The 137,127-nt window shown below is 44.5% G+C and overlaps 1 protein-coding gene and 1 long non-coding RNA gene across 3 annotated transcripts in view; both read left to right on the top strand.

Annotated features, from left to right (window-relative positions):
• Window positions 1-8,316, top strand: part of LOC128789631 (uncharacterized) — a 22,202-nt gene extending 13,886 nt beyond the window's left edge. Inside the window, exons 3-4 of the long non-coding RNA XR_008431488.1 lie at window positions 3,718-3,812; window positions 7,936-8,316. This is a non-coding gene — a long non-coding RNA (uncharacterized LOC128789631). The remainder of the gene's footprint in view (window positions 1-3,717; window positions 3,813-7,935) is intronic.
• An 8,403-nt stretch (window positions 8,317-16,719) lies between these two features.
• Window positions 16,720-99,216, top strand: RCOR1 (REST corepressor 1). 2 transcript variants are annotated; one of them, XM_053944882.1, is made up of 13 exons: window positions 16,720-16,958; window positions 17,262-17,441; window positions 17,540-17,599; window positions 57,784-57,867; window positions 75,653-75,705; window positions 79,698-79,859; window positions 82,327-82,445; window positions 85,825-85,903; window positions 90,449-90,643; window positions 91,634-91,711; window positions 91,879-91,936; window positions 92,489-92,718; window positions 94,867-99,216. In XM_053944882.1, exons 1-13 carry the CDS (start codon window positions 16,910-16,912, stop codon window positions 94,906-94,908), a joined length of 1,389 nt encoding a protein of 462 aa, XP_053800857.1. In that variant the 5' UTR covers window positions 16,720-16,909; the 3' UTR covers window positions 94,909-99,216. The 2 variants fall into 2 exon arrangements, with proteins under 2 accessions (XP_053800857.1, XP_053800858.1); XM_053944883.1 differs by lacking the exon at window positions 16,720-16,958 and having other exon boundaries at window positions 17,227-17,441.
• The last annotated feature ends 37,911 nt before the right edge of the window (window positions 99,217-137,127 follow it).

Raw genomic sequence — 137,127 nt, 5'->3', positions numbered from 1 at the left:
TTGTATTTCCAGCTACTGGAAGGATGATCAGAGCTCCTAAATTAGCTGTCCAGTGTGAGTTTTTTTATGATTAGTTATTCCAAGTTGTCTTCTGGGGAATATTTTCTGGGCCTTCTTTTAAAATTTGCTGCTCAGATTGCTCTGCAGCAAGCTTGTTAGCTGTAGTGCTCATGGAAAGTTGCTCCCAGAGCAATGTGCATCCATATGCTGAGGATATGAAATAATATTCCTAACTACTTTTTTTGCAGTATTCCCCAGATCTACTGAATGGATATGCCTCTTTTATTTATTTGAGGGTGTTACTGATTTTAGATGAGGGAATGTAAGACTGTATAAGTGGATGTTGTCTTGTTGCCTTTTGGGAATGACATCTGATTTCTGCTCCCCTTCCCCATTTTTTTTGGAGTCTCTGTTTTCTGCAGAGGGAATGTACAGAAAATTTCAAGCTCATCCTTAATCTGGGATTTGTTGTGGTTTTTTTTTTTTTTTTTTTTTTTTAAGAGCAGGAGCAATGCCAGCCTATGAAACAAAACTCTCCCAGGCCCCAGGCCTGGAAATTAAGTGTTAATGAGTGGGAGGCTCTACCCATGCATCCCAGCTTGGGTGTGAACATTTGAGGAAAAAACCTGCCCATTTGAGAGTGGAGGAGGTGCGTGGCACTCTATGGACACCACAAGCACAGCTGCATACAAGGGACACTTGAGAATGAATCCTTTGCTGGACAGCTACAAAAGCTGCTGCTCCTAAAGCCACCAATGCAAAAATGATGAGCAAATCTGGAAATAAACTGAGATTCAAACAAATCTTTTGTGTATAGTCAACGTATTTTTTTGGGCATAGGTGTGGTTTTAAATGTGTTCAATCCTTCCGAGGGAGTTTCAGTCACTGTGTTTTTAGAGGGATGTGGTCTTGTGCCTGCCCTGCCTCAGCACTAGCCCAGTGATGTCCATCCCTGTGGATTTTAGGCAGCATACAAAGCACAAGGTGAGCTTGTAAAGCCCTGAGAGATCCCTGAGTGAGGGCTGTTCTGCAGGACCCATGGAGATTACAAATCCTGTTGTGTTCAGGCAGGATTGCAAACGCTGAGGTGAGCTGGCATGAGTGACATGAACATCAACTAGATCATGTCTATTTTTAACACCCAGCAAGATCATTAGAACCAATACTGTTATCATCTCTAGGGCTAAACCCCCTCTAAAAGGAGAAGGTATTGTGGGACACCCCCTACAAAATGATGCTTGGAGGTTACACCACAGTATATGCTACTGCATTACATTTCTACCCTTCTACCATCACTGTAGCCTGTTCAAAGAACTGTAACCACCAGCTGATAACCACTTTACAAATGAAAACCTCGATTTTATTTGATGGTGTAAGACTTGTGAAGAAAATGAGGGAAGAACATAGAACAGAATAAATTTTATTAGTCGAGTAGATGTGGCAGAATAATTACAATTTCTGGGAGAGTGTGGAGAACAGTGTAAGAAGGCTGGAAAAGAAATAGCAGCTTAAAATGTGATTGTCTGTTTGGGGTGATAGTAAAGTCAAAAGTGCCATTTCCAGTCTAAAATCCCTATATCCAATACTAAAGAGCATTAGAGCCTAAATAAGGATTTGAATACAAATGTCTTCCAGCTCACCACAAAATTAAAGGATCTGTTCCAGGACATACAGTGTCTGCATGAAGAGACGCCCCTAGATCTATGCCTTTGAAGCTTAAGTTTTAATTTGGGATTAAAAAAAAAAAAAAAAAGTTGCACAGGGCCCTGCAGGAGTCTGACACAGTATCCTAGAAGAGATCCTGTGCTGCTGAGGGCTCGAGCAGAGCAGGACTGGGGGTCTTGCCACTTGCCTGCGCTGGAGAAGGAACACTGCCCATGGTGATGCTGCTGATGCAAGAGTGATTCAGCTGTGAACATGGAAAGAAGTGCTGAATATGAGAGAGAAGGGGGAATCCAGGGCAGGCAGGATGGCACACAGGCTGGCTGAGTCCTGCTGATGCTGGTCTTAAAGCCAAACACACATGGTTTGAATTAAGGCTGGCCTCCCTCTGTCCAAATGCATTGCAGATTATGAATGATGTGGGTTTTGCATGGGTAATTTTTTCTTTTTCATCTCAGTATAAGGTAGCCCAGGAGACACCATCATGTATGATGTGAGCATTTTTCTTGTGCTCTGTGTTTGATTTAATCAAAAGAGCTTTCTTAGCAGCCTGGATACACTGGGTGACCACTTCTACTATTCTCAGCATTTTGCAACATGATTATTTTGCCAGTCCTCTTTTATGTGCAGGCTTGAGTGCACTCAGAAGCATCAGGCACAGCTCATTGATTTAGGGTCATCTGATCTGGGATAAAATAAGACAGTGGGTAGCTTTTACCATTGTGTCTTCACCTCCTGGTGTAGACAGGGCTGGAAGCAGGGCTGCCTTCAGCAGGAGCCCATGGGTGCCCCTGTCGAACAAGACTCCTCAGTGCTGCACTGCTGTGTCCCAGCAGCAGTGCTGGCAGAGTCCCTAATGCAGGGCATTTCTTAGCTGGACTGCTGGGAGCTGAGGCTGGCCCACGGCTCCAGTGGTGGCCCATGGCTCCCATGGTGTCTCACTGTCATGGTTTGTGGCCTCTCTGGGGTTGTCCCCAGGCAGGTGTCACAGACCCAGCAGCACCAGGAGGCTCTGCCTCAGGCTGACAGTGGGGATTTGCTGCCCTGCCTCACTGATGCTCTGCCAGCTGCCCAGTTCCTCTGCGAGCAGTCCTGAGATTGGGGTTTGTTTTTATTTATTCCATTACATAAAATATTCAAAATTGGAAAAAAACCCCAACCTACACCAACATCAGGAAAGCCCCCCAATATCCAAAGGTGTTTCCAGAGCAGGATATTTCCCATTTGCTCCTGCTGGGCAGCGTTGCTGTCCCTTTGTCCCGTGGTGCAGTGCTTTCCATTTTGAGGTCTGATGTTCTTGGGTCAGACCTGGATGCAGGAGCCTGTCCAAATTAGGGGCCTGCTAAGCCTGGTTCATGGACCACTTGCCCTCTCCAAAGTGAGTATATGTAAATTCACTAATTGTATTCCTTGTCTTTTCGGAGCTTGTTGTGCAACTCAAGATTGGTTTCTGAGTCATCCTGCTGTGAGTCCCAAGTCCTGCAGGGAGATGTGCCAGTATGAGGCATATTAGTGAAAAGATCGAGTAAAGGGGCCGGTGACTTCATTTTAGCCAGTGGGAGAATTTGTACAACGCAGCTCAGCTTGGGCTCTGAGGTCAAGGAGCCTTTGGTGAGGGGCAGCTGAGAGCAGACAAGGGTTAATTTTTTCACCTGGAAGAGCTGCATTTTCCTGAAGAGGAAAGAGCCTCTGAATCTCTCCTGTGAGCTTTGGAAAACATTTTGAAATTTTTTTTCTTCTTCAAATAAAGAATTCATTAAGTTTTCTGTTCCTCTGAGTCCCTGTGCTTCCCATTCCCAGAGGCATAATATTGAGCCTAATCACCAACTAGAACAACTGAGGCCTTTATTTTGGTGTAAAGCTGCATGAAAAAAGAAAGTCCCCTGTGTATGCAGCTGTAACACTTGCATAATTTTAAGAAATATGGAGAAACTCACAACTGATTTCCAAATCTGCGTTTTCCTTTTTCCTATAATGAGTGTGATGCATAATTTACACAGGCAAGAAAATGTAGGAAGCTGATTATTTTTTTTCTTTGTGTTTGTTTTCATTCAGTTACAGAACGGCTGGAACTGCAGAAAGCTGAGATAAGAGCCCTACCCCTTCCTTGGTGCAGTGAGCACGATATGAAGGATGAAGAGGAACTCAAGGTACAACCACCAGGACTTAGCTGGGTCTTTCCAGCAGTTATCAAAAACAAATATGTCTTGTCTGTTTCCTGTCTTGAAAAGGAGGAGCATGAGAGCCATGGAATGAAATGCGTAGTGAATTTGGGGGCAATCACAGCCTCAGACACTGAGATACCTGGCCACACCCACAGCTCTGGCAATAAACTGCTGACTACAAGGAATATTATAAAAATTCCTCCCTGGATGCCATAGACATGTTGATGGTTTTGCATATGTTGAAAACTCCCTGGCTAATGACATATTTCCTCTTTGGGCTGACTCATGAGCTGCTTCTCCTTGTTGCTATGAAAGTTGGAAGCACTTCAACGTTGTATGCTGCAAGTACATTTCATGAAAGGAGAGGAAAATCTCAGTATTATTTCTGGATTCACAGATTTGACCCTTTCACTTTTGCAGTCAGTGAGCTCTGCCACTTTGACATTTATTAAATAGCTTGTTAGTGGCAGAAGGAATGGCAATAAAATTTGTGTGTATAATTTAAAGCAAACAATCTCTGCTCTTAATCCGGCTTTCAAGGCCTGAAGTAAACAACTGCATTTCAAGGCAATGCTACTGAGAAAAGGAAAGGTCTGTTGGGTGCTACTTGCTTTTAAGCATTGAGACAAAGTGTTTAACAGCCTAAAAGCTCTAAGTCCTGCTTGTTCTGGGGAGATAACAGCTCCACTAATTAGATGATCAAATATTACTTTATTGGTAAATTCTTGTATTAGCCTGGAATGGCTTGTGCTTGCTTGTGAGACATGTAACTCAATTCTTTTGAGCATTTATAATATTCTATAATATAATACAGATTATTTAATGTAAGTGCCATAATTCTCTAATTTAAGTGATATTTGCATCAATGTTGTATGTAGATTATGACCTAGTTCAGGGTATTTATCTGAGCTGATTTTCAGCAGCTCTCAGGGAAAAAATAAAATGTCCAAGATTGACACAATGTCGAACGTTGTTTTCTGTCCCTCACCAGGACAGGTGAGACTCGTGAGTCTGAGTACATGAGCTCATTTTGAGTTAGCACCATGCCAGCACATGAGCAGAGGGAAATGTGAGGAAAAAGAGGCTGGATAAAGCCCTAAGGGCTGCTGACACAGAGACCAGGAGCCGACCTGGCTCCACTGCATCTGACTCCTGAGCAGGGGCAGTTTATATGGAGATGGACAGCACCTTCCTCTGTGTCTGCTTGCCCTGGTGCACTGGTGGTTAAACCACCCATGAGCTGCTGATGGCCAGAGGTTACAGCCTCCGGGCTTAAGGGAAACTAAAATCGCTGCTAATTCACCTTGAAATGTGAAAAGTAGGCAGAGTGCTCAGGGGTGCAACCAGAGCCAGAGTGGGGAGCTGGGGGCACACACAGTGGCTGAGTTCTGCCAGCAGAAGCCACTTGGCCCTCGAGCCAGCACCAGGCTGTCTTGCAGGGACGTGGGCTGCACAGACTGGAATCGCTGGTGGATTTAAATCAGTCCTAGCATTTCACAACCTCTCCCTGCAGCTCCCTATGCAGGGCCCCTATACATTTGTATACCATACAGCTCTTCACAGCATGCAGTACTTTTAACACATAACATACATGTTTATCTCAAAGCAGGATAGACATCAATTAACACTGCTCGTTAATGAGGGCACAATCAACTTGCATAACCTTGAACCACTGAATGCACACAGTGATGTATGAATGAGAGGTTAACTGCAGATGACAGCTCATTTCTTTTTGCTCTTCTGCCCAGAACATCCTGCCAATACACACATTATAAATAACATGTTCTCATGATGGTAATGGGGGGGGCATTTCAGGAGCAAGCATTGCTTTTTTTTTTTTTTTAGGAGTGATTACATGACATTAGGGGGTTCAGCTTTAATACCATCTGTTACCTTGGCTGCTGGGATCAGCTGTTTCCACTGCAGGATCTCCATTGCTGGTACCCTTGACCACAGCCCAGTTCTGCGTTCTGAATTAGAGAGTTGAATGTGAAACAAATTAACATAAATACCTACAGAAAAGGGCAAGTAGCGTTTTTGATGTGCCTGAGACACGGATGCCCATGTGACTCACAGTTCACGACTCACAGAGTGGTGTCATTCGTAATTCGTGTAAGCGCTCACTTGCTCACCCACACACGCCCGTGTTATAGCCTGCTTTTCCATGCAAAGCACTCAGCCAGCCACACAGCCCAGTTAGCAACACGCTATCTCTGCTCTCACACACTCTGCCACACCAGTGTTCCTTCTGTGGGGAATATATTTACTTGCTGTAAGGAGCCATCTAGTGAGGGTTTACTGCACATAAAATTAAAGTAACTGCTTCTTTACTGTTTGCTGGCAATACAGAAAGAAAACATGCTTATTTCTTCCCCTCCACGTTCTCCTTGCCACGCTTAAGGTGCAGCAAAAGCAAACGTCTTGAGCAGGTGAGGCTGTGCAGGACCGAACGCCGATTCCCCGGCTGTCCCTGTGCAAAGCTCAGGAGCACGTGTGCTCACCCTGGCTCAGCTCTGCTCTCCGGGGACCCGCACGGAGCCAGCACAGTCCCCAGGGAGCTGCCCTGTGCGCCGGCAAGAGCGAAAGCCAAGTGTGTGGGTGGAGAGCACAGGGAAGGGCCGGGCTCGGCAGAAGGCGAAGGCCGTAGACTCGGTGCCGCTGCGGTGTGCGGGAGCTGGCGGCACAGCCAGCCGGGGACGGTGCCCACGTCAGGCAGGCAGCGATGGCATCGCTGCGAGCTTAGCTTAATGGGCAGAAGGCTGAGCCACAGCCTCCGTCAGCACACAGATAAAAGAGCAGCGTTTGAATGGTGGGCACTTCTTGCGAGTTTGCTTTTCAGGTTTGTTTTGTTCTTTAGAGAACGACGAGCTCGTGCAGATGGAAATGCGAGAGTAGAGTTGAGAGCATCTGTGCACTGCAGAAAGCTGAAGTTACTGTTCCTGGAGCATCAAAAGCACAGCTACAGTGCAAATTCATATTGTTAGGAACTGTACAGTCCGCAGAGGGTCCAAGCACACCAAGTTAAATATTAAGCCCTCACCCAGGGAAATGACAGCAGCTTTGCCACAGGTTAGAAATAAGATTTTGTGTTGTGCTCTGAAATTTTCCCCAGTGAGCGCAGCTGGGTGCAGGGACAGGGCAGAGGACCAGCATCACTGCCTGTTTCAGGTGTGCTGAAACAGTCTCCGGACTAAAACAGGGCAGGCACTGGGGTATCCATCGAGGTGTGCCTGGATGCTCCACAGCAGGCCATGTGCTGGAGTCTCCATCGTGACATTCACTGAGGGGGCTCCTCTGGTCCCTGCCAGCCTCCTGGGGGGGAGTTTGCAAGCAAGCGAGCAGCTGCACAGCACTTGGAGCAGCCTCATGCTGTGCTGGCACTGGAGTAATCCTCCCCATCTCCTGCCTGCCTGTTTGCAGCTCTGGCTCTTAGCAGGCAGCCTTTCTGCTCCTTGATAGCTCAGCTCTTGCTCTCCCACGTTGTCCTCAGTGCAATTCCCTTAGGGACAACTGGCCAGCCCTCAATGGGAGAGCTCCAGCTCCGTGGCATACTGGAGGAAAGAGATGCTGAGACGTTTGACACTGTGATACACAATAAACAGGACAGTCATAGCTACAGTGCATATCAGGATAGGCAAAGTAATCCAACTTTTATAAACAAGCCCGTATTCTACAAAATCCAGACACTCTTTCATGCATAAGAAAATGCCCTGAATTATGAATGTCTGCCATTTTACAATAACTATTCCTTGCTTTTAATTTTTTCCTTGAAAATCCAATATTTTTTTTTTTTTACAGTGAGAAAATCCCCCTTTTTAGTCAGTGGAAATTATTTGACTACATCAATGATTAATAGGTTTAATATAATAGCTGCAATGGAAATTTAGAAAGCAAACAAGCCAAACAGAGCTGAATGGATTTGGTATAATGATTTCATTAGGGATTTTTAAAAGTTTGCTTTATACTTGCAGTTTGTTGTTAGAAAGAATTGGCTGAATTCAGTCAAAATGGTTTGTTCTTTGTCTGTCCGTGGTCACCATAGCTACCATTTCAATCTGTTAACATATGTGGTATTATTTTGTTCCTTTCTCTTAAACTCTGTTCACAGATGCTGTCAAGATTTCCCTTTGTACATATCTGATCGGTTCATGCCAGGTTTGGCTCCGTGCCTGTCCAGGGAAGAGCCTCTATCATCAGGACAAGGTGGTTCAGCACTGGCTGCAGCAATGGAGACAGGATTAGAAGCTGGGGTGGGGATGGCTCCTACTCACTAAGGCATGGGATCTGTGAGAAATACCATGGGAAGACATTGTCAGAGGTGTACCTTTTTCTGGAGAGGTGGGTATTCCCTGGATGTGCTGTGGCAGCTCCTTGGTTGCCATAAATCAGTATAAATGCATTTGTTTTAGTGGAGGTGTCGTGTCTGCTGGTAGTCAGGCCCTGTGATGTTGCTCATTACACAGGTTTTGGGTAAGGAGCCAAGAGATGAAGGGAGGCACGGCTACAACATTTTAAATAAATAAGTAATAAGACTGTACAGCCTCTGTTCTTTTGCTTTTTCCAGTCTTAGAAAAGGTTCAAAGGATGGAGGTATATCCACTCTGTGCTATGGAGGGGATTGGAATATTTAATGAAGATCAGATTATCCACATTTTGCATTTTAATTGGCATTGAGTGAGGAAAAAAAATCAGTTTTTTCTATTGCTGAATGTGAAGGCGATTGAGATGGCTTAATTTTCTTTCCAGCTGTGAAGCAGGCAGGTAAATATATTGATGTATGGATGCAGTACAGTTTATAGTGAAGCTGTAAGAGAAATCAGTCTGGAAAATACACAATTTCCTTCCAACAAAGCACTTACAGTAGAGAGTAAAGTTAAGTCTATATATTTATATTTTTAAGAACATAAAAGCATTTATTTAAAGCTCTGTGGCTCTGATTTTTCAGAGCCACTGAGCACCCTGCTCTCTGGTTTCTTTTAACTGGAGATGTAGATTTTCAGCATTTCTGGCAGCCAGGCCCCCTTTACTAATGCCTGCAGAGAGTAGCTGGAGAAAGTGTGAGAAACATTATTGTAATGAGGGGCTAATTCTGCCTCTTCTTCCTGCCTCAGTGCAGATGAAAGAGTGCCTGCAAGTCGTGTTATGTGCACAGGAAAAGGGAATTCTGATTACTGACTCTGGCTCCCCAGGGGCAGGGATGATCTCCTAGCACAACTCACAGTAAGTCACATCTGCATTTCCAGTATAAGGCCCCTTTTTAAGGACTCCTAGTTTAGCTATAAAAAGTCACTTAGCATGCATGAATAGAAACCAAATTGACAAGATAGACCATAACTGCTCTGAAAGGGCCATTAGTTCCTGTCATATGAAAAATCCACATTTTTAAAAAGCAAGTATTATTCACATTTGCACAACAGGCTGTAACTGTTCCTTCTAAGTCATTATAGACTGTATGGAAATAATAATTTTCAAAATCACTATTGATACCATAGGCACAGAAACAGCAGGAGACAGATGCCTTTACTTGATGTTAATGCAGAGTCTTCTTTCAGAGCCACTGAACAGGTTGGGATCAGTTTAAACCTTTGGTTTACACCAACACAACTGAGAAAAGGAAGACCACAGAATAAAGATTTGGTCTAATATCTGAGTTTGGTGCAAGGTTTCTGGTGTCATCAGAGGAATCCCAGAGGGGCAGTGGCTGTAAAAGGGTACCAATGAAAGACCATCCATCTCCTGTGCTCAGTGCTGCTGGGCAGGGAAAATGAATCTGTATTTGGTGTGTTCCATTTTAATAAGGGGAAAGCTTGGGGCAGATAGGAATGACACTTTTTTTTTTTTTTTTTAATTGTGATTTTAAGAGGTATTAGGTAATGGATTTTTAGAAAATAGTTTCTTTTGGTTCATGATTAGTGCCTCACTTGACACCAAACAGAGGTTCCATTGATTTTTTTCTTTTCTGGGTTTTCATGTGTTGAGGGTTTTCTTTAGACAAATACCAGTAAGGAACTAACCTGTATTTCTCTCTCCTCCCTCTGAGATCACTAGCATTTGAGATTTCCAGATTATATTTAGGCTGAATGAAGAGAAAGTGTACAGTCAAAAGCTGGTACTAGAGTCCTGTTGAGCTGTGCTGCCTTAGGGATGTGTTCACAGAAGCTGGGCCTGAGCCTTCTACTGGTTTTACAACAAAGGGAATTTCCAGAGATTTCAGCAGAGCGATCCCCACATACAGAAGGATGCAAATAAGATGATTTTCTTCACTCTCACATGTATGTATGGACATACCAACCTGTATATTTTTACTCTGTTACAACAGTTTGCTTGAACCTAAGACTATGAGTTTTGAAGGGAGTTTCAGATTAATTTTAATAGTTCCCATTCCCATGGGAATGCCAGTGCTCAGAGGCCCTGTAGGATAGCCCTGGCTGCATTTCCCTAAGATCCCCTATGTCATGGGAAGAGATTGGCCGAGTGGTGGAGTAAAGGGGGCTGTGTTGGCAGAAAGTCAATGCAGGGATTTTTTTGGTATGATTTCAGGAGCAAGCAGCTGTCTCTCAGCCGGACTTCTCTTCCCCATTGCTGGGATTACCAGGATAGCAGCAAGACAGCAAGACACATGGAGGGCTCCCAGGGAGGCAGGAGACCACCTGGCTGAGGGACTTTGCTGTGCTCAGAGCCCCGGGCACCAGCGCATCTCCCCCATGGGAGGGTGCAGGGAGGGGCTGCCTGACACGTTGCAAAGGTGGGACACCTCTCTCTGGGCAGTCTTTTCTGCTCCCACCATGGACCGCAGGGACATGGGCCACTGGAAAGCTGCCACCACTGGGGGGCCGTCATAGAGGAGTTTTCCTGCTGGATCCAGGCGATGTTTCTCATAGTTTGTTATCCTTGACATAGCAGAGTCCTTCAAAGGTAGTGCCACAGTAGTGCACAAGCTCCTGGGGAGAACTTCTTCCCTCACTCAATTAAAAAAAAAAAAAAAAAAGGTTGATTTAAACACTGAAATTCAAGGGAGTCCCTTTACTGTATTCTTTGCAAAGCTCTTACAATGGGTATCTGCTCTTAAACCTCAATCCTTGTCCCACTGGGTCTTGTAACAAAGAGCTCTCCAAAGGGATTGTGTGCATTTCTTGTTCAAAATCTCCTGTGAGAAGAATTATGTTATTTGACTCCCAGACACCTTAAAAATGATGGCAGCTGTCCCCTGCAATTCCATCTCCCTTCACAGACTAGCACTCCTCACTGGCTGCCCCAGAGACAAGTGAAATGGAAGTCTATAAAAAGAGAGTGGTATATTCCCAGGTTAAGTGCTGTGTTCACTGCAATCATCCTTACGATTAAGTGGCTCCCTAAAAGGAAATTTTTTTCCCCCATATGTTTTTTTAAGGAGTGATGAATCTCCTCACACAGTGTGTTTCTCATAAGATATGGAGATTAACTTAAACACAGAACTGAGTGAAGCAAACCCATCAGCTATCTGAGGCTTTTTACTCTGATTTTGCTGCATGCCTCTTCCTCATCTTCAGGGAGGGGAAGGTGCTTGTCCCTCCTCACTTAAGGTCTGTTTTTTAGGAGAAGGCACCAGCTATGGAGGGGTTAATACCACCAGAGCCTGTCTCACCTCCCCTTACTGCTGTCATTTCCTATTTTCTCCTCCTGAGCTCTTCCCCAGGGCTGGCCAGAGGTGCAGGATGGGGGACAGAGAGGGGCTGCCCGCTCTGGGCGCTGCCTGCCAAGGGTGCCCAGCCCTGGGGCACTGCTGGCTGGGCAGCAGGAGAGCTGAGGGGCAACAGGGCTCCTCAACAGCTTCAAGTTTAATTCTGAGAGGAGCTCCCAGGAGGAAAGGGAGGAAATGGAGTCCTGTGAAGGCAACATAGGGTGGCAGGGAAAGCTGTATACACCTGCCAAAAAGGAGCCAAAACTCTGCAAAGGGGGTGGTCACAGTAGCATGTACAGATGGGTGACTCTTGTTCCCATCATCTTCACAAGCTGTGAAATATCTCCTAGCACAAATACTGAAACAAACCCACTGGGGGCTGTGTCCACGCTTTGCTGGGGACAGACAGGGTGTTCTCTGCAGCTCTGCCCACAAGATTGTCGTGTGCTCTCGCCCCACTGCTCTCCCTGGCATTGCCAGCCTCTGCCTCTGTAGGATTTCAGTCTCATCCTCTCCTTCCTCCCAGGTCATCTCTTAGTGCCTCCCCTCTGGGTCAGCCTGGAGCCCTGCTCCAGGCCAAGAGAGTGTTTCTGTGGCTGCGGTGGCTCCCCTGGTCCTGCCATGCTCACCCTGCAGCTGCCAGCAGCCCTTTTCCTGCCTCCCACTGCAGATCCAGCCCCAGCTCTGCACCCTCTCACTCCCACCACAGCTCCCCTCCTCGATTTTTTCCGCTGGCCTCCCACTCACTACAGGATATGAGCCATTCTCTCCAATGGGAAATAAAAGTTTGGATTAAAATTTAGTATATAATTCTTTCTCTAAAAGCAACTTTTAGGTTGAAAGGCTCCAAGGACAAATTTCCAAAGGCCCGCAAGAGATTTAGGGACAGATTTTAAAAGTCTTCTAGTCACATTAAAATGAAATTAGATTCCCCTTGGTTTTGTTTTTCCAGCAAAAGGAGGTGCTTTTGAAACTTGCACATCATGCCTGTTTATGTTTTTTATGCACATAAATGCTTCCACAGATTTGGGGGTTGAACACCCAAGTCCCCTTGAAACCTAAGAGAACCTAGCATCATCTCATGTGCATTCCTTCCAAATTCCAGCCAAAATTGTTGTCGAACTTGGAGCACAAAGTTGTAAAGTAAGAGATAATAAACCCGATTTCCTCTCTGCATTAACAGGCAGCTTAGCAGCAGGGGAAAGAAAACAACCCATAGTGTTGACTGTATAAACATCTTGTTCAAAGGGTAACATTTTCCTGATTAATACCCTTTCAGTATTAAAAACAATCAGTCTAGAGCGTGATTAATTGTCCTTTCACTACTGGTAACCAGCTATATGTATATACATACATACATACATACATATATACTTGTGTAAACACACAGGAACATTCTCACTGGGGTAAGCATTTTTAGTGCATCTGTTTTCAAGGAAAATACATTATGAAGGAGGTGAGAGAGCTGCTTCCTACAACTCCAGCTAATGGAAAGGGTTTTAATTCTCGTAACCCTTCGTTGCAAGAACTAGCAGCCCCGAGGACGCACTATGAGCATTGCTGTCCTGGGAAAAGGCTTGGAACAGTCACCTGGGCAGGAGGGAGGCCAAAAAAGAAGCAGAAGACACTCTTCTTTTCATCCAGGGAATAAAAGTTGCTCAGTTGTTGGGCATCCTGGCTGCATTTCTACTTAATCTGTATTTTACTTGTGGGACTCACAGGGTTAATGACAATAAGAAAAGTTTTCATTTAAAAATTGGCAAGGAGAAGTGCTTTTCCCTTAACAAAGAGAAACAAATTTCAAGAAATTTTTTAAAATGACAGTCCTGGCTGGTCCAACCTGTTAGGCCACAGTATATGCACAACAGTGACACTGTCTTCACAAGGAAGAGACTTTTTTTCCCACTCTTTTTGCTCTAATATCTAAACAGGTGAGCAGGTTAACCACTACATCACAGTATTGTCCAGAAGTTGCAGCCAAGCTCAGGTGCTAGGAAGATACCATCCCTGCTTTACTTGGAGTTATGCTTTACATAACTGAGTCTGCTGCAGATCATACATGAAATTCCTCTTGAGGAACTTGAGCAGGGCATACAGGTGTGTGCAGTCACATGTGGGATCGTGGCCTGATGTGTCTAAATGAAGTTCTGATCCAGGTAAATAAGACCCTGTACCTACCAGAGGCTCTCTTAGTGCTCAAAGGGTTTCCTCCCCATCTGTCCCATTTTGCAGAACTTAAAAATAATGAAGTGTTAACACCGGTTTCCTCCAGAGCAAGTGCTGTGAGCCAGAGGATAATTTGTTGCTCTTTTGGCATTAGAGGCTGCATAAAGTGTATTCACTGTTGCTGCTGAAAAAATAAAACACAGTTCTGTATTTTGTGTACAGTGTCTGTGTACACACTCGCCTACACTCTGCAAAGAATTTTCTTTATGGTCAGAAAACAATTTTTCAAAGTTTCATTCAAGAACAAGACCAAAATCTGTTGTGCTCTTTTGGGACACTCCCAAAAATTCAGGCTTTTAGCTTAAGCATAAAGAAACCCAACACCACTGTTCAGAAAGCAAAAACAAACAGGAAGAATTTTCTCAAAGGTTAGAAACAAAAAGCTCCATCAGCATCGGAGATGTTCTATTCAGGGCCCATGAATTTCTGCAGAAAGGCTGGAAAATGAAGAGCAGCCCTGCTGTGGATGAAGAGGGTCTTGTTGGCCTGGGACAACAGCTGTGACAGGTGCAAACAGGCTGTGACAGGCTGAGACTTCCTGCTCTGGGGACACACACACACATGCACAGGGCACACACACGCAGCCCTTGGCGGCCAAGGGAGAAGGCACGGACCCGCTGCTGCTCCTGGGCACCCGCTCATCGTCTGCTGCGGTCAAGGGCAGCCTGGCAGGAGGGGCAGAGTGTGCCCGGCTCACCCGGGGCATGGCTCAGGCAGGGCATCCCTCGTGGCGCTTCCAAGAACTGGGGGCCAGGGAATGTGCTGCTTTCCCAGCCCGCTCTGACAGGATGGAGCTGCTCAGCCCCGCTCCGGGGAGGGGCTGCGGGGCAGCGCTCGGGACAGGCACACCGTGGTGAAATGTCTCAAGAGTTCGAGTGAGGGAAATTGTGTTATGAATCATTTAGATGATTGACTTAAGATTTTAATCCTGGAGCCTACGTGGGTAATGGCCATGAAGAGAGGAGCAGGGAGGGAGGAAGAGGAAGTGAAGGAAGACCAAAATTAGGCCCAGATTTGCAAAACTGTGTACACGTGTGTGTCTCAGCCTAAGCTGTACGCACGTTTCCAAATGTCATCTGTGGTCTCAGGTTCAAGTTCAGGTTGGTTTCAGCCTAAGTCTTGGGTGAGCCTTTTTTTTTTTTTTTTCCGGTACTGGGACCGTCAAAGCTCATTTTAAAATGAAAGATCAGGTGTTCCCTTCCTGCCCTTGCATTTCTGGAGTAGAAATCCTCGAATACAGAGGAGAAGGATAATGAACACTCAGCCATGTTTGCATTCCTGTCTATCATGAAAATGTGTTCTCTGCTACAGAACTAATGCATTTTGCAACGGGAAATATTTGTGGCTGTCAGTGTTGGGGTTTAAGAGCATCACTAATTACTCCCCTAATTTAGAACTGGTATTTTCAAAGAATGTGGAATCAAGAGCCACCATCATAAACTTTAGTTTTTTGAGCTAGAAAAAGTTCTTTTTATATATGTACTTATTTTTATGTAGTGAAAATAAGCTTATTCTTTCAGTGGTAAATAACTGGGGTGAATAAATACTCACAGGTACATGAATGTGTAAACAAAGGAACCTGACTGCATATCAGTATGTACACACAACACACATACCGAGTGAAGATGGGAAAGGAGATACTGTAAAGACCACAGTGTGCTGAAGCAAATTACCACACACCTCAACAAGGTATTTCTTTTCTTAATTTTAATGGAGGAAAATAGTGCGTGAATATTAAAGACCCATTCCAAACTACTCCCTGTAAGTGAAATAATTTTGATAATCTTAGGTACAAGATAGAGAAGGAAGGGTAAGGCCAGGGCTGGAGCCGACGGCTCTCCCCCGGCAGCTCTTTCCCCCTCCCCCTGTGCAAATTCTCTTGGATTAAAATGGCAGAGGGAGACGGGGAGTGGCTGGGGACAGTTTGGCTGATACGAGATAACCGCTGCTAGTCAAATGGCACTTTTAATTGCTCGGGCCAATAAAAAAAAAAAAAACCACAAAAAACCAAAAAAACCAACTTGCTACAGAAGTTAATTTGAATGAAAATAGCAGACACACCCTACAAGCTGCTTTCCATGACCGTGCATTGTGCTGCCTCAGCCTGATGTACAGTTCGAGTCGCAAATAACAGCGTGCGGTCTGGATACACTTTGGTTGCCTATTTTAGCTACGGCGGGGCTGGACGCCCCCTTTTCCCCACCAGCAGTTCTCCCCCACGCCGTGCGGGTTTTCCCGACAGGAGCCTCGTGTGCCGAGGGAAGGAACCGCGGCGCCGCCGCCGCTTTTGTTCCCCACCTCGCCCCGCTGCCGGGTCACGCCGGGGAAGGCACGGAGCGTGGGACGCGGCCGCCCCGCCGGGCGGGCTCCGTGCCGGCTCCGCCCCCGGGGCCGCGTGGGGAGCCGGGCGCGCCGCCAGGAATGCGGGGCGCGGGACCCACTGCCCGGCCGGGCCCTGAGCGCCGACCCCGGCTCGGCACAAGAGGCCGAGGGGCAGCCACGGAGTTACTTGGGCGGACCTGGGGCGGCGCCCGGAGCGAGGGCGACGGCGGCTCCTCGGGCACCGTGCGGTTCCCCCGGCGGGCGGCTCTGCCCCGGGTGCAGCTGGCAGCGCGCTGCGGACGGGGCAGCACCGCGGACCCGGCCGGCTGCTGCCGCTCCCCCGCTCTCTCCGACCTCGGCGCTGTCCCGCACTCTCGGCGCCGCTTCGGTCGGGCCGCCCCCCTGCTCTCCTCAGGCCACTCCTGGCCGCCGGGACCCCCATCCCCTCGTGGGACTCTCGCCGCTGCTGCCGGCAGGAGCCGTCCCGGATAGAGCAAGCACAGACCCCCAACCCCGCCGGGCTCAGCTCCCCTCAGGCTACTGAGCTTTGTATGGAATCTCATTCAAACTACGCCGTAACCTTCCGCCACGGGGGAGGCGGGTGGGGGGGCAAAGTAGTCCCTCGCCACGCTCCTCCCGGGTCCGAGTTCCCGGCGGGGCGGCGGAACCGGGGCCGAGCCGGGGGAGCGGCCGGGGAGGGGCTCCCCGGCGGGGGGTGCGGCCCCGCCTCCCGCCCGCTCCGCTCGCAGGAGAGGAGCGCGGAGCAGGGGGATCGCTGGGCGGAGAGATCGCGGAGAGATCGCGGAGCCCGCACACACACGGCCCGCGGTCCGCCTCCACCGCGCCCAGCGAACGGAAGCGCCGGGCCGCCGCGATGGACAGGCGGCGCCGGCCAATGGGCGGGCGGGATGGCCTCCCAAAATGTAGGTTTGGCCAATGGGAAGGGGCAGGAGCGGAGGGGGGCGGGGCTTGCCGCGGGCAGCAGCGCAGGTTGAGCGGAGTCCCAGCGCAGGGCTGGGATGAGCCTCAAAGTTCGGGGCGATCGCGGTGGGGGATGTAGCAGCGCCGCCACCGCCGCGCACCGGCCCGGCCCGCCCCGGCTCCCGCCCGCCCTTGGCGCCTCCCACAGCCCCCCCCCCCGCAGTTTTTAAACTCTGATCTTCTCTTCCCCCCCCCCCCCCCCCTTCTTCTCCACACCCCCCTCCCCTTCCTCCCCTAAATGCCAGCCATGATCGAGAAGGGCCCGGAGGTCTCGGGGAAACGGCGGGGCAGGAACCAGAACGCCGGCGGGGCGAATAATAACAACAACGGCGGCAGCAAAAGTTTATCCGCCGCCCCCAACGGCAACAGCAGCGTGAACTCCTGGGAGGAGGGGAGCTCGGGGTCGTCCAGCGATGAGGAGCACGGTGAGGAGCGGGTGCGGGGTGCGTTTTTTTTGGGGGGGGTTGGTTATAGGGGCCGCTCGGGCCCACGCGGGTAACGCTTCTCCCTCTGCCTCCCTCAGCTGGCGGCGGAATGAGGGTCGGGCCGCAGTACCAGGCGGTGGTCCCTGATTTCGACCCCGGTAAGTCTTGATTATGTTTTAAGGGGGGCAGCTCCTCCCCCTCATCCAGTGCTTTGGACCCTCCGCCCCCCGATGAGTGGGGTACGACCCCCCCTCCCCCCCGCCCCGGGTTCCACTCATCGGGTCCAAAAATAATCTCCCCTTAATTCCACTCTCAAACACCCAGAGCAAGAACAAGGAGCCCCCCCCTTCCTCCCCCCTTCCCCAGCGCACACGGTTGATAAAAGAAGTCTCGATGCTTTCCAGAGGGCGCTTTGCAGGCAGGGAGGAACAGGGAAGCTGGCAGGGCTGGAGGAGGCAGGAGATGGCAGTTGGGTGGGTTTTTTTTCTTCTTCTTCTTTCTTTTTTTCTTTCTTTTTTTCTTTCTTTTTCCTTTTGTTCGGGTTTTTTGCTTGTTTTTCGTTCTTTTTTTGTTTGTTCCATCCTATCATGAACTCGTGTTTCTGTGGTTTCAGTGATAGGGGTGGAACTAGAAGACATCAAGTTATAATTATAATTTTTTTCGAAGGTATTTAGAAGTAACTTAGGTCTATATTTTAATTTTTTTTTCTCTTCCTAAGAAGCTGTTTGCCTCTGTTCTCCAAAAAAAAATGTTTTATGTTCCTGCTATTCTGCTTCGGTTCTTTGTAAGCTAATTTAAAGTGGTATGGAAGCAAATTTTGAGCAAACAAAGGAATTGGGGCTGTGCTGAAAGGCAGGTGCTGGAAGCACGGTGGTACTGATGTATCTCCGTGTATAGAAAGACAGGCTGTTGACCTCTTTAGTTCGAAATATAAGCTTTTTTTTTTTTTTTTTTTTTTTTTTTTTTGTAATTGTTCCTTTGTAAGTGGAGGTTGTAGCTAGTGAAAACCCTCTTCTGTCTGGAGATCCTAGCGTTTGGAGTTGTCCCTTTGCCCAGCCCAAACTTAATAGAATCCTCCGCACCTCTCACACTAAAACAAAAAGAATGCTGTGGAAAGCCACAGTGTCTCCTTATCGAATAATCCTGAGAGTTGCTGTTGTGTGGACTCGGGGAAAAAGATTTATCGTGGGTCATCCGCAGACTGTGCACTAATGTTGGATGCCTTTTTTATTATTAAATATATATGTCCGTTCCTAACTGTTAAGCTCTCAGGGTGGGGGGAGGGCAAAGAGGATTTTTTTTCTTAAGTTCAGTATTACTTGTATTCATTTACAGAATAATTTTCCCCCACTCCTTCCCCCCTTCGTTTTCTTGACAAAATAAGATACAAGGGAGGTCCATTTTTTGGTTGACCAGGAGGAAAAAGGGGGCGGACAGCGAGGAGGAGGAAGGGGGAGCTGTTAGCTAGGCAGCAGTTGACACTGCTTTTCAATCTGTAGGTCAAACGCAGCATTTCTGTAGCACACAACGTGCATCACACTGACTTATCAGCCACGTATCACAACAATACTTGGGCTTTAGAGTCACCCTGGTGAATTACACTCTTTTGAGCAATTCGTTTATTGAACATAATAGGTGGGGGGGGAAAAATATTGTGAGCTGCTTCCTCACTGTTGTGTACTCAGATGTACATTGTCCTGGTTTAAACTTACAGACATACAGTGACCTATACAAAGGTTATTGCTTTCTGTGCTGTGTGGAGTGGAAGGGAGGGGGAAGTGTGTGATCTGAAGAAACAATTTTTTTGGAGTAATCTGTACCCTAACATGGGATCAGCAGGTGATTATGTTTGAGTTCACAGTGTAATACAGCAAGCCCATTGTAGATTCACCCAAAGTAAATGATCAGTCTTCTGATGACCTGAATGGACATCAGATCCTCCTTTACTGGCCTCTGGGTGTTTTTTTAATGTTTCTGACAAGTAAATCTTTTAGTCATGAAGTTTGGCGTTAACTTTCATCTGCTTGTGTATGGGAGAATTTGTTTCCTGTGTTGTGGAATTACCCAGGAATCATTTTGCTATGCCACGTTCCCTGATTTTTGTCATCTCTTCTTGGTCCTAAAGGCTAAAAGCTACATTAAGTTCATTTGTTCATTCATGTCTCTTTTGTTTCCCTCTTTAAGAAAGAAAACCCTAAATAAGGCTAACATGCTGCACTTAGACCTTTTGACTAAAACTGTTAAGTTGTCCTGTCTTGCTGGTAATGTCAGAAGTGAAATCTTATTAAATAGTGCTATCAGAGTGTACAGATGCTGTGTCTTTCTCACTAAAAGTTCTAGTGATTGGTTGACCAAAAGATCCTAAAGCTTGGAAGTTGTTTGTTATTGAGTTGTGGAGCTTTCACCTTCAGGTTAGCTGGCTGGGAAAATGTGGAGTGCTCGTGGTGCTCTGGCTGTGTCTGAGGGGAAAATAACACACACCAGGCCTTGTGTGTGTTTCTTTTTTTTAAAGTTAATGTTCAGTTATACCTTTGGCTGAGGTATATCTGTAACTGCTTATTCTTACATCAGCATTTTATGTAGGAGTTCCTCTGTCCCCATGCAGTGGGTCAGAGAAAGCATTTCATTTTGTTTCACTTCTCAGGCACATGGGAGCTGCTGCAAAGAGCAGTGAAATTAGGGAAGCTTTGAAAGATCTGAAATCCTTTTCTCTGCAGCTGCAGGAGAAAAGAGAGCTAGAACAAGGCATTGGTGGGATGTTAATCTGGGTATCATGAGTTAAATAGTTAGAGAAGAGCAAAAAGCTATTGCATGGAATGGTCTGTAAATGAAGAATGTTCACAGTGGTTGCCTAAGTTTAGGAAGTGAAGGGACTTCATCATCTTCTTGTCAAGGGGAAGGATAGACAGTTCATGTCTTTCCCTTGCTTTACCAGAGTATGAGGAAAAGGGTTAAGGGTTGTGCTACTGCTTTGTTTTTCCTTCATCCTTAAAGTAAATGACAGTTCCACAAACCAGAAAATGACAAGTTCACATTCTGAATTAAAATACCTTGGTGTAAGTTTATAATACTGCTTGTGGCTAAAGCTTGCTGTGGCGGTGGCCAAGGAAGGCCTGATGTGATTCTTTGACTGTAAAAATGCTTGTGGCTGGAATCCTCTGTAGGAGGTGGTTCTTACAGCTCCTTTAGTAAGTCTCTTTGCAGTGGCAAGGCCTATTCCATGAGCTGGCAGGGCCTGTAGGTTCTTTGCTGAAGTTAATGTTGCCATGCTTTTTGCCTATCCCAATCTCCCCATGTTTTGGGAAAATATGTTCTCACTACATTGATCTGCTTCTTTTATTATCTCAAAAACTTACAGCTTCATTGTTGTTGTTACAGTACTTACACCTTTATTGTTATTTGTATAATAAGAGTAGCTGTAAAGTAAAGGCAAGGCTTTGGCAGAGGCAATGTGTGTATTAAACAAGCCAATTCAGCTTGGGAAAAGAATAGGTGAAACTTCTTGGGCTGAAAATCCCATGCCAGAGCTTGCTAGACTCAGTAAAACTTGCACTTCACCTATGCTTCACTGTTCAGCTTTGAGTTCACAGATATGATGTGAAAAATTGCACAATTGCTATTGCGTCTGCTATTTCTTCTCTTATTAGAGCTCAGAATCAATTATTTGCCAGCCCAAAATTCTGTGTGTTAAACAAAGGCTGATATTAGTAGGTCAGCATTTCTTGGGAGTTCTGAAACAGACACGGAAGATTTTGAAGAGGCAAACTATTATGGTTCTTTTAATCCATACAAATGAAACCCACATGTCCTGTTAATGGAAAAACTCAGTGGAAGGAAACATTCCATATCCTAAAGCTAAATAAAAATCTTTTGTATGGGGAGCACTGATATTGTACTTGACTGTTTTATTTGTTGCTTATTAATTTATGCTATTGGAGCACTGAAAATAGGAGGAAGAAAACATTAGTGAGCACTTTAACACAGCCAGTGAATTTCTCTAATGATTAAAGCTTCCATAATTTTGAGGAGTGTTAAATAATTTCCTGAAGAGAACAGTTACTCCCAAATTTTGACTTGTATTGAAGACAGATGGACTTTTTTTTTTGTCCTTTGTAGCATTACAACTTTAGATTTCCTTATATGTTGCAATGGCAGTAAAAATACAAGCCACATCTTGTACCTTTGGACATTGGTTATGTTGGTCATCTTTGGAAAGCAGCTTCTGGGGCTCTTTCCCGTAGAAATAGATGAGGAAAGGCAGGCTTGACTCAACAGCGAGCGTATTGTGGAAAATGCAAGTTTGGGATGTATGTCAGCTGTGAGATTTCAGTCCCTTGCTTGCAGTGTTGCTGTCTTCCCAGTTTTTTGTTTTTGTTCTGTAACAGTAAAAATAGTAGAAGGAAATCCACCTGTCGTGCTTTCACTGCTCGGTTCAGAAAAGCCTACTGGAAGGTGCTCAGTGTCAGAATGTCACTAATCCTTGAGGAGGTTGTTCTCTGGTCCACGCTGTTCACTGCACTCTGTGTGCTCCTGCACAAACAGTTGGTATTCTCAGGCCTTCTTTCGTGACCAGGACTCTGTTGTTTCAGCATTGCCAAGAAATGAAGGGGAAAAAAAGAAACCGGCAACTCTTTTCACTATAGTGAGAAACCTTGTCAGTGTAGTTGCGTCTAAGAAGAATTAAAAAACCAACCAAGATAGTCACTGCTGTCTCTTATCTGGAGTGCCTGATCGCTGGGTGGAAGTGGTGGCATGGCCATGTCCTAGGGGAGGAAGCTAATACATGAATCCAACTCTGGCTGTTAAAATGTGCCTCCTCCCTGCTTATTTAGGTTCAAAGATTGAAGTATAATATTGGGACAGCCCCTGGGTGTCTGATTCCCCTAGAACTGTTGTATTTCTCTTGTGGTTGTAAAGGCCATGATTTATTAGGTTGTATCATCAGGTGCTACATGGGGTTCTGGGCAGAGGCACCTATTGACATACACTGTCAGGACTGTAACCTTTTAACAAGAGGTTATTATAAGCCCCTTATGACTTACATTTGACAAATCCAACTCCCAGCCTACTTTCTCTGGGCCTTTCTTTGCAGCTGGTCCTGTGCTTTGCAGTCTTAATAGTTGGCAAGTAGTGTGAGTACCCAGTGGGTGTGGAGAAAATGGTGTTTTGCTGAATGGACTCATCAGAAAAGGGATGAGAAAAAAAGAGTGCTTTTTATGTGAGAGCTTTTTTGGGAGCTCCATCTAAGCAAGTGGAAAATTCAAAACCAAACTCCTGAAACTGGAAATACTGGTATGCTGGAGAGCTATCTCATCTCTTCAAATGACTGTGCCTTAAACTCAACAGGCAGGAACTCAGCGCAACAGTCCCTTTGGAAAAGAAGAAAGAGTTAAGAGGGTGTTTGATCTAATCAGAAATACCAAACCACAATGTACTAATGCCCAGGGTATTTGGGCTTGACAGAGGCTGCCTGGTCCCTTGGTAAACCACACACGCTTTGGGTCTTTCACTGTTGTTTGAGGAGGTGTACACCATGCCCAACAAGAGTGTCTTTTCAGAATTAGGTGGTGGAAAATTTAGGTACTGGAAAACTTAAACTCTGGTGGGAGAAGAGGAGCTTTTCCCCCTAGTTGTAGTCTGCTCAGTGCCATACTTCCTTTTGGGCTATATTTGTCTTAACCTCCTTCTCAGAGGTCACAGCCTCTGTGAATGTGCTGTAGTGCAGAGCAGATGAAAAGGTCCTCGACCTCGAGCTCCACCAGAAACTGTTGCCAAACCCTTGGGTTTTTGTTTCAAGCACTGCAGGAATTTAGGTACAGTTAAAGGGTCAGGCTGGTCTCCAGCAGCCCTGGGGAAGGGGGAAGGTGACTCCTTCCATCTCCTTACTGAGCTGGCAACTCTGCTGGTGTGTGGGTGAGTCTGTCATCTTTTTTTTGTCAGTGGTACATACTGTTGGTCCAATCTCCAGGGCAGGAAAGGCTGCAGCCCTGCTACTACAGAGTGAAGCTGACTTGTAGATGCTGACACTTTAGCTTATCCTCTGTCTTTAAAATCCACCCTGGGGAAAAAGGTGAGTAGTTCTCAAGTTGGAAACTTTGTTATCCATACCTCTGACACCTCGGGAGGAGTACAGCTGTTGATTTGGTGCCATATCTTTTTCACCTGTGGGCTGCTTGCCTGAGGGGAGACTGTTTTTGAGCCTAGATTGCCCATCGTCAGCTTTCACCCAGCCTGTTCCCTTGTCCTGTGAAGGGGTGCAGAAGCTCTAGAGGTGAGCACAGCTCCCACTCAAACATATTTCAAGGCATGGCTTTGGAGCTTTCTCATTATTCAAATAGCACCAAGAACATCCTTCTCAAACCTTAATGCTGTTGTAAACAAACAAATCTCTGTGTAGCCAAAGCCTGTGGCTTCCTTCCCTGCCTGGCACATGCTGTGTTTGTATGTGGAGGTAATAGCTGTCTCATGTACTGACAAATGTATTAATGGCTGGACTGGAATTAATACTAGGTAGAGTGATTGCTTTGTTCTTCATAGTTGGTTCCTGCTGTTTAATGAGGTGCTCTTAAAACTCTTGTTTTCAGTCCTAGTTAGGTCTGTGACTTGGCCAAGTGAAGGCTTAGAGCTCCCTGTGATTAGTCATTATAATTAGCTCGGAAATCTTTGCCTCTGTGATCAAGGCACACTGTATAATGCGGCTTAGAGTGGGCTCTAGCCCTGTCACATAGCTGCAGAGGAGTATTGATGACAGTGCTCTGCTGGACATATGCATGTATTTAACTGTGTTGTAACTTTAATGTGCAATTCCTAAGATGTGCCAGGAAGGTAAATCTGAAATAACTGTCTCCTTAGAAACTTGTGGTTAGTGCTGGTACCCGCTTCCTCGGACAGGGCAATTTCTGGTTGTGGCCAAGCCTTGCCTTACCTGTACCAAGTGTAAGGTAAGATTGAGATGTGGTGACTAGCAGCTGAGTATGGAGAGCAAATTAAAAATGAGAACTTTGGGCTAGGTAGAGTATGCCCCTTTCCTAGGAAGTCTATACCTCTTTCTGCACTGGGTGACCTTGTCTTTTGAGCCTTAGGCTTGGTGGTATAACAAGATGAGTAATCCCACATTAGGTGTTTAAACTTGAAAAAGCAGTTTGAAATTCAGTTCTTGAAAACACAAAGTTGATTTGTAAACTAAACTGGTTTTTCAAAAGTATTTTTTAAGGAATGCTTGATTAGGTGTCTGTTTCTTTAAAATTTTCAATTCTTTAATGTCATTCCATATGAAAATTTTGATGACTTTGTGCTTTCTGAAAGTGCAAGAAGATGTGTTCAGCTTTAGTGAAGGCAGTGAAAGTTTCTCTAGCATCCTGGAAAATGGGGATGCTTTTGTGCTCCTCACATTGTTTTGAAACGCAACTGATTGTGATGAGCACTGGCTTTAAGTATTGTAGGTGTCAAAGTCAGTAAATTTTCTGTACTTCTCATGTAAGGTTTTGAGATTAAACCAGGGAGTTAAACCTACCTTTCCAAGGATCTTCAAAAATTCAGCTTTATGCAGCAACTTGCACTTTTAACTTCATAAAGGAAGTATTGGTAAATGTTGCCTGTCTGGGGGGAGGAGGCTGCAGTAGTGTGATAAAATTGCAAAAATCCTCTCTCATGAAGCAATTCTAGTCTATTCTCTCCCCTTCAGCCCTGTCCCTCTATCATGCAGGTATGTTTAGGGGACATCAGTAGGGTCTTATAGGTACTCTGTACTAGACTAGGTGTGTCTCCGGAAAAATATCCCTGCCCTTTTAGGGGCAGGAGTTTAAGGTGGTGAGTTTTTTGTCTCCCCTCCCCTAACTCTGTGCTCTTCACCTGGATGGATTTCACAAATACTAACCTGAGAGATCTTGCTTTTGCAGTGCAGTTGTCTAATTAGGGGAGTCTAGCCACGTGACTGTCTATTGCAGCTTTTCAGTTCTGCTCTCTGCAGGTATCTGGGATAACCTGCCATGATAGCTTGTGCATATACTTTTAGATGACTGGATGTTTTATCAGGTTTTAGTTCATCGAGAGACTTTGATTGGAAAGTTTGGTATTGAGAATAATTACTAGTGTACATGACCTTGATTTGGTGTCCTTCTAGACTTTGTAACCCTAGTGTGAAAGCACAATATAACAAATGTGTAATCGTAGTTGTGGCTTCTGGGTTCAGAAATCCCTAAGGAATATGGATAAACAAGGCTTGCGTATGGGGGTACAGTGCCTGTTGGTCCCTGGAGAGGGTACAGAGAGATTCTAGTTCTACACGGGGCTTGGGGATGGATAAAGACTAAGAAAAACCTCCCTTGAGTAGGAAATCACCTTCTGTCTGGAAGAACTGAGTTGACAGAACTGGGGAGATTTGGTCTATGTAACAGCATTGTTTTTGTAGCAGTTCTTTACATGCAGCTTGCATTGAAATGCAAGGAGTTTTCTTCTCTTTCCTCTGATTTCCCACCTTCTTTGGGTGTCTAAACTCATGTTCTGTTCTCATCAGGAACACTGGTTTGAGTTTTGGCCCTGTGTAAATGGTGACGGGGGTATTTTTCTCCTCTGAACCCTGTATTGAGAGCTCACTACCCTATGCAGCAGGTGCTGTTGGCTGGAGTTGTGCACAGTTCTGCATTTAGGTTGCTAACAGCTGTGTGAGAAGCTAAAAGTGTCACATCTGTAACCCAAGCTTTTTTATTCTAAAGAATGTAAAATGTTCAGTGATTACCAGTGTGTGCATCTATTCCTTAGGAGGGAGCTGGTGTAGGTGCTTCTGGGAGGAGTAAAGGACTGAAGGCAGGCAGCCATACCAGGTGTAGTATTTGTACTTTCTCGGTATTGTTTTCTGTCTGGGAATCTTAAAGGTGTCCCTCCTGGGACCCTTGTGCTGATTTGTGCAGCTGCTACCACACCGTTCATGACAGTAGCCATGGGAACACAAGTAGGATGATACAAGTTTAAAACTCTAACTTGTTGCTAGGCAGACCCAGCTCCGTATGTGGATTAAGTAGTTTTAACAACAACAAAAAAACCCACTCCAGATATTCTGCCACTTCTGTGGGGGAAGACAGCTGGGCTCAACCCTAACTCTGGATCTTTCTTTAGGCTGGCAGAATGAAACCAGCCCCAGAAGAGTCCCCTGACACCAGCCAACTTCGGGGGAAGCCCCTCTTTTACATCTGAATCATGAGTAGGTGGTGGCTGGGGGGGGCGGCAGTTTCAGCAGGTAGGTTTTGTCACAACCTTTTGTAAAAAACCAAGTGCTGTGAAGTAAAGCCATGTGCCTCCCAATGCAAAACCTTTGTGCCACTCAGTCTAAAAGTTTTAGCCTGCATTAAAATAGGTACTGCTACAAGTGACATACACTCTAAACAAAGGTCATGGGCTTAAAATATCACAAGATCACTTTTAAACTCTGGCTGTAAAAATTACAACTAAGGCAAGATAAATGCCTTCAAAAATTGCACTGCTTTTGCACACTGTTAGCATAGGTGCTCTATGTGGTGCATGAGCTGGTGTAGACCTTTTAAGTTGTTGGTAAGTTGTTCTGTCCCAGGCTTGTGTTTTGGCATTTTATGTTCAAGAAACAAGGGCAGCCTGTTCCCTCAAGTTATTTTCATGGTAAACGTCTGACATAGGATGTATGGCACATTATGGGGCCCAGAGGGAACTGGAGACCCAAACTTTCATAGAGCGATAGCCCCTATATGCGACTTGAGGGCTGAGCTCCAGCATGTCTTTGTCCCTGCAGCTGTTGGCTTCCTATATCACAGCAGTAATTAGTTATGCTCTGGCCACTGGTTTAAATGGATCTCTTTTATTTTATAAGCATTTGCTCTGCAGTAACTGTCATTCCTGTTGGAATAAGGCCATTTATAGAGATGCTCCCAATTACCACCTGCTCTTTTTCTTTCTTAGCAAAATACACTCTTACCTAATTTAACCTCCCACAGCAATTGCTTTGAAGTTGTTTTCTCATTGCATCTTGGCTCACTGCTATACCTTTTCTTACTGACCACCCTAACAAACTGCAGTTGTCCTTGTTTGTCCTTCCATAAATTACCTGCTCTGGGGAGGAAGCCTACCTGCTTGGTTTGCCCCAAACACTTCTGTAGTCAACTCTTACAAGAAAAGATTTCTTTCCTTTGGTATGTCTCAGCCCTTTTTTTTTTTTTTTTTTTTTTTTTTTAAATTTCCTAAGTGCTATTTGTGGTTCTCCAACTTTCATTAGAGTTTTACTATAGTTTACAGATTCTCTCCACCTGCTTACTAATCCAGCCCTGACTGGATTTCTGTGCTCTTCTCTGTGCTCCTGAGTCCTCTTTCTTGGTACTTTGTTCGTCCAGGAGAGACAGCCACGTCTGATCTTCATTGTAGTTGTGTTACTCCCTCAGGCTGGAAGAAAGTGGTCATGATTTTTACTTTATTATAATTTTGCTCTGTAAGAGAGGAAAATATGTCAGAGGTCTGTCCCTGAAACTCTTCTACAACTTGCACACCTCTCTGGACATAGTATCTGCCTCCTTTTCAAGCATTTGTGTAGCAGTGACGTTTTTGCCTTTTCAGGCTCCTTAAGGCTTTTGTTTCATCACTGAAGAATTTCTGCCTCAGCTTCTCCTGTGGAAGCCACTTGTTCTTGTAGGAGCAAATGCTCCCCCCCACTTTAGTTGGTGGAGTATCTGTCACTTTGGCCAGTCGTGTCACTCTTCTGAACTGTTGGTGCTGTGAGCAAACAGGTGTGTGAGAAAGGTGAGAGAGCTGATCTTTCCTTCAGCCAGGGCTGCCCTGGGAACCGCCTGAGTGCTTGTCTGGAGCTTTAGCTGGCCCCTGCCTGCTGAACACTGAAGCTGAGTTGCTGAGAGTAGCTCTGAAGTCGGTCCTATGAATTTGGAGGGAGAGGGGAGGTCTCCTTGCCTGTTCTGTGAATAAAGCAAACTTTGGGGTTGCTGGCTGACTCAGATCTGCACGTGGTGAGGACATGCAAGAGCTTTTCTCTTGGCCATGGTCTCAGCCTCGGGCTCATCATTGCGTGTGCTGAGGGGAGGCTCAGAGGGTACAGCTGGATCTCATCTGAAGTTCTCATCATCTCTCTTCTCCTGTTCAGCTTTATGCAAGTATCAAATAACTCGGGAGAGAGACTTGCTGGTGGGAACTTGCTGGTGGAAGGATGATTTTTCAGAGCTGTCCTCTGGATTTCAGCCCAAGAGCTGAGTTGCTTGGCAAATCATTTCTTCCTGTGTGTACTGGCTCTAAGAAGTGGGTCTGCTCTCTGGGAAACTGCTGCATTGTGCTCTATCTCTTTCTATATTTTGGGTGGATTTTTAGTCCTCTTGGTTTGGTTTTTAAGACAGTTCTCTTCCAGGATTTGTCTGGGATTGTGAGTACATGGGATCAGTTTCTTTTCTTGGGCAGTTTCAGGTGAAACAGCAAGCTGTCCTCCACATGCAAATCAAGTGCAGGTAGTCCTTGTGCAAACAGGACAGGCACAAATCCAGCCATTCTGCCAGCAGGCTGGAAATTTGGCAAGGGTTTAGGAGTGTATTTGTAGATTTCGGTGAAAAATTACTTTTTCTACTGGAGCAGATGCAAAGATGATTTGAGTTGGGAGGTCTGGTGCAGCTAGTGACTGGGGAACATCCATGTACTGGTGCAGAGTGGAGATGGCAATCTGAAACTGACCACTGCTGGTCTGAAAGGATGGATGGAGATTGAGAAAATATTTATAAATGCTAAAGCTGTTTAAAGTGTGTGTGCAAGTAGTTATGTTAGGCAGATTCATGTTGTTTATTGTACTCATCTTGCCAAAGTTATTTTGAAGGATGGAGGAAAAATAGAGAACTTCTTGAACACCTAATAATATTTTTGGAGATCATAAAAGCAAATAAATGAGCTTTTGGAGAGTTAGACTTAGACACAGTCCTTGTTGCTCAGACACTTGCTGGGCAGGGGACTGTTTGATGCCCTCTTATGTGAGCCCTTGTGAAAGAGGCTCTGGGAGCCCACAGTGGGCTCCTCTTGGAGGCAGCAATCTCCAGCTCAGTTTGGTGGAGTGCTGTCCTGTCTGCTTATCGCTCCCTCCGCTGTGTTGCCCACAGCAATACCTCTGTAGCAGCAGCCACGTCCTTCAGCTGGAGAGAAGGAAACTGCTGGGTGCGGGAGTGTTGCTTGTGAAATGATTTCAGTGTCTGCTGGGTGAGGGGTAGGAGGAGATGTGACGGGGTAGGAGAAATCGTTTGTATGTTAATATAGGCAGTGGATTTAATTCATGCAGCCGGGACTGGGACAAAGCTTGGAGCAGGTGCTCCCCCAGAGCTTGCTTAAGTTGGATAGATGCCTGCTGAAATGTTTATCAAACATGAGAATAAAAGGAAAAATGTCGTATTTAACCTTTTTTTTTTTTTTTGATGATGCATTTTAAAAATAGCCCACGTTTCTAAAGTCAACAGCAGTTAAAAACAGGGTTTGAAAAATGGACTTGGCACTTGCAAGCCACAGTGGGAAACACCTGTGCTGCAATATGCCCTGCAGCAAGGAAGGACTATCAGGGTCGGGTGCTGCTTGCTTACCCTGGTGCTTGTTGGCTCTTGCAGCAGGGTTCTCCTTGTGTGCTAGGATTGTCTCTGCACTCTTATTGCTGCTCTACTCTTAGTCGTTCATCAGTAGACATAATTTGGCTTGATACCTGTATTTCACTGCTGTAAAAGTGATTCTCAGCCTCTGGAGTAGAAAAGAATGAATGTAGTTACTCTTAGCTCAGTTTTACCCCAGTAAAACTATGGCATTAAGTTGAGGCACTGAAGCTGCATCCAAACTAAGGAAGACACTACTGCATTAATGTGCTAATTTTATACTCTTACTTGGCAGGTTGCCTTTGTAATCAAAGGGCTGGAAATTTTTCAGTTTGAACAAAATGTTCTAAGTAGCTGTGTTCTAGGTGGAAACAGATTTGATATGGGATACTGCCTTCAAAAGAAATCCATCTTTCCATATCTTTCTGGGCATAATCGTTCTAACTAAAATTCACTTTTGTGGCTAAGTGAAGCGGTAGCCAAGACCTGAGTAAGGCTTACCTCTGGAGTTTCCTTTGCAGAGGTGTATTTCATCAATCTCTGCATCTCATGGGAATGGAGGGAAGGGGATGTTTTCTGGAAGTACTTGAAACGTTAGGAATGACAGTTGTAGTGAATTTCAGCAAAATAATTCTATTGCGTGTCATTTTCTCCCTGTTTGATTAATAACTGTTGTATGGGCTTGGTGGAGAACTTGGTCAAAGCATCTTTAAACAAGTTTGAAAGAGAACATCCTGGTGAGTTGTACAGTACCTGACACATAGAGATTATGCAGTAGGGAGTAAATACCTGATTCTCATCAATAGTGTAAAAGTAATTTAAAGCATATTTTGATGCCCTTGCATTTTTTGCCCTTTGTTTTAGGGAATCGGTGACCGCTGACTAGAGAACATACGTATCCAGGTTGACTTTTTCCAACAAAAATGTCCCCAAGAATAGAACAATCACAGCGCAGTCACATATTTCTAAAGTGGTTTGAAATGAAATGCTAACTCAAAGGCCATGTTTATGTTACCGGAAAGCTTAAAACAAATGGCAGAATTGCTTTCAGGCTGTATGAAATAGGTCTTTCTGTTGCCTTTGATTTTTTTTTTTAGGTAACTTCCAGTGTTCATGAATCTAATACAGAAATTTCAATACACTATTTTCTAATGAGCCTAAAATTTCTCCTCCTGCAATACTGTAATGAGAGCTGACTGCTAAACTTCATAGCTTTGAGTTTAAGATGAAACAAAACTCTGTGTGCCATATGTTAAAAGGACAAGCTGACTTGACAACAACAATGTGTTTTTTCTTCTGCATTTTGGAAAAAATTTGTAGTCATGGAGGGCAACTGTAGGGGGAGAGAAATCGGTGAAGATTCAGGAATAATGTGAGAAGGACTTGTGAGGTCAGCAGAGCTGGAAACTTAATCTGAAATGGGAGGTGGGTAATAGAAAGAAGGAAAAATCCCAAGATCAGCTGGGGAAAGTGACACTGGGCAAAATATAAATTTAAAAATATCTCATGTATTTAGTGTCCTCTTCTGAAGATACTTGGCTATCCTTTCTGGTGTTTTGTGATTTGATAGATTAAACACACAGTTTTCAGTTCAGGTGAGTGCAAATCCACTCTCCTAAACTTTGGAGAATGTGGTCTTCAATTGAATTTCTGACACTGGAAAACAGCCAGGGTTCAGCTAGTGGGGTGGTGCTAGAAGGGAAGCTACATTCATGACAGTCTTGAACTAGCCAAAGGCTGCTGTCTGATGGCCTGACATCTCCACATTGAGCTGAGCTTCTGCTTCTGCCTGCAGCAGCTCTTGTCTGTGTTAGAGGCTTCTGTATGTGGCTGGGTACTGCTCTGGCATCATGAACAAATAGGCAGCTTGCTTGGTGATGGGAGAGCCAGAGCAGGCCTGTCCTTCTTTCTCTTCTCCCAGGTGAGGAGACCTGTGGCTTTCTCTGCTCACATGCCCTCTGCCAGACCTGCAGCTGCTCTGGACATTCAGCTGGGGGTCTTCTTTGCTGTGACTTCTGTTTTACCCTTTCCAGAAGCAGTGTGCTTAGAAGTTGAGGACTTACATAGTAGGGTATATGTTGTTTGGCACCTGCTGTTGTTGCTGTCATTTGTGATTTCCTTTGACCATCAGCAAAGTGTGATGTCCTCCACAGCACTACTTATGTGGCCCTGTTGTGCTGGGCTTGGTCACCATGGAACTCATGACTTGCCTGTGATAAAAGTGTGTGGGGGATTGCAGCTGTATGTTTCTGCTGTCCTGCCAGTGTATTTCACACTCCTGTTGGTTGTCCTGCCTGTCCTTTGAAGCCAGGCAGTGTCCCTTTGTACTGCTGTCAGGGCATGGGGACCTCGTATATGATGACCTGGATTGTGGCAGGCTGCTGGAAGTGTGAGTGAGCCAAATGAACTGTTGGCTCTGGGGAATGTGCCCGAGCCAGATGCAGGAAGAGCCAAACACTGTAAGTCACCATACAGGCCAGCTCTTGGCACGACATTCAGCTGAGTAAAGTTGCAGGACATGTGCTTTGTGGGCTCTTGAGTCTGGATTCAGCTCTGAGTGCATTTTCTGAAGTCTTGTTACTTCTGTCCAGGCTTGAGTTTTACAGTAGAGATCCTTTTCTTCCACCTCTCTGTTTTACTCCATGTAAGTTCCTGGCTAAATACTTGTTTGGGTTAAGGAGCCCTTACAGCTTTCTCTCTTTCCACCTCTGACCTCCCTTCTTTACAGACACCTTGCTTCATCCCTGAGCAGCACAAAGCATCGTATCTTTTTTGGAGATATGATGGAAATATTTGGTGGAAATACTGTTATTATCCACTTTTCTGGACCTCTAAGAGGCTGGGACAGGCCTTGTCTAACTCAGATCTCGTGAGTCATGTGAGTTCCTGTTCCTTGTGCTATTTGACAGATCTACCCCTTCTGGAAAACAAGCAATCAGTCACTCGTGCACTGTCCCCATGGCACATGTTCAGACCAGGACCCTCCTTTGCTATTGGGGTGTCCTTGATGCTGCAGGTGGTCACTCCGGTGCTGAATTTCATCAGGTGTGCCCAGAACCCTGTTCAATAAGAACAGGCACTTAGTGCCATTGCTATACAGGCATGAGATTCCTGTTGTACTTGGATTTTGGTACAGTTACACCCTGCTGTTTCACAGATGTGTTCGTGTCACACAACTATAGGATGACAAAGCTTTTCTTGTCGAAACAGATGTTTAAGTGGCTATTTAACTTATATTGTAGTGAGCTACCTCCATGCAACTGCAACTGAGTGGAGTAGGACCATGGACTAGCACTGAGGGAAGTGGTGGGAATACTGCCTCCAAATGGCCATAAATAAATAGTCTTTGGTCGTGGCCAAGCACAGCTAGAGTGTTACTGAAGCGAGGGAGAGAATGAAGTAATGACCATGGGCAGACCCTGGAATGAATTGGACAGGGGAAGCTGTCAGCACACCAAAAATGGCCCTTCTGTATAGATGTCTGACTAATTGGCAGTGATGGGGGAAAGCGCACGTAGGACGCTGGGATTTGACACGAGCCTCTGAAGGGCACATCTGACCACTGCCAGTGCCTTGACTGAAAAGTGAAGCTGACTGATAGATTCCTTCCAGGGTTTAGATGTGTAGGAACAAGGGGTGGGCAGTGGCAAGGGAAGAAAAATAACCTGTTCCCCTCTTTCAGTCATTTGGATTGTCAAGAGTATGAGCTTGTGGTGGGATTGGAGAAAATAAATGCTCTTGCCTGCAGCATTTATGGCTCTTGGTACTTAATTCAGTCCACATAGAGGAGCTTGGGACATTTGTGTGCCACAGGAAAAGTAGAAACTGTTCCCGTTCAGCACAGGACTTTCAGAGTACAGTTAATCTGGGTAGTAAGATGAGTAATTAGTACCTCTACTCTGCATGTGTGTTCTCCACAGCTAAGCATTCATCAGGTTCTTAAGTTTTGTGTTCTCTTAGCCCCCAGCTGGGTCACTGCTCTTTGTACAGTGGAGGCTGGACTTGAATGAATGAGAAATCAGTTGGGAGGTGAGCCGGTGTTGTATGCAGATAATGTGATGGTGTTTCTTCCCCTTCCTTGTCCTTTTGGCCCAGTGGTTTAAAACCTTGTTTTGAAAAAATATCCTTCAGTTGATTTTTCAAATGGGACAACAGACAAGTCTTCCCTTAATAAGAGAAGGTAAACTTTGTTCAGAGTACTCTGCCCTGCAGCAAAGAACACTGACATCTGAAGGTAAAAGGTGGTGGCAGGGAGAACACTCCAAGAAGAGCTTGGTTTCATTAAGCAAAGGCACCTGAAATCCTGACACGTGAGAATCATTGCCACTTGGTGGAAATGATGACAGGTGTTTCACCATAGGAAACTCATTGCTTGACTTCCAGTGTGACCTTGGGCAGAAAGCTGAACCTTTTAGCTTTCTCCATTTTATGTTAAAGCTATCTGTGTTGTTCAATATGGGGATGAGAGTGGAGTGGACAAATGTGCGTGGATGTAGAAACATCAGAGAAGAAAACATCAGCCTGGAAAGAGTTTGTACTTTATGAGGCAGGGCTGGAATTCCCCATCTGATTTGGTGACAAGTAAGATGGCAAGAGGAGATGTCAGTGTTTGTGGTCTGTCATATGAACAGAACTGATGCATCTGAGGTCTGGTCCGACCACAACAGACTAATTCACGTTCTGGAGGTAGAACAGGAAGAAATGTTTGTAATCTGTCTTCAAAAGTCAGAAGTGTTTCTGGCTGCAGGCTAACTAAGGTGCACTAACTATTCCACTGTGAATTCCTTACGGAGACAGTGTGCTTTGTCTGTCTTTATTGTGAAGCAGGTGCAGCCAGTGCTTGGCTTGCCTGGCTACCTCTGGGAGGAGCCTGCATTTGTGTACTGGGCGAGAGGGAGAGATGGCTCTAACAGGGAAAGCAGAGGCTTAATTTACACATTTCCCCTTCAGGCTGCTTGGAAGGAAGAGAGGTACATAAGCAGTAAATGTGTGTTGGGTTTAGACTCTCTTGTGCCAGACCTGTTCTGTGCCTTATGAGAAGCCTTGACACATCTCAAAGTTTTAAATCCTTCCCCCTGCCTGTAATCTGGAGTGCAGATTCCCTGCACTGTCCAGTGCTGCTCATGTATGGACACATTTCTCTGGGTTGCCTTAACTTTGTAGTTCATGTTGCTGCCTCTCTTGCTTGCTCATGAGAGGGAAAACTGCTCTCAGGGACCACTGAAGTTGGGGAAGTTCTCTGGTCTGACTGCTTCGGTGTTGTCCCTCTTTCTGAATGTCACTTCTGTGGGTGCATCCTGGCATCATAGAGCAGCCACAGCCCTGGAGCCAGAGGGTTTCACTGATTCAGGAGAAGCCCTCTTACCCCTTACACAAAGGTTTTGGAGGGTGTTTCTTGATGATTTGTGTTCCATGCTTTTTGTTTGTGAGATTGTCACAGAAAAGGGTTTCTGAAAATCTGGAGACATGTGCCCTGAAAATCTGTGAGGGAAATACAAGGCATTAGAGAAGGCAGGGAAACTCTTCACAGGTCAGTGTTCTTGCAGTCTGGATTCAAGCAAGTGCCTAAAGCCCACAATTTCCAGCACTCAAAGGCCTGATCTACTGCAAAAGCTGGAGAAGGGAATGTCAAGTGATGCTAATAGAAGCATGTTCAGTTCTTCCAGATTTCTCTCTAGCTGCTTGCCTAAATAAACACCCTCTGCATCAGTCACTCTGTTCATTGCCTTATGCCTCTGAGCTATGCTCATTTTCCCCACGATGGTGTAAAACAGGAAATGAATTCAGAACCTTCACTGAGTGACAACGGCAGAACTATCCCCTGCAAAGTGATGAGAGGACAGCTGGTCTACAGAGACACCACAGCATTTATCACTTGGCCATGTGCAAGGTAGCCAGAGGCTGCTGGGTGCCTGCCACGTTCATCAGAAGTCCTTGGTAGCGTATCTCAGGTTTGTTCCGGCCCACTCTCTGCAAGGTGTCTGCACAACACGCCTGTTATTTGCAAACTTTAACAGAACTCAAGTTCAGTTGGCTCTTGGAAGGGAGAGATTAAAAGCAGGTCCTGAAAGTGTCTGCTGTGGTCTGTGAAAAACGTGGTCTATTGGATAGTGAAATTATCTTCCTGGGTTCAGTTATAATGGAGCCTTAGGGCATCCTGAGGGGAATAAGCTCTTGTTACTCTGATGCAGAAGCATAATTTAAGGAGGCCCCTCTTCAGGGTTCTTGTTCTCCTGGTGACCTACTTTACCATGAAGAGATGCTGTCGTGACATGGACAAGCAGGAGCTGCTCCAAGGCTATGACCAATTACATCAGGCTGTAGTTTAACGTGTGTTCTGACAGATGGGCACACAGGTGAGCCAAGAAGAGGGCAAGAGGTCAGAGTAGCTAGAACAGCTTCTCCTAGATCCTGCAGCCAAGCAGACATTGTCCTAATCAGTACCTTGTGGGAATGGCTTGCAGAGAGAAGAATGAAACAAACACTGGCTCATCAACCTGCTCACTAGTATGCACCCAAAGGTTCTGGCAAGTGCATTTCTGTAAGGTGCATTCCTAGCTATGCTGGGCTTTTTGTGTATCAGACAGATTGGTCTGTAGCTGTTCCTTGGTTATCATAAGACTTTTTGCAGTGTGTGTATTTTACACTAACAAAAGTTTTCCATCCACCTAGTGACAAAAATCCCTGATACTTATTCCTGGAAACTTGCTTTTGAATTGTCAGAGTGTGAACACTGCTGGGCTAAGCAGCAAGTCTGAAGTGTGTTGTGCTGGCTTGGCCCCTGCTTGGCACAGTGTGTGCAGAGGATCCCGGATGGAGCCTCCGGGTGCAGGAGCAGTTGCTGGAAGTCTGGCTGCCTGATGCTTGCGTCTTCTCAGCTCTGTGAAATTTTATGCTTTTAAGTTGAATGATCTTTCTCAGTAATTAGTCCAGGGCCTTGGAAGAGAGAGGTATGCAGCACCATGTTCTGCTGTAGAGATGCTTGCAGGGAAGCAGGGAGCAATGTTGCTGGTATATATGAGCAGTCCTTGAGACGTATCATTCTTAAGTACACCGTGACTGATTCTGTCACCATGCAAAGGTCTTCCCTCATGTCTTTATCAGTTACAGCTTTAAAAATTTTTGGAGTTAAGCTTGTGTGCAAGCTTGTGATGGTGGGATACACTGTTAGTTTATATTGAGGTAGAGGTATGGGTCATCTGCTGGCAATCAGAAATCCCCCATGTAGGTGCTGACCAGCAAAACACACCCTTCTACAGCAGAACTTGCTGGGAGGTGATTCACTATAACTGTACTAAGCACAGCTCTGCCAATATAGCAGGGTACATAGTGGGAATGCTCCAGGGATGCTTTTGTACTTAACTGCTATGGAGTGAATCCATGAACTGCAGAGTGTAAATGCCATGACCCAGAGCCCAGCCAGGTCAGTGGAACAAGTCCCTGTGGGCTGGAGGACTGTAGGCTGGGCCTTGTATTGCCATTTATCCTCTTTTCCAGTTTATGATGTGAAAGAATTGAGGGTTTTTTCCCCCCTCCTATGGCTTTTATGTAGCTTGTTTTAATCCACGGTATTGTCTTATCCTATCACCTGTGATTCTCCACAATCCTAAGCTGGCAAGAGACTTGATTAAAGCTTAGTGATATGCTAAAATGTTTTTTAGTAGTCTATGAGCTTTTATGATAAGAACAAAAAGATTCTTAGAACCTAAATGTCATGTCTTCATTTTGTTTAGTTTTTTGCTTCAATAGCAGATCTTTTTCAGGCAGTTCAGTGGGGTGGAGTTCTGACTGTTCTGAACTTTTCGGAATCACTTCTGCCCACTTGTCTCCCAAAGATGTTCTGCGCTTGGAACCACAGAGTGGCAGTGCCTGGTTGGAATAAACTGATGTTTATTCAGGCACATACAGAAGGATGGACTGCGGAAGCAGGGGAGGAGAACTGTATCTAGAAATCCAAAGGCAGAGATAGTCTCCTTTGTTATGACTGGTACCTTGCTCTTCTTTTAGTTCATTACTTTATTACTTTTTTATTGCTTCTTTTGCCTGTGCATTAGTTTTTGAAATAGTGCTAGAAAAGGAGAGGCATAGATGCAGTTTCCTCTATTCTGAAGTCTTAACAGAGATAGATCATTAGCTTCTCTGTAACTAACTTATCACCCTTAACTACTGCTCTTTGTTCCTGGGTTTTCCAGAAGATCTTGCTGACTTGCATCAAAACAGGAAGTCTGCAATGCTGTGAATAACTGGGTGGTTCAGTCTGATTTTTTTCCATCCAACACTTTACCAGACAGAGTTAAATTCCTTTTCCATCAGTCATCCTGAGTTAGGGCTAGACTTTCTCTTGGCATATAATAATTTATCAAGTTTCATTATGGAGAAACACGGGATTTGAGGGAGGGTGGGATTGGTCCTGCCTTGTTCTTCTGTTGTGTTTTGGCAATATTCCCTCCAAAGATACCATATGTAAAGACATTGCAGAATGTCAGAGCATCTTTGGACTCAGCCTGAAGGTTGCTGTCTGTTTTAACCTGACTGTAGGAAAGGAAGGTTTAGTTCAGCAGCCTCTGAGGAGCACACCCAAAGGACACAGGATTTTGGCTTCGTGGTGAAGTTCTGCTGCTGAATTGATACAATCATGCCAGTCAATCTTCCTGCAGTGCTAGAGTGGGCATAATGTGATGACTTTTTACTTTTTCACCAGTAACTGCTCAGTTTAACTTGCTCCTGTATGTGCAGAGATTTGAGTTATGTCATAACTGTCCTAGTTTGGCTTACCAGGTACAGGTAAGTTAACTGTACTCTGCAGTGAGATTCCTGGGTGTAAGAAGGAACTTCATGACCTCCTGTTGGTATCTCAGGTATATGGACATCGTCCTGCTATATTCTTGTAGTAGTTTAAGTAAACCTTGAGCTGTGTAGCACATCTCTGGCTGCATACAGATCAGCACATGGTTCTAACTCTTGGTCTATACTAGAAATGTTTTCCTGTATGAGCTGAACTAGGCTGTGAATTTAATCTGTTGTAGTTAAGGCTTTATAATCCTTACAGAGGAAGTCCAGTCACTTTTGAATAGCTTGCTTTCGTCTTCCTTCCTTTTCCTTTCCTATGGGGTCTCCTATGTAGAAGGGAGTTTTGTGAAACCTTAAATAATATTTGGGAAGCTATGGACTTTCCTAGGTAGTCAAGGCTTCTCATTTCCTACTAGACTTCATTCTGAGGATGTGAGCCCAAGGACACCTTTCTTTTGTGTGGCTGGAGTGAATGGTTTTTGGATTTGTTTTGCCCCCTCTGGCCAGGAGCCATTTTATGATATGTGGGTCCCTGGAAAGGCCTTTGTCTGAAGCAAAACGGATAAAGCTTCCAAGAGACTTGCCCAGTTAACTGGCCTGACCCTGGTGTCTGCTCTCATTAGCACTGGAACCAGATATGCATCTGCTGGTGGTGTCTGTACTGGAAAAATCAGAAATAATTGGGGGTGTCACCTCAAAGCGCAGTAGCTCTCCTGAGGACTGCACCTTTTTGTTTGTTTATTGTTTTTTTCCTTTCACCTCAGAAGAGACATTTTTGTAGTTGAGTCTATTGTGGAAGTTGTTCTTCAGCAGGCACAGTGATCTGCTTGTGTTGGTGAGCTCTTAACAGTGGGTGATTCATTCTTTGTGTGTGATGGATGCTATGGCCACCAGGAAGTAACTGGAATTGACTTTCTCTGGTCTTCTCACTTTGAACTGCATCATGAGAAATTCCCCCAAGATCAGTTCTTGCCTGGCTTGTGGAAGTGCAGGAATTCTTTTGCCATGGAGCGTGGAATGTCCTGATCTTGGCCCTTAGGCTTTCTAGCCCTCTGCATGTACGTCTGCAAAGTGCCGAGTATCACTCGTGTTGAAGGCAGCAGCAAATTGAGGTACTGAGGTAAAATGACTTCTGCTCTGGGGAACAAAACATGGTTTTCCAATAGCATCCTAGTTCCATGCTCAGTCACTTTCTATGGTAGTCAGAAATAAATCCATTTTTATACAGCTTTTTCTTCAGAACTGCACTGCATAAGCATTCTAGCAGGTGATCTAAGCTTCTGTTGTAGTGCTGCTTCAGAGGAGAAAACATGGGGCTTCTGGCCACAAAGCAACTTAGCAGGGTAGGTCTTCATGACTCAGTAATGAAATGCAGAGAGTACCATTCCAAGGATCAGATCTTTTAGGTCTATGAGAAGAAAATAATACCCTCGGGTTCATTGTTTGTTTTAATAAATGAATAAAATGGTTTTATGGCTGTCTTGCGAACTCTGGGCTCAAAGTCAGAAGGTCAGACTAACACATATCCTTATAACTGGAAGTAAAAGACATATAGGACATAAAGGACTGATTAATGGATGATGACGTTGTGTTTCATGAAGGCCAGATAGTTCTCTAGGCAAGATTCAGTACATGAAATACCTCTTAATCTCAATGGAAAAGTCATGAATGTTATGTACTTGATGTGAGGACTTGACAGGGAAAGACAGTAATTTATAAGCTCTGAATCCACTTACACCATGTCCACTGTGGAAAAATCAGAAGAGATACTCTTGAGATATATTTAGGATTAAAAGTGAAAAGCTTTAAATGGAAATGACTGCTAAAATTAAGTTATTCAGAATGTTTTCTGTCACTAATGAATTTGAATGTATGTTTCATTTAAAAAAAGAAAATTGGTACATATGAATTTAATTAGTGATAACATGGAATCAGATTTACTTTTTGTCCTTGATGTTTTCATGTTACAATGAAGGACACTTCTGTGCAGACTGGGATGTTGTACTTGTTTCTTTACATTTGCATTATGACACTAGGTCTTTATTTGTGTACCATTTCAGAGCCCCCAGGATATTTAACCTTCCATTTGAGTTAACAATATTGATACTTCCTATTTCTGACACTTTTCATCCCTCCTTTGTCTCATTTTAGAGATTCACCAACTGGCAACAAATACATTTATTACTGCAGTGTGCTGTGATGTTGTAGTCTCACCTTTGAACAGTGACAAATGTACCCTGTATTAAAGAGCTTTATTTGAAAGCATACCTGGTGGAAATTTATGAGCTAACTCAAATAAGCATGACATGTTTCTCATTCCTAAACGAGACAGTGATGTTCCAAGTTCTTACAGCTGACTCCTTTGAAAACTTCTGGGAAAGGTAGAAAGAAAAAAGTAGTTTTCACTCCCCATGTTTCCAAACTTCCAGAAATAATTACAACTCTGGATGACGCATGAGGAGAGCAAGACTGATTGTCTTTACGTTATGACATAAGGAGACAGCACATGCCCAAACCATTCCTTCTATCCTCTACATGTGTACATTGTTCTGCCAGAATTTAGGTGGCTAGGGAAGTTCCCCTTTCAGATCACAAGTGCTACTTTTAGTGGCAGTGCTGAGAATGATACTGAAATCACCCAAACAAAAGAAATAGGAGGAACAAGGCAATCTCACAACGTTTTTTAACAGCAGAAGTGTAGGAATGTGTGATGGTTTCAAGAGTTTTATTCAGGAGAGCCAAGAAGCCTGGAAGATTGTTAGGATAGCTAAATGGCAAAAACAGGGAAGATAATTGCTGCTTCTGTTTAAAAAAGAAAAAAAGGTATTTCTTCCCCTTGTGGCAAGGTTTTAGTGGCCAAAATTGACGGTTCTGTAGGAACAACAGAGGAATTGCTTCTGAAAGCACAAAAATCTGCTTTCCTAGTGGTATTGGTAGCACGTCCTTGGCTGATACAATTGAACTGAGTCCTCTGTTCAGGAAGGTGCCAGCATCACAGGGCAAAGTTGGACATGACAGATCATAAACTTGACGAGGGAGCAACAACTGACCACCCAACGCGTGTGCACTCTGTGGTATTCTGTTGGGAGATGGCTGTAAGAGACAAATGTTTACATTTTGTTACTACGTACCATGCCTGTGTTTCCTGTGCCTTTTGACTCTGCCCTGCTCCTGCAGGGGAAATGTTTCTTTGCAGGGGGGTGAGTAGCAGAGCAAAGGCATGGTGCCCTTGCCTTGCGCAGAGTGTGAGCTGCAGGGCACTCGCTGAGCCTGTTGCCACATGATGTTCAGTTTTAGGGATTGAGAAGCAAAGTGGGAGCTTGTTGTGAAAGCTTTAACTTTTCGGTAGCATCAACCAAGCAAAGTGGTGCTTGGTGAAAAAATGTGTAGGTCCTCTGTTCCTGTAGACATTGGGACTTCAGCAGGGCTCTGCTCTTGGTTAGGCTGCAAGGGAGGGGAGGCTGCATCATGAGTCAGTGTCAGACAGAAACAAGTTTTCAACCTTGCCGACTCTGCACAGAAAGAACTGTTCAAGGGCACTAAGCCAGGGATGTGGAAACTGGTGCTCTGGTGTCATCTTTCCTAGAAATTGCTGCAGAGTTCTCTAGTGGAGATAGCAATGATATTTAAACAAACTGTGTAAAAGGGAGTGTAGTTTTCTTGGTGTACTGCTCTAGTCAAGGGAGGAAGGACTCTCAAAGAGAGTCCAGGAATCTTACTAGACATTGCTTAATTATCACTCCTTTTTCTTGTGCAGGAATGACTTAAAACCTGCTCTCCCAGGATCTGTGCTAGTCTCATGTGACTCTTCTGCATACTGACTGGGTAGTTGCATAAGGAGCTGCTGAGGTTGTCAGGGGACATGCCAGGGTTCTGGGACTTGTTGAACTGTTACTGGACTGATCATGTCTTTTGATGAACCTGTTCATACATGTAGTCAAACTGTTGTGTCTAGGGGTGGGGGAGTGAGGTGGGTGGAAGAAGGAGAAACAGAAGCTTTTGGAGAGGACTCTACAGATTTAGACCAAACTCAGCAACAACAGACATCTAAACTCTCGTGCAAGTAAGTTGATGCCTCTGGTTCAGGACAGCATCAGATGCAATGGGATTGTCCTGTTCTGCAAGTCTGGAACGGCTGGCAGTGGACCTGGAACACCGCTATGAGAAAGTGGTTTTTTATGGAGTGTTGTAAAGAGCTTTCTTCTGTCTTTCTCCGTGGGGGCAGGGAAACAAGCAAGGCCCAGCTGTCAGCAGTTTGGCAGTCTGAGGTACTGTGCTGAAGGTGGTTACAGGTCTAAGACTGTTGTTGGGACTGTTTTTCTGGAGTCCATGTGAGTTGATCAAGCATATGCCTTACCAGCCTGGATAACTGTGCTGGTACCTGTGATAATCATGACCTGGAGGAAAAGAATATCCTGGATTTCTTGGGAATTGTCAGGGGTTTTTCTGTCTCCCTGACTTGTGCCAATGATTTTGCAAGCATTACTGGTATTCAGGCCTTGCTAGAGCAGAAACGCTTGTGTTTGAGTCTTATGTAATATAGAAAGTATGTGTATATATACGAACACCATATATATGGTGTTTGAGTCTCATGTAATACATTTCTAATATACCAGAAAAAATATCTGGGTGCAAAGATCTAGCATTCAGCTGCTGAGAAGACTTAGACCATGTACCTGCTGAATGATGGTGAAGATGGTACACGTCATGGGTTTCAAGGAATCCCATTTCCCTGCTGCTTCTGTGTCTTGCACAGCAGCACCTGTTGTATCTTCTGCAGGAAGCTCCCACAGCTGTTGCAGGATAGTGGAGAGCTGTCTGTGGAGGTGTGGGAGGTGTTGCAGCTGGATGCCCTCATGCAGCAGTGGAGATGTAGGAAGTGTTAACAAGAGTGTGTCTGGAGTCTTGCATTTGGGCCCAGTACAGCCAGGCAGTGCCTTCTGCGGGCATCACTTGGGTGGGATCTTAGGAACAAGTAGAGAGAGATGTTCTTGTTCTGCTCGGTAAATGCATGCTGCAGAAATCTGGCATAGGAAAAGACCTTTAGTTGTTTTGTTTGGTGAAGCTGGTTTACTCTTGAGTATTTTTAAGTGAAGCTTGGTATTACAGGCTGTGGGCTCTTCCTCCTTTGCTGTTGTATATTCAGGCTAGGTATTAGTAATTATACCAAGAATCACTGCCAGCATCATGATTATCTGACTACAAATAGCTTTGTTGTTAGAAAGTCAGACCAATTGGAGTCTTAAGGAAGCTGAGGCTCTCAGCAGGGTCCCTGGCCATGCTAACAAGTATTTGGTTTAATGTGTGCAAAGCTCTTGCCGAGGCATTGTGTGTGTGCAAGGGGGGAGGTGAGACTGAAGGATTTTCTGAGGTAGAAGGAAGAGTAGAAGTATGTGGAACCAATGTACCCTGAATTATATTGACACTTGTTCTTGCCTTTCAACATAGATATGACTGGACTTGTAGCAATTTGTATTTGAGTGGTGGCACAGAGCAGAAGACTAAAGACTTTCAAATGCACAGGGTTGCAGCAGTACCTGCAGCTCCTGGTCACAGATCAGAGCTCGGTTGAACTAAGAATAGAGGTTGCTACAACCTGTTTCATGGTACCTGTTCTTGTAGACTATTCTTTAAAGTATTTTATTGAAATAGCAGCCTGTGAAAATCCAGATATCAGGGAAAATGGTCATCTTTCAGTAAAAGCAATAAACAGTGCTGGGAAAGTTACAGAGAAAATGCAGGCCAGGACAGAAGTGAAGAGGACACAGCTCTTCTGCTGAGGAATATAGAAGTGTCTCAAAATGCTTGGCAGAGCCCCTCACTACAGGTAAATGGTATGTATTTGCTGGCTTGTCTTGTCTGTAGTTTTGACAGTCTGCTTTCTTCTCTGGTGCCAGTATGTCTCACCTTTTCTGTGCTCCAGCCTGCATATGCACCTGTACAGCTGTTGTGTTCTCAAAGATGCTCTGCAGACTTTTTTCCCCTCTTTGAAGACCCAGCAACCCGTAGCATGGTTTAGCTTCTCAGTCTCTAGTAACTCTAAATACCGGCCCTCCCCTGAGGCTCTCTGTCCTCTTTATGTCCCTGCGTGTTTTGTTTCCCTTGCTGCCTTGTTCTTGTTGCTGTGCTTTTTTTTTTTTTTTAACTTCTGCATTCATGTGTACAAGCCCCATTAAGCACTTCTGTACAAGCTGGGGGGAGCTGAGGTTGGGATTTGAAGCAAACTGGTGGCAGAACAAGGAACTGCTTTGGGTCACTGATGCTCAGAAGGTGTTAATCTGGAGTCTGTTCCAGAGTGGCCAGGGTGGTAGCACTGAAGGTAGGAGGACAGGGACAAATGCTTAATGCCTCTTTAGTTGTCTGGGGCTCAATATGGTGCAGTATGGAGAGTCACTGGTTGCTTTTGTGGAGTTATCCAGTAGTCACTGGGTGAAGCAAATGAACTGGGAAGCTACACTGAATTTGTTGAGAGCAGTGTGGGGCAGCATAACTGATGTGCAGGGAGGCACATCTGTATTCCTGTCAAACAGATGCTAGGAGATGGCCACTACTTTTTTGCTGCTGTTGCTTTTTCCATTCTCTAATTTGTGGAAAGGGAAAACAAGACCTCTGGGCTCTTAACATATGCAGGGACGATCTGGTTGCTTTCATGATGATGATGGTTTTTGGAAGAAAAGGAGAGAGGGATTATTTTGGCCTGAACATAAATTATGCCTAAAAGATATTCCCCTGCCCCCAATATTGGAGAAAACAAGAATTTTCAGCCTCAATAAAGAAGCCTTTATGTGCTGAATAGGATCTCACTCCTCGGATTGGAGAGACTAATGGCCCTGAACACAGTAAAATTAAGTTAATTTTGTAGCAGTGTGTGTGCTGTGCTGCAGCGTGCGAGCGACATGCTCTGGCACAGGTAAGTGCTGTGCAAACCCTTCCTCTGCCTCCTTCCCCTCCCGGGCCAGTGCCAAGCCGGGTTCCTCCCTCAGCTCTCCACCAAACCACACTCAGCTCCTTCCAGCAGCGTCCTGGCTCCTCAGTTTATCTGCACTGCCAGCCTGGCATTCCGCGGGCTTCTCCTTATCTGCCTAGTCTCACTGTCCCCTTTGTACTCGCTTCCTCCTGGCGATGGCTGCCAAGGCTTTCCCAACCCTCTCCCCCGTCTCCTGCTGCTTCTCGGCTCTTTGTGTGAGCTCTGCTCCTGATGCTCACCACGTGGTGATTGCGTTTGAGAGCCTGTAGGGCCCTGCGCCTGCAAACTTCTGTCCTCTTTGTTAAACAGGGTGGGGAAGGGGATCGTGCCGGTTTGCTTTTCCCTGAAGCGTCTGAGCAGAAAGCCACGAGCTTTTCTGCAGGCTGCCCCGAGTGCTGTGGGCCTCTTCTCCGTGTTCACCTCCGGGCTTGTGTCCCGATTGATTTCTTTGTAAATATGCTGTGGTATGCAAATGCTGGCGCTGCAGAAGGAGAGTTTGTAATCCTAAAGCAGAGGCAGCTCAGGAAAATCCAGCGTCTTTGCAGAGCTCTGCCCCTGTTTTGTTCCTCTGGGCTGCAAGTGTACTTGCTGCTACTCAATGCCGAGAGCCTGTGTCTCCAGGGCTTGGTTCACTGTTACTTGGCACCTTTTAGGATCAGCTAGGTTCAGCGTGAAGTGGGAATCTGCAGAGTGAGTGCAAGGCAGTGCTTGGTGTGCAGCAGTGATGAATTGCTTAGCCTCTCCTGTCATTATACAGTGTTCTTGCTCTGATTATTAATGTAGATGCAAGACAAACTAGTTCTGAGATTCCTTGAAGGTGGGAGAAGGAGAGAAACCAGATAAGTTGTTTTGGATAGTCTTTTAGTAAAAGTTGAATGTTAAAACCAGAATGCCATGATTGTTAGCTACGTTTTAAATATAGTCAGTACTGCGCCTCTGAGTTTGGCAGAAATGTGGAAAAAACAAACTAACTTGTGAAATCTGTTGGAAAATTGTGATCTGGGAGCTGCCTGCATTTCAAGGGCATGTTAAATCTGACTTTGTGTTTTTGGGTATGAATATTATCCTTACAGCACCCTGTGGAGGTGGGTCCCATGCAGACAAAAGGAGAGGGACTGTCTGTACCTTGGGGAGCTTGTGGGCTAATGAATGCACCAGTCATCTCCAAGGAGAGCTGGAAGCAAACTGAGTTTTCAAGATCTGGTTTGAAATACCACAATTGCGTTATTTGTGGGTCCCTATTTGATTTCAGTGTTCCTGAGAGTGGGGGGATGAGGGAGGATGATCCATAGTTAGGACTCTTATATGGGGTTGGGGAAACCTCACTCAGCCTCTGTGAGCCTGGCAGTCAGTGCTTTGCGTGTGTGTGTGTGTGTTGATAAAAGCTCTCATCTGCTGGTAGGGGTGCTGTGAGGATAAGGACCTGGAAGAGTGTCATGGATGGGGGTGAGAGGAGGATATGCAACTGTCACAGACGTTTAGAAGTCGGATTTGTGTGGGTTAAACTGGGCATGCTCGCAGCCTGTTGATTGCAGTTGCACACCACATCGTGCATGACTCAGTGCTGGGTGGGATTTGATGTATAAGCTTCTTGTATGCTGGCATTGGCCTGAGGACAGGTATCTGTTTCTGGAGGTGGCTGTGTTGGGAGAGGAGTCTGTGTCCCCTTTTCAGAGGCTGCTATCTCCACAGCTCTGCCAGCCAGGCCACCTCTATAAAACCACCTTTGGGTAGTAATGGGATCGTTTAGGTGACTTCAGCACAGAGGTGAGGCCTTTCCTGGGTATGTTGGCAGGGCCTGATTCTGCTGCCCTTAGAGGGCACTACCTCCATCAGGGAGGTGCCATAGTGGTGCCTTCCTTGGTGGATATCCAGCCTATTCAAAGCACTCAGCTGAGTATGTAAGATGTGTTTGTCACTGTTGTGTGATGGGGTTTCCTGCTTGTGGCCTTGAGAAGTGTTGCTGTTTGACCCAGGTTTTAAAGAATAATGCTGTGACAAACCTTTACAGTCTCTGAGAGCTGACTGTGCTTGATTGATTCATTTCACTGTGTAAAATTATTTGGTACTGCAAGAGCAGAGTAACATGGAATTTCTCTCTCCATTGTCCTTTTGGGTGGATTCTTGTCTGGATGCAGACATGAGTATGTCCTGTCTGCTTGTCCTTCACAGTACGGTCTTGCCAAGCAGTAACGTGTGCCCAGCAGCCTTATTTTGTAAGTCATTGAGAATAGCTGGTCATTAGTTTTTAAAATTTATTCTGATATCCTGAGGTGTGGGGTTAGGATGAGAGGTGCCCACATCTCATACTCTTTGGAGACTGGGTTCTAGCTAGATGTGTTCCTCATTGTCGTCCTGGCAAGGTTTTTTGAAGTGGGGGATAAAAAAACCAACCCAGTCACTCTGTTCACCGAGAATCTACATTTTATGTCACTGGTGCTTTCTAGCCAGTTGTTACTTCCACTAATCAGTTTAAGCTATCTGAAAAGAAGGCTGTCGTGAACATTTGATGGGTGGGAAGGGAAGAGGTATTGCAAAAAATACCAAAAAGTACTTTATGCTTAGTGAACACTTGAGACTTTTTGACTTTTTTTAGTTTCTTCTTGCATTGGGCAATAGAAACAGGCCAGCTGGTTCTTAATGTGTGGGAAATACTCATCTTTGCTGCCTGTTTGGGTTGCCAGGGAATGGAAAGGGGTGGCCTGAACTGAGGAATGTGGACTACTTGAATGGGTGGTCTAGGCAGCATTGGTGTTTAAGGGGAAAGAGGGGGAGATGCAAGGTCTGAGAAACCTTTCTGTTGGCTTCTTGCTCCTTGCACTCCCTCTTCCCAGGGAAAGAAGCCTTGGGGAAACCAAGGGTGTCCTGCACCTGGGGGTTGGAGAGGAGTCACTCCGCACTTGTCACTCTCTAAATAAAGCAACACTTGTGTATTCCCCATTTCAAATTACGTATCTTTTTATTTCTGTTTCTCACCTTATTTTTGCTACTAACCGCTGGATTGTCCTTTTGTCAGAAAACAGTATGTGAATGGGAGGAGGGGGCAGCAGGGAGGGAGAGAGTATGGGCATCTGCTGAATGGAGGGAATGGGCAACGTGTTCAGTCTTGTGACAGGTGGCACTTGTTATGTGCTAACTAATATTGAGGGGGAGGGTAGGGTGAAACAACCCTTAATTGTGTGTGTACAGTAGTGGTCTCTAAACTGCCCTTAACTGTTTGTACAGCAGTGGTCTTCAAATTTGGTATTGCCTTTCCAGATAAAGATCTTGGTAGACAGTGGTTTTTGTCATCAACTCAATGGTAATAATGGAAAGGCAATTGTATTGTTAAAAGCTGTTGTGAAAGCATCTGAGAACAAAATAACACCTCATTATGGCATGTTTTATAAATCCTGTGTTGTACCCTCTCTTTGAACACTGTGTACAGTTCTGGTTGTGCCCCATTCCCATCCCTCCCCCATGTGTACATGCTGCTTAGAGCTGTAAGATCACTAAAGTACAGGAATTATTCTTGTTTCCCATCTTCATACGAGGGAGAAGTAGAAAAGCCTGGCCTGTCTCGTTTGGAAAGCAGATGACTGAGAATAGTGTAGTAGAAGATCTGTAAAACAACAAGAGGCACGAATGAGGTGAACAGGGCGCAGTTATTCTCTGCTTCTCATAAGGCAGGAAATGGGGCCACCAAATGAAATGACTGAGTAGCAGCTTCAGAGTAGAGAAGGGAGTGTGCATGGGCTTTCTTTGTTCTCCTTCAGACAACAAACATATAATTAAATTGAAGCACTCTGCTACAGGATGTTGTAGATGCCAAAATTACAAATGGGTTCAAAAAGGATTAGTCTATTTGATGGATTTTTTTTTTTTTTTAACTCCCTCCTTCCATGATGGGTCATTAAATCCAGTGATGCAGATACAGTTCCAGGCTCAGGAAGTCTCTCTGCTGGTCCTGGTCTTGTTATTCCTAAGTGCTGTCTGTGAATAATGGGCAGGACTGGCCCAAGCAGCTGCTCTTATTCTTAAGGGAACACAACAGAGGACCACGTTCAGTGGGTGGGAAGAGCTGAGGGCTAGCTTGGTAAAGAAATGGGAGGCTGTATGAACGTGGAGCTGTGCATGTAGGAATTGCTGATTGTCAAAGATCGGGGAGGCAGCAGAATCAAGATCTGTGATGGAAAGAGAGGATTTGTTTGCCTTATCTTTGCTTCCTCATCAGTAGGTTCTTTGGCTTCAAATAGATTTAGCAGTGTCTAGATGTTTGTCAGCAGCACAAGACCCAGCACTTGAGGAAACTGCTGTGTTATTGTTGTTCCTTTTCTGTATATTAAATTCTGTGTGCGGGTCTTTACTTGCGTGCATGTAGGCATTCCTGTGTAACTTTTTGGTCACCTGAATGAGACTGGAAGGGGAATAGTGTAGGAGGGAAAGAAGTGTCGTCTTGTTGGGTCAGTGTTTGGGGAGAACAGAAGCTGTGGAGCAGGGAGAAGTGTGCTTGGGAGGGCAGGTGAGCCTCATCGGCTCAATGTGACATGTGTGCTGCAGGCTTTGGCTTTGTTCTGGTTGCTGCTTTCTGACTGCATTCAGGATTGCTGTGGCACAGTTAGCAGCTGTCCTCCTTGAAAGAAAAAAAAAAGTGGATGGTGTTTTTAAAAGGCTTACAAGAGATCTCTGATAAAATCTTGATCAAATGTGCATTTTCTGTCCTCTTAATTTTATACTTTCTCTTTAAAAAACCCTAACCCTTTCACAGTCATGTCTAGACAAAAGCTCGTTGTGATTAGCAGAGGTGTGCTGCTCAATGCTAAGTAGTGCAGGGGTATATTCATGTTCCTTGTAGGGTAATGTGCTTCCTGATCGTGTATGGATTGCAGGACTTATATGTGCAGAGCTCACTGAAGAGCTCAGGTTGGAATTGTATGGGTGTAGAAAATTTTACACACTTAAAGTGCATATTGAAAGGCTGTTTGCTTGTATAGTTATTCAGACCTCATCTATGGCTGCACATTGGTGCCACCTGCTTGCAAGAGAGAATGAGTGGGCTCCTATTATTCCAGAAAAAAATACAAGGCAAGGCCTCAACATCTGTTCTGGCTTTATTGTTTGGTCTGGCCTGGGCTGTGGGCAGAATGTAGGCCACAGCTTTTGCATTACTGCTGGCTCTTAAACTGGAAAGGCATCTTGGATCAGATGTGTTCTTAAAAGGTTTAAAAATAATAATACAAAGATGCAAAGTTTAAACTTAGGATGTATTGAACTTGATTACTTTAGGGGAAAGGCAACTATTGCTATCTATGCTTTTTCTCATTTTCTCTTTCAGTTCTTCTAATGGTAAAAATTTTTATCACTGCAAAGTGACCTTTGTAATCATTGCTGGGTGATTAATCTTTAACTGGGTAATTTTTAAAGCAATATTTTGCTCACAGTTGTAACATGATACTGTAGGGTTTCGTAGCACAGCACCTACAGTCATTTTGAGGCAATAATGCTCTTCACCCCATGTTTCCAGTGCTGCTGCTCTGTATAGAAACCCAAATAGTTGCTTTTGTTTCCCTAGGCAGATACAAAAATGCCCTCAGAACTTTATTTGCATATAGATTATAGTGCCAGCCGGGTGTAGTCATGTATAGGAAGAGCTAACTGCTGCTTCATTTATAGCTTTTTAATTAAAAAATGTTTCTCAGTTTGCAGGATTCCAGTTCTGTTTCATTTAATGCTGCTATAGTCTGTTCAGTGATGGTATTTCTATGAAGTACCAGCTGCTATGACTAGGCAGTCCTTGGAAAACACGAATGAAAGGGGATCACAAGCATTATCTGCTGACTCAGGGAGAAGTCACGTGCAGAAGGAAGTGGAGATGAGAGCAGCAAAGTTCTTCAAATGTCTTTGAGTTGTTGCTTGGGACACCAGTGCCAGTAGTGAGGAAGGAAGGTGGAAAAAGCTTTCCTTCTGACTCTGAATTTTGTTTGAATTCTCTTATGGCACATAGGTGTTGTGCTATTGTACCACAGCTGTGCATTTACAATTACACTGTGAGCCTGAGTAATACCAGTGAACCCCTAAGAGAATTTTTTTGTACTATGGGAGCCTGTGCCTCCCTTGTCTTATTTTGTTTAACAGGCATCATGGGTCCTGTAAACTGGGAATTTTACACTATGCAATAAATTTAAGCTCTGCATTGATAAAGAAAATGCAGGCTTGGGAGTGGAAGTACTTGTTTAATCTCACTTTGCTAGAAGTAAATACATTAGACTTGATCCAAAACTGCTTTAAGAAGCATTCAGCAGCTAAGTTATTATATGGCAACTCCAGCTCTTGTAAACAATAAAAGCATCTATTCACATTTGGATATTATACAATGCATGTTTTATATATAGTGCTTAGGGTTTCATATTAAAAGGAAGAGGTATTTCTTACACTTTCTTTTAAAATCTGCAATGTGTGATTTAAAAATGAGTCAGTACCATATGGGGGGGGTCAGTAAGTGCTGTTAGTAAAGCAGTAGCTTTTGTAGGTGGGAGTCTTGCTATCCTTTACCTTGGGTATTTCAGTTGTTGTACAACCTTTATTATCTTCATGGAAGACATTGTTCAGATCTCAAAGTATATTCTTACCTGTTATTTTGCAAAATATCAGTACCTGAAGAATTCCCTGGAGTCTTATGGCAAGTGCTTTTAAACTTTGGTTTAAGGCTCATGTTTGCTGCCCAGAGAAGGTACAGAAGTATGTATTTGTATCCAGCACCTGACTGTGGACCTACTCTTCTGAGTTACCTTATTCTAAATAACAGAAGCAGCTGACTAGAGCAGGGTCCCACTCTTCATGGTGTGTGTTGCAGTGCTCTCACATAGTCATGTGTTATTGTGCTTTGCTTTGAAATCCAGAGGGTTTCAACAGCTCTGAAATGCCTTGTGCAAGCAGCAACAGCAAAAGCATCAGAGACTACTGAGAGGGTTATGGAGAAGGAAAAGGAGGCATCCTTCCCAAGCCTCACTTTGACTTGGGCAGGATGCAACTAGAAGCAAAATGTGTCTTGACATCTGCAGGAGGTGAGTATCATTTCTCCAAGGGGTCAGTACAGGTATCAAGAGGAAACTTAAAGCTCCTGAATGGCTCACAGCTGTGGCTAGATCTTGCAGCATCCTTGGGGAGAGCTGTGAGACAGAGCAGGTCTCTCAAGTGCAGGAACTCAAGTGGGAGCTGGCATTGCTGCCTTGCACAGAAGCAAAATAACAGATGACAGAGTGATTGGTGGCTCTTTGAGAGGCCTCTGCTCCTACTGAGTTTATTCTGGCATGTTTCTTCTCTAACTTGGAGAAAAAAAATAAAATGTGATGTGTCAGGCTGGAGCTGTACAGTGCTGGGCTCCTGCTTGCAGGCAGTGTTTTACCTTCCTGTACACTCCTTGTGTATGGTGTCCATTCCACCCGTGGTCCTTAAGATGGTTTAAACTGGTGCTGTGGGTGAGGAAGGTGTCCTGGCTGTCCCTGCTTCCTTACTCTTCTTCCTTGTCTCTAAATATATGTGGTAGAAAACCAGGAACTGATATTGAGTTACAGCTAACAGCTTTTTTGTTGGATTACTTTTATTTTTTTTAAAGCTCAGGTAGATCCCCTGCTTTAGTTTGTCAAGTAGATGGTAGAAGGGGACACAATGCTCTTTTGCAGTGCTGCTCTTGAACCTTCTGATAATTCCCTTCTGATGCCAGTTTCTCTATGGCTAACTTGAAATTGGGGAGGGGTCAGAAGGACAGGGAAGGTTCTCTCTGACCTGTAGGGGGAACTTGATGTATGTACTGGTACAGTGACCTTTGGTAGTTCCTGTTTGGAGACACCCCTGTTTCCCTTTTCCTATCAGATGTCCTGGCTTGACAGCTCCTGGGGAGAGGTGAGGAGAGCCTTAGCTGCTGTGGATCAGAGCTTCAAATCATGCAGTGTGCTGCTCTTGCATGTGCCAGGCCTGTGCATTAGCTCAGGGAGCCCCCAGGGATGGAGAGCCTCAGTCTTTGGGTAGAAGTGATGGGAAATTAAGGGGCCATGTTGTTTCTCTCCTGTACAAATCAAAGTATTTCTGCACACTGGTTTTGAGATGTGTCCTCATAGCTCCAGGGGGAAAAACCCAAAAGCTCCCACAACATTTTAGAATATCAATATATATTGATATTCAATATATATCAATATTATTTTAGAATAATATTGCTATATATGTCTTCTGCTTTGCTTCATCTCCTCCCTTGCACAGTAGAACTTTTTGGGCTTGTGCAGTAAACCACATCTGTAAAATGGGACAAACTTTAAAAAGAACATTATCTTCTCAAAGTGAATTTTAAGCTGGATTGGTTCTCTCCTGAGTTTTAGTGTATGGTCTGTGGAGTAGGGTTATATTCTAGTGGTAAGAAAAGAGAGAGATATGGTAACTGCTGTGGAAAAAGCAACATGATACTGTTCCTAGTTGGGGCTGCACTTCTCTGCCTGGGTAAAGGCATTGGAAGTTTGCATTCCCTGTGAATTCTGATAGTGGAACATTTAGGGGACGCTGCTTGTATTAGAAGGTTTTCCTCTTGGAGGAAGCAACCATGATTCCTGACAGACTTGGGACAAATGGGAAAGCTAACAGTAGGAAAGTGATTACAGAGTGTTTGCTCCCACAACAGCTGTGACACGCAACTAATGGCTGTGGCAGAGACTTCACAAATATCTGGTGGGTAGCTAGAGGAAAGTGCAGGATTACCTGAAATGTCAGATCTTCTTGTCTGCCATTATACAGCTTCTCTAAACACAGGTTGCACTGGTTTAACTACAGTTGCTTAAACAAGCAAACCTCATTGATCCTAAATTGATCTGTTCTCCTAAAAAAAGAGTAACCCTTGCCCTTCTTATGTGGCTATTTTTACATGAAATATGCAACAGATTAAATTGAATTATCTTTACAGCTTTATCACTGAAGTGCAGAGTGTCAGAATTCATCCTGGTAGTCCTTGTACAGAAGCATGGGACAGTGTTGGTGAGCATTGCAGCTGTGCTTGGAATGGTGCTATAAAGGGATGTAACAGCCACTCTGCTCTGAGGCCCCTCTTCTGCTCTCATGGCTGTTGCTCTAAAGCAGTCATTCCATTTCAATGTGCTTCCAAATTCTGAGCAAGCTCTTATGCTTTTCGTTGGTACATCATGCAGTAAGAGTACTTATGCCGAGTGTATTTATGGTGGGGTCAGCACTGTACTGGAAGAATGCCTGTCATGTCTGCCTTACATATGAGGCACAGTAAATGTGGGTCTGTGGGCTTGAGAGGGGGTGCTGGGGAAGATGTGGTGCCAGAAGGTGAAGGACCTGGCAAGCTTCTTGGAATGTAGGGAGGGAGAATCAGCCTTTATGGATATCTGAGGATCATCCCCACTCCCATCTTTCTGTGTGTGTTTGCCTTCAGATGCTTCTGCCCTTTGCAGAAAAGCATGAGTTTCAGCATAACCCTACTGGGGCTGTGCCTTGGACTGGCCTCCACAGCTGTCAAGGAATGAGGCCTGAGGGTGGATAGGTGTAGGCTTGGGTGGAGAGTTGGAGCAGGGGATATGTTGCAGGAACACTGGAGATGCTGCTTCACACCCATTCACGAGTCCAGTGTAACTTGGCTGGTTGGTGCTACAGAGGGGCTGGAGAGAGGAAGATGCTGGGCTGTGGGAATTGGGCAGAAGGGGGTCCTGAGGGTGGCATGAAGCCCAGAATCTGCAGGCACCTCTGTGTATGATGCCCAGGGAGGGAGTACATAGCTGGAAGGAGGTAGCTCCTAACCCAAGGTATTTCCTTGGCAGAGGAAGTTCCTGGGTACCTGTTGTGGAGCTGCGGTGCAGCATGAGGAACACATTTTGCCACCCTGCTTTTGGGTGCCATGAGGTCCTGCAGCACCTCCCTGCACTGGGTATCACCTCCTAGGGCTGCTTCCCTCTGTAATGCCCCAAAGCCTAACTTGGGCTTTTAACCATGGGAAGTGAAACTTCACCCAGCTTACTGTGGGTGAGCTGAGCTAGTGGAGCACTGCTCCTGACAGGGGCAGCTGGGCTGGGGTGTGCACCTCATGTGTCCCAGAGCAGAGGAGGTTCAGAATGCTAAACTGGGAGAAAACTTTTTCCTTTTCCTGATTTAGGTGGATTCTCTGCTAAAGGCATGCTGACATTGCCTGGTCTTACACCTCACTTGGCAGTGTTTGGGCATCAGGCTCCTGAGCTGCAGTGGGTACTGGTGGTGTGTTGGGACTTGGATGGAAGTGTTTAAATTCATGGAGACTTGACTGATGATTGATGATGTCTTTGAGTATTTTCATGGAATAAGAATGTGCTTTTCAGTGTAGGTTAAAGTGAGGAGAGAGACTTTTTACTCTTCTGTTCTATGAACCCTATGTTAGACTTTAGCAGAACAAGCCATCCTGGATAAGGAGAATGAAGAGAAAAATTTGATAAAGGCGAGGCTTAGTGTTGACTCCTTCTTTGCATTCCAGCTTAGACTTGAAATGAGGAAGAAGGTAAAACTTAATGCCAAATGTTTCAGGACTTGTAATTTTCATTTCAGACACTTTGTGTTCTGTGTCTGGTCTTCACCTCCCATCTCTTGCCAACAGAAGATGTTGTCTCTTCTCACTCCTTTTTTTTTTTTTGCCTAGTGTAGAAAGTAATGAACATGCAAAGTGTGCAAAATACCTTGTATGTGCAGTTGCTAACCATCTTAAAACAACGTGAAACCTTCCCAAAAACCCGAGTGAAAGATAATCATGTTGTCTGTCGTGAAAAAAACCTACCTGTTCAGTGTAAATATGTTGCTGACAGGTGGCTATTTTTAATGCATGCTATTTGTACTTTAAATTTAATGTTAAAATATTAAAATATTTTTGTCATCTAAACCCTGACTGTTCTTAGCTGAGCAGATTTCAGGTTAAAAACAGTGGTGAAACCATGAGTGTTCATAGCACTGTAATGTAATTGGTGTTACTAGATCTTTCCTGACCTGTTTCAATGCATCATGAAGTGGTGGTAATATGTCTAATTGCACAGTGCAGAGAAAATAGCATTGTGTTGAAATATTGCATAAAACTTGAGCGTTATGTGGCATTTTGTAGTGGAAATAGACCTGTAGGTACTTATTCATAACAAGATTTGCAAGTTTCTGCCAGGGCGGGTGGTTGGGCTGGCTCCCTCAAAGGAGGGAGTTCCTTTTTTCTCTTCTTGTCCCCTTCCTCCTCCTCTTTTGACTGCTTGTGACCGAACATCATCAGAATTGACAAGAGCTTGCTCTTGAAACTACCTTAGTTTGAAGTTGCTTTTTCAAGCTACCTGCAGCTGTGGATCTTCACTTGAGACTTCCAGAGCTCTCCTGCCAGCCGGGTGTTAGGCTGGTTAAAACCAGACTTGTTGTCTGAGTGTGGGTCCGTGTCTCAGTGTGGGTGTGAATGCATTTGGATTTCTCTGGAGCAGTTGAGACTGGCACCTCATTGTGACCTGAGGGACGCAGTGTCACCTGGGTGGGCATTCCTGATGGTATGGGGGATGGAGGCAAAGGAGGGCTGCTGGGCCGGTGCAGGAGGTGCTCAGAAGTGTAGTGTGGGAGGTTTTATGCATGTGCCTACCCTGAAGGGTTAATCTGTCTGCACTCTGCAGTCTCATGATGTCCAGGGCTTTGAGCCTGCTGCCTGAGCCTAGCTCCTCCCTTTTTCATTTAATGATGGCTGGAAGAAAAATAATCAAGTGTGCTGGAAGAGAAACATTAATTAACTTTTAATTTAGATCTAACGTATGCTGCTTAGTGTACTGCATAAGAGTGTGCAGTATCTGTCATGTTATATAGAGGGTGATGCATTGAAGAAACAAGGAAAAGCCTCAGGTCTGAATGGGAAGATGGGGTTTTAACTCTGTGGATGGGTTTTATATCTTGATTAAAAGTTGCAGATGTGTGATAAGTTGCTTTTGTATCCATTTTGCATCTGAAATTACTTTCTCTGTAACTTGGTTTGTATTTGTTTTCTCTTAAGCCAAACTTGCAAGGCGAAGTCAGGAGAGAGAGAATCTTGGCATGCTGGTCTGGTCACCTAACCAGAATCTGTCTGAAGCAAAATGTAAGTCTCTTCAACTATTTTTATTCCCTTCTTTCCTTACATGTATCACTGCAAGAATGCAAAGTTGCCAGTTTTGGTAGAGAGGTTATGTCTGTGACCTTTCCATTATGTATTAAAATGAATTTGAAAGAAGAAAAGCCTACAAAGCAATCCCCAGATGATCTTTGTTCTCCACTGGGCAGCTGCTCAGTGTCAAATCCACGGGGACAGGGAAAGCAAGAGAAATGCGACAAACATTATTCTGTGGTATGAATTCTTTAAGCTACTCATCTGCAGACCTACACAATCAGCATTTTTTTTGCTGTTGGTCCTGTAGAAGACAACAAAAATAACAGGGGAGAGTAAAATGAAAAGTGCTTGGGGGTGGGGGGTCCGGGAAATATTTGGTAATTAGTAGTACCTTTTCCTCCACTAAGACAAATCCACATCTGGAGCCCATGGAGGTTTTAAATTCCAGAACAATTGCAGTGCCTTGCAAGTCCACGTGAGGGCAATTAACAGCGCTCTGTGTGTGTCTGGGAACAAGTCTCAGTGCTGCTGCCAGATGGCAGAACTAGTGTTTGAAAGGTTTGTCTAGCTACAGTTCTCCTCATGAATAAGTAGGACTCCTTGATTAAAGGGCTGCTGTTTGAATGCAGTAACTAAACCTAAGCGCTTTTGGGGGAGGGAGCTGAAAAGAGCTTATTTTGACTTTGTGCTTATACCTTGGGTTTTTTTTTTTTTTATTATTTTATCCTTTCTGAATTCGGAGGCCAAGAATGAGAATCATGCATTCCTGTTCCTCTGCAGCTTTTGTGGTGGCACTATTAATTGAATACTTGATTTTCCTGTAGACCCAAGGCCTGGAATGCATGATAAGGCACATGTGAAGATGCAGTGGCATTTGCAAATTAAGGCAGCAGAGACTGTGCACCAGCTGGCTCTGTCATGAAGGGCCTGTCCTCTGCCCTGGGGCATTTGTTCCACTGAGCAAGTTACCCCTTAAGTTACAGAACGATGATGGTACTGATCTGCAGATAAAAAGGGCTTTGCAAGGATCATGTTTGCCTTCTCTTCTTGTCTGCTCCCTGCTGGCTATTGGATGCTGAAATAAATAAGACTGATGAGAAGAGGAATGTATTTGACAGTTATTTACAGCTAGAAACAGCTTAAAAGGTATAAGAGCAAGAAACAGTTGCCACCACCAAGAGGAGTGAGTGTTCATGGGTTTTCTGTGGCACAGGATTCTTGTAGCTGCCTTTCAAGTCTGAATGTCTTTTGAATCTCAGCTCAGCTTTGGAGCCTTTCACTCCTGCCTGATAGGAAACAGGTTTCTTCAAGAGGGAAGACAGAATGGAAGAGGAAAAGGAGGGAAGATATGTGGAATTGAGTAAAATAATCCTTAACTGAGTATTCTGTGCTAATTGGCACAGAAGTATACTCATAGAACATAGAGAAGATATAATATCTGCTAAGATGATATCATGAACATAAGAGGTAATTAAAAAAGTAGTTTGACATAGATAAATAAAAACTAGGTGGCAGTTGTCTGTTAGTACAGTAAAAGAGTTGGGGAAAACAACGTGAATATAAGAGGAGAGCTATAATGAATTTCTCAAAATACTGAATATTTTATTAAAAGTATAAGACTCGCTAGTGAGTTCACCTTCCAAAAGAGGTGCAGCAAAAAAAAAAAAAAAAAAGTAAAATTGTAAAATTCATTTCAAGTTTGGGGAAGTAAAGTATAAGTTTAGTCCACCATACATGGCACAAAAAATACCTCCCTGGTGCCTATTTGATACAGAGGAATGGAGTTAAGAAATTAGGTATCCAGTAGTAGTAAAAATCCAAAGGAGCATTGTCAGAGATGGCTGAGAGGACCTTGGGGGTGGCAGATGGGAAGAGGGCAGCTGTGCAGGGAATGAGAGAGCAGGGTGGGAGCTGGTTGGTCATAGCTTTGTTTTGTGTCAATTTGAGCTGATCCTTTTGAAAGGAATCAGGTACTCCTGTCTCTATGTGGCATTTCTTAAAAATGATCTGTGAAAAACAAATGCTGCCGAAGGTAGGAGCTTTTGGTTTTTTGAAACTAAAAATGGATTGATTGTTAGAAATAAATTTATTACTCTAATGTATTCAAGAGAGCTGTTAGGCACTGATTGCATGAGAGCCTGATTCAGTCCCCCTTCCTTGCAAAGGATGGGAACTTCCTCCAAAACACCAGTACTCTGCAATGGCTGTAGAGCACTTACTAAATGTATCACAAGCAGAGTTGCTTTATGGTTTATGATGAAAGAACATCAGGAGGCAGGAGGTCTCTCCAGTGTCTCTCAAGTTCACTGACAAGTCTTGGCATTGTTGATAGTGAATCCGAATTAAATGATGTCCAGGGGGATGTGTGAGAGGACTGATGATGATCAGCATTTTCATCAGTGATGTGGGAATTGATATGGAATTGTGGATGAGCCTGTAGACTGACAGGATGGTAAATAAAATTAATGCTATTGACAGTCTTATAGAGTGCTTTGGGTCTTTTCCTTACTTGGACTGCTGCCAATGCAGTGGGCTCTTAATGACCCAACTGCAGGGTTATGAATCTCAGTACTGAAATCTCTGGCTTTCTACATCAAGCCTGGTATTTGGAAAGAAATGGTTTAGAGAGCAGTCCTGGGGAAACAGTGGGCAGGTAATTCAGCAAAGCTTCCCAGTGTCCTGCTTGACCCAGAAGATGATGTGGGTGTAATGAGTGAGGTAGTCACTGGAGCAGTTTGCTGCCTCTGCACCCAGCAGCATTCAGGGGAATGAACCTTGGCTTTAGTGTTTAAAAACTGAGAACAGGGTGGAGACAGGAGCTGCAGGAGCAATTTGGAAACTGAAGCTGAAGCAAACTCCATCTATTTAGCTTACTGAAAAGAGACTGAAAGAGGACTATTGTCAATTATTCTCTCAAAGAGAAATTTTGACATAATAAGAGATGCACATAATACAAATAGATGGCTGCAAAATAAGCACACACAGACTGAAATGAAATGTCCAAGTGTGTGGAGGCTTTTTTTGGAGATTGACTACTGGAAGTTGTCCAGGGAAGTGATGGATTATTGTATTTCTTGATACCTTTTTAAACTATGGATTTTTGTGATGTATTATCCTTGGTGGGGGAGATCATTCATTGGCAATGTGAAATTGCAAGTGGAGGGAGTTCTCCTGTGATCTCTGGGAGGTTGGTGTAGCCCCTTGGGCTGTACATTGGTGAGTCCCAGCTAGCACATCCATTTCAATGCTGCTCCTCAGGCTGAAGTCTGGGTGAACAGATCCTTCCAATCAGCATGCATTGGTATCTGTGATTACTTTTGTTTGTACTCCAAAGCCTTGAATCCATCCTGTGCCTGTAAATCACAGAGCTCTTCTCTGTTCCTGTGTCTGGGGTTCAGCAAGAAGATGGAAGCAGCACACGTTAGCTCTTCCTCAGAGTGAATTGTAGCTCTCGTGAGCCAGGAGTTCTGTGCAATCAGTGGAAATTGGGAAACCCACCCTTGTTAAAGGGGAATCTCTGCTAAAAACCACTGAGCAGGTCTGTGACATTGCTCAGAGCAGTGCACCTGATGAGTTTGGCAGAGGGCTGGCAAAACCGTTGGAGGATGTGGGAGAGTCTCCTGAAAGCTGCTGAAATTAATCGTGGAAAGACCAGAGTGTCAGCTGAGACCTGGTGGATATCTGCATACCTGATGCTCCAGGCTCACACAATTAGTTAAAAGCTTGTTTGAGTCCCATGTACCCTCTGTGCTGAAGAAATGTTTTAATCATACTGGAGAAACCTTTTACCTGGATGTCATGAAGTGATGGATGTATTAGAGAACATGAAAGCAAAAGTACGTGTTGGCATATTGCTGATTTTTTTTTTTTATCCTCTGCCTTGTTAACCATTAATCCTGGGTACAAACCACTTACTGCCTTGCCCATATTAATACCAAAGTTGAATGCTGCCAGCATGCTCCATATCTACTGCCAGACTTCTGCCTTTGAAGGGTCACTTGCATAGCAGTGCCACCATAGTAGTCACAAAGTTAGCCCAAAACTAGAATTTTGTCCTTTCTCTTTTGAAGACGAAAGAAAGAAATGTCACTATGCAGTAACTGAACATTTGGACTTAAAATAACTGCTCCCCTTCTAGTTCTGCTCCAAATACCCTGTGCTGTAGCTGGGTCACACCTCTCACAAAGAGCTTGTTCTGGTGGTGAAACTCCCAAGAGGCTTTGTGGACTTGGTGCCACGGAGGGCAGCTGTTCTGGCTGTGCTGGGGCTCTGTCACAGAGGGTGGGGAAGGACACAGGAGGAAGAATGATGCCTTGAACAAGGTGACATTGAGGAGCAGGAACAGCTAGGTGGAAGACAGACATCTGCTTCTTGGAGTGGCACATGGTAAAGGAGGAGGGGAAATAGTGAAAAATGCATTGTAACGATGCTGTGGAAATCCTGCACAGGATCGAGCTGGGCCAGCATGAAGCTATTAATAAAACAGCAGTGTCTCTCTGTGCCAAGCACGCCAGTGAGTGGAACCAAAAAAATGACTTTGGGTTGGTTTAGAAATGAGCAAGTGTTGGCATGCAGCAGCTGCCCAGGAGTGAGGCGTGGACACCAGGTGAGAGAGTAGGATGTGATTATTGCTTTTATGCATCTGCAGTTCAGAGGTGAACTACAAGAAGAAAAGATGTATTGTTTTTTGCTAGTGATAAGCTCTGCTTTGAAACTAATTTTTCATCTCTTGACAGAATATGTGTGCTGCTAGATGGAAGTTAGATGGATGTCTTACTGACATCTTGGTGGTTACCTCCAGTGGATTTACAGTTTATGGGGTGTCACTGAGCAGGCAAACACTGTTCCTAATACCTGTGGGACACTGGATCATGGATGGTAGCTGAATCTTCTGGTTTTGCAGTGCTGGTTCTGTTTGACCTGATTGCTGACTGGCATTGCCAACTTGAGCTTTCACCAGTCCCTTCGTGTGTTATCCTGTGGCATCTCCTGTTTTGAGGCTGCAGCTGGCTCCCTGCTTTACATTATGTCTGCCTTGGTGCACATGGGGGGAATTCAGACATCTTCCTTCCCTCTGTGGAGGAGAAATAGAAAGACCCAGGAGACATGGAGACAGAGAAATGCCAGAATTAGGTGAAATAGCTGAGTGCTCCAACATCCTCCTAATGTGCCTGGCCACACTCTGTGGCTGGGGGAAAAGGGAGCAGTCCCTAAATGTGCTGCAAAACCTGATGCTGGGAAGGCAGTAATGTGCCAGCTGAGGCTCTGATGGAGGAAGAACTGCTGGTTGCTATGGTTACTAAAGATATTAACCCTGTGGTGTTTGGATGGGCAAGGTTTAGTTAACTGTGCCACAGGCTGGGTAACTGTTTGGGAGTGTGTGGTGCTCCATCCTAAGAAGTTGTGAGTTGGCATTCAGGATTTGAAAAGTCCCAACTACATTTTTAAGTGTAACCTGGTCCTTAGTGTGTCAGCAGACTTCTTAGGGTGCAAGTGAATTTTGGTAGCTCTTCTCTGTTGCCAGAATTTCGGAGGGCAGGTCGCAGGTTTAAGTGGCCAGAGTCTGTCTCTAGCTTTAGTGCACGGGTTAATCTTTGCATAAAATGGACTCTGGATTACTCTAGTTTTTCTTCCAAAGAGAATGTTGAGCAAGCTTGGGAATCTATTTTGTCTATTCTCTAGTTTAAAATGACTATCAGAATAAAGAACATGAGAATGTTTTCTAAGGATTACTGCATGTGTCTGATCATGATTTGTGTGGTTGGTCTCTGTTTTCAGTGTGTATCTGAGCCATAGCTGTTTTAAGAAGAGCTTATGTTTGGACATAGTCTTTCTCCCTTGGCTTATTTTGTTCTGTGAATTCTGTGAACGTGTGACTCTGTCACTATCGTCATTAGCTCTCATTTTCCATGGGGTGTAGAGTGCCCTAGCAATAAAATAGGAGCAGAAAACCACAAATGGGAGAGTGTAGACTGGGGAAAGTGCTGATCTTAAAATCTCCCTTTTAGAAAACAAAGCCCCTATTTACAGGATGCATTTAAACTGGAAGGGAATATTGCTTCAGGGATGTTTGAGAGCCAGCATATAGGCACCCTTCCTCAGGCAGCAGTAGTGAGGCAGAGGATATAGTCTTGTATGTATCAGAAAAGCTGTTTTTAAGTCCCTCCTCTCTGTCATGACCTAATCAGGGTCCTTGAAACAGTTGAAATTGTTGTTTTCTTTTGAATCCACTCTCCCTTCCTTCCTCTATTGTGACTTGATTTGTGACTCCACAAAATGTTGTGTTGATGCTCAGTAAAAGTGCAGCCACCTTGGCCAGGGATGGGAGAGTAGGAACTGCTTAGGCTTTGCTACCAGAGAGAAAAAAGTACTGTTGAACTCTTAGCTGAGGTTATACTTGGGGATTTTTTTGTAGTTGGCTGAGTGCTGTGGGAGGTTGTGAAGGAAGATGCATATATATTGTGCTTCTCCCGTTTGGGAATTTTCTGCTTGTTTGTGTCCAGGCTTTTACTTGTTGAGGTGTTGGTTTCCTTTTTTTTTTTTTTTTTTTTTTGGTAGTAGTAAAAGTGTGAGTACTGAAAAAAGAGCTGTAGGTCTCTAAGGGGTGGACTTCAGGAGTTGTGATTGTCTCCTGAAGGTACATGCTGACCTTTTGTTGCTCAAGTGAAGATGGCAAAAAAATCCAAACTTAGGTTTGTGTTGTTTGTGTATGCTCCTTACCTAGAAATATCAGTTTGTTGTCTGTCCCAGTGACAGCAAAAAGGATTAATGTAAAAGCAGAATTGGGTTTATGTTTATCCCTAATCCAAATTTCATATTATGCAGCGAACCTGGCAGCTGTGAAGCTTGGATGTAAATACAGTAGCTGAAGAATGCATCTCCATGGATTCAGAAATGAAAAAATTAGTGTTTAATTTAAGGTTCTGCTTGAATTTAGCTGTAGAAATAATATAAATGAATAATATTAAATAGAAATATAACAGAAATAATACAAATGTTATGGCCACTTTTCCCAGCAGCTGCAGTCACTGCACTTCAGAAAATGCTCAAAAGACGAAGGTGAAGGAATGCAATTTTTAGTTTTAACTAAGGCAACTTTTGATGCTTATAGTAGCAATATTATGAATAACAAAAAGAAGATAACAAGCATTCAGAGGCTGTGGGTGTATCCCTGAAATGGCTGAGTTGCCTCAAACTTAGCTTCAGTTTCCCCTTTGTTTGTCATCTGCTGTGCTAGTTGCTGTTGCAGCTCTGTGTGGAAATCTCAGAGCAGTTCTTTCATCATTATTGCTGTAGGTTGATATATCTGCATCCTGAATGCATATTTAAATTAAGATGAATTTTTAACCCTGTCACAGTAGTGGAGTCAGGAAAGCAATTTAGTTAGAGAGAGCTAGGGTGCATATTTGGATGGATTGTAACAAAGGTACACTGGATTGTGTTGTTGTTTGCTTTGGTTTTTTTTCTTCCCAAAGCCCACAAACAAAAAAAAAGCCTGAAGAAAAGAATGCGTTGGAGACTATCCAGGAAAAGGATGTCTTATCTAAGGTAGCTGTGTTTTCCTGGAGGAATTTTTGCTGCTGTGCTGGGAGGGGGGAGGTAGTCACCAGTTTCTTCATGTGCCTTGTTCTCTCCTGCCACCTGTTAGTTCCTCCTTTTCACTGCAGTGTGATCCAGGCCTTCCCTGAACATGCCAAGCTGACCCACTTTGAAAATGCCAGCAGCCACTACTGTGGGATTGAACCGGTGCTGGCACTCAGAAGAAGCTTTTTCCCTAAGAGAAGTTTAGAGGAAGGATGATGTAGATGTAATGGAGTGATGATAGCTGTGTTAAGAGTTACCTGGCAGTGAGCCTTGATCTGAAATTCCTTTGGGAGCAGCCTTAGCCAGCCTGATCGGCGCTGTGTGACTTGTAGGACCAGTGTGACGAGAACGAGGAGGCTGCAGCTGCTTCACTCTGCTTGGCCCAGCCCTGGCACGGGCTGTGTGCGCTCCAGTCTTGCTGGGAATGGCAGGCTTGGGGCATTTCAGAGGACTGGGTTGTTTTTTCTGGTCTCTTATGGTAGCTGTGAGCAAAACATAGGGAGAGTCAGGGAGTTGAAGGTAACTTTCTATGGTTTTTTAAAAAATTTTTTCCTTAGAGCAAAGTTAGTCAGCAAGTATGTGTTCATAGGTATGTGATGGAAGCTGTGCACAGGCAGGGAGGAGCTCATGTGGGAGATGGAATGCTCCACAGAGGAATGCTTGAGGAGGTCATAGCCCTAACAGCTTGCTATGATGAGTTCATGTTGCCAAGTGTGACCTTTACAGACCTGCTAGTGCAGGAGGCAGAGCAGCTTGGCTTTCTCCAGGACATGTGCCAGAGATTCCCTCATCGTTATGTGTTTGCTGTGGCATCATTTGCTCTAATTAGGAACCACTCCTGCTACTTAATTTTCCTGTACTCTTACTTTTGCACTCTACCTTAAGTTACTTCCCTGTTCATGTGCTTCTTGTGCAGGTTCAAATTGTGGTAGGGTTGTAGTGAATTTTCTAACACTGCAAGAATTAGTGGTAATATATATATGTAATAACTTCTCAGTAAGGACTGGGTTTCTAAGTCCTGACTAAAACCATGGTAACCCACCACTGATATTCCAGGGTCTGTTCAGTAACTTTGATTTATCATAGGCTTTTCCACAGAGTGTCTTAGGGTCAGCCTTGAGGGCTGAGAGCCTCTATGTAATCCAGGTTTCAGCATGTGCTGTATGAATCTGTAACTTGATTTTTTTCTAAAGTGACTTAATTTGGAAGTATCTTAATACCTGAATATCTGTCAACATAATACTACTGCTTTGGTTTAGAGGCTACTGTAAGGATGATGTCATTCAAGATCTGGCTGTGGAACCTTGCTGGGTTTCTGCATGGACTTCTTAGAGAGGTCAGACACAGCTTTGCACCTCTTGTGCTCCTAAGCCTACAGGAAGCAGATAAGTGCAAGAATGGATGCACTGAGTGTTAGTGTCTCCCAAAGGCTGACCTGTCTGTAGTGGGGTGATCCACATTCTGCTGAGGGCAGCAACTCTGACTCAGACTTGTCTCCTTCCTCTTGCTGACTGCTGGCTTGTCTGATGCTTCCTTTCTGCCCAAGTGGCATCCCTCAAGGAGGTAGCCAGGGGACAAATTGATCATTTCTTTTGCTTTTGTGTCCAATATAAAGGGAGTCAGCGTGGCTTCTCCTTTCTCGTCACAGGCCTTATTATCAGTAACAATAATAATGAGCTGTAATTTAACCTGATGGCTATTCTGCTCCTGCATACCCCTTGTGCATGTTACCTCATGCTGCACAAAGACCCTGTGTTGTGGGGAAGTGGAGTTACACATGCTGTTTAGGAAGCCTGGCTCTGATACAGGGCTTTCATTAGTCTGCATTCCTACAACAGCAGAGAATATAGTAGTTCTGGTTTTTAGGAGCTTTCAAAATCTCTTTGAGGTTGGAAAATGGACCTTGTGGAAGGTTTTACACTCTTTAGAGTGTTTTCAGTCTGGATATTTCTTGGTGGCTTCTGAAGCTGGTTGGCAGCAGGTTACTCAATGAAGCTTTATAGTATTCCTGCTGACTGATTTGCAGACCAAGAATTTCAGTGTATAAAGCATGATGTGGATGAAGAGCTGAGAATGTTCTAGGCAGGGTACTGAAGCCTTGTATTGGATTGCTAGTAACCTGACTCTGTGGTTCCCCATACTGATTCTGTCATTAGTGTGTGTCAGATTGTTGTGTTGTGGGTGGTGGTATTCGAGTTGTTTGTTTGTTTTCAAATTAGCAAATAGGGCTTTTGGAAAGCATTCACTGGATCAGGCATTCTCAAGGAGTGATATAGTATAGGAGTATGATAATCTCTAAACAAAAATCTGTGCAAAGGAGTTTCTTCTAACCTAAGTTAGAATCCCCTGCACTGAACAATGATTATTATTTTTTTAATAATCTGCCTCTTGTCACAGCAGTATCAATAATGCTCAAGTTGCTACTTGAGTTTCTTGGGTGTGTTGCTGGCTGTAGTTGAAGTGTATAATCCTAGGCTGTAACCTCCCAGTAGAGTGAACTCAAGCCAAAGTTTAACAGCAGGATAAATCTGGCTTTAGGGCTTCTCGGACTGAATTGAGAGCACTGTACTGAATAATGCAAAGAGCTATTCTGCCATAAACTCACTTTGTTGTTTAGGTGTTTTCTGTATGCATTTATCCTGTCTCTAATTTGTCTTTCTGTCTTGGAAGGTCATACATGGGAATGAATGTTTTCTCCCTGCCAGAAGCTAATGTGTGCTGGGTTTCTGTTCTCACATGGGCTTTAAACCCAATATCAATTGCTCTGATAATTACATTTAATACAGTCCAGTGTCTGAGTCTGATTTAGGATTAGGCTTGCAGTGCTAAATGATAGCCATGCTCGGATTTCGTATGGTCACAGTTTAGGTGCCATGGTTTTCTCATTTGGCTCTTCCTCTTCTGTGCTAGGTCCCAAAGACAATATTTCCTCTTTGTTAATGCCCTGTCAGATCTCTCTCATCCTTTTCTCTAGCACATCTGGCAACATTTGGGTTCATGGTACCCAGGGCTCTATAGGTATTTAAACCTGTGCCATCCCTCCAGTAAAGTGGTGTTCAGTTTGCTATGGCAAACTGTGCTAAAGCTAACTAATTTGCTATGGCAGAGCAAATTTCTGACTGTAGGTCGAATGTGATGGATGTATAAGAAGCAGTCTTTCTTCCCAGAGGATCCTCTGTGGATGTCCTTACCATGGGCATCCACATGGCCTTTCTGAAGGAGTACAGCAGCAGCAGAGAGCATCACCCATCTGGCTTTCCTTATGGCAGTCCTCATTAACACACTGCCCTGTGTACACGCAGTCTGTTGAGACTTTTCATGCTGTGATGGTGTCAGCAGAGGGTGCAACTTCAGGAAGGAACATCCGTTGGTAAAGGCTTTAAAAGTTACATGGATACTAACAAAAGGCCTTTCCTGGTAATGAGTTTATTTTTGGTTTTGGCAAGCCACAAAAATTATGCTAATCGGTCAGTACACAGTGTGTGTAGTACAGCTTTCTAGCTGGTGTAGCAAACTCTAAAGGCAGATGAGTGGCGTCTTTAACCATCACTGAGGTTCCAGCTTTGAACTTGTCCTTAGGTGCAGGCCATACAAAGAGCAGTATTAACAATAATAAAAAAGGAGGTAGGAAGTACAGTGTTTCTTTTTAGTTTATTAGTGTGCACTCCTTGGGGACTGATTGCCTTTGTGTGACAAAGAAAACTCTCGGTAGGTATTAGGGTTTTTAAAGGGATTAATCTCCCAGCAGTGGGGCACTCCATTTTATTCCTTGATTTATTCTTTCTCAGGCTGCAGTTTCTGTGCTCCAGGTGTGGTTCTATGAACAATTTTTTCCTCGCCAGTGCAAGTTTACGTAGACCTGTTCCTACCCGCCTGCTCATCCCTGCCACTGTGCTGTGCTGGGGCAGGGAATGAGTTGTGCTTTTGGCTTGAGCCAGTCTCATTCCTTGCTGAAACTAGGAGGGCTCATCTCTTCTCAGGCTTGAGCAACCTCCTAACAAAAGGGATTTTTTATGTGGTACACAGCTGTATAAAACTTCTATGAATAGCTTTCAGCTTTGGTGGTGGTCAGTGCCTTGAGTGGCTGCAGAGCTGGTACAGGACAAAAGGACAGCCTGTGTGGGTAGGGCTGGTAACAGGACGGTCCAGGACTGCCCCTCCTAGCAGGTCAGAGCATCTCCATACTGTCAGCTGCCACTCAGTGCTTGTATGCCTTTAACTGCATGCTTGGGTGAGGAACCTGATGTGCTGGGAAAGAGCTTTTGGGTGGCACAGTTTGCCAGTCTGGTTCCCTGGGATTCCAGGCAGGTGCTTATGCTCACAAGTGGAAAGAGGTGGATGGAGGATGGGGTGCTTAGTTTAGTCCTGCTGCCACAGAGACTTCTAATGCAGTGGCACCCTGTGGTCCTTGGTGCGTGGACAAGAGATGATATACAAGTAAAATCTGAGCAACAGGGGGTTAAGTGGGTGGGAGGTTGACAGATACTGTGGAGTCCCATGACTCAAGTTACTGTGCCCTGCTGCAGCGTATTTTACCTTGGTTCTGTTCAAGTAAGCTTCTCCAGGTTTGGCGTAAGTTTTCCTTTGCCTTGCAATTGCATCCAGACTTTATCCTCACCTGCTGCAGATGCAGTGGAGTTGAAGCCCAAATCCTCTTGTGCCTTCAGTTGCATAAAGAGGTTTTTAAGTAGCCTTTGTGTCTGTGTAACTAGCACTCTCTGTTCCTAGAAACAGTGTTAAAGAAGGCTGTGTGCCTGCCCAGGTGGGTCAGCACAGGACACAAAACACTTCTGTGCTCTGTCTCCCTTTCTTCTCCTGCCTGTTACATCACATCTTACCAAGAAGAGGAAATAGCTGTTCCAAGGCATAAGAACCCTTTGAATAGAAATATAGAATTATTAAGGTTAGAACAACCTCTATGATCAGGTGGGGTTTAGTTTCATTTAAGTGATTTTGTTCAGGATCTTTGCCTGCTTCCCCTGCTTCCAGTTGCAGCTAACTTTAGGGAGACAATTGAGCAGACTCGTGTGCTTTTGGCAGCTTTCTCTCCCGAGCTGGGACCACGAGGTGGCAGGAGTGTTCCATCGGTGACGCCAGGGCAGCGGGACAGCAATGCAGCTGCTCGTTTTTATAGGCGAGGTGAAAACTCTGCTCGGTTGTTGGCGTACCATCATAATTGTGTTTTGGAATTCGGAAAAGTTTCACGTGTCTACATGTCCTTATTTTCTTTATATAGTATTGATTTATTTTGGATCTTGACTCTCTTTTTTTTTTTTTCCTTTTCTTTCTTTTTTTTTTTTTTTTCCTATTCTCAGGGGAGATGTAGAAGAGGGAAAGATGTATAGCAACATCCAGAATTCCTTGCAGGTTCCAGTATTGATCAAACCCTGTGAAGCACATTACTGAGGCTGCAAAGGATGCTGCTTTTGTCCTCATTTCACCCTGTTCTGTCAGGGTATTGCATCACGTAATATGCAAAGTGCTCAGAGCTCCTGCAGTACCCTAGTAATAGGGGTGAGCTGAGGTTGCAGCAACAGCTCTACCTCTGCATTCCTGTTGCTTTCTATAGGCTTTAGCACACTCGCTCATGCTGCAAACCTGCCTTGGGGTCACTGAGTCTGCTGAACACAATGTGATCCTTGTGGGGTCATGGAGAAGCAATTTGGGTAGGGGTGAGAAATTCTCCAGAAAGACTCACTCAGAGAGATCATAATGTGATCAAATGGTGAGGAGGGGAGTCATTCTTTTCAGGCATTTCTCTTTTCACAGTTCTCCCGCCCTCCTGAAATAAATGCTCATGTTTTACGTTTCAATTCACTGCTCAAGGATGTGGGACTGAAAATCAGCAATGCAGTTGTTTGCTCTTGTTCCTCCTTCCCTGTGTCAGCTGAGAGGGTCCCCTTTCTTTTGCCTCTGGTGAGGAATTTTTGCGGGGAGGTGGGTTAGCAAAAGGCAAGTCTTTATGAGAAAGCTGGCTGGGAACAAGAACACAAAATTCAGGGGGTTAAGGGCACAATTTTGGTCAAACTCCCCTCTGTAAAGGGCAGGGGGTGGAAACATCTTTCTGTGCTCCCTTTGCCGCTCCCTTTCGGCTGTCTTAGTGCTACACCCAGGGTCCTTCAGTCATCTCTTATTCGGGAGACATCTTTTAGCATCTGAGCACTCTGTGCCCCTCTTTGCTGGTGACAATGTGTATGTGAGGCTCTGTTCCCTTTGCATCCCTGTCTTTTGTGCTACTCCTGCCTTCCTGAGCATGACTGGCTGTAGGAAGGGGCTCTTTGGGCCAATGCTCCCTCCGTTTTGGGTGTGGGGTGGACAAAGTGATCCTGCTCACCCCAGAACAGCTAAAATGCACATAAGAGAAGAAATGTAGCCAAGTAGGTGAAGAAATACATTTTATGGTTCTCTTCTCTGTCCCTCCCCCCATCTGGTTTCTAGTAGCAACAAGAGCCTTCACAGGAGCAATGCATCTCCTGTGTCACACAACTGTCTCTATTCAAGTGTCACTGTATTTTTGGCCTCGTCTGTGTTGAAATATCTTTCTGGCATAGGGAAATGAGTTGGATGGGAGGTGAGGATACTTTTATCTACCCTGTTTGGGGAAAAGTTATGCTGGTAGGAAGAGTGCTTGATGGTGTATTTTATGCTGTGTGAAACAGGCTGGGATTGCTCTGCTGCTCTTGCTTGTTCTCTTCTGGAAAGCAGCTCGGAGCTGTGCTGGCAAGCTGTCTCTTCTGGTGTAAGCAGGGCTCTGCCCCAGGCTCCTCTGGCTCTGAACTGTGATGTCTAAACAGATTGCTGGGTTGCACACCGAGCGGGACTGAACGCCACTGAAACACAGCGAGCACAATTTCACGTGCCCGCTGCCCTGTGCTTGCTAGAGGTGTGGAGGGAAGACAGAGATGGAAGAGGACACTTCTTTATCTGGTGTGGCATTGAGCTTGTGGCAATTCCAGGATCTACTGGTATGAGAGACTAAAGGGATCCTGTGACTCAGCTGGTGCCATGCTCTTCCTTGCTTACTTCATATGGAGGGGGAAGGTAAAGAAAGAGCAGTCGGAAGGATTGCTCAAGGGACTGTCATTCCTCTCGGGTGCAAGCATCAAAGTGAGTGAGCTCACAATTAGCCAAGAAATGACAAGCAGGAGGGACTAGATTAGCAGTAAGCAGGCAGGAAACAAGCCAAGAGGAGAGCACAGTGGTGTACTCCTTGTCTGTCCTTCACCCACAAACGCTCTTTTAGTGTTTAGGAGTACTACTGCTGTGTGCTCACGGTCAGTTTACTGCCTTACTGCCTTTTTCTTAGTCTTCTTTTTTCTTCCTCCACTGTAACAATGAGATCTGAGGTGTCACAGAACCTACCATGACAGTAAAAGCATCTTCTCCTGAAAGCTTACTTTCATTATGTCTAGTCACTCATAATCTACTGTTTGGCTCAGTGGTGTATTGCCTTGTTTGAAGAAAAATCCTGTTGATATGTGAGGACCTTGCTAATATTCTTGCTTAGCTAGGAAAGAAAATGCTGTCATGATTTTTTGAGGAGCAAGTATGTTTTCATTACTTAACAACATCAGGCATAAGAAAAATAACAAGCTGAAAAGGAAAACGACCTCATCTCTTCTCTGTATATATTAAAGGATAAGATGCTGAAATAAAATGAGGAGCTGTAGATCTTTCCACGGTGAAAGCAAGATAGTTGATGCAGTATTACTTAGCATTCAGGAGCTTAATTCAGCCTTGGACTTGAGAGAATTCAGCTCCTTTCCCCCCTCCTTCCTTCACGTCCTCTTTAGACAAAATATATAACACTGCATGTGCAATACCTGTTTTTTAAGGAAGCAGAGAGCGTTTAGCTGAACTACAGGGAAATGCTGCATGTAGGGTTTCCTGGCAGCCTTTGTTCGTGATGTGGTTTTGTAACTCTAGAAGCACCTGAAGTTGCTGTTCTGCCCCCATCCTGATGAGGTTCCCTGCCCCATTGGGCATGTGGAGTGAAGGGATGGTGTGTATATGAGGCACTTCCCTTCTCTGTCCCTGTTTACCCTGTATGTCTCTTCTGTATCATGTTCTCTGCTTGTGATGGGGTTTTGTAAGTTGGTTTTTTTTTTCCCTGTGGTGAAGCTGATTTTTCAGGGTTCGTACTAGGCATTGGTAACCCTCAGGATGTTCTATTAGGCAATGCAGCACATTCAGCCTGGGAAGTTGGTCATTGTCCCAAGCACCTCCACTGTCTTTGCAACTATTTTATTATGTTTCCCTTGTGCAAGTAAAGGTTGTTTGCAAGAAGGGATAGTTTTCATCCCAGTTCAACATGGCTCTTAGAAATAATTTGTTGACTTAGAAAGACAGATGTGTTTGTGTTGTAGCAGTGCAAATGAATGGTTGTGGCTAGACCTTTTTCCAGCAGGCTAATAACTTCTACTGAATGGATCTAGAACATGGAGCAATGCACAGGTTTGTCAGCCTGTTAGGAGTTGCCATGGTGTGCAGGTGGAAGCTTGGAAGGACAAGAACCTCATGGAATGTCCTTGCTAATGTGGAACTGTGCCTGTGTTTATAGCATGTTCTTCTCCTGCCACAATGTGTGGCTGTATTAATATTCTCATGTACTTTTGCAGGACACTTAACAAGTCCCTCTTTCTCAACACCTTTTTGTGAAAATTAACACAAAGTTTTTGTACTTTTCCTTTTCAGATGAAGGTCTGTGATTACTATCACATGCCATATTGGCTAGTCTAAAGATGGGATGTCTACTTTAAGTACCTAGATCTAAATTCTTATTATTAATGACAAGTTGAAAATAAGAGGCTGGTGCTCTCTTGATGTGTGTTTTCTCATTTATCCTTTCTGTTTCCCAGTACCTTTTGAGCTTATAGTTTAGTTTAATAAGCTAAAGAAATAATTGAGGACTGTGCCAGCTTGATGGAAAAGCTTTAAAGAATACTATGCTACTCCTTAGGAGTATTTATAAGGGTAGAAAATAGGCAAGAAGCACATTTGAGAGCTGAAGTCAATAATGAGGTCCAGACTGTGGGAAATATGTCTTCTTTAGCTGCAGAGCGCACAGAACCATTTCCTTGCTGTGCACGCTCTCTGTGAGTCTGGTGCTCAGCACTGTAACTTGCTTTCATTCCTCCCTGGGTATCTGTAGAAAAAGAAGGGGGAATGATTTTTGAGTTCATTGCTATGTGAGTCATTGTGAAGTCCAAATTTTGGATAAGGATGAAAACTTTGGCTGTGTGTATCAGTTTTAGGTCTGAGGAACTGCTAGCATGTTGTTGGGGATTGTACAGGCAACCAATGCTTCTGACACCTTCCACTCCTCTAGGTGAAGCAGGATAGATGGATTTAGAATAGAATTAGATAGAATTAGAATTTAGATAGAATTAGATAAATTTTTTGTTTTCAAGAGTGTTACCATCATTACAGTGCAGTTAATAATGATCAGACAGAAGGACACAGGCTTCACAACACCACCACTGCTACAAACTTTGATCCATTTATCTCAAATGGGTGCTGTTGGCCATAATGTGGGCTCAGTCACTCTGAGTGAAAGACATTTGGGTTTAGTCCCATCTATACAAAATAAAACTTCTCAGTGCACGTTCACATTGTAAAGATTAAAAGCTCATGGGTCATAATGATACAAGAGTGTGGGGTTTGGTCCAAGATAAAAACTGCTGAGACCTACGAATTGAAAAATTTACCAAGGTATCTGCAGTGGTCGTGCAACACTAGGATTCTGGCAGTATTGGAAGGTATGGATTGTGTTTGGGCATGTTTTTCCTTAAGAAAACAACTACTTTGAAGCTTTTAAAAAAATTATCACCAACCAACCAATAAAAAAACCCACCACAAAATGAACACACCCTAAAAAGCAGCTGACACAGTCATGTCTACAGTTTCGATGAACAAATTATGAAATACTATAGGCTGTGTTTCAGAAGTACTGGAACTGGATTGGATATCATGGACCATTTAGGCTTGTTAAGGAAAATAGCTAATTTGTCTGGTGGCTTGTTTTTCTTACCTTTCCTTCTGTTCCTGAATTGTTGGAAACAGTAGCTGTTCATGAGAGTTCTCTGTGGAGGGCTGAAGTCAGAGCTGCAGATCTGGGTTTTAGACTGGGAAAGGGAAGGGGAGATGAGATCATTATATGAAATGCACTTAACACCTTCTCTTTGTTTTTCAGTGGATGAATATATTGCCATTGCTAAGGAGAAGCATGGATATAATATGGAGCAGGTAACAAACCTTTGAATACTTTATTTTAAAATATTTTTCAGCAAGTATTCAAACATGACTTCAAGTGACTAGAGCTGCTTCTTTCTTTCTGTAACTTCTATGTTTTCTCCTCTACTACTTGTCCCAAAACTGACTGTTCCAAATAGTAGCCTGTACTCTGTGGATACAGAGTTTACCCCCAGTTTTATATCAAGAGTCAAAAGAAGAAAAACAAAACCATTATAATTTCTAATGAAGTCTGGCCATGAGTATTATGCTTCCTCTGATGACTGCTTCTTGAGCACTTTTAGAACCCCTAAACAATGTTTAAAAGATTGGCTTATCTTTGGACACCTGCCTGATTGCACTGCAGTTTCCAGCTGACTGCTCTGACTCTGCTTCATGGATGTCTTGCCAGTTATTAATGAGCTATTGAAGCATCATATGCTTTTCTGAGGCAAACCGATACCCACAGTTATTTACCTTAAAACTGTGCTGCAAATAATTTTGCATTTCACAGATGAGCACATTGGCTGTCAGTGCAGTAAACAGGGGATGACTTTGCCAGTGGCCACTGACCCTCAGCCACTACCTGGAACCTGGGGATGGAAATCCTTGTCTGAGGAGCAGACCTCCCCTTTATTCCCTGTGGTCTAGGATTGTGTACTAATCTTTCCTGTGTTAACTGACAATGATTTCAAAACTTGCTGGGGAGATGAGTAGATCTGTGCCTGGGAAACTTTCTGAATTCTGTGGAGTTTCGTCATGCACTCATACTTGCTCGGAAAGGGAAGGCAGGGAATCTCATTGCATAGTGTATTGGCAAATCACATACTGTCTCTACAAGTACAAAAACATGAAAGTTTATGAAATTGTTCAGACAGAGGCTGTGAGCATAGAAACAAATGGTTGGGATGGGAAAGGCCTTCTATGTAAATGATTCTACTGTCATCCTTGAGTCAGACTTTCAGTAGTTGATACTCATGCTCAAAAAGACTTCTTGCTGAGCAAGAACACTGAAGTTGAGATAGCCAGCAAAATTTCTGGCAAAATCAGGAATGATAAGGCTTGATAATTGTAGTTTCTAAGAGCAGAAAACAGCAATAAAATGAATGTGAAGGCATCAAAAGGCTGTGAATTTAAAATGAAAATAAAGATGGTAACTCTCTTCAGCTGATACTGGTATACCCTAGTATTGATTATTGTGGATAACATTTTCCAAGGGAGATGGTCTTGGAATAGTAAAAATGGGTTTCATTATTTTAGTGGAGAAGTGTTGTTTGGAAAGTAAAGACTGATACAGAAGACTGATGAAAATGAAGCTTGTGATTTTTAAAAAGAACCACTGAATTCTTGTGGTTTGAAAAACTTAAATTTAGCTAACAGAGATTTGCATTAATTTTAATGTTGAAAATACAGACGTCCCACTCATTCCTTTGAGTCTTTTTCTCCATTTTTCTCTCCCCCTCTGTGTACAGAAGTTGCATGACTTGCCACATCAGAGTGTAAAGTGGCTGAGCAGCTTGTAAAAGTGTCCCTGCTCCTAAAAAAATTCTCATTCCTTCTGTAGCACTCTCTCATAATACTCTGGAGTTAAACATGTTTCCCATGTCCTTTGGGATTTCTTAGAGAGCTGTGCTAGACATTTTCAGGAAATAACTGGAGAGGATCTAGCTTGTGTTGCTCTGGAAGGCACACATTCATTTTGTATTACAGGAACAAGTGTCAAGGCTTTCAAATCAGGATGATTATTTGTGTCACCAAGGGAAATTCTGTCTTCAGCAGGTATCACCAGAGTTGCTGTTGGCTGGGTAACTGGACAAGCTGAAACAGACTCCCTGGAAGCCAGTAAAAGCTCACTTTAGCAATTGGCCACTGTCTCTGGGCTTCGCTGGCCAAGGCAGCCCTCTCGCACACGCGCATTCCCCTGACAGCCGGTCACTTTGCTCCTCTGTCCAGGTGGCTTGGCTAACAGTCATCATACAGAGATTGCCTTTTTTCCACCTGTGCCCACTGCCCAAAACATCCCTTTAAAGGCTGAGATGTGCCAGTCTGCTGGAGGGGGTGGGAGCTGCTGGCAGGATGCTCCTCTGCCCAGCAGGGTTCCCATCCAGCTGCCCGATCCGTGCCAGCCCAGCTCCCGTCCCTGTCCTTTCACTCCCCTGGCCCGTGGCTCAGTGCCCTGTTGTTGGCTCTGCTGCTGTTGGATCGTGGCTGGAGGCTCAGGACTGTGCTGATGGGAGCCCCTGCAGCCTGGCTAGCTCCAGGGCAGGCTCCCCACAGGCCAGTGAGCTCTGGCAGGGCAGGCACTACAGCTGTGGGTGGTTGTGCTGCGCTGTAGTAATCACAGACTTTTAGAGGCACCAGAGTAAATCTGACTGTGACCTGGCCTTTTCTGCCAGCCTTTGTCAGACACCCTGGGACAAAGGAGCCTGGGAAGGCCCTGTGCTCATCTGTGTATGAGTGCAGAGTTCTTCCAGGGCAGCACAGGTGGAAGATGAATACTGATCTCCTCGTAAACAAGCCTATAAGGAAATTCTTTTTATTTACCTCTCGCTTTATATAAGCAGCTCTTCCCTCAGTCCTCACTAACACCTCAGTGCTATTTAATGCTACTCTGCCCTCCCAAAATGTCTCACTCCTTGTTTATCCCTTGCTTCCTCATAACGATGTCAGGTAGATCTCATATTTGAAGCTGAAGGAGGTTGTCAGGGGAGAGAAAACTCAGTCCTTCATGACTGCAACATAGTTTCTTTGACCCATCCTTGCCAGAATGGCTGTGCGGCTTCTGTGACATCTCGAGTGACTGTGCTACTACTGAGATTACTACTTGTTCTGCATGGTGGCAGAAGGGAGGAGAAGGTGTTCGGGCAGCACTGAGAGCCAGTAGAATCTGGGCAAGATCTTGGATAACACTAACATTTATATGCATGCTCTCTGCAGAACCTCAGGGGCGTGAGATCCCATAAAGGAACTACTTTTTTGCATAGCAAAGCATAATGGGGAAACCCCAATTTTGGAGGGATTTTGTAATGCTGGGTGGCCAGGGTGAAACTACAAGATGAGGGTAACTATGGCTGTGAAACCTGAGCTGAGTTTGCATATGATGAGTGGGTTACTCTTACGTTTTACTCAGCATGTTAGGGATTGTTTTCACTTCACAGCAATTGTGAAAGGCTGTTTTTTAGCTCTGCAGAGTCAGGCCTTCCCAAAATGACTTGCAGTGGTTGCTGGCATGCCAGAGGTAGTGTTGTGTCATAACACACAGGGACTGTGGACCCCTGGGAGAGGGGGGCTGTGCGTGAGTTTCTCGGAGACAGCAGAAGGGGAATGGTTTGCAGGTGGTAAAGTGCAGCACAGGCACTTTGTCTTTGGAACTGAGAACCAGAGATTGCAACAGCAAAATGAGGTCTCTCAAGGGAGCAAAACAGCAGCCCCAGAATGTGTGAGATTTATTCCTCCTTTGGGCCAGGGACTTTTTAGCAGCAAGTCAAGGTGATGCATGTTTTCGGCCTTTACGTCTTACAGTTCTTGTTGCATTCTCTTCCATTTTCCTGTTCCCCCTCAGAAAAAACCCTGTAAACAATTATAAAAACCCCCAGTCAACAGAACCATCCTTCTAATTGCCAGGAAATGGAGTCCAGCACTGGAAAGAAGCTGCCTTTTGTCCAGTCATTTTTAGGTATACTTCCTAAGCATTTGCTCAGCTTTTCTGTGCATACCATGATCAGTAAAGCTGAAGTGATTTCTTAAGTTTTTTTCCTCACCTTTCTGTTGCTAATTTTTAATTACATGATGACCTGTGTGGTTTTGATAAACTTTAGGCTGGTCTTCACAGCCCAGCTGGGGGGCAGATTCCAGGTTTCTTGCACTCAGAAAAGCATCTGATGTAGCTGAGAATTAAAATTATGTCTAATGTGTTGTCTGAGAAAATGTTGTAGCTCCCCCTTTCCATTTTCCAGTAATGTTTCTTTGGATTACAATTGTCACCTTGGTGTCTGTGTTGTTTCTAGGCTCTTGGGATGCTGTTTTGGCACAAGCACAACATTGAGAAGTCTTTGGCAGATCTGCCAAACTTTACTCCATTCCCAGATGAGTGGACAGTGGAAGACAAGGTCTTGTTTGAACAGGCCTTCAGTTTCCATGGGAAAACCTTTCACAGGATCCAGCAGATGGTAAGTGGTGTCACAGGAGTGGAAAAGCAGAACAGACTGTCGTCTTCAGTGCTGTTTGTGCTGAATGTGTGTCTAATGCTCTTGAGAGAGAACAGGCCAAAGGGGATGTTAGAGGGAAAATGCTACCATGAATAGAAAGAAACAATATTATTCCCAGAGTCTCTGTAGAAGTGTTTTCCTGAAGTGCTTTACTGGTTCAGGATAAACTATGACTGTGTGATTTTTATTTTTGGTTGGAAATCATAGTTTTCAGTCCCCTGTGTGCTATAGTAGTGTTTGTCTCAGCTGGAGTTCAGGCATGGTCTGTACACATATGTGATTTGTGTCAGTGTCAGTGGATGCTGTGATGGAGGCTTATATATCCTTGCAAGCTTCAGTCTTTTGCTTTAGGTTGGTAATGATACTGTTTTAAATGTATGATTGAAAACTTCAGATATAGGTTTCTGCCTGAAATGGAAGTGCTAAGGAGTGTGCAGTTTTCTTTTGAAAGAGGGAGAGGATGGGTTGTAAAAATTTTTATTAATTGTATCTTGAGACTGTCTTCAAGTGGTTCATCACCTGGGTGGGAACTAGACTTTATTCTTTGCTCTCTTTCAGTAAAGTAGCCTCTTGAGTGTTGCAGCAGGGCCCAGTTCCACTGTCTGTGACCCTTTGAAGTGAGCCTGGGCTGTTGCAGTCTGTTCAGCCTCTTTAAAGCACATGTGACACTGGTCTGTATTGCTGATCCCACTGAAAAGCAAAAGGTGACTTGCCATCCGAGGATGAAGATCCCTCTTCAAAAGGGTGGCAAAAAGAGGCTTGTTTTCATCATGTCTTCCTTGATGTTCCTTGTCCTTCACTGACACTAGTTTCTAAATGTTCTTGGAGTCCTAGGGTCTCCCATTCCCTTGGGTCAGGTGATGAAACTCCTGAAGAGTGAAACTGCCTTATTCCTGTGTTCTTATATAGGAGGGAAAACAGGGCAGGGAATGTTCTGGGGAAAAAAGAGAACATAAAGCCTGTCCTGTTGATTGGTTAACTGCTAAAGCAAGAAATTCTCAATTTGGTTTATGTGCAGAAGCATGGCTCTCTGTCCCTGAGTGAAGTGCATTCCAATACAGAGATGCCAACCTCATGCACTGTTCCCTAGGTAATGATATTTTTTTACTGTTACTCCCAGGAAAGCGATTCTGCATGAAAGGAATTAAATGGCATGAAGCTTTGTGTTTAGCAGGGGACAGGAATCAATGGCTCAGGAGCACGTTAGTTGTTAGTTTATAGATGCTGCCCCATTAACACCCCTGCAGATTGGAATTGAGGGGAGAAATCTCCAAAGCCAGAGAATGAAAGGCAAGTTAGATTATTTACCAGAGCTGGTTCTGATATTTTGGCATTCTTAGTACAGGTTTATAGCCAAGTGGATGTTTGTCACGAACACCCTTGTCCCTGAGTTTGTTCTGTGGAACTTTTTTTAATTTCAGAACACCAGCCTGTTGCATGGCTGTTGGCAACACGACATTGACATAGCACCTGTGCTTTGCCAGGTGGATATCTGCCTGTGTGCAGCTGTGGGCCAGAGTGGGAGTGCTGGTGTGATCTGGTATTAGAACCTAAAGTCAGTCTGCAGTTTGAGGACCAGGCTTGTCTCAGGTGAAGACTTAAACTGCAGTGTTTGAGTGAAAGAGATATGGCTCTTGCTCAGAGTTTTGTTTTCCTCCCCACCTGCTCTGCCCTCCAAACTGAATCAGACACTTACGTAAAACGTGTTTTATTCATTAGAAAAGACTGGACTTTCATTTTTTAAAAGTCCTGTGTAAGAGCATCCATGTAAAGTGCCTTAAAAGTAGAGAATTAGTCTTAATGTAGTTTTATACTTTTTGGAGGCAGACTTTTCTTTCCTAGCTACAGGGTAATGGCATTTGTGTAAGAGGCAAAAAAAAAAAAAAATTGTGTTTTCCTGTACCCTCAGTTCACCATACAGTAACGTTTCAGCTTTTGAACATATCCTTTGTTGAGACCTTTGAATAGACTTTGTCATGTGAATGGTGTGAATAAACCTATTTAGCCAAACATCAAAGATATGCTTGGGATGTTTGCAATTCAGCAGTTTCTGTGATTGTTTACATGTGTCTGTATTGGCTTTTAGGTCTGTTCTGGCTTTAAAACTGTTACCTCAGTTTCGAGGCCTCTTTTCAGATTTACTTTTGCTGTGTTCCCCTATTCTGGAGGGAACCAGCTACTTGACTGGTGAGTGGAAGCTTGCTGAGATGCTCTTTAGAGCTCTTGATGTCCTAAATAGTAGGTACTAACCTGAAACGCTCCCCCATAGATCATTTTTGGAAAGGTTGCAGAACTGCCTTGCTTGAGCCTTTGGGAGAATCCAATGTAAAGAGGTCAGATGTTCCTGGGAAAAACAGACCAATTGTATGTGAACTTCTGGGGATACTTTACATATAAACATATAAAAGGATACATGTTTAATTTACAGCTTCCTGACAAATCAATAGCCAGCCTGGTGAAATTTTACTACTCCTGGAAGAAGACAAGGACTAAAACTAGTGTGATGGACCGTCATGCTCGTAAACAAAAAAGGGAACGTGAGGAAAGGTAGGTTTGCAAGCAGAAAGGCCGTGTATTGCACACACTGATTTACTTAGTCTGTCCCAGAAATTCCTGTTAGCTTTTAAGAAACCAGATGTAGGATTTTCCCCAAAACGTTTCCTGGTACCACACCTTTCCCCACCCCTCTTGCCTGCTATGTTTTGCTTCGCTCAAAGCCAAAAGGCAGTTGGCAGTTAGCTGTGTTCCCTTTTTGACACTGCAATTCCTGATTGCCCTCCAGTGCACTGGTTACAGTACCACCATTCTAGAACTTTTTCTCTGATACCACTTGAGAGCTGGGAAATTGAAATTAAAGCTGTTTACAATCTGATTGGCACTGTTGTCAGCAGAGCCAGACAAGCTGATAAGCAGGACAGTAAAAGGAATTAATGAAAGAGCTGAAACCTGCCTTTATTTCCTCCATGTGATGCTCAGCAGAATGAGAATGTGCACCTGCTACAGGAAACAGGCTCTGGTGTAGGACCCCTGTCAGCCTGTGCCTGTACACACACAAGACTCTTCCTCTCCTGCATGTTAGAAAACTGTGACCAAGAAAAGGCTGCCAGGCCAAGCTCCTTTTTCTGAGAAAGATGAAGTCAAGGCTCTGATTTTGAGTGACTGAGAAGAGGGTAGCACAGGGGAACTTAGGATGAACTCTCTGGCAGACCTGTTCCAGGCAGTGCTGGGTACTTTGCATTTGGGTGAGGCTGGTGGTGTTCAGGAGGTCATTAGCTACTGAGCTTTAGCAAATGAGCTTGACTCATGCCTTTTCTGCAAACTCACCCTCCTGGATACCCATGCAAGCCCTTGAAGGTAGGTCAGCAGTGTAAGTGTTTGTACAGTTACTGTCACTTGGTGACTTCACCTAGTTCTGGAGCTGAAAGAGCCTCAGAAATGCAGAGGTTTCAGGTCACTATGGCAAAAACAACCGCTCTGAACAGCAGCAACTCCATCTGCTTGATAAAGGTGTCTTCTCATCCTGCTATAAAATGCAATTAATGTCTTTGCAAATCAGACTTGAAGTGTGCCTGCTTTTGGAAGACTTCTGACATAATTGGGCAAAATTCTGCAAATGGCTTTCCCCTCAGAGGGGTTGTTGCATTTCCCAGTTAGTTGTTTGCTGGCTCCACTGCATGTGAGCAAGTCTTGTTTGGGAAGGGGGAAGAAATGTGCTTCTAAGGTTGAGGTGTGCTACACCAATGACTCACCTAACCTCTCCCATCTCTCCGTTAGGTCAGCAATACTTGCTTAACAGGCAGGGCCAGGGACAATACTGACAGCCAACTTGCCCAGTATTTGGTTGGCTTTCTTTGACCTGAGTCTCTTTTTCAATTCTGTTATTTTCTCTTCTCTGCAAAGACTGTCTATTTTTCTGCTCCCCATCCTGGTTGTTGGGGCTTTTTGTTTGTTTAGCTTTCCTACTAAGTAATTGGGGGGGGGGAAATCTTTTATATGGAGTATGTGTTTGTCTTGTACCATGTAGTTTAAGGTCTTTAAATACTCATCTCCCTTTTTATTCCATGCTCACAAATGAAATTACTGGAATTTAGAAATACACCTCTCAGTACCTATGCCTGTTTGCTAGGAAAAGTAGCACCTCAGACCATCTGGTGATGGGCTGTATGGTCAAAGAGCTGTATGGGCTGCTGTATGCTGTCATTTTGTAACCTTTGAGGAAGGCAGCTGGATTGGAAATGCTTAACTTGATTTACATCTGCAGGAAGTTAAACACCAGGCTGACAGCTCGATGTTTGATTTCTGTTCTTCCCTTCCATTATGTAAAATAGTCAAACCCCTGCACCCTCAAAAAGGATTTGTCAGTGCAGCCATGCAGGGTGTGGAATCCACTCTGGGTGAGTTTAGGGTGCCTGGATTTTCAGGTTGTAATGTGCTATTCGGTGTTGGCAAAACTTCAAAAGTGTTCTTTGGTTATGGCAATCAGTGTTTACAACTGCAGAAAAGAGGGGGTGGGCTTTAATTTAGCTCATGTCTAGGGCACTGCTAGAATACAAGAGCAACCTATCAGCACACCAGAGACTGTTGTGAAAAGGCTGAAATCTGAACCTAGGTGAGAACATAAGTTCTTTTGGAGATGGGGTTAAGAGAAGAGGCAGTCTGAGGTACCTCACTCAAATACCTCTATATCCCTTTTGTGGCTAGGCAGGGAAATTCCCCACCCCCTCAGATTGCCACTAACACACCTCTCAGTGCATTTGGGATCAGGTTTTCAGCACGTGTTCTTAGTTGTATGTGAGGGACTTCGTGTGTGCAGCTCTGGGAAGGGATGCTTGGGAGTGGATTCCCTGGAATCATCATTACCCAAACTAAATGTCTTGTGAATCAGCTGGTGAGCCAGGTGGCTTGGGAGAGCAGAAGTGACTTGACTGCTCTTGTGGAGAAGGATGGCAGCCCATTCCTCCTTAGGATGTGGCTGCAGCAGGGACCTGGCCACATGAGTGCTGATGCCACAGCCAAGCTCACCAGCACGTGCTGTGCCTGCTGGTTCCTGCTCCCTGTGAGCACAGCCATGCCCTGCCCTGGAGCTGTGACATTTCTGCACCAGCTGATGATCCTCAGCACAGGCTATGAAGTTTGATAGGACAAAATAGGTTTATTTTTCTGATTAATAAAAATGCTCTGATTACATTAGCTTATTTCTTCTGTTTCTGGGCATCATTTCAAGTGGATAATGCAATTGACTTTGGTTGTGTACAGTACAAAAATTCTAAATCATGAAAACACATTTGATTTAATGTCTGATTAAAATTCCACCTAAGCCAGACTGGACAGGTGTGCCAAGGTTGTTTTCAATATGGCCTCAATTTCATGCCTATTATTACTCTGTAACTGATAACATCTTTTTTTTTTCCAGGGGAGAATAAAATGTGAGGCTGTCACTGAAAAAAAAAAAGAAAAACCAAGCATTTTTTGTGCTTGTTCTTGAGGGAGTTCATCTTGTGCATCTCTATTTTGCTAAATATTATGAAGTTGTATGAAATCTGTGTTTTAGCTACTTGCTGTATTTTTAAGTCTTTTTCTGTCTCAGTTTGCCTAAAGTAAAAATGCTTGGTGTCCCATGTTCTTTGAAAGATGACTTGTGGAATTAATTTTATGTCTCTTGCCTTCATCTGTGTAGATTTATTTTGCTTAAGTACACTGCTGAGAAGTGTTCCTGTATGCACTATCTTCACAATTAAGAATTTATTGACTTAAACCAAAACCAAATAAAATCAACACCAACCCCCCCAAAAACCCACATCCTGGGAATAAAACTAAGGAAAGCTTTTGGGCTTGCTGTGGCATTCATGCTTTTGTTTTAGCATGTTGTTTATAGAAAAAGAGAGCCTCACAAACAAATACAGTACTGTTTGCTTTTGTCTTCCAGTGAGGATGAAATGGAGGAAGCAAATGGAAATAACCCTATTGACATTGAAGTTGAACAAAACAAGGAGAGCAAAAAGGAGGTATAATTCTGTTTCTTTCTCCTGTGCAAATGAAAGTGTTTATTTAGTAGCCACTTCGTGTAGAAGCTGACGGTATCTAATTTTCTTTAATACTTTGTCTAGTTGTCATACAGGAAAAGAATTGTCTTCAGAATTATTCTTAGATCAAGACAAGTATAGATAAAGAAGTTGTTATGGATAAAGCTGGGAAAATTTAACACTTCACCATCCCATGATAATGTACTATGTGATTGTTTCCAGTCTGTTTTATCTTCTCTTTGGCTGTGTTAGTTTAAGCCACCCTCAGTGGTTTAAATCAACCTAACTGCATGGAGATTGAGTAGAAGCACGTCCCCCTGTGGAGATGGCTTGGTGGAGGGAGAATCCATCCTTTTGTTCTAGGTAGACTAACAGAAGTGTGTTTATGTACACGTTAGACTCTAAGGTACTCTAAATCCCCAGCAATACTTGGCACTTCACTAGCACAAGGACTGCAGCTGTATTGGTGAAAAGTAAAGGAGAAAGCTTTTGTGACTAGTTACTTTTGTCTGGCAGGGTGACCTTAACCTGTTGCTACATCAGCTCAAAATGTAGTACTTGTGTCTCACTTCAAGTACTTCATTTTCTGTGGGCATAGAGTTCTGGATGAAAATAGCTACACAAATCCAACAGTTCTGAAAACCCAGCCTGCGATGCCCTACAGGAAATCATATACTTCATCTCCGTGTGTATAACCTGCAGGTTACCTGTTACTAAATAAAAACACCTTGTTCAGCAGCAGTGTGGGTTGTATGTGTGAGTTACAGGAAGATGTTTAAGACCTTCTTTCCTTGAATTTAGCTCCCTTTCCTGGTTTCTTCTAGCTTGATTTCTCTCCCAGTCTCTCTCTCCCAGTCATTCTATTTAATTTCTTAATTTTTTTAAAGCTTATATTTAGGGAAAACCTACTAGAAGTATTTAAAAACATGATCCCACGCAATCAAAAAAAAGTCCTAGAGTAATGGTTTTGTCAGTCACTCTCAGTGAGATTAATTCCTCCGACAAATAATTTTGAATACAAATAACTGAAAAATCACAACATTCCCATCTGCTCTTCACCCACGTGAGGGTGCTCTCTAGACTTTCCAGGAAAGTTTTGCTGTTGTTTCCACTGAAGGAACCAGCACCTTTGATGTCTTCCTAGGGGCAGAGTGGACGTGAAGCCATTTGTATTAATCCTTACAAGAAACTGAGTTCTCAGAAGCCTCAGCAACACCCAGACAGGAAGGGTTCTCACTTGGCTAAGTTGCAGCTGTGTACTGCAGCTCTATAGTGTTTTGTAAATAATACTATTGTCTCATTTCTCATTATTTTAATGAATTTACAATTTTGATTTTTCTGTAAGCTTTTCAAAAGCTGGCATCTGCAAAAGAACTCCCTTCAACCTCCTTTATTATTTCTTCCTTCCCAACCAATGCTGACATGTCCTGAACTTGCTGCAGAAGAGGGAAAGACAGTTCTTCACCATCTTGGCTGCAACTCTTGTAAGGCCAAAAAAGATCAGATGTCTGGTTTGGACAGTTACCATCAAGACATTTTTGCAGAAAATCTTAATGTGGGAGGAGGCTTTGTGCCCTCCTTGTCACATTGGTACAGGCCATGGCACTCAAACCAATCTGAAGCTCATGCAGCATATGCAGTCTGGCTGTGTGTGCCATGGCAGGCAGCCTTGTGGGGACTTTTCAAGACAGGGATTGTGCTGGAGGACAGAATGGAGCTGGCAGCCTTCATAGCCTGTTCAGAGTTCAGCTGTGCTGTTTAGTTTGGAGAGGAGGAGTCTCAGGGGAGACCTCTATCACTCTCTACAGCTACCTGAAAGGAGGTTGTAGCAAGGTGGAGGTCAGTCTCTTCTCCCAGGCATCCAGGGACATGATGAGAGAAAATGTCCTCAAGGGGGGTTCAAGTTGGACATCAGGAAGAATTTTTTTCACTGAAAAGGTGGTCAAGCACTGGAATGGGCTGCCTGGGAACATAGGAGAGTCACCATCCCTGGAGGTATTCAGAAATGACTGGACATGGCAGTTAGTTTTGTGGTTTAGTTGACAAGTGTTCAGTCAAAGGTTGGACTCCATGATCTTGGAGGTCTTCTCCAACCTTAATGATTCAGTGATTCTGATTTTACAGTACTTGAACTTAGGGCTTATTGAAATGCCTTGAGAGAGAGAGCAGGTAACCAGGAGGGGATAAGTTTGCTCTTGATCATTAGATTTATTTTAATGATGTGGTCAGACATGCAGGGGCTATGATGTGCCAGCAGCCCGGGACTCTTACTATAAGGAACCTCCCTGTCCCAAATCTGCAGAGGTGTTTTTTTTTCAGCTGAGACTTGTTGGTTGCTCTCTGACTTACCCAGTAATACTGGGATTTCTCAGAGTATCTGAAATCTTTCATCTGTTTCCTCTTTTGAGAATCATTGGAAGGAGAATACCTTTTTTTTTTTGGTTGTTTTTTTTTTTTTTTTTAATTTAATTGTTAGTGCAACTGTTTGGATTTCCTTGCATAGTGACTCTGTAATACTGAGGTCATGACCTAGACCTGCTTCCTTTGTATCTTCCTCATTCCTGGAAGTGCCTCCCACTTCATGCTCTGTTTTTATGTAGCTTGAGATAGCTTTATCTTCTTTTTACACAGTGAAATCTGAGGAAGGGAACATTGTATTAAGGGGTTTGTAAGACTGAAGTGCACTGGATAGCAGTGGCAATATCTAAATAAACAGGAGCGCTGCTAAATCCCTTCCAAATCCCTGCATTTTAATTCTCTCTGATTTCCAAAAATTGGTTTAATTCTCAAGAGAAATGTGTGTGGCCAGGAAAGAAGAGTTTCCAGAACTGACTAGATGTTCCAATTTTTGCTGGAGCCTAGAGGCATTTGGAGCTGTCAGAAATTGTTCTGCTGGAGCTCTGGTTCTTGTCTGCAACAAAAGAGCTTTGCATTTTTTGAACTGTGTAAAACAGTAATTTGAAACTGCTTTCATTTTTCTTTAATGTTGAAGCTTCTGGGATGTTTGCACTGCAGGCACTGCCTTTTGGTCAACAGACAGGCTGAACCTTTAGTGAGGCATTGCTGCGTGGTCCTGGGAAGCAGTGTATGTAGATGAAATATGAGTGGATCTGAAATGTCTATCCATGCTGAATAATTTACCTGGCTCAGTTATCAAAGTGCTCCCTTCTGAAGCAGAGCTTACTTCACTTGTTCATAGCTATGCCTGGCTGGTTTCTCCTGCTCACCACTCCTATGCAAAGAGACATAGGGGTATCCCCCCTGCAATGGCAAGAGTTACCTCTTGCCTCTGGGCTTGCCCTAGGCATCGTATCTCATGGAATACTTTGCACCAGTGGGTGGAAGAAAAAGGTTGAGAGCAGGCAATTGTCCACATTGCTGCTACTGCTGTGGGACTCTGGCCATTGTGCCCATGAGGAGGGTGAAAGCTTTTATCCATGGCAGCTGTGCTGGAGTCCTTTGGGAGTCAGAACCTCATACTTACTTGGGCTTTGGTGCTCAGCCTCGTGTGGTTTCAAATGCAAGCATTCAATGCTAATGGGCAAATGCCACAAACTGTGTAGAAACTGCATGTAGCTGCAAATTAGGAGGAAAACAATAGCACCAAGTGAAGCCAATGTGTTTAAAGCTTGCAGTGATAAAGCAGAGGATTCACATGTACTTCCTCCTCTCTGCTTTTTCTCTTCTTGCCACCCTTCTGTTTTGTGTCTTGGCCAGGCTTCAGTTACTGGGTCAAAAATCTTAGGTATGAGTTGATTGTTGAGTATAACTTCTGGAAGAAATGGTTTTGCTATCTTAGAATCAGCTGTGCTCTTGAAGGATCTGTAGTAAGTGTCCTGGCTAATCTACCTGTCCTTGCTTTAGACATAAAGGATAAAAATAGGAAGTGCTCTGTGAAATACTCCTTTTTCAAAAAAAGACTTAAAGTTTATTTTAGGTAAAACTGCACCATTTTGATGGAACAGTTGATATACAAGTGGTGTGCCAGAAAACCAGGCTTCCAAGAAATGGTGTAACAATCTAAGAATTACCCTGTTGTCACCTCACTCCTTTATCCTTTGCCTTTAAATAAATTTGGTTTATTCCTTCCTGTGTCTGTCAGGTGGTAAAACAATTCTCAGTAAACTGTTTTAGTTATGTTCTTTCTGTCTCCACACTTCACTTTGTTTTCTTCTGGTGATGTGTTCAGATCTGATAATGAAAACAAGAAGGGTTTTGGAGGTTTGAAAATAGCCAGAACATTTAATAAATGCAGAATTGGGCATCTGTCTCCCAAAACGAGAATGGGCAGAGAAGGCATCCACAGTATCTCTGTAAACACTGAAAGCTACTAAAGGAAAAGAGAAATTTGTATAAGGCAGTTTGTATGACATGCCACTTAAAGCAAAAATGTCTTCCTGTCTGCATACTGGTATTGTCGTTCTCCAGCCTTTGATGATGGCTAAAAATCAGTCATAGAATGTTTTGATGTGGAAAGGATCTCTAAAGATACTAAGTTTTGTAAAATGACTGACTGCTGTTTGCCAGGTGCCACCTGCTGAAACTGTCCCTCAGGTGAAGAAGGAGAAGCACAGTACACAGGCCAAGAACAGAGCAAAGAGGAAACCTCCCAAAGGAATGTTCCTTTCCCAGGAAGATGTGGAAGCTGTTTCTGCCAACGCAACAGCTGCTACTACTGTACTCAGACAACTGGACATGGAATTAGTCTCAATCAAACGGCAGGTACGAACAGGATCGTACAGGAGCAACTGCTGGGTTTGCTGCTAGTGCCTGTTGCAGTCTGCAGAGCAGGCAGGAATTTGTAGCTTGGCAGTGATGATGCACAATGCTATGTGCCTTAGTTGACAAGCTGTTGTCCTTGTGGTCTGAATGCAGCTCTGGGTTTTATATTGCTTAAGTTTTAGTTCTGTGGGCAAGCCTACTTTTGACCTGAAGTAAAACAAGGAAAAGTTCATAGCAGGGACTTGAAGGAACATTTGCTGGCACCTAGCTTTTCTTGCAGTTCAGAATTCCTTCTATTGTTGTAACTGTAACTTTCCTTGGGTGGCAGTGGTTTCAGCAGTATGTGATTTCCATCTGCTGCAGGTGTTTCCTTTGCATTTTCACATGGTACTTTTAGAAGTTGAAGATAAGTTCAGCTTAGTCTTTCCTAGTCAGGTATCATACAAACTCTCTATGTACCTTTTGCTTCCCTGATGGATCTGCCTTTTAAACAAATGTTTTTCAGATATCTGTGTGTAAATACAGGGTTTGCTACATGAGTTTGTTGCCTAAATCTGAGCATTTTGCTGTTTCTGAAGCAGAGATCTGTCTCAAGCTCTTTATTAAGCTTAATAGAATTGGTATTTTGGCCTGAAGCCTTTTTCCTGGCACTCCGGGAGAAGCTGAACTCTTTAGCAGTCTTTGATTCATTACTTGCTGCAGATGGGTTTGGTCTTCTTATGCTGGGCTTTATTCAGATCTGGAAGTTGGGGCAGTTCTTGCTCCAAATAACTTGTAGATAGCAGAGAATAAATTAAATGGGATCTCCTGATTTGCCAGCTGTTCCTGCTGTACATTATTACAATATAGCAAACTTCCTTTTTGGAAAAGGCAGGCTGTGAGAAAAACTGGAAGGCTGAGCTTGTGAGGTTCCTGCCAAGGCTGCTGGAAGAAGGCTTATCCAAAGATTTTTTGTTAATCCTTCTTAAAGTGGTGAAACTTTCTTTTCAGATTCAGAATATCAAACAGACAAACAGCGCGCTCAAAGAAAAGCTAGAAGGTGGTATAGAACAATACAGACTTCCAGAGGTGAGATCATTTCTGACCTTTGTTAATTGTGAAGATAAATGCTAATGATATACTTTGACTAACAGTCAATTCCTTGTTGCATTTTTGAGAGGTTTTTATGAGCTCAGATACAAATGAAAGTCTATAAATGAAGTTACCTAATTGTTGTTGTTATTGTTGTTGTCTAGGTTGTCCAGAAATTTAATGCACGTTGGACCACAGATGAGCAGCTTCTTGCTGTACAAGGTAAGGCACTACAAGATTTGTATTTCAGTTGTTGATGGTCAAAACCCTGCTGCATTTCAGAGCTGAGTTTCTCTTCAGTGGCTAAGGAAGGAGGGCTTCGACACTGCTGTGTACTAATGCCTGAAGAATGTATTTGAACAGGGAAACAATATTCCCCCTTCCCCTCCCTGGGCAATATAAAGGGCATTGTATAAATGTTGGCAAATAGTGTCTGCTTGTCCAAGCTTTCAGAAAGTGAAAGTCAGCTGGAGTCACTGCTATGATCTTCCTCTGTGTAACTTTTCAAGTAGTACAGGCAGATTTAAACAGGTCTTGTGCATTTGACTCTACCCATCTTCTACTACACCTCTATTTGTCTTGTCTTCTCCAGGGCTGGTTTTAACTGTGTCTCTTTCCCAGTTTAGACCTTTTTTTTTATTCTGGATTAATCTGAAGAAGGTTTGAAACCTTGACAGAAGTTCAACTTTGGATCTTTATGCTGTGACTTGAGCATGATTTGTGGTCTTTATGGAAATAACACACTGCTTTTGTTTTTCTTTTTGTTGCTTTTAGCAATCAGGAAATATGGCCGAGACTTTCAGGCAATCTCTGATGTGATTGGAAACAAATCTGTGGTGCAAGTGAAAAACTTTTTTGTAAATTATCGACGTCGTTTCAACATAGATGAAGTCCTACAGGAGTGGGAGGCAGAGCATGGCAAAGAGGAGACAAATGGAACCAATAGCCAGAAGCCTGTAAAATCTCCTGATAATTCCACTAAAATGTCTGAAGAGGAAGATGAGGTAAATCCAGTTTAAAAGTCACATCAAATTCCCGATCTGAGCTCAGTTCAGACAGATGTATGTGTGTATTTTTATATATAGTCTTTGCAAAAGCCATTATTGTCCATCTTCAATTAGTGCATATTTCACTTCATCTGGATATATAATTCCAGTACTGATTTGGGGAATTGGGAAATCCAAGCTTGTATGAAAGTGGAAAAAGAACAGTGAATTTGCAGCCCTCTGACAGTATGTGTATCTCATCAGAACGTAGATGTTTTAATACCTCTTTCTGCTGAAACCCCATGCATCTTTATCTCACTTGGATGTTTTCCCTGCACTCAGTTCTCCCAGCTCTTCCAGGTTTGGCTTTGTGGGACCATAGAGTCTTCTGAGCCAAAGCTTGCTCTTTAATTTTTGGTGAGTGGTTTCACTCGAATGAAGGGAAGAAAGCTATAAGCAATATTGAGTGCATGAAAGTTCACTCTGGAGGTACCTAAAGGCAAAGTTTCCTTAAGTTTACAGCTGTTTCTAAAAGGCAAATTTTAGGAAGAGCCTCTTCTTGATGGAGGTTCAGAGAGTTAACACTTTTCCAAAAGGCCATGTAGGTTTGAAATTAACAAATAGACTGTAGGATGTTTAAGTATGGAAGTTAGTTACAAAAATTTAGTATTAGCAATGAAGACTAATATTTAGTCTTGCAGAAGAAAACCATGGTAGAGGTTTGTGTGTTAAAAAGTCTGATCAAGGACTCCCTTTGGCCTAATTTATGAGACAACTTGGTGAAAAAGCTGTGTATTGTAAATGCAAGCACAGTCAACAGCATAAGGCAAATTTTGGTTGAGCATGGAGTAAAGACCTCTCAGTGTGCTGTATATTTTTGTTGCTCTGATTAGGGCTGGATCACTTGGACATTCATGGTCCTTCAGACATTCAAAAAGCAGAACTTCACTGCTTCACAAAACCTAATAACATGCAATTCAAAGATGCATATATTTGGGAACTAAGTCCAAAGGTATGACAGATGCACAAAACGAAACTCAGAAAACTTGCCTTCACAGGTGTGTGTGAGTGAAATTGTCCCTTTCTTCCAGAATTGAGAGATGGAGCAAAGCAGCATTGGTGCTAGTACATGGCCACCAATTTGAGATACGTGGCTCTTCTCACTGTCTTTTCTTGTGTCCTGTAGAATTATATGTTGGTAATGCAGAACTTCTCTGAGCCCTCTGAGATTCTTTCTAGCTTCAAATACACCCTTGCTTCTGAAAGCTGAGGTCAAAAAAGGGGAGTCTCACTTGACATAGGGAAAAAATGGCTTCAGCAGGAACTGGAGTGGCTGATGTGGCCAGGTGTGTGGATACTGGAGCAGTGAGGATCCCAAATGAGTTAGGAGAGTGGAGGCATGACAGCAAGGTCTGGTAAAATTGCTACTAGAGCAGCAGTTGTGATCCTCAGATTCGTAATGGCAAGTGCTCACTCTGGAGCAGACCAAGTGCTGCGTGGTGGGAACCAGACCAAAAGAAGCTGTGAATGTGGTGTTCCTGCCTTCAGAGGTGGCATAAGCAAAGCTCTGACTGGGTGTCTGTCTCAGTGGTTCTGGGGCCAAGGTGAGACATCACTGGGGTTATGACACAAGTGACCTGCATGGGCTGGGAGAGGGTTCCTGGTCCCTCTTTGTGCGGTGCTGTGTGGCTGGTGCCTGCTCTTGAGGACACTTGGACAGGCAGTGTCTGGTCAAGTCAGGTGGACTCAGCAGTAGCCAGAAGACTTTGCTGGCCTAACACTGAAATCCCTCGGGTGCTTTCTTCCCTGGCATGCCTTGGATGTCTGGCCACCAGCCTTATGAAAGGTTCATCAGGCTTCTGAGGGCTTTGGGCTTTGCCATAGCAAGTGGCCATAGTTCCTTTTATTTGAAGGGGGGAGGTGAGGCTGCTGGTTATAAAGCAGCATCAACTCTGGTCTTCATTCCTGTGTGTTTACAATCCCACAACAAATCCCAGTGCACCTCAGAACAGGGAAAGCTGTTGGAATTCTTCCCATGTTGCAGGGTTGTTGTATATTTTGTCACTGTCGGTACCATGGATTTGGGCTGAAGTTAGGAGATGCGAGAAAGCCTATGTGTATTCATTTTAAACTAAATCTCTGCTTTTTCTCTCCCCTTCCCTCCAGGCTACTTCTGTTCTTGATGTCAGATATGCATCTGCTTCATGAGAAGGTGCTGTAGCCTAGAACAATTTGTGTTGACTACTGTGTTATCCAGGATATCAGGTATTAGCAAACCTCAGACAGCCATCTGCATCATATCTGTGGACAAGCAGCTATTACCAAAAAAAAGGCAAACGCTTCCAGTCCTGTGCTACATCTGCCTTAATCTCCCCTCATTCCTCCATACTGCCTCCACTTTCTTTCAAAAGCACCCAGGTAGCTCAGCTCTCCATTTCACCAACGTCATGCTTAAGCATGGGGACTTCTAGAACCAGTAACACCTGTCTATAAATTTTGACCAACCTGCAAAACAAGGAGTTCCTTAGCAGCCCCACAGTAACTCTACACATTAGGAGTTCTTAGAACACTTGGTCCGTAGGGTATAAGTATGTATTGCTGCATGGCCTTGTGGTCTCTGCTTCCTGTGTATTCTTACGATGACACTATGATTAGTGAGCTTTCTGTAAAGGAGGGGCCTGTGCACACACCAGCTGTGTCAGGACACGTTAGCAAGCAATGATGAATTTCTAAGGTTTGGTCAGTCCAAGGTTGTAGATGTAACTCATTACACTTCTGGTTTGTGCAATTCTTTCCACTGTATTTGTGTGTTCTTGCTTCATAGAAAGCTCCCTAATTTAGCATTTTATTCCTGTATATTTTAATGGCTTTTATTTAGTGCAAAAGGGAATACTTAACCTGAAACTGTTTGATACGCTATTTAACCCCTGGCATTCAGCATTTGCATTGTAACTTGTTAAGTGAGTGCTACACAACTTTCTTTTTCCTGATCCTCTGTGGGATTAAGTCAAAACAACTTTCTCTGGTGCCTCTCCTTTTGGGGAATATGTGCCTTTTTGCATTTGGCTACCATAGATCACTTTCTGTCCCAGTGTCTCATTACTCTTCAGAGCGCTGTTTGCCAAAGACATCAAACTGCTTCTCCCACTGGAAGTTTGGATGAGGGTTGGAGCACAAAATTCAACCTTCAAGAGTTTTTGGTTTCTTGCAAGTGTAATGGAGAAGAACCGGGTTAATTTTCATTGGCCATTTTAACCCTTCTGAAGCACATCGCTTTCATGTTCTGAACCAAAATATGCAATTTAAAATCTACGAGGTGCTTTTCCAAATACTTGGTGCATGCAGCTTTCAAATCCCAGCCCTCTGCTCAGATGGTCCGTGCTGTGGCCTATCTAGCTGGCTTGAACTGGAACTGTTCTTGCAAGTCCCATGGGAGGACTTTGCACCTTGAACAAGGTGGTTGCTGACTGCCGAGCAGACAGTGTCCAGGGAAGCTAGAAGCAGCAGTATTACTTCTTGTCCAATGGAAAGCTGCAAAATAACACTAGTCACAAAGCATTTTAAAATGGTTAATTTAATGATGTTGGAAGAAACCACCAGGTGTCTTTGCAGGTGGAAAAAAGGACCTTTCTTGCCTCTCTTCCTCTACAGAGGATTCAAGCCAAGATGGCACACAGTGGTGTACAGCATCAGCCTTTCTTACACAACTTGAAATGAGCTAGCCCGTGGCCTGGCCCGCAGCTGAGGTTGGTGGAGCTCAGGGCCGGGCCCTGGACTTGGTGCTGAGGTTTGGCTGCTGGGCTGTGCCATACTGTGTGCTGTGCTGGCTCTGCTCTCTGTACCGAGCGGGGCAGGCTAATGCCAACTGGGCAACAGAGCTGGCTCTGGCACCTCCTGCAGTGTGGTCACAGCCCCAGGAAGGGCAAGGGACGTGGCCTCTTGTAGCACTGAGTGTGTGAGGAAAGTAATTCCATGTCAGAAACTGGGCAGCAACACACAGGCACAGCGCAGGTAGAGATTTCCTAGGGCAAGTTAGAGTGTGGAGCTCCAAAAGGGCCTGTTTCAGCCACTTGGCAGCCATTTTCTGAGCAGTTCCATTCTGGTAGCTCCAGAGAGATCCTCTGAGGTGATGGGAGGATGGAAGGCAGCTATTCCCTATTCTCTGTATTGCTGCAGCTGTTGCTGTGAACTGGCAGCTCTGGTGGCTCAAATGTTCCTTTAGACCTGTGCCACTTGGAGCTGGGAGTCTCTTGTGGGAGGGAATGCTAGGTGTTAGCCAGTGTGAATTAGGAACACAGACCGGGCAAATTGCACTGTGAATCCAGTTGACAGTTGTGGTGTAAAGCAATGCTGCTCTTTAGAAACACTCTTGTATTAAATATTAAACCTCCTGCTGGTACCAATGTACAGAGACAGGTCCTCGCTGGTGTGGGAGTGGTGTGGGAGCTTGCATCCCAGCTGGGGGAGCTCATCAGGAGAGGCTTCTGCTGGAGACTTAGGTACCTGTGAGGACTTCTCATTGGTTTTTTGCCCTCAGATCTGTCCATCTTATCAGAAAAGTTGTGTTTTGGCTTCATCCCCATGGGGTAGGGGGAAACGTGTATCATTTGTGATATTAGGAAGAAAAAAGTTGTTTAATTATTTTTCAGTTTACTGCTATCTTATTGTAGTTGATACATGCAATATAATAGCACTGTATTTTAAATGTTTAGTTTTTTACATTCTCTTGAACTATGTTTTTAAGTGCGATAAAATCATTTTAGCTTTTGAAATGGTTTGACCTTGTTTAGGTGAAGACCCTCTTTTTCTTTTGTTAAATGGGTCAAGCATTAGATATATCAACTGGTTGCATTCTGACTAGAAGGGTCCACAAAGATAACTGCATAAAATAAGAATATTCACTTAAATTTTGTTTCTTAAACTATCGATGTGAATGTCATAATTATATATATTTTGTGGAAAATGGGAAATTATTTCTCCTAAGTATAAGTTATTGTGCAAAATATGGTATCGTTAAAGAAAATGATAGTTTAAGTTTTAGTTTTAGAAATCTTAAAGATATAAAAGTGTATTGCATATACATAAACAAATTTCATTTGTTCTATTTAATTTTTATGTAGTTGTGTAAAGTGCTCGGTAACTTCTTTTTTCACTTATCCATTAAAACAACCTTGTTACTTGAATATTCGTGTTTAACTGGTTTGAAACAGTGATCAATTTTTGTAATATAATCTTATAACCAAGGGAAAAAAATACACGCCTCAGTTGTGCTTAACAGTAAAGCAACAATGTACAATCAGATGCTTAAAACCGTAGTAGCCATACCTGGTAGTGCAACCACAATGGTTGTGTCTCAATATATTTAATACCAATGGGGATAATGGTTTCTTAATATATTTTTACAAGTTTGCAACCAGGAAGACCCCATAAGTATCCACTAGAACACTTTTTTAATAGTTAAAATAAGAGTGAAACTCTTATTCTCTTAAAGGAATGTCCTGACAAACATTTTTCTTTCCTGTACAAATACATCAGAAACATTATGTATTAAAATATGCTCATTGTCACTTTAAATTTCAGTTTTTATTCTATGAATTCGCTAATATGCTGTTGGTATTCTTGCACACCAAATATGAGCCAAACAGTGCATTACACTAACTTGATCACTGGATTTGTGAACAAAAATCTCCAAGTCAATGAAATGCAAAAATATCACAGGAGATTTTTTTGATAATGCGTTTATTTTTCGAATTGGTATGAATTTGTACATAGCCCATTCAGCAATGAATGGGCTGATATTTTACAAAAAAAATGAGAAAAATTATTTTATTAGCTCCAGCTTGTCTTCAGTAAGTCAAAATCTAGTGATCTTGTGCAATGCCTCTAAAGCAAATACTTTCTGCCACTCCCTGGATTAATGCAGCTTTTCCTGTTGATAGTAAAGCACAATTGCAGTGAAAGTTACAGTTCAGAAGATGGAAGGTCAGTATAGTCTATGCATGTTGTATAATAATGAGTGTTTACATTCATATTCTCCTAAAATAAAATTTATACTGGAGTGTATAGTATTCCATTATGTAGATTTTATCAATTTTGTTAACTGCTTATAGATTGCTTAAAAGAAGTTTTTTCAAGATTTTAAAAGATGTATAAGGTTAAGTTTGCAAATATAATGGAAATGCTGTATAGCTTTTGAAGTGATGAAATACTCGTTGGGATTTTAAAGAAAGTATGTTGTAATAATGCTGTTGTAAGTAATATTTTAAATGTCTTTTTTGCCTGTTTTCTATTATTCAGCACACTTACTGTGATGAATGTTCATAGCATTATAAAATTGCTTAGCCACTGAAAAGTAACATTTGGTTTTGGATTATTTTACTGTATGAGGAATTATAGTGGGGTAAATTCCTTTGTGAAATTCTACATAATTCATTTTTCTATGATTTCCAATGTTTGCTGACATCAAATAAAATTTTTTCAAGCCATTGATGTAATAAAATATGTAGTAAAATGTTATTGATGTAAAATGTGGTTCTGATGTGTAACTGACCCCCTACCTTTCAGATTTTGGTCGGGAGATACAAAAGAGATTTCCTCCTTCCTGACAGTGTCATCCCTCAGTTAAGGAGGACCTGAAGAATAAACTGTTGCCTCTTTGCTTCATGTACAAAGCACTTGGCTGGACAAGTTAACAAGATTGTCATCTTTCACATGAAAGAAACACATTTAAATACTTAGGAAAAGGCAGCACTTGCCCTCAAAGCTTAGCAGCGTGCGATGTTGCTATTGAAGATACTCAGAAGGGCAGGAACCTTTGCACCTTGGAATCTTCAAGAAGATCATGTTTTCTGTCTTCACATGCTGGAGTGCTGCTAAGCACTAAACACAGAAGCACAGACAGGACTTTGTGGGGCTGTTTGGGGGAGACTGCTTTGAGCAGTTTTCCCAGCAGTGCTCTGGGAGCCCAGGGTTAGCACAGGACAGGTGACAAGAAGTTCTGTGCTTTGCTCATGGGTGTTAAAGGAGCAGAACTCCTACACCAGGACATTGGTCTACAGCTATGGAGTGCAGGAATTAGGCATTTCTATACTGTGAAGCAAAGTGGTAGGGATGGAGGCTGATTTGGGGTTTTGGAAAAACAAGCAGCATTTTTGAGAGCTGAGGGTGTTTCCTTACTGGAAAGCATTCCTTGTAATTTTCCTGCTGGCAGAGAATACAGTACCAATTTTTTAAGTTAGCAATCTGCTTTCTTAGGGGAGTTATTTGCAAGCACTTAAATCTTCGTTACAAATCAGCCTTTCTTGCCCATGTGCCTCCCAACCCCAAAGTAAAACAAAGAGAAACAAATAAAAAGGAAGGAACTTCTTTCAGTCAGGGAGCACAAAAAGGTGAGGAAACGGGTGCTTCCCCTGCCTGAACACATACTCTTCTGAGGAGTCTAGAAGCAAAGGTAAAGTAGTGATAATGCCACTGGTTTTGGAAACACAGGTGATGCACCTGTGCCTGGTAATGGTATGTGTTTGTAAATGGGAATGCAGTGTTGAATTAATGCTGTGTTATAGCCTGTCCTACATAAACAAATTGGAATCTGAACATGGTGGAACTGAGCACTTCTCCCTTAGAGTAGGAGCTGCCTTGCAGAATGTGGTACAAGCTGGAGTTCAGGCTGAAAGGGAAGAGTTCACTCTTGGTGCTGCTAAGTGTGCCAAGATATGAATATGATCCCCGAGTATCAGCTTTATGAAGTAACAGTATAAACCTGGATTTAATTTCATAAACCATCTTCCAGTCTGAAAGATGCAGACTAATGTTTGAGAGAGAAAATCAGGTATCAAACCTATTATTCACCTCTAAAGCATGCTCTGGCTTAGCCACCCAAATAGCCTTTGAAATAGTAAGAGCAAATGTAATTTCCAGTAATGCTTCTAGTAAACAGTCAACAAAATGTATGTGTACAAACAAAATCAAACAAAAACATTTCTGCTGAGAGTGGTAGAGAAATTGTTTTCTTTTGCTGTAGAAGAACTAAGGAGGAATCATTGTAAAATTTTATGGGAACAAAGTTTCTAAGGTTATCAAGAAGGGAATTACAGAAGACAGTAGTGTAGAGGAGATCTGAACTTTGATAGATGGAGAAATCACCTGGAAGTTTCCCCTACTGAAAGGGGAGAAGTTTGTATGGAGGAAGGCTGCAGCCTAGCCTAACAAGGGCACCAAAGGGCAGGATTTTCTGATTTGGGTAAAAACATCGACCAGGTAGGGAGTTCACACTGGGCAGATCAGGAGATGGGAGTCAGGTCATTCTGGTATCTTGTTTGTAGCTGGAGACGAGGGTGAGGGAGAAGTGAGCTGTTTGTTCTGATTCTGGATGTGCTCTTCATTTTCATGAAGGTAGTTTGCAACAGGAGAAGGTGTGTGGAATGATGGCAATAAAATGTTAAGTGGGAGATGCTTTTCCCTCTCTGCACACCTTGCAGGCAGAGACCTCATGTGTCTGACATGTAGCTTGTGAGACCCTGGCTTAGCAAGACCTGGATTTCCTTTTGAAATGGAACATGAGACTGTGTGTGTGACAAAACCAAACTGATTTCTATTAGAAAAAGATGAATAGGAGATCTCAACAGCTGCAGACTTCTTGATGCTGCCTTGTGTATTCAAGGTTTAGAATAAGACACAATGGAAAGTGAATTAATGAAATAGAAGAATGGGTGCAGTGGGTTTGCCAGAGATCCACATGTGCCTGACTAGTCTCTGGCAAGGTGCAGGATTCATCAGTGGATAAGGATATCACTGCCTGAGCTCGCTGTCCAGAATGCCTTAGAGAGAAATAAGCTTTTCTAGGGTATAATTAATTTAATCCTAAATTAGATGTTGAAAACTGATCTAATGTATTACATCCTGAAAGTGCTTATTCCCTTCTTTAGTATAGATCAAGGTAGAGCCTAGGACTCTTGTCTTTGATGTGGGAGCTGGCCATTAACCACACTGGTGCCATGGCTGCCTGGGCTTAACCCAAGAGGGGACAAGGGCTTGGACCCCTCACTGCAGTGCTGGGCATTGTGCTTGGAGCTGGACAAAGAAATGTGGATGCCTCATATCAATGCTTTGGAAAGTCCCTCTGGGGTATTGTGTTCTTGACACACAATACAGTGGGGAATCTGGGATGGTTGGAAAATTCTGGAGCTTCTAGACCAGTATGTCCTCAAGATCCCAAATTTTAATTGCTTGTTGGAATTTGCCTCTGATTACAGAACTAGCTCCCCAGTGCTTGGAACCCTGTAAGTGTTCTGTAAATGTTGCTTTATTGTGTGGGGAACCCCACTGGGCCAAATTTCAATTCCTTTGAGCCCTGTATCCCACCTCTCTTGAAGGGACAGCTTAGGTAAGAAGTGTTCTGTGAAGTGTCACTAATGCTGAAAATGTTGCAGTGATATATTTTCCATCACGTTTAGCCTTTCCAGTACAACTTTAGGGGCAGCTTTTCTAGTGCCAAAAGTAGCTTTGTGTCTCTTATCAATATGCTGTGCTGTTAATGCTCCCAAAAAATAAATTAAAACCAACTATTAATAAACCAAACCCAAAAGCAGTCAATTGGATGTTCTCCTTTAAGTTAATTCCCTTTTGCTGCGTGACTGGTTCTCCCCCTTGTATGGTCAAGTCTCACTAGCACAAATATTCTGAGAAGATAACTTTTAAGCTTAAACAAATTATCCTTTAAAAGTATTTGTATAAAGATTTCAGTTTCTGCAATTAATCAGGGCAGGCCATGGGTTCAGCACCGTGCTTGCTTGGGAAGCAAACAATACCCTGTGCCTGTGCTCCATCACAAGCAGCCTCTCGCTTTGACTTTAAATGAGTGACCCAGAACCACTGTGGGATTTAGCAGCAGAAAAATAATTTAAGAGAACTGTTCCATGCACACAGGGAAGATAAACTAGTCAAGCAATTTGTTATGAACAATGCCTTTAGCCCAAGGCATGGATGGATAACTTCTCTTCCTCACGGTTTTATTTTAGTGCATTGTTAGCAGTGAGTGCTGGGATCTGCCAGGGCTCCAGATTTGTGGTTCAGCATTCAGTGTCAAGAAAAAAGATCATAATAAATATCAACTGACTTGCATCTTCTCTTCTCTCAAATGTTCACTGCCTAGGGCCTCCAGAATGAGAAATACACTGAGTCCTCTTCTGCCAGCCTGGCTCTCAAGGTGCAGAGAAAATCTCACAATAAGAGGAGAAAAATTGAGTTTGTGTGTGTGTGTATATGTATATCTAAAAATAACCTATGACTCCCTAACTTCTGCTGGATTTCCCAAGGTATTTTTGTATTAATGCTTTAAACCATAAGTCCCTCAAATGAGGTGTAGCCCCTGCTATAGGCATTAAAAAAATAGGGATCCTAATGCAAACTTTGTTAGGTGTATTTACATAGTCTGCAGGGAGAGTTGGATGAGGTGGATAGTAAATATAATGTTAGAGCAAATGCAGTTTTAAATTATTACCTGTCAGCCTCTCATTAGGTGTGGGCCAGGCAGAAGCTTGACAAGGATGTGCCTTGCTAATGAGGGGATGTGTTGGTGTGCTTTGAGGAGCAGCAAGGTTTCAGCAATGCTTTGTTGACTTGAGAGAGTGTCCAGCTCCTCAAATGGCTTCCTGGTTAGTTGGTGGACCTGTTTGTTTGAGGACACAGAGCAGGGAATTATGTTGCATTCATGAAGCATCTTCCTTTTCACTTTGTCCACTGGAGATGGTAATTTTGTGGATTGAATTGGGTAATCTCAAGGATTTCACTAGTAATTGTACTTACAAGAGGGCAGTGAATGTGGTCCAGTTTTCCATCCTTCTGCAATATTTTGCTTCTTTTAAGAAAAGCTATCTGTAAAATGAAGCTAAGAGGGTCTTTGTTATTTTTGTTGCTGTTCTTGCATTTAAAGACTGCCATAAAGCAGTGGGATCATCTCTGTTTTTCTTGTAAAGGTGCGTTTTTTCATTTAGTAACTCAGTTTTGTTTCTACAGCCTCCTGGGATGGAGAGGTCACAGTGCTGTATAAACGAAAGCTAAGTAATTGAGATGGTTTTCAATGTTTTTACATTTTACTAAATGGCCTGTAAACCCTCAGGAGAATATGTCTTTGTTTAAAAATTCAGAACCTGCTAAAGGCTTCAAACAACTGCTGGTTGCTTGGAGGGGACTCACAGCATTGCTGCAAGTTGCTAACATGCTCATAGAGGTGGAGCAAAAACTATAATTGCTGCTAATTTCTGCCAAACCTAGGGCAAGGTTGACTCACCTGTGAGCTGACATCTGCAGATGTGCAGTGTTAGGATGTGTCCTTCCCATGGATTAGTCCTAGAATATTGACCAGTTAGGGCTGGCATTGCCAGCCTGTGGGTGTTTGGGAGGTAAAACCTTTAGCTAATATTTCACAGTAATAGAAGAGCAGTTATGCACCTAAGAGATATTTCCTAATCCTTGTGGTACGTGGCTACCAAAAGCCCAAGAATTGTCATAATAGGCAGTGTGATCAAGCAAGGTGTTGTAAAAGAGGTTTGTGGTGGATCTTGTCTAATAGCAAAGGGTTATTTTTGGTTGGTGTAAGACAAGCCCCATGAAAAGTCAATGCTGGTGGGAAGGGGCTGACCTGAGCTGCATGTCCCTGTTGGAGGAACATCACAGGCTAAGGTTGTGTAGCAGACTGGAGGAATGGGTCCTTAGCTGGATGCAAGAGGCTTATAGAGAGATGTCAGCATGGACTTGCTCTCTGAAGGCTGAAGTTCTCTGACACTGGAAGGATATTGCCCTTGGTGTTGGCTTGCTCCCTGGCAATGATGGTATTTTTAGCAGGTTTTTCTGGAAACTCCTAACCAGGCATAATCAAAGCACAGAGTAAAGTTGGAGAGGACATGAAGAATGTCTTGATATTATACACATCAACAAGATTGCTGGGCTGTGCTCCAGCTGCAGATTAGCGTGGGTGTCTAGAAATCAACAGAAGGTACCTGGAACCTACGCTGGGAGCCATGGAAGCCCTATTGCAGTCTGTGGGGGAGTTGGGCTTGGGACTGCTGCCATGATTCTGTCTCTAAGGCCATTCCTGAGTAATGGATGAAAAGTTTGGGTTGTTTTCCCTGCTGAGTCTGGCTGCACATCACAAATTCCCTTTTTTTCATGACAGCCTTTTATAGCAGGTTGTTCTCCTAGAATAGCTGGAGCTTTGAACAGCAGTGTCCAAATTTCTTCAGTGTGTGACTATTTTGTTCTAAATGAGTTATTTTGCAGGCAGACCCCCAAGGGCCACTTGCCTGAGTGGCTTTAGCTTGGCTTGGTTTATTTTTTTTGTATACTAATTATTCCTTTGAGATTCACTTTGTGATTTCCGTTCAGCTGTTTAGGTGTCTCAGATGAGAAGACAAAGTAACATGTCATTTAAGTAAATTAGTATGTGAAAACTCTGTGTCCCGAAGTGTTTGATTAATGCTCACAGAAGCCTTTGGAAGCCATGTGTTTGTGGCTGGAAGCTGGGCAATGTGTACAGGCTGCTGTCTTAAATAGCACCTGCAGCAGAAGCTGGGGAAGAACCTGTCAGCCCTACAGGAGGAAGGGGCACAGATGTGTCCTTGCATTTCCTCTGCACTCCTTCCTGGTCCCCCTTATGAGGAGGCCTTCCATGTGGGAAGCTTGGCATAAGTCTGCATTACTCTGGCCATTCAAAGCTACTGAAATCTGCTGGCAAAAAATCCACCTCTTGTCCAGTGGTGAGGCTGAGGCTGCAGAAGGGCGATGGCAGGAATGGTGAGGGGCTGGAGGGAGGTGGTGCGAATGCTTGGGGGATGGAAAGGAGGCACTGAGTGTAGGCTGTGCCCCTGGAGCAGGGAGCAGCTTGGAACCCTGAACTGACAGAATTTATTTTTGAAAAAAACCTCCCTGTGTTTTTGGCCAGGGAGGTGAACAGGTGGATGCTTCAGCTCAGGCTGTGTGGTAGGGCTAGAAATCAGCTCTTGACAAAGTCCTGGAAATGAGGCAGCAAAGGGAATTAATCATTAGCAGAGTTGAGTGACAGATGTGCCACATTCTTTATTGCTGTGAAACTTTGAGTTTGGTTATCTTTGTACAGAAACTCTTTCTCAACAGCCTGTGTTCAAGGCAGGAGTGCCAGGTGGCACCTCCAGCCTGTACTTTGCCAGTCGGCAAAGCTCTGAGGCAGGGATGGGGAAGATGTTCCCGGTGGCCCTGGAAAGTGATTAATCTTGTCAGATGACAACCTAAGCAATACCTATTCCAAAGAACTGGGGACTGTTTCAGTAAGTTATGAATCACTAATGATTTATTTGGGGGATTTCTCTGAAAAAAAGTCTAGATGAATTTAATTTGAAGGGGACGCATAAGCTATGCTGGGATGCATGAAGGACCCACAGGCCTAGTGCTAAATGATAAATGATCAAGTGGGATGACTTCTTGTAGGTTTTGAAGGCTGGAAACCAAGGAGTGGGGTTTTAAATATGCAGCTACCTTCACATTACCACATGTGACGTGCCCAGCTGAGGGCAGAGGGTCCCACAAAGCAGGTCCCCATTTGCCCAGGTCAGCAGAGGGAGCAGATGGTGCCTGTGGAGCATGGGTTTGGCATTTGGTAGCTGAGTGAGGAGTGCTCTCCCAAGGCCAGGACTGCTGGTATTTACCTCAAAGGCTTCATCCAGCCTGCCAGGCCAAGTTGTGCTGTTCTCTTTGGGAGAAGATGTCTCAGGAGGACAGGCCATCTGTACAGGCAATTGTGGGAGCTTGCCCTAATTATGCCTCTCTCCCCTTTCCTCTCCCAGAGACTTCAGCAGCTCCCATCAGGTAAAGAATGCCAATTTATTCATAATAGTATCTGCTTGATGTGACTGTTTCCATGGCCTTTATCATATCTCTGCGCTTCCAGAACATCAGCTCTGTCACACCTGTAATTTATTCTCGAGCTGTAACGTAGCTCTTGGAATGATGCCCAGGTTTGACTTCAAGCAATGATGAATTCACAAGGTCCCTAAGCAAGTGGCTTCAATTTTAAGTTACCTTTGCTGCCTTAATTTGCCCAGCATCTTTTTTGTTTTCTACTTGGCATATCTCATTGCATCGCCTTCTGCCAAGTTAAAAACACTGATCAGGCACTTCTTTCCAGCCTGCTACTTGTAAATGAGAGGGCAGCTACACCCCAGTCCTATTTTGAATAAACCAAGTAGTGTGAGTTTGCTGCTGCTCTCATTGAAAGAAGGACTTTACAGAATTTAAATGTCCTCCATGCAAACGCATGGTATTTGGCACTGGTGACCTGCAGAGGTGGATCTCCCTTCTCCTGTGTTTCCTGGAATGAATTATCTGACAGGTAGGTTACTAGCTGAAAACAATTCTCTGGTTCCTGTTTCATGGCTGCATTGAAGATGCTCTGGAAGTCAAGAAATCAATTTAACCCAATCCAAGGTTTCTTCTTTCCAAAAGGTGATTTCCTGTCTTTGTGTTCGTCCTCGTGCATTGGCCACAACTTGCTTGGGAAATAATTGTGTGGCTGCTTTGCCTCTTTGAGGAGCCCAGCCAGAGCCCACCTCCTGTGTGACAGAGGATGCCGAGTGCAGAGAGTGATTAAATGTTTGCCTAGCACGGTGAGCAGCGTGTTTAGCTGCCTGGAGGAAAAGCAGGCTTGTGGGACTTGAGCTAAGCTCATTCATTTTCTGATCCCTGAACTAATCTAAATGAAAAAATGAAATACAAAATTAGAGCAGTTCTGCAATCTCTGCAACTCTGCCTCTAATTGGCAAAGTCCAGGCAAGGCCCCAGGTGTTCCTGAGAAAAGAACAGGGTGGTTTCCTCATGAGGCCAGGGGAGCACCAGGATCTCAAGGCAAAACCAGCCCAGGGGGCAGGGAGGTGGATGGAGGCTCCTCTGGGAGGGGCATGGGCTTGGCTCCAGTGGCATCGTGAGCCAGCAGTGCCACCTCCTCCTCCAGCAAGGAGCTTTCTAGATGTCACCTTTCACTGAGAGGCACCTCGCAGGTCTGCATTCCCTGTGGTGCTCTCCTGTGCCACCTCTCTGCTGCCACAGGGAGAGGTGGGGAAGTGGTTTGCCAGTGGAGGAGCTTCATTGGCATGGCAGGCAGGTCTGCTTCCATGTTTAACTCGTCATCTTGCTCCTTCTACCCTGTTTATCTCTGGTATTCTGCAAGTTCAATCAAAAAAAGGGGGAGGTGAGTTATTCACACCCAGGAAAAGGAAGCGTGGACCCTCGCTCTGGGGTCTTGTCAGCAAATATTGAACATGGCCTGTCACCAGATGACACAAGGAAAAACGACGCACCACAGCTTTGGTCACGATGAAGAGACTAATCTATTTTCTCTGACTCCAATCTTTTATAGTTCTCAAAAGATGCCAGTGGATTGGAGGGTGAACGTGCCACCTCTCCAACGACACTGGACAAACTACCTGTACATCAAATTTCTCCACCTCTATAAAAGAATGCAAAACAATAGGTTGTTTACAGAAAGTTGTGTGAGAAAGTTCTCTACAAGAATGTAAACTCAGGAGGCTTTAAAAAACTCTTGATAATCAGGGTGACATGGCCAGGGATAAATTAGTAAGAGCCCCTGAGTCAGCAATTTTCCTGCTGGGCAGGGAATGCCAGCCCCAGAAGTGTCATGTTAAGGACACTTGTCAGTGTGTAGGAACTGACAGCAAAAAACCAAACATGGTGCTAAACTGCTCACAGATCTTATGCCAACCATGGGGTCTGTTGGGTTCCAGCTCAGCCTCTGGGTGAAATAGGAAAAGGGCAGTGGGATGTTCTGTTCCTCTTGGAAGTGGCTGATGATTCTGGGTTGAGATTTTCTAAAGGTGATTTTCCACCCAGACATGATGGCATTCAAATCTCCTCCTGGACCTATGCTGAGGAAAGCCATCTCCAGCATCTGAAATGATGGGAAAGCTCTGGGATCTGTAAAAGAGCCTAAAGGAAGGACAAAGGCAACTAATGAAATTGCCTTCCACTAATGCAGTGCCGGCAGTGTTTCACCCAGTGGGTTAGGAGGAATGATTATGGAGATACTTGATAGTGACCAAGTGGGATTTATCGGAGTCAGCCAGCTGCTGTTCATCAGCAATGGAGAAAAATTCTGTGCGGTGCTGGGAGAGGAATTTGCAAACCCCAGTACAAAATGAGTAATAAGGGTAAATCAATTGGAGATGCACTGTGCTTTTCCTGGGAACGGCAGAGCGAGCAGCACAGCGTTTAGTTCAATTGGGAGCATTAGATAAAATGCTGCATTTCACATGTAGGCATTTACTGGTATTTCTTTATTTTTAGAAAAACTGTTGGCTTTTGTAATCATGCTTCATTTTGGTATGGCAGCAGTATTGCTGGGAAGAGAAATAGTGGTGCAGATGCCGAGTTTCTTCTTGAATGCTGTCCCCATGTTTCTCCAGGTCTTGGGGAGAACTGGAGCCACAGACCTGCCCAATTTACTGCAGCCCAGTTGGTTTACTCGAGGACAAGCTGCTGCTGCCATGGCGGGAGCCTCCTGCACGTGCCTTTGAGCAGTCACTTTAGGGCCATGCCCCCCTTGCCCTGTAAGCCCCCAGGCCTCTGCTTCCTGCAGGGGAAGATCGGGTTCACCTTTTCCCCAAGCCTGTCCCTTCAGCTTCAGCCAGAGTTTCTCCCTGTGGTTCCCGTGACAAGCCCACAAGTGTTAGAGCTCTCTCACAAATACGCCACCCTTGGGGCTGTGCAAACATCAGGTGCTTGCAGGGTCACAGGGAGCATTCTCCAAGCAGGAGAACCTTTCCAGTGCTGTATTACAGCTGCCTTTATAGTGGGTTGGAAAAGTAAAGCCTTCCACGTTGCTTTCCAGGAGTCACTGGTGTCCTTTCCCAGTGACCCTCGGTCACCGTGGTACAGAAGGGAGGCCTGGCACAGGGAAGGTGGCCTTCCTTTCCCATGCTTGTGGGAGATGGATTAAAATGATGCTGTTTTTTTTTTTTTTTTCCTCTAACAGAGAACTGTAATTAAATGTCTCTTTCCTTAATGTCTCCTATGGTAATTTGAGACAACTTATTAAAGGCTGGATGGCTGTTCCTGCTGCAGAGCGCTGCTGCCTCCTGCCCAGCACCCCGAGCAAGGTCAGGGGTCTGGTGTGTGAGATGCTGCACTGATGCACAGTGAGATGTGATTCTTGCTTTAATAACCTACTTCTCAGTAGGTAGCTGGGACCTGTGAACTCCCAAAGGAGGCCTTTATTGTATCTTTTTAAGAGATGTTCCCTGAAATAGAGGAATGAGATGAATACCATATTTCTCGGTTACTGTTTCTAAAGAGGAAGGGTAAGCCATTGAAAATATTACTCATGCTTTTCCCAGTCGATGCTCAGGCATGTTGATGGGATGGACCAAAAGAGAAGCTTTCTTCAGTGAAACAGTGCTGCTCAGTAGGAAATTTCCTACATGAAAACCTCCCCAAGTAAGGGCAGGAACACAGAGATTAAGTGTCAACATGAAGCTTCAGTTGTGGAAAGGAAAATAAATGACAGCTCTGAGGAGAAAATGAGATGTAATTCAGCATGCTTTAGCATGCATACTCTGCTAGGACTTCCAGCGCTCAATCAGACTTCCTATCCTTTGAAAAAATAAAAAACTGCAGTCAATTAAAAATCAAATTGTCCCATGTGGATGAGTTCAAATGACGAGGCCGGTTTTTTAAATGTTTACTTCATGTGCTTACACTAATTGAAATGCTAGTTATAGTGAATGAGTCTTTAAAAATGCCCTGGCCTCACTATATCCCAGCAAATGTCACAGGGAAAAGCATATTTAATTATAGACTGCTTCAGGGGAAAAAAAAAATCAAGATTAAATTAATAATAATGTCTGTTTGAAAAATATAATAAATGTTAGACTAGGTGAGGAAGCATGAACAATCATCTGCAGCTTTACAGGATACTGCTTTTGCAAATTCATGGAAAAATAAAACCCATTAGCATCTTGAGTCCTTTGCAGAGGAATCTGAGCAGAAGTTGTAGCTGTTGTCCTGCCCTGCTGGCAGTGCCCTGGGTGGCTGCTGTGTGCTGCAGGCAATCCCTGCCCTGGGCTTGGTTACCTGAGCCTTCCTCCTGTCCAGGTGGAAGGAAGGTTGGATGCTGTGCTGTTATCCTGCTCTGGGAGGCAGGGACTTGGTGGAGGTGGGTGCTGAGCCAGGACTCATCAGCCTGGAGCAGCATCAACGAGTCACTGTGGGACAGGGGATGCAGGGGGGGTTTCAACCTCCTTGAGAGGGGAGGCTGAAGGTTACATGTGGCCCTTGGCCATCAGGAACACAAATTTGTTCCCTTTGCAAGCGCCAAAGCAATAAAACATACTGGAAGAGCCATCCCAGAATGCCTGCCAGCCTTCAGATGAGTTTATACAGAAGCTGATGTGTAGCCAAAGTGGGAGGACTTTCACTGCCATTAGCAGATGTTGGTGGCTGCCACTCTAAACATGAGCTCAGCTGTAAATCAGTTTTTCTACCTCTGCAGGATTATTTTTTCTTTCTATAGTTTTCACTGTGCTCAGAGCAGCATCAAATTCTTCTCCATCATCCTCTCCCTTCTCCATTCTTTCTTGTACCTGTTCCAGGGGCTAAAAATTCCTGGTTTCCAAACATGAAATCAAGCTTGCAGCAGATCCTGAAGTCGCAGTGCTCTGGATGCAGAGGAGCCACTGGAGACCCAGAGGAGCTGCAGCTCCAGGGCCAGTGCTGGATCCCCTGGGACCAGCCTGCTTCCCCCTGCAGGGAGCTGTGATGGAGCTCAGCCACAGTGCTGGCTGGAGGTGCCCAGCTGTGGGTGCTCCACAGGCAGTACGTGTAGGAGGAGGAGGATGTTGCCTGACTGGAGTAATGACTTGGATGCATCCCGCAGTGTATGAGATAAATCTAAAAAAATCCTCCTGCCAGCTGAAGAAAGGTATCTTCTGCTTGTCCCTGGCTGCAGACTCAAGCTGTTCCCAAAACTGCCCTGGCTGGCTCGCTCTGGGACACTGCAGTTCAGACCCACTGTTTGGAGGGACAGAAGGACAGACTTGCATTGAACAAGCAGTTCTGCAGGACTTGGTTGTTCTCAGGGCTGGCCTCCTCACCCTTGTGCACCCCCAGGGTTCCTGTGCTGCCCCCTCAGTGCCCTTCCAGGTGCCATGAGCCTGGCCAGCCTCACTCTCCAACCCAGAGACCAGCGCTGCCCTCTCCCTTTTCCCTGGATGAACCTGAGGAGGGTTTCCTGTTCTCTTATTGGCTTGGCCCCTCTAGTAATCCCTTTAGAGGAGGGTGGAATTGCCCACCAGCACACAGAATAACACCTCACAATACTTTTGTATGCTGGTCTGGGACAGCAGGCATTGCTTCCCATAAGGTAGATAAGCTGGAGATCCCAGACTGAGCCAAATCGCTTTGGGCTCAGAGGATTTTATTCACAATTATTCCCCCCCCCCCCCCCCCCGCCCCAGAACAATTTAACTTGTAATAGACGATCTGTGGTTTGTTTATCTGTTGTTTCCATAGTTGTGACTGGCAGATAGACTTTCGACACATGGTTACTGTTTTGTAATCTTTAATCACACTATTTTGGGATTTTAAGGACAATGATCCAAAATCAATATATATTTTTTTTTTCCCAGAATAAGCAGGCCTTTGCCAGCCTTGGCCTGTGAATCTGGCTTCCTCCAGTATGTTCAGAAACACTAGCTTAAGTTTTTCTTTTATTCTGTTTCTTTTTCATTTCACTTTAGAGGTATTTCTTTCTGCATTGCCTATACCTGCTACTGGGAATTGGGCTTTCATTTTTTTTGTTCCTTTGTTTGGTTCTGCTTCTCTTTATCTTTTCTCTGCAAGCTCCTGTACTATGATAGGAAATTTTTTTCAGTTAGATGAGATGAATCCCATCCTGGTTTCAGATGATGGTGACCAACTCATGTGTAGACCATATCACTCATGTGACCAGCTCATGTTTACCTGTGTTGTAAAGCCTCCCTTTTGATTTGATGAAGAAAAATACCCTCTTCTAGGTATGCTCTCCTCATGCTCTCCTAAGTTAGATCTCTAAATGAGGTGAGCTGAAATGCATCCCAAAGGTGCCTGTTCTCCTCCCTTAACCCATGAGGGATGCTGGACAGTCACTGCAGGCTCAGGTTTCCATCCAAGCTGGGGGAGAGGAGTCCAGGTGCTGAAGCTTAAGATGTTTTCAGCTCTGGGATAGAAACTTGCTACTTGAAACAAACTGCTCAACATTTTATTTTCCTCAGACCTCTAGCTTGCCTCTGCCTATGACAGAAATGATTTCCTACTGTGCTAGCTGAGCTCAGCAATGAGCTTGATCACATTTTCTTTCCAGGCCTTGTACTGAACCTCTACCCACTCACAGAAGTACCCAGGTGATAAGAGACCCTCACACTGGTGTTTCACTTGCTGAGAGCCTTGACTTCTGGAGAGATCCCTGCAGGTGGTTCCCCTCCTCCCCTCTGTACTGGGGCCACCTGCTCCTGGTGAGGCTTTGGGCTGCTCCCAAGGTACATTTCTGTGGGTCTGCACTCTGCTCCTGTCAGGGCAGCAGAGCTGCAGAAGCCCACGTGTACTTTCACACTGGATGGAAAACCCTTTCTGCAAAGACACTGGACTTTGCAAATCTTGTCTTGGGTTTTGCAATTCTGGTTCTGCACCATTCCTGGTGTTGGGATGTGCTCGCTCAGTCCACTGTGGGTTTCTGGCCAGGATTTGCAGCTGTGATTCTCAGCAATAGTGAATCCTTACTGGGCTTTCTTCAGCAGGGTCTTTTCCAGTTTGGTGTCTCTGACAACCTTTATAACCTACTGGTAAACTGGGCATTTCAGTATACTGAGTTAGATGTAAATCTCCCATCTTAGACCTGAGATGTTTCTGTCTTTATATGAGAGTGATATCCTTCCAACATTTTTTGTGAGACTACAGTTTCTCTTTCTTTTTTAGTGTCACCTAATTACCAGCTCTTCCCACTTAGCTGTAGACTATTGAGCAAGACTAATCTTTTTGACTGTGAAAAATTATATTTGTTTTAGAGCCATGCTTTGCTTGTCTTCCCTTTGAGCATGTCTTCATAAAAAGAAAATCTTGCATGAGCTTTTATTGATGGTATTTCTGGTGCTGGGCACCTTCCTGTCTCTTATTTTCCAAATTCTTACAGACAAGAGACAAGTGTTATATAATCCATTATTTAATTTCCTATCTCATTTCTCTTTTACTCCTGTCAGTTTTATCCATTTGATTCCTGTGCTCTCAAAGCTCCATGAGTCCGTGGGTAATTTCCTTGCAGGAAAAGCAAGGAACAAGTTTTTTTTGGAGGAAAAGCAGTGATTTTAGTACATCCCAATGCCTTGGCCTTTCCTAGAGCATCGAATTTTGCAGCCACAATACATCAGTGATGCAAATCCTGCCTCCACATCTGGTGTGGCTTTCCCCTGTCTTGTCCCACACTGCAGCGCGGGATTAACTTATGCAGCACTGGCTCTGGGAGAGCAGGTGAGGCTGTGGCATCCTGAGATATTTGGGTGCTTGAGAAGACCAGAAGATTGCTCTTGACTCAGGACCCTCTGACCCAGCTCTGTGTGTCCAGACCTACAGGCACGCTGCTGCTTTGCACCCATTCTTACCTGGCCTGCTGCAAACAATAAACCCTGTGGTGCTTGGTGTGTGTCTTTCCTCCTGGATGATTTCTGTGAGCTGCCCAGATGGGAATACAGTGATTCAAGCCTGCAGCTGGATCCTCTGCTATACAAAATCGACAAATGAAGCTTTCAGGAACAGGTACAGTGTAAGTCCAGAGCTGCCACAGAGCATTTTGTGTACATGCTGTTCCCCTGCCTGATTGCCCTTCGTGGGTTATGATGCTTTTTCTTCCCCTCCCCTATTATGTGCAGGGAAAAAATGGCTTATTCTGAGCATTTGAACTGATAGTTGCAGCCCTCCTAATCCACAGGAAAGAGAGGCTGTATTATTTATTAGTCTGTCAATAAGGATTGCCTGAAGAGGGAAAAAAGGAGGTCTGAAATACAAACACAGAAAACAAACAACATATATATAGCTGACATATTTTCCTCACAAATGAGCAAAGAGGAAGGAAACTGGTGTGTCCATGGTGTAGAAATGAGCTGCTACAGTGAAAGCAAAAGGAACATTATCACCTAAACCCTCACAAAAACTGCAAATCAACATTTTTCTGAGCTGAGCCACTATAAAAGAGGCACCTCTGCATTCCATTTCTAAATTAATTTGTCTAAAAGCAAAAAAAAACAATCAACCCCAACCCACACATGCCAAAACCCTGACAAATATCCAGCCAGCTCCTGTTCCTGTTGCAGTGGGGATGGTTGCTACTTTTTCTGTAGAATGACTTGGTGCCAGACTGTTATCCTGATGCTTTTTACTTGGGCTGGAAATGTCCTGCAGCTCCTTTCTTCCCCTCTTCCCTCCCCACCCCATGATTGATTGTTCAACATCCTCGGAAATGGAACAGAAGGCATCAGGTAAAGGGAAAACAGTAATTCCTTGCGATGCCAGAGACAAGGTCATGGATGCATCAGGGGCCAGGCATTTCTGCATGTTTGTCAGCAACAAATCTGGTCTGTTGGTGGCTGCATGTTGGATTAATGCCAAGTCCTGCACTGCATAAGCAGCGTGGATAAGGCGAGGGGTTTCTGGTGAGCATTGAATGAAAGAATTTCTTGCACTAAGCTGAATCTCGAGTATTTTCTCACTGTGCCATAGTGGAAGAGAGTGGGAATGAAGGACAGAGGTACCCAATCACTGTGAATGCCATTTGACTTTGAGCGTGTTTTGACTCAGAGCAAGTGCTGGAAGCAGAGCATGGGGGGATGATGTGAGCAGGGATGCCAGCTTGGCAGGGGAGAGCTGTGGGTCCAAACACAGCTGGACACAGGGATGCACCGTGTGCACCCACAGGGGACTCACAGACCTGGCATCAAAACTCAGGCAGCCACAGCACTTTGTTCCAGTGATCCAGCCAAAGGCTATCCTCTGCCACCACAGACATCTGCTGGAAGTTTCCAGATCTAACCCCACCCAGACAGCTGGGTGACTCTGGGGACTGGTGAGGAAAAAGCTGTGGGGGGAAATGAAGTGCAGAGATGGGGGACCAGTCTTGGTGGGGAGCTGATGATCCTTGCCTGAGAGAGAGCACAGCTTGGATCAGTGTTGGGAGTTTCAAATCTCAGAGGTTGAATCCACTGGCTTTGGTAGGAACCACGGGTGGGTTCATGATCAAGGAGAGAGGAGGAAGAAAACAGCAGGAAAAGGTTAGGGGAGGAATGAAAATGATAAAAGGAGAAAACACTGAATAGAAAGCAAAGCAGAAGGAAGATCCTGCCTCTCCACAGTCCTTCTGGTGCAGCGCTTCCCCTGGCTGTGGCCACACTCTCAGCTTGGTGTGCCATGGTGGCTGTGGCTCCCGAGCTGCCTTTGCTCGCAGTGACAGCTGGGTGCTGTTGGCCACATGAGAAAACACAGCATTTCTTGAGTAGTAAAACAGAAAATGAGAATGTTACATGAGTTTTTGGTTTTTTTTGGAGTCAAGTTACAGCCCCAGCCTGGAGACCTTGGGCCTGGCAGGTGGCTGGTTCCTCATGACAGTGTCATGCTCAGAAGAGCATCTCAAGCTCCTGCAAGCACAGAGCTCCAGGTTTAGCTCCCTAAACTGACCTGCTATTTGTAATTTGAACATCCCAAATTGAGATCCCATTAGGCAGGTGTATTGGGTCTGAGGGAGGCAGAGTTCACAGCCCTCACAGTGCTGTGCTTTGCAGTGGTAGCTGGATGGGTGTTGATAACAGCAGGCCAGTGTTTTGGCTACTGCTGAGCAGGAGCGCCCTTTTGACATTCCTTCCCCCACCAAAGGGAATGGGAGTGGGCGAGATCCTGGGAGGGGACACAACCAGGCCAGCTGACCCAAATTAGCCAAAGGCATATTCCACACTCTATGATGTCAGTTCAGAGATATAAGCTAAGGCAGAGAGGAGGAAGGGGGGGAATTTCATTGAGTTTCATTTCAGTGAGTTTTCAGTGTTTGCCTTCCAGAGGAACCATTATGTGTGCTGATTCCTGCTTCCCAGGAAGTGTCTGAACACTGCTGCTGCTGGGAAATACAGACTGACCTTTTTCTTCTTTAGCTCTCACACACACAGATCTCCACTTGTTTCTTTTTGCTGTAATAAAACTGCCTTATCTCACCCTGCTGCATTCTCCATGTTATTCTCTCCCCTGTCCCAGTGGGAAAGGGAGTGATAGAGCGACTGAGTAGGCACCTGGCACCCAGCCAGGGTCAACCTGCTGCAGCAGGTAACCCCCACTGCTATTTGGAACACTCCTCAGGAGCCAGCCAGCTGACCAGCAGCATTAGCCCCCACCCTGCTTGGTCACCCTTTGCAAAGGGAGTCACAGAGGCTGCACGAAACAACCTCAGCCACAGGGCTTTTGGCTGTGACTTGTGTTGGTCACTGCTGCCAAAGAGAGTGACCTGGACAGAGCAGTGGGGAGGGCACAGTGCTCCACAGGCCCTGAGCCCATCAGGTTAACTGGAGGCACGGAGGTCTCCTGTCTCAAGCTCCTGGACAGCTTGGCAGGGTGCAGGAGAGCCCCATGTCACACAGCGACGCACACCTATTGCAGTGCATGGCACACAGTGCTATTGCCTGTCTGGCCTTTGCAGGGAAGGAAAATTGGGTACTTTAAGGGAACTGCTGCCCTATTTCATCCAGCCCATCTTTGGGTACAAATAATGAATGTACCTTCTTTGCCCATAGAACAGATAGAGTTCTATAGGTACAGCTATAGCAGGTGTACCTGCTCTCATGAAGGAGAGTGGGACAGGGTCTCTGGCTTGTTTTACAAGAGCATGAAGTCCATTTTATACAGTAAAGGCAATTATGTGCAAACAGCAAGTGCCACCACTGCATCTCTAGCGGCACATCATCAGGGTACTCTTTGCTTATTTGGGTTCTCCAAACACTGCCCGTGGTGGGAGAGAATGCAGATGGTAAATAGGAAAGGAAAATGAGGTTCTTATTATCTGTGAGCCTGAAATGCATAATAGGAATACTGGGTTCTCCTTCCTGCCCCACCTCCCCACATCTATACTCATTTTTAGCTAAGCCACTGTTTGGTTTTGTGTATCTGTACAGTACCTGTAACTTCTGGAGTGCTCTTTTCCTCTGCATGTGTAGCAGAAGTTGTAAGTGATTTAAGGCAAGGTAGGCCATGAGTGAAATGCCAAAGCTCAAGCTGACTACATTGTATTTGGGTGTCTTTCGCTTCTCAGTTCTGGACCAGCAGCCAACTGTGACTCGGGTTCCAGATAAGCAGCTACAAACAACCAGCCATGGCAGGCAGCCTCCCCTGCCTGCCTGCTGCAGCTCTCAGAGCACATGGTCCCAACAAACACATTTCATAACTTTGCATCTTTAGGGTGCAGTGATCCAAGCCACTCTCAATTCAGGCCACGAAGGAATCCCTTGTCTTTCATTACTGTCTGCAACCCTGGAGATGACTGTGGACATTTTTAACCTGGACGGCTGTGATGCTGCACTGTGGGTGATGCCATGTAACTTGCAAGTAGAAATCAACGTGAGCTGCCTAATTCATCAGCTGAAGTTATTAGTTTCCTTAGTTTTTAAGCTATTATGTTTACAGCTTTTAGAAGGAAGTTTCAATTCTGCTCTAGCTAACCAGAAAAGGCTTCATTTTGTTTATCCTGAGGTTGATTTTGTTTTCTTTCATAGAAGATTTATCTCCTCATTTTTAGGTATACTCACAGGAAATTAAGAAAAAAGAAAGAGCATAGCAAAAGGTGGCAGACTTGTTTTCTGCTGAGATTTGGGTAGTGCTGGGAAGCAGTGAGGGATGGAGATGCCAAGAAAGGCAGTGGCCGGGGTGAGGGTGAGGAAGTCATAGAGTGGTGGGACAGAGCTGGGCAACAGCCTGGGCAGGAGGAGGTGGCAAAAGAGAAATGTGACATGTCCTAAGGGTCACCATGTGATATTTAGAAAGTAAAGGATGTATTTAAGCAGCTTGCAGGACAAAAAGCAAGTGGGTAAAACTGCCTGAGGACAGAAAAACAGCCATCCTACTCCCCTATTTTTGCTAAAGGGGAACAATGTGTGTGCTGAAGCCCCGCAGGCTGGAAAGGTGGCATGTTATGTTTAAGACCAGAGGTAACTTCATTAGAGCTGTTATATTTAGCCTGTCTTATAAAGACTATTATTTCTATGGAATATTACATGGAAACTGTTACTATGTACAACACAGTAGAAAAATGTGGTTTCTGTCCCACAGAGCTCACAATCTGCCTCTGCAAATTAACTTTGCTGAAAAAGGTTAAATGGCAAGAGGTAGAATATTTGAATCTGTGAATTGTCACGTGGATGGTGAGCTCAGAGAGGGGAGTAGGTCTAGCTGAGAGACTGTCTCCTGTCCTGGTGTAGCTCTGAGATGGCTCCCAAGGAGCAGAGCTGGACTGAGGCCAGGCAGAGGGTGACAGTTTTACACAGAAACACAGGAGGCTTGGGGTAAAGGTGAGAGTGACCAGCTCTGTTCCAGCTTTGAGGATACTTTCAGATATTGACTGAGATTAAATTCCAGCCTGCCTGGATGTTATGGATGTTACCAGTGGCAAACATGGGAACAGGGCCCTCAGAGATATACAAAGCCCAGTTGAGCAACCTATCCTGTCTGACCCTGCCAGGGCGTGCAGGGAGGTCAGAGGGTTAATTGTGAGAAGCATTGCCTTTGAAACTGGCACTGAAACTTGCAGCTAAGCTCTCTGCTCCCTAGGGAAGGCATGCAGCTGCTGCTTCCCCTCATATCTCTGCCCTGCACCCCAGGGATGCCCCAGAGCTCCCTCCCACCTGCCTGGCCTCCACCCAAACATCAGGTCACCTCTCCCCAGAGATGGCCTGAAGGTGTTGGAGGGGCGAGGTTCAGGCTCAGGATGGGACAGGGACAGCCCTCAGTGAGCTACCCTGCAGGGGCTGGGCATCCTTGAGGAGGTGGAGGCACTGAACCATCCATCCATCCATCCATCCATCCATCCATCCATCCATCCATCATCCATCCATCCATCCATCCATCATCCATCCATCCATCCATCCATCCATCCATCATCCATCCATCCATCCATCATCCATCCATCCATCCATCCATCCATCCATCCATCCATCATCCATCCATCCATCCATCCATCCATCCATCCATCCATCATCCATCCATCCATCCATCCATCCATCCATCCATCATCCATCCATCCATCCATCCATCCATCCATCCATCCATCATCCATCCATCCATCCATCCATCCATCATCCATCCATCCATCCATCCATCCATCATCCATCCATCCATCCATCATCCATCCATCCATCCATCCATCCATCCATCCATCATCCATCCATCCATCCATCCATCCATCCATCCATCCATCCACCCACCTAAGTGGGTGTGAAACAGGAGCTCTGTGGTGGAGAAGAGCCTGATGGAGGGAGCTGCCCTCTGGGCTCTCCCCATCCAGAGAAAGGACTTTGCTGGTAGAAACCACAAGCCCTTTGGAGGCTGCCTGCAGGAGCAGAGCTCTGGGCAGTGCCCATATGCAGGGCTCAGGTGGTCACTTTCCACCCACTGTGCTTTTGGACCCTGAGATGCCTCTGGGGTTCATGCAGAAAGCCAGTGCTGGGGAAACCCCCTGTGGTAGGACTTGGCTGTGGGTGACTTGCTTTTGAAAAGCAAGCAAGCATCACCTGGAGGAGTGCCAGACAGCTGTGAGCTGAAGCAGCACCCTGCTCTGCTCACTGGAGGAAGGCTGGGTGCCTTCACAGTCTTCCTCATGTCCTGTGGGAGCTGCACCGGAGTCCACCAGACCCTTGGGGGGTTGTGCAGGCTGCTGAGGTGTTTATTGAGGGTGGCTTTTGGGGAGCCCTCAGCATTGACAGGATCAGGGGCCGTGCTTTAGGCTGGCAGAAGCTGCTCCCATCACTCAGCTGAGACAGAGGTGAGCTGCAAGAGGCCTGGCTGCCGTTTTGGCAGCACGTCGCTGCTCGGTGCAGGCAGCGGGTGGGCAGGAGCCGTTCAGGTGTCAGGTGGTGGCAAGGGGCAAAGAAAAACTGCAGGGAAATTATTAACCTTGGCTATAAGTACTCTGTTAAATTGCCATAAACTGCATGCAGTGGTAGCTAAAGGTGATGCAAACAAATGGTCACTCACTGAAGACCTGAGCAGAGCTCCTAAACCACAATTAACATAAATATGCTCTACTTCACGAAACCAGAGTTTTATTCTATTGTTTTCTATTCAGAGCAATATTACAATGCTGGAATGTGTCTCAGCAGTGTTTTAGCCCTTGCCCATAAAAAAGAACAAGTATTTTCAGCCAGTGCTAGACAGAGCAGCTGCCTGGCTGTGTGTCCCCAGCAGACCCTGAATGCTGGAGAGGAAAACTCTTCCACGGGAAGCACACCTATCCATGAGGTGGTTCCACACCATGCTTGCTGAAAGGAAGAGCTTTGGAGAATCACTTGCACTTTGTTTTTCATCTGGGCCATCATGGTACTGCAAAACCTAATGAAAGGTGAGCCAGAGGAGGAAAGCTGGTTAGGAGAGGTTCAGGGATTTACTCCTTGTGGGAATGGAGCTGTACACCTGGTGTCAGAGCAGCAGCACATTAAGCTGCCTCTAGTGATATGTGTATCCAGCAGTGGGAGATTCCAGGCATTTCTCAGCTGGTAGCCTCAAGTTCTGGTTGACTGGTTTTGTTACCCCTCCCAAAAATCATTTTTTTCCCCCCAAGTCTCCCCTAAAATCAATCAGGTTTTGGTCATTGGGAGCTGGAACATGCTACAGACCAGTACAATTCTCTGCTTGCCTCAGCTTAACTTTGAGTTTTCTATTTCCCTGCTGTGGACTCTGCTCTCCTAAGCAGTAAATAGAAGGTAGGTCTTCGAAGCATGGATGTTGAACAGAGACCTCCTCAGACTCAGATTCCCACTGTGTATTTATGCAGCCTCTGACTAGGTGTGCAATATGAGTGGGCAACCTGCTTGGCATCTTTTGTACCAAGAAGCACCTCTACTGAGAGAAACCTTCTTCAATTGATTTCCAGCAAGTATCTGAGGGCACCCAGATTTGAGGAGGTCTTGATTTATGAGTGTCAACGCTTGGTTAGCTGGCAGCTCCAGGCTCGGTGTGGAGAAGCACCTCATCCTGAAAATGATTGTTTTAATTTCATTCTAAAGGTAGAGGATATTAGAACTCGAAGTCTTAATGGCCCACGGTAAAATATGGAATAGCAACTACCCATTACATTTGTTATTGTCTCTTTCTTCCGTAAATCAATATAATTGAATTTCTCCTAACTTCCCTGGTATTGCATGCAGCCGTGTGCAATCACAGGGGACATTGCACAGAGATGAATAAGCACAATGCCGTTCTAAATGAGCAAAGCCCCCAGTAGCCTCTCTCAGAGATTTGTTTTGCAGCACACTCACGTTCTCCTGAGCCGGCCTGACTCTGTCCTGGGGGGAAGACTCCTTTCCCTGCAGCAGCTGGGACTTTCTGCAATATTTAGAAGTAGCATATGGAATTCTCATTGCCAGGAATGTCTGAGTCTCAAGAGTGGATGAGAGCCTCTGCTGAAAAGGCTTTTCACTGTCAGTAAATTGATTCCCAAGTGAAGCTTGTCTCTGCCTCAGTTTCCCGAGTTGTGTGACTTCACCAGCCACCTGGCTTCTCACCTGACTTTCTTAATTTCTTCTCCCAGGTTTCCTCTTTTTTTTTTTTTTTTTTTTTTTTTTAATCGATGTTACGGGAAACCCAGGTTCTAAGGTCCTTTCTGCTGTTCCTGCTCCAGAGCTGGCACACCTACCCAGCCCCTTCCCTCTCCCTGCCTCTCTTCAGGGTAGAGCCGTGTGACGGCTCTTGCAGGGCTTTCCCTCCCTGCCGGTCAGAGAGATCACCAGAAGGGCGGCTGCTAGCCCGTTTTACAGAGAGGGGAAACTGAGGCACGGAGCCAGGAGCCTTGTACAGGATCATCCGGAGGCAAAGGTGCTGCTGGAAGCAGAGCTGCTGTTTCCTGAGCTGTAGGTCTGTGCTCTCACCCCTGCCGCTGCCTGCTCGGGTGCGCGTTGCCCACACTGGAGCCGGGCTGGAGGCAGGGATGGAGCAGACGCTCACCCCGAGCACGGCTCCTCCAGGCACGGCAAGCCCTCGCTGCAGGACCAGGCTGCCTTCCCTATCCCCGGGAGAAGCCAGGTTTTGTGCTTCACCACGCGCATTTGTAATTGCCCCAAGGCTCCCGAGGGGACCCCGGGAGGAAGCACACAGCATCTTCAATGCTGGGAATTCCCCAAAGGGGTCCAGAGCTATGAGCTAAAATGCTGGGGTTTCGCCTTCTGTACTGCCTTCACTGCAAAGCCGATGGTCTGTGCCTGTCCCTCCCCGTCCTGCCGGCAGCCAGCTCAATTCTTCCCGTCTGGACACATTTCCTTTAACAGCAGCAGCTGGGACACTGAACCCGCTTTCCGTCCTGAGCTGCTGTGCACTGAGATGCAGGGCAAATCTGCTCGGATCTGGAGCCCTGCTGTGTGCTCAGGCACTGTAAGCCCTGCAGAGCAGCTCTGACATGCAGCCTGTCACTGAGCCTCATCTCAGTCCCAGCAGGGACAGAGGCGGGACCCCTGCACTTGTGCGTGGCCGGTGATGCTGCTGCCTCCAGATACTGTTGCATATTGCAGTGAACACATCTGCAGCTGGAATGGATTACAGCCAGTGCCTGGGAAGAGGGCTCCTCCTGCCCATCCCGTGCAGAAGGCCTTTACTCCCTCAGCAGCCCAGGGTGAGGGGCACAGGCTCTATTCCTGGCTGGCTGCAAGCAGGCTTGCACACTTATCAGTCATTAAGCTCCTCCCCCATCACCAAGAAACCCCCTAAAAATCCCAAACCACCATAAAAATATGTTGGCAGAATGGGAGCGAGTCATGCAGTGCTATTTGGAAAACACGATCTTGTTTTCAAAATAGATTAATGATGGGTTTGGTGCCGGGGAGTCTGCCCTCCCCAGCCCCCCCCCTTGGAAGAACATTGCAGGCAGGTCTGCAGTCCAGCAGTAGAACTTCCTAAAAAATAAATACAAGACTGGCTAATAATAACAGTGCCACTGCTAGTGCTACTAATAGTGTGCTCCTGGCTGGCAAGCTCTGTGCCTTTACAGACTGCTCTGAATGAGGGGAGCCAGGGATGGGGAGGTGACAAACCCAATTAACTGGGATCCACCCTGGCAGGGGCAGTGGTGTCACCTGATGGAAACTTAATGGTGAGGTTAAACGGCTGCCTCACAGATCCAACACAGTTCGTGCTGCTCTGAGCATGAGCTAATTTGTCAATTTTTGAGGGTTTTCCCACTTGTCTTACTGGAGGCCAGGGTCTGGTCTTACCCCCACAGAGCAAGACCAGCTGGAAGTGTTATGAGATCCAGCAGGTAATGGAGATAGAAGTGATGGAAAATGCCACTTGGATATACACTAGACAGCTTTTTTCCTACTAGGGCTTGTTTGAGGTAAGGGGAGCAGAGGAGGTGTTGTGTACATTTATTTGACAGAAATTCACTTTTGCAGATGACCAATACCTGCACCTAGACAACTTTGCCTGGGGATAGTCTGGTGAAGTTGTCCTGTGCTGCTCTAGCCCCTACCCAAATTATAGAATCATGGAATGGCTTGGGTTGGAAGGGACCTTAAAGACCACCTTTCCAGGTTTGTCAAAGCCCCATCCAACCTGGGCTTCAATAACTCCAGGGCTGGAGCAGCCACAGCTTCTCTGGGTAACTTGTGCGAGTGCCTCACCACACTCACAGTGAAGAATTTCCTCCTAACATCTGATCTAAATCTCCCCCCTTTTAGTTTGAAGGGTTTTATTCTGGCAGAATTAATTGTGGCACGAGCTGCCCAGGCTGAGCACAAGTGCTGCTCAGGGGGATTGATGCTGTGTCTGGCCATGGAGGATTTCAGCGGTGCTTTTGGGGACACAGGGCAGAGCGGGGCTGGGGGATTGCAGTCACATGCTGCTACTGCAGGGCTGGAGGAGAATTAGTAAAATTTGCTGCAGGATTCCCACACCCTTGCAGCAGAGACTGGCACTGCATCCCGAGGGCCTCTGATTCAGCTCTTTCTCCCCTTGGTCTCGATTGCTAGCACTGTTTTTTATCAGATGCTATGGACTAAAAAGTGATTTTCCTAAAAGCTGCTATTCAGAGCAATTTCCCCCCCACTCGATGCTATTATTTAATTAAATCAATACACAATGTTGTTACATGTTATGTTGTTTGTAAGCTATAAGCTTTCAAGCTAGGAATTGGGACAACATTATTCAAAGCCTTTTAAATTCGCTGTGCCTGCCAACTTATATGTTGATTGTGGCATTTTATCCAATAGCATCAACTTGCTAAACGGTAGTAAGAAATGTAGGTATGTTAAAAAGAAGGATTAGAGTCTGTCATCAGGATTCACCTGCATGCCAGCAGAGATGTGACTTCATATCCTTTGTTTTTCCTACCTGTTCCTCAGTTTGCTTGCATGCATGTATGGCACAGGCTCCTTCCAGGCATGTCAGGCAGCACCATGTGCTGACTGCTAAAAGGACAGCCAAGGTGTGAGCCTGCAGAGGCTCTGGAGGTTGCATCCAGGCTGTGCCAAGCCTCCCTGAGCTCTGTGCTCTGCCAAAGCATCATGATGGAAGCCGTAGCACTGTCACCGTGTCCTCGCCCAGGGGAACCCACCTGGGTCAGTGCAGCAAGGCTGGACTGTGGCTGCTGCTGAAACAGCCCCTCAGCTTCCCCTTTCTGAGCTTTTTTTAAACTGTAATTTTACAGTTGCATTAGTGCAGAGTCCAGAACTGAACTTCTCTCCTTTTTCAAAGGCAGGAGGTAGGGGGGCAAATGTTATTGATGAAATAGCCCCCCCCCGCCATGAAGTTCCCTGCTCATTAAAGTGTCAGGGCTGCAGCCACGCTGGCTCTTCAGTGCTTTCAGCAGTGCCCCACAGACCGAGCAGCAGCAGCGCTGCAGCTCTCAGTGCCAACATGATATCTTTTCTTGCACGATGATCATTCAAAGCTTTCCTCTTTGAAACAAAGCCTTTGTAGTCAGATGAGATCTGAGGAGATGCTGTCGGGTTAGGGGCTCAACGAGGCGATGAGTGAATGAATTGACTTGCAGCACACAGCCCACATCTCCCACAGATCCTTTGTTTACATGAGACATTTTATCTACATGAGAAGATAGCAGTGCATCCCTCCCCTTCCTGGGCAGACCCAAAACTGTGTGTAAGTGATGGTGGGAGAAAATGGGGCCAGGGGAAGGGGGACAGAGAAGATGGATGTTATCAGGGATGCAATGGTCTGTCCTGCTGTTTTGCCAGTGCTGTAATGCTGGTTGGAACAGTGGCTTTTCACTCTTCTGTTGCCAGAAAATATCTTTGCTGGCAAATGTCCCAGTGCTGATGCAGTTATATCACTTGAAAAGGACTTTGCTGGCATTGTTTGCTATCTCTTAAGAGCCAGTCAGAGATATTCCAGCTGAAGGAGGTTGCAATAAGCTGCATTTCCTTAAGGGTGTTTGCTGAGAAGTGTGACCCATATCTGGGGACAGTGGGGATGCTTGGGAAGGAAAAGATATTCTTGTGAAAACATGAATCAACCAACCACTTGAAAATTCATATGCATTTCTGCTACTGAAACAAAAAATGAGGAAACAAACCTCAGGTTTTTGGGGTGCTGTCCTGCATGTCTTTTGAACCTCTGCTCTTACTGTGAGAGCCAGAAAACTGAAAACAGGAAAGGGGGAGCAGTTTCATATTTATGAGAACCACTAAGCCACAGAGACCAAGGGCTTTATCAGAGGAGCTCTAGGAAGTCCTGTGGTGGTGGTTTGAAGCCTGAATGGACCACCCCAGGCTTTGCAGGCTGTTACTACTTGTGCAGCAGTGAATGGGAGTCCCTGGTTGTGAATTGTCCCCCTGGTGTTAGTGGGCCAGAGGAAAAAAACAGAGATGAATTAATGCCCACAGAGAGATGTCCCATTTGAGGTCTGTGACACACACTTTGCTGTGCTCTTGTCCAGCACACGGGAAAACTTCCCACCATGAAAGGTCCAGGTGACACAAGTCCTGCTGTCCTGTCCTCAGCTCTCACAGAGGACCAGAAGTTGCAGGAAAGGTGTTTGTGACTGGGGCTAAATGGCTACTATGCAAGTGATACTATGTGCTCATATTATCACTCTGTCCCCTTCAGATTTTTGACTCATTTGACCAAATGAGACAAAATGTCAGGGACCTCAGAAACACTGAGCTCCCTAAGTTCCATTAATATGAAGACCTGTTAGCACTCCTAACACAGGAAAGGAACAGCAACTCATCTTTCTCTAGCTGTCTGGTAAGAACTGAGCTTCACCTTTAAGATGTTGTTTGTGAACAGAATTTTTGCTGTACACAGTATTACCTGTTTTTTTGATTGATTGCACTTGTCTGTTTTACTGTATGAAGATCCCAAGCAGGGCTCCAAGACACTGAGACTCAAGGTTTATTTAAAGCCCAGGGGCAGGGCAGCCTTTCCATCTGTATTGGACCTTGTTATGCCATGGTGCTTTGGCAGGAGAGGGATGAACAGGGGAGCAGCTGCTCTTCAGATGTCCCCTATGGATAAACCTTGTACCACAGCCTGGAGATGCTGACCAGCAGTGATGGCCTGGAACAGGAACAGTCAGGTGATACAAACCAAGACAGCCCTGGAATTCATCAGAGTGTTTTGTCTGTGCCAAAACCCAGTGAGTTTAGAGAGACCCCTGCCTGAACCTGACCAGGACCTGCCAGTTTGTGTAAGTCTACTGGGAAGAAAGGTAACAACAAACTGAATATGCCTGGGGAAGGATGCTAACAAAGTCAAATTTGGATGATGATGGATTAGTAGAAAGTGGGGTGATGATGGGCTGTAATTTCTCTCTTGAATTTTGGAAGAATAAGAGGGTGAGGGAGCTTTAGACACTGCTCATGGCAAGGTTCCAGAATACCTCAGGATTGTGCTCAAAGCCTGAGTTTGTGCTGCTGGTGTAAACCAGTGTGGGAAGTGACGTGGCTTTGCTGGTGCTGGTGCTGCTCAGCAGGTATTTCAGGGCTGTGATATGAGAGTGAGGCAGGGCAGCATGGACTGGGTGTCACACAGGCACACACTGCTGGCATGGAGGGGACATGCCTCTGGGGCTTACAGGGCTGGCACGGGTGTTGCAGCATCAGCTGGTTACTGAATCACAGGGTCCAGGGCTGGGAGTGGATTTTTGAAATCCATCTGCCTGCCATTAGTGACCCCAAACAGCAGCAGGGCTGGGGGATAGTCCTTTCTTCATGACCAGATGATCACAAGGTGTTCCGAGTCCCTCTGTCACTGGTACCATGACAAAAACCTGGTCCCAAGCTCTCTCAGTTATGAGGTCTCTATGGACTTTAGAACCTATTTCTGATCTGGTTCGGCCATCCACGTGTAGCACCTGGCAATTGCTTCCATTTGGAGCAAGTTCTGATGTCCATGAGCTGGAATGCTCCAGTGCATGTGTGCCCTGCATGGGTGGAGTGTAACCCTGTGTGCTGGAGAGCACTGATGCAGACTCTGGACATGGAACTCACTGGCCTTGCTGCTTCAGGATACAAAGGCAAGAGGGGCCAAACCCAGATTGTTAAGACATGTCACTGAATCATAGAGTGGAACAAAAGGAAAAGCTTATCCTGAGGATACTGGCAAAGGCAGTCCCCCAAGCATGGGGCGTTACTGCACCACAGGGTTTCACCCAAACAAAAGGCATCCATTTCTTTTCAGGCAGTGAAATCAATTGAAAATAAACAAATAAAAAAAATACAGAGGTATTTTTTACACAGCAGCTTTAAAGCAAGGAAGAAAATCCTCCATTCAAAAAACAAATCCAGACACAATTCCCAAGGTGGGAGTTACAACAGAAGCTATTTTCCTTTAGTAACATTCACAGCAGAATTCCCTTTATTGCAGTGTAATGGTCACAGCACACAGCGCATTGGCACAAATGACATAGTTTAGACAGAAATAAAACTTGTAGTCTGAATGTCTTTGCAAGTCATCTGTTGTTTTTGTTGCCATCTCCTTTCTTATTTCATCTCCTGCTTTACTTATAGGAAGAAGGAAAAGACCCCAGCTCAATGACCAGGGGTGTGTACCTGCGTTCAACGAGAAATCCCCATTACACAGAGACAAGACTCTGACCCCCAGAAAAGACTGGCAGCCTTTGCTAATGATGAAAGGATGGTACCAGTTTCAGCATCACACTGCTTTTACTCAAAATAATTAAAATGTCTCTATTTTTCTTGTGTATTCACTGGATAGATTTGACCACATCCACTGTATAATTTGTTTTGCTGCTACTTTCATGCAAAATCAGCTATTACTTTCCCCTTGTAGTTCTATGTAGATCTTTTCTAGAGCAAGAAGGAAGCCCAAAAGGCAACTGCAGCTATATATCCAGAAAAGCATGCAGTGGAGAGAAAAGGGCCAGGTGTAGCACATGAAACTGCATTTTCTACCACAATCTCAACACCAGGCTGAAAATATCTCATGGAATTTACAAGAATCTTAAAAAAAAAAAAAACATAATATGAAGAATTTCTTGCCTTTCTTCAGATCCCTGTTAGTTCAGAAAATTCATATTTACGCTATTCATGCTAATTATTATTCCTGAAACAAAACCCACATAGCACAATGCTGGGAATTATTTTTTTTTCCTTTGGGATGTCTTTTGTGGTGAGAGCATTGTGTTTGCCTCTACAACACACTTTTCCATTTGTTTACATGTAGTTTCATAACTCCTACTAAAAAAAAAAAAAAAAGAAAACCCAAGAAAAACCAAGCAAAAAAAAACAAAAAAACCCCAAAAAAACAAATAAAAAACCTCCCCCAGAAACCCCAAAAACTTTTGATTGATAACTTAGCACAAATCCCTACTTCCTTCAACACTATTTTTCACAGTACAAATGATATGCACAGCTCATCCACTGGTGCAGCCCTGCAGCTTGAAAGGTGTTTGCTGTATTATCTCACTTAGATAATTATGTAGGCACTGGTGAACATCACTTTGAAACAGTCATTAAATAAGGTGAAAGCCTGAATTATCTTTGTTTTCACACATTTTGGAAGGCTGATAGAAAACTCAAGCAGCAACACGGAGAGGAGCATGGTACGTGCACATTTAGCTGTGAAGAGTTGCCTCAGCTCAGCTCTGTGGAGCCTGCAGGAGCAGTTATGAGACCAGATGTTTTTCTCCTTCTTGAAACAGTGCTGGCCAGCATGTAATTCTGAGCAGAAAAATGCTGGGATTGCTGGAGATACAAGACCTCTTTGTGACGTGAGCTCTGGTTTTACACCTGATCCTGCTGTGTGCAAGTGCTGCAGGGCTGCACAGTTGGACCTCGGGGGTGTGAGCTGGAAATAAACCCCAAATCCAAGAAACAACTGCACACACCTGTCAGCCCCCAGGAGAAAGGGTGAATTTCTGGTCCCACTGAATCTGGTAGGAGTCTTCTCATCAACTTCAGTGTGCTCTTCTTTGCCTGTCTGGTTGTTTGGCTCCAAACTCCACATTTTTATGTCTTTGGCAAAGAGTGTTCCTGCAGCTGTTGGTAGTAATAAGTCTCTTCAAATCAGTCACTAGGGGAAGAACTTCACTAATTTGTACAAACAAAGCCAATGTAATGCAGGGATGTCAAAAAGCAACCATGGCTGGCACCTGCAGGGAGGCTGAAAAAGTCAATTCAGGATGACTTTAGAGCTGCAGTTCTGTATTGACTTCCAAAGAGTCTTCCCTGCATGGTGAATGGTGGGGTTTAGCCAGGAAAATGCTAGAGCCAGCTAAAGGAAAATGCAGTTATAGGTGATGATTATAGATAAGGAGTGTCTCTCAGGATCCCCCTTGCTTTCTGCTCCAGCCCAGAGGAGTTGTTTAGACTGGAAAGCAAGCAGCATGTGGAGTAAGACATGGTTTTAACTTCAATTTTCTTTTAAAGGTGGCCAATTGTAACACTTCATAGAGATGCCACAAGATCTGTTGTAGATGTGTTTGGTTGGTTGTGGGGTTGTTTTGTTTTGTTTTGTGGTTTTTTATTTCCCCAAGGTTGAATTTTATTTTTCTTGGAACAATTTACTTTGGTAGCTTTCTAAGGAAATTAAGTCCAGATATTTTTTTCGGCACTTTTGAATGGTAACTAAACTAATACTGCTGGCAATGTGAGGGCTGCTACTGAGTCAAGGACAGCAAAGGTTCCTGTGCTTGCCAGCAAAGCTCCCTCTGGGATGAGTCTGGCTTGGCAAAGGGGGTTCCATGTGGCCCTATATATTTTTATGTTATATCTGTATCTATATCTATATCTCTATCTATATCTATATCTATATCATCTATATCTATATCTATTCTTGTGTGTGTGTATATCCCTATAGGAAAATAGGAGTTTTTAAAAACAAAAAGATAAACTCAAGGAAATTAACCACTTACCGAGTCACAATAGGCTCTGCTCATTCAGAAAAATTTTCATTTAAAAATAACTGTGTTATTTTAAAAAAATATTTTCCATGAGATCAAGATTCAGAAGGATTCTCTCAATAGACTGTGTATTTTTTATGAGTGTGGAGGGGATGGAAGGTGAGGTTAAGTTATCAGAAGCACCAACAACACAATATATGAGCATTGCAGTGAGTATTTCAAGAGTGGATTGAATTTCTTGCTGGGTTCATTCCTTGGTGAAGGGTTTTCACCGGTCCTATGATGAAAACCTGCCCTTCTGCCCATATTTTGAATGTGGAACAGAAAAAGCTCTATGAGCATTTCTTGTCAATAAGGATGAATTCTGGGATGGGAACAGGGAATTTTTCCTAGTACGTGATCTACGAGGGAAGAGGCAATTAATTTACTAGCTTTGTGCACTTTGACCCTTTTACACATACTAAGTGGTTTGATGGTAGTTTGAGGATAGTATTAGGATCATCTGTTAGTCAGATTTCAAGTTAATTAACCAGGCAATCTGCTCACACTGGAAGGGGCTTGTGTATGATTATGAGTCACCCAGTTGGGTAACTGATATTTGTTTATTTTTAGGCAGACTATGAGGCACCCAGACACTACAGCAATGGGTTCCAGATCAGTACTTTAAATATATGAAATATACTGGTGATTTGGACCTTGCAGATGAGAGGAGTGTCTGCTTTCTCACAACCTCTCCCTTTGTAGAAGATGAGGTCACGCTCATCACATGAAGACAAATTCCTTATCCTAAGTATAGTTAAGGCTCATTCCTGAAATATACAGAAAGCATTATTTTGGGATGGATCTGTATGTACTCTTGCAGTCCTTGGTAGGCCCTGTATTTCTAAGTGAAAGAGTTGGTCTTACCTGTGTAAGAGTAGAAAATTGTGTGGCGCTGCATTAATAGCATCCAAATTTTTTTGTGCTTTGGACCATTATTCTTGAAACGTGGTGCTGGAAGTGTGGGTCCATGAAAGCATGAGAGGTTGGTAAAAGTGAGGCAAAGAAGGTACAGCGGGATTTGGGAACAGGGAGGGGGGCCTTGGGTACCACTGAAACAAGTTGCCTGTCTTTGGAGGTGATCACACTCTATAATCCCTTTAATGAATGCATCAAACTCCTTTCCATACTTAATTAGGCTCCAGTCCTTTCCCACTCCGGAGCCACCAGCTTCTCTCTCCCACCTTAAACGGATTTGTGGCCAGCTCAGACCCATTTGTTCCTGTGCCAATGCTGACTTTCCTTTAGGAATTTTCTTTATAGGGCACATCCCAATTTGTTTTGTCAAGAATAGGAGGAAAAGTTTTCTTGTCCACATTTCTGCATGACGAATTTGGAAACAGAAGGAAGGCTTTGTTTAATAAGGACTTTTCCAGGGGCCAGTGCCACCTCCTCAAGAGGAGTAAGTACTTTTCTTAGTTTCACTTTCCTTTCCTCAACTTTTGCCTCCTCCATCCTTTTCTCTATCTCATATTTCTCCCACTGGCCTCCTGTTTTGTTTTCTATGGCACCTGGCAGTGTGCATTCCCTGTCACTCCTGTCCCTCTGGCTCAGACACAACCCCTGCCACTCTGGGGTAAGGCAGCCACCCATCCTCTCTGTGTGGAAGGGCAGCAGTGGAGAGAAAGGTGACACAGGCTTCATGGCATGTTATTTGCTTTTGGTTCTGGGAAAGCATGGGGCAGGGAGATGTCAACATCACCCATTCCTCTGCAGAAGTGACTTTGGACCGTGCAGGATGACAGGAAGAAAGACAGACAGAGTGAAATGGAGACCTGGCAGCTTGTTCACATTGCTGGAGACCATGAGTCCCAAACATTTATCTGTGGATGTGAGATGTGGAGCATTAATTAAACTGTGTAAACAACCATTTATTCATTCTTACTCTGTAGCCTGGTGCAGAGAAAAATTAAGTGCTGGGAATTAGGTATCTTTCTGGAAAAGTGTAATTTTGATAATAATTGCATTAAGAAAAGAGTTGACTTAATTTAGAATTCCCCTTTTGTGTATTTATGTCTTAATATTGTATTTTTGACATTGTTTTTGTTTAGTGCATTTTGTGTAAGCAGTCACTTAATTAGCAATGACTTTATTTAACTATTACAAAGATGATTTCCATATTTTATTAGTATTTGTTTTAGCATTGTAACTACATAAGCACAGTCTTCTATTCAGTTTCCAGATGGAAACAGCTGCATTTTCATTTTCCTGAAATGGGTTCTTTGAGGATCTTTCCTTGAAATTATTTTGCTCTATACATTTCATATTTGATCACTTCTGCAATGAAATTGACTGAGTTTTCCTTATAACAGTTTCCAGTCCAATGGCACTGCAGCATCATGATTCTGGCAAATGCAATGAGAAGACTTTTACATAAACTTTTTCTATGTTATGGCTGCAATAGGATTTGAAGAAAAATGTTGGTAATCATGGTGGAATTAAAGCGAGGTGATACTGTGCATGGTTTCAGACTCTGAGACACCTTCTCACAGCGGTTTCACCCCAGCTGGTGATGGTCATGGAATCACATGAAGGAAGTTTAGTACTGGGTGACTGGCAGGGGGTTTTCTGTGAGCCACAGAGGCCTGGCAATGTCAGTGGGATGGGAGAAGCCTTCTGGCTCCTGGCTCGAGCCAGTGGCACACATCTCCTGCTATTACCAACACCCAATTAAATCAGCAGTGTTTTTAATAAACAATTTAAAAATATCAGACATAGCAAAACAAACGTGGAGATGACAGAACCAGTGTTGTTTTTAGAGGTGGCAGAGAACAGAACATCCTTTTATTGGAAACACTACACGTCCAGGAGGAAAGCAGCTCCTTTGCAGTGTCTCAGCTTCCCCAGACACTGCTCACACAGTCTCAAGCAGTGCTGGCCCCTGGAAACCCATGTGCCAGTGTCTGTAGAAGCATGGGCTTCCCAGCTCTCCCAGGGATATTCTGTCTATCTGTCACCCAAATACAAATTCTTCTTGCAATTCTTGCTTGTCAAGGCTAAAAAGATTTGGTAATAACCCAAGAAACAAGTAATTTAGATAGAGAAAAGGAAGGGCTTTTAGTCACCCACAAGCAGTCGTTCATTTTGAGTGTTAGTGGCACAAATCATGCCTGGGCCTTGCCTTGTAATCTGTTATTTTAGCTGATGACTAAGAAGGAGGTAGCTGCCATGATTTCCACCTTTGCAGCTGCAGCTCTGGGCTGGGTTTGGCCGCTGATGTGTGAGAAAGGACCACTTCAGGTTGTGTTGATGCTTGAGTAGTCTGAAAACAAGCTGATTACTCCTTATTTAATAAAGGAATTGGCCAGCCCTCACTGCAAACTCCTGAACATCCCAAATACAGCACAGTGTTAAATAATTTCCCCAAAGTAACCTTCCAAAGTTAAGATGCAGATAACTCTGCCTGAGGGGTAAGAAGTGAAGAGACTTAAAGTAGGTATTTCCATGGAAGATCAAGAAATGAACTGAAATGGGCTGGTGTCTTTCTGTGAGTGCTGGCCATTGAACTCCCAATATCACAGGCATAATCTCTAGGGGCTTGGGGAGAATCTAGAGAGACCAATACATAACTTTTAGTCTCTAGATAACTTAGATTTAATTATTGCACTCTACACTTTGAAAAAAAAATGCATTAAAAAGTGTTAAGTAATGATTTTGTTTTGTCAAGGACTACTGGTTTAATTCTTGGGCTGTTTAATTCTTGGGCTGGTGTGCTCCTTGCCTACCTCTGCTCCTCAGCTTTAACAGTCCTTCAGCTCTGAGGCACCTCTTGGAGCAATGACCAGGTTGTTATGAAAAAGGATGGTCCCAAAGCAAAACAAAAACCTAGCTGACTCATGAAAATGTACAGAGAGTGGGGGCAAATATCTGTTTAGCTCTGTTTCAGTTCTGTTGGCATAAAGTTAAGATGTATAAAATGTCCTGGAGGGTCAGTCCTTTGGGTGACTTCATGTCACTGAGTGATGCAGAAAGTCTGTCTGGTTTTCTTTGCTCCTGACCCTTCTGCCCCACCTGCCACCATCCCCAGTTGTCAGCTGCCTCTCCTGGACATTGGGCCCTGCTCAGACTCCCCTGTCCACCTGGGGAGGTGTTTTAATCCTCCTTCCTTCACAGGAAAGAGGCAAGAGTACAATAAAAATCAAATCTCTTCACTGGGGCCTGGGCAAACATTCGACTCACTGGCCTCTGCAAGTTATTTTTGTTTAATAAAATGCAGCAGAGGAGGATTTCTCAGGAGACTCTCTGCTTCACTCCATACTGCAGGGTCAATATTTTAACAACTTATTTTTCCTTGCATTTGTACTCTTAGAGTAAGTGTTTGTGCTGGGGTGGCTGAGGTGGGACTGACACCACTGAAATGCAGGGAGAGAGGAATTAGCACTGTGACCCTCAGCCTATCATGCAAAACCACCATGAATAAAATGCCCCAAACACAGGGTCCAGCCTGTGGGGGGCAGTGGGGACTTTCTTGGGTGCTTCTAAATGCAGCAGTTCTAAGAGTCCACAACATTAAATTACAGCAGAACTAACTGTGGTTGAATAGAGAGTAATGAAAACATGAAAATCAACAGATAGAAGATATTCGGGGTTACCCAGAGCTGAACTCAGTCCCTCCCACAAGATTTTTTTTAAAAACAAAAGTAATGAAATTATTTAAAAAACACAGAATTGATTAGCACAAAAGGCCTGTTGTCACGGACTCAGCGTTCTGTAGATTCACATGGCAAGCTAAAAGGTCATTAATAAAGGCTAAATAATGAGTGAGTCAGGTTTCTGCCCATACTGGGCACAAATGCAGTGGGCACTAGGTGAAGTAAACATTTCTGGGGGAGTGGTTAACTCTCAGGTCTGCCCTGCCCAAGCATTTCTCAAATCCCAGAAACAACTAAGTTACTAAAATGGGTGTAATCTACTTCACCTTAGAAAAGTTAAGTAGTTAGGGAAATTGCAGGAAAGGATCTAGCCAATATCTTCATTACTGGGCTTCAGTTTCTTATTTTCTTTCTTCCCTCTCCCTGTTTCCTCTTCTCTGTCTGCTTGTGCCCCTATTTCAGAGTGTGGATTAGGCAGCCAAGATTGCATTTTTGTCAGAGTACTGCAAGGGTGCTCAGGAAGGCTGAGCAGTGCCCTGGTCAGCCCAATGTTGGTACAAATCATCTCAAAGGAAATGGTAAGAGTGTGAGCTGTGCCCCTTCTTTCACAATGAGATGGAAAGGAAGAGTCAGCACCACAACAGCTGCTGTTTTTTCTGTTTCTGCAGCTCTTCCCTCTTGCTCTCCATTTCTGTGCTCTTGTATTTTTTTTTTTTTTTTAGCTCTGGAGAAACAAAGGAGAACAACATCTCCTGTGGCCCATTTAAAACCCTTTCCCTTAACCTTTTCCCTTTTTGCCAAAATGGACAGTTGTTGTCACCTCCAGTACCTTACAAGAGCCAGTCAGAGAGTGACTTTCCCTGAGAGTAGGTCATCCTGTAAGCAGGGAAAATAATGAAGCCTGTTTCTCTGCAGATCTATGTTCCTATCATGTAAAGGGCAGTATTGACTTTTAAGTTAATTATACTCAAATCTACTGTTATCTCTGCATAAAGCATAAAGCATGTCATGCACTGCAACTTCCATGTTCTTCAGCCACTCTGCCTTCCTGACCTCCCCACGGCTGCTCTGCTGCCTTCAGCCTTTCATCCTCCTTTCCATCTTCTCTGCACTTTACAGCCTCTGTGTTTTTCTGCTGCTCCAGGTTTCTCTTGAGATTGTCTTGTCATTTCCTCCTCGTTT

Source organism: Vidua chalybeata, chromosome 6, assembly GCF_026979565.1.
Source record: "Vidua chalybeata isolate OUT-0048 chromosome 6, bVidCha1 merged haplotype, whole genome shotgun sequence".
NCBI lineage: Eukaryota > Metazoa > Chordata > Aves > Passeriformes > Viduidae > Vidua > Vidua chalybeata.
Note: the sequence above shows the minus strand (reverse complement) of the source record. Positions and strands in the feature narration are given on the sequence as shown.

What these genes read in the sequence shown, in the direction of transcription:
- RCOR1 (XM_053944882.1), top strand. Translation starts at nt 16,910, where the DNA reads ATGGACAGGCGGCGCCGGCCAATGGGCGGGCGGGATGGCCTCCCAAAA. An exon ending in TTCACAGGATCCAGCAGATG is followed by an intron (nt 79,860 to 82,326) that starts GTAAGTGGTGTC and finishes TTTAATTTACAG; the next exon opens with CTTCCTGACAAATCAATAGC. An exon ending in TAGTCTCAATCAAACGGCAG is followed by an intron (nt 90,644 to 91,633) that starts GTACGAACAGGA and finishes CTTTCTTTTCAG; the next exon opens with ATTCAGAATATCAAACAGAC.